The 136343-nt window shown below is 32.8% G+C and overlaps 4 protein-coding genes and 2 long non-coding RNA genes across 11 annotated transcripts; 3 read left to right on the top strand and 3 right to left on the bottom strand.

The window, feature by feature from the left end:
* Positions 1–1031: 1031 nt before the first annotated feature.
* On the bottom strand, positions 1032–38548 carry LOC129942900 (glypican-4). Of its 2 annotated transcripts, XM_056052021.1 has the most exons (9): positions 38165–38548; positions 37698–38098; positions 10189–10353; positions 7195–7429; positions 5617–5773; positions 5214–5480; positions 2754–3289; positions 2514–2686; positions 1032–2453 (listed from the first exon to the last, which is right to left on the bottom strand). In XM_056052021.1, exons 2-9 carry the CDS (start codon positions 38002–38004, stop codon positions 2017–2019), a joined length of 2277 nt encoding a protein of 758 aa, XP_055907996.1. In that variant the 5' UTR covers positions 38005–38098; positions 38165–38548; the 3' UTR covers positions 1032–2016. The 2 variants fall into 2 exon arrangements, with proteins under 2 accessions (XP_055907996.1, XP_055907997.1); XM_056052022.1 differs by having other exon boundaries at positions 1032–2450; positions 37698–38548.
* A 1760-nt stretch (positions 38549–40308) lies between these two features.
* On the top strand, positions 40309–44125 carry LOC129942898 (ATP-dependent DNA helicase Q5). Its single transcript, XM_056052020.1, has 5 exons — positions 40309–40500; positions 40558–41841; positions 41906–42348; positions 42501–43773; positions 43846–44125. The coding sequence occupies exons 1-5, from the start codon at positions 40392–40394 to the stop codon at positions 43938–43940; spliced, it is 3204 nt and encodes a 1067-aa protein (XP_055907995.1). The 5' UTR covers positions 40309–40391; the 3' UTR covers positions 43941–44125.
* A 9148-nt stretch (positions 44126–53273) lies between these two features.
* On the top strand, positions 53274–54339 carry LOC129942890 (40S ribosomal protein S3a). The gene is made up of 2 exons (XM_056052013.1): positions 53274–53660; positions 53828–54339. The coding sequence occupies exons 1-2, from the start codon at positions 53320–53322 to the stop codon at positions 54288–54290; spliced, it is 804 nt and encodes a 267-aa protein (XP_055907988.1). The 5' UTR covers positions 53274–53319; the 3' UTR covers positions 54291–54339.
* Positions 54340–63368: 9029 nt separating this feature from the next.
* Positions 63369–66681, top strand: LOC129942891 (uncharacterized). Its single transcript, XR_008781120.1, has 4 exons — positions 63369–63903; positions 65738–65794; positions 66291–66348; positions 66529–66681. It is a non-coding gene; the product is annotated as an uncharacterized LOC129942891 (long non-coding RNA).
* Positions 64964–66095, bottom strand: LOC129942892 (uncharacterized). The gene is made up of 2 exons (XR_008781121.1): positions 65506–66095; positions 64964–65300 (listed from the first exon to the last, which is right to left on the bottom strand). It is a non-coding gene; the product is annotated as an uncharacterized LOC129942892 (long non-coding RNA).
* A 2986-nt stretch (positions 66682–69667) lies between the features above and the next one.
* LOC129942888 (protein TANC2) lies at positions 69668–130716 on the bottom strand. 5 transcript variants are annotated; one of them, XM_056052007.1, is made up of 7 exons: positions 130473–130716; positions 122208–123067; positions 88562–88744; positions 85910–86052; positions 77418–77742; positions 70484–73710; positions 69668–70424 (listed from the first exon to the last, which is right to left on the bottom strand). In XM_056052007.1, the coding sequence occupies exons 2-7, from the start codon at positions 123034–123036 to the stop codon at positions 70125–70127; spliced, it is 5007 nt and encodes a 1668-aa protein (XP_055907982.1). In that variant the 5' UTR covers positions 123037–123067; positions 130473–130716; the 3' UTR covers positions 69668–70124. The 5 variants fall into 5 exon arrangements, with proteins under 5 accessions (XP_055907982.1, XP_055907983.1, XP_055907984.1 ...); XM_056052008.1 differs by lacking the exons at positions 122208–123067; positions 130473–130716 and adding an exon at positions 113034–114467 and having other exon boundaries at positions 69673–70424; XM_056052009.1 differs by lacking the exons at positions 122208–123067; positions 130473–130716 and adding an exon at positions 113058–114467 and having other exon boundaries at positions 69673–70424.
* Between the last annotated feature and the right edge of the window lie 5627 nt (positions 130717–136343).

Here is a 136343-nt window from a genome sequence, read left to right as displayed (position 1 = left end):
ATTATAATTTAAGAAATACCTATATTAATTACTATATAAACAAAATTTACTAAAGTAATGATATATGTTTAACTTTTTATCTTATTGCTGTTAATGTTATTCTTACACATTCATTGTTAATTTTAATTCTTATGTAATAATAATCAAACTAGTTTGGTTAATGTTTTTTTTTTTTTAGGGGACAAATTAAATTATGTAGTTATATTTAATTTTTTAAACATAATGATTGATTGTTTAAGTAGTTGTAGGCAGTGCGTGGTAAAGAATTGCTTTTGAAAATAAAATAAAATAAATACACTTTTAAAGTGCTTTCGTTTTGTATTAAGCATTGAACCTAACAATATTTACGTACTTAGATAAATTTTAAGTAAAAATAAATTAGGTGGCGCAACAGTCCATAGATAACCAGGGCTTAGTGACTTACAAATCTCAACCATTCCTGTGTGCGAGTAATTGTAGGGATGGAGGGGGACCAACAGTTTATATGCCGAATCCGAACGGCTACTTTGAGAAAGCACTTTTTCATGACAAGAATTACTCTTGGAGAATTTGTCAATTCCTTGCAAGAGGCAGTACCCGTGAATAAAACTTTTGGTGGCACAGGCAGAGATCGAACCCAAGACCTCTCGCATGACAGTCCAACGCACTAACCATCAAGCCCGGGTACTACCGATAAATTGTATGTATTTCACATAAATACGACAACAAACCAAAAGACATTTAAAAGAAATTGTCACTCTATTTTGATAGGGAAACTGAGAATTTATTTGTTGTCTTTTAAGTAGGGTTGTATGGAAGGTCTATAATAGTCCTACATCAATAAGGGAATTTTCAATATGATCTAACTGATAAAACGGCCATATACCTACATATAATGAAAATCAAACATTTCTACACACTCTTTTTCTGTTGTGGAAGCTTTCTTTTTTTTTTTATTGTAGATGAACATTCTATTTTAATTATTATTTTTTTATTAAATATGTTTCTATTTGTTAGTACCTGTGTAAGTTTATATTTTTTTCTGATAAAACTTCTTTGTTTGCATGATCGTTGAGAAAACAGAAAATTTGTGCTGCAATTTTGTTACTTGAAACCTGACAACCACTTTTATTTTGTATCTATCTCTGGTAAATATATCCAAAAAATACTATTTTATTTCATATTCTAAACAAAATTATAAAAAACATGCATTCACACAACAATATGTATTATTTAGTTCATTCTCACATTCGCACACACATATCATACACACTTTTATTATGGTTAAATTTTATTACTCCTTGAATTACGTATATCTGTAGTTTTCATTTGTTTTTATCATAAATGCACTCTGAATCTTTTTAATTAAGTTTTACAAATACTTTTCTCTTTTTTTAAGTTTTAAGAGTCGCAGAATCGAAACTGTAAAATAATAATTATTGCTTTCAACACTCTTTTAATCGTAATATTAACTTTTAAAGGGATTAATTTATATTTGAAACTGAAAAAAGGACTTTGTTGATATATTTGCTTTTAATTTTAATCGAGATCTGAAGTGTCGCATATGATTTAGGCAAGGAGGCCAGTGCAACAAAACCATACAATATTGGTTACGACTGGGTCGTTATGGCTGACGTTACCTAGGGACTAGAATAGTATTGAAAAATCATATGGACATCTATGTGCAAACATTAAAAAAAAAGTTGAAGTCTTTTAAAAGATAAAAATAAAATGTATGGATAGGAAAAAGCGAAAGTTATCACTATTTCAGGACGAGTTTTTTTTTGGTACAGATACAACTCACTTCTTTTTTTCTTTTGATTAAAAATCAGGCTCTGTCTGCTCAAAATAGAAAAATTAAAAAAATAATCCTACGATACATCGATTAAAAAGAAGTTTAAAATAAAAGCAAGGATTATATAAATATTCTTAATACAGTTTCGATTCAACACACAAACCCTTTTGCAAAAATCAATCTTAATTTTAAGTTAAAAAATAAAATAATATAAAACACAAGACCTTCTGAAGATTTCAGAATCACAGAAAATCCAAATTGTGAAGGTTTCCACTAAATCGAATCACAGCAAAGAACGGGATTAGTAAGTACATAAGCACAGACCACCGTAAGTTTTTCAGTTTTGTTGCACTGCTGAATTTTGGTTCATTATTAAGATGATTATCACCCACTTCATCCTCTTCTTCATGCGAATTTCTATGGGTACCACCATTGTCGGATGTACCATCGTTTCGACCAGGACCTGAGGTGTGTTCGACAACACCACCAACGTCGTCTTCGTCATCGCTGTTATCAATTTTATTGACTCGTACTGAAGGATGTTCAGTATTGCCACTGGCGACAGTTGGTTTATGGAAGGTGGGATATGAGCCAGGGCCAAGGCCTGAACCCTCATCATCGTCGTCTTCGTCATCGATTCCTCCTCCAGATCCAGACCCACTGCCAAAGTAGGGTTCTTCTGAAAAGAAATGTACATTTTGTTAAAAAAAAAAACAATTATTTAAATTCTCAGCTTTACCTTGATCGGACCATTCAACATCTTGGCCATTATAGGCATTTCTCAAATGACTAATGGCAGTCTTTAGATAAAATAGTTGAGAAGTAACAGAACTCTGTTGTTTAGTGGATGTTGGATTACCAGGGAACTCCGGATTAGAAGATCCATGTTCTGTGGTGACAGAGTGCATATATCTGTAAATAAAAGAAAATCTTGTTTTAAAATTGTACTAAGCTTCTTTTTCGTTTCAAGCATACAAACCTATCTACTGTATGACCATTCCAACAATTATTGTCTTCGTCTGATAAAGCAGCTATGTCTTCGTTGTTGCATATCTGATATGGTAAATTTGACCAGAATTTTTTCGATTGCTTAACCGTCTGTCTGATCTCTTTTATAAGTTTATCTAGCACTGGTTCGCGGGTAACATAGTCACTGTCGTCATTTTTGCGGTTTCCTTGCTTCTTTTTGTTTTTCCTTCCTCCACCTCCACCTCCATTGCCTCCACCACCACCTTTTTTAGGTGGGTTATTTTGCTCTTGATCAGAAACAGCAACATCTTCCGAATCAGATTCAGATTCAATGGTGCGTTTTACACGTTGCTGAGCACTTTCTTTAAGAATAATTTCATTATCGAGCGTCGCATCGATATCCATGGTATCGGCCTCCATGTTATCACTCATAGTCGTTTTACTATTTGGTTCTACAAACTTTGGACTTATTGTACGTTTTTTTCGACCCAATGAAGGGCGACCACAGCCTTGGAAAACCTGATTTGATATGTCTTGCCCTGCTTCCTGTAAATCAAACGCGATACGATAAGATAAATATAAATCAATTCAATTTTTAAATCATCAATCTGCTCTTATTTGTGTCACGTCACAAAAATGATGAAATGATAAGGAAAACAAATGCAATAGATTTGTGAGTGACTTTTTAGTCGACAACAACAACGTTCAAAGAATATATTATGTTTATGTTCATAAAAGGATAAGTTGACGTGACAAACAATAACCACTTCAGAACTACAATCTTTACTTTCTTTCGAAGCGGATGTATATCGTATACACAAGATTGATGGAAGATTGTATATGACAGTTGATCTTTCAAAATCCACTAAAGCTACAGTGAATGCATTTTAAAGATATGAAATCATATTGATAATAGATATTGATATTTAATTTTTTTGGAAGTTACTGTTGGTATTCAACGCTTAAAGCTGATTAAAAGGTTAGGTTTTGAAATTGTTAAAAACTATACAAATTACGTCTCACAAACCAATTTGAATGTACAGGTATTTATTGTAAATAAGATCATCTACATTGAGCAAATTTCCTTACTAAACGAGTTTCACTAAGCCTAACAAATAATAATAAGTTTATGGAACTTAAAGAAGGTGGACATTATCATATGATAACAAAATATCGTAGGTGATATTCTGGGACTTAATTTAAAAAAAATATTATAAATTTAAGGAATATTTTAAAATGTAATAATGTTATTAAAAAGGGTTTATTGGTATAAAATGTTACATTTATTACACTTTATGAAGATGAAATGTCTGCAACCTGAACACACCCTTTTATCTTTTTATCATGTTATGGATTAGTTCTATTTATCTTCGCCAATTGGTAAGGTCTGGGTGAAATAATATTTCTTTTTGTTAGTACCTACGTAAACGTCCACTGCGTGAGGTGATAACAAGACCAGAATTTGAAACTTACATTTGACCTACATGAATCGAATGCTTGACGATGCCCATTTCCAAGTCTAATATTGCATTTTATCCTTCACAATCTGAATCATCAAGATTAACCGCAAACTGAGATTTTTGAAAATGTTCTAACCGTCAAAAAATTGCATGTCTCGAAATTAATTAAAAAATAAATAAATAAATTGGGTGGCGCGACAGTCCATTGAGAACCAAGGCCTAGTGACTTACAACTCTCAACCATTCCTGTGTGCGAGTAATGTTGTCAGGAATGGAGGGGACCTACAGTTTATATGCCGACTCCGAACGGCTAATTTTGAGAAAGCACTTTTTCATGACAATAGTTACTCTTGGAGAAGTTGTCAATTCCTCGCAAGAGGCAGTACCCGTGAAAAGATTTTAGATGGCATAGGCAGGGATCGAACCCAAGACCTCTAGCATGACAGTCCAACGCACTAACCATCATGCCACGGGTACCACCTCGAAATTAATTATTGATTCAAATTGTTGAATACTTTTGTTTGTAGAATAAACGATTAATCTCTTATTTATTTAAATTAAATGAAAAACTAAAAAACAAAATAAAAACAAATATTTCCGTTTCTTGTGGGCCGACATGCCTTCTTTTAAACGAAGTAATCTTACAATTGAACAAGAGTTACAACTTGTAGGCACAAAACAGTAAATAACGCAGAACAAAATCATTGAAATTAGGATCACAGATGATTCCCGAGATCGCAAAAGGTTATGAAATTTTAACAACTAAACTTTTTTTTTATTTAAAAAGCCTTGTACATATTGCATAACGAAATTCAAAATGATCAATTTAAAAAAATATAACAGAAGTTCTAAACTAATTGGAAACTTAATATGAAAACTAAACAGACGTGGGCGACGTTTTTAATCTTAAATGCATTGCAAAAAAAAAAATAGAAAACCGCACATCCGAGTATCCAGATATTTTTCTTTAGATTTTTTTTTTTTAATTGATAAAAGTATTAATGCCTTACCTGGAAATTCATTATGGCCTCAGAGATTTTTATGTTGATTGGCTCCACAACCATTACAATATTAAATGAGCCTAACAAACGTTCAGCGACTTTTTCCATCGAAGACACAAAGTTATCCCACTCCATATCCAGTTCGTGGAAATAGTGCAAGCAACCTTTCATCACATTTACACAGTAGTTCGTACAAGGTTTCTCTACGTAGCCCTTGCAAGCTCCACAATGTTGCATCTTTGTCAGCGCAGCCGTGCAGTCAGCATTCAGACGGATCTATTTATAATGGATATGATGTTAGTATATATTTATATTTATTTATTTTGTTGTCATAATATTTTTTATATTTTTTTATTTTGTTAAAGCTGCGCGAAATTGGATTTTATTTTTATCAAAGAGTTTTTAAACTTACATTCATCATTTTCTTCGTAACATCAGAGGCTGTCATCAGTGCTTGGGCATATGTTCGTGTCGCAACAAACGATCTCTTTATTTGGAGGGATAGTTTATCGGGCACATCACCGAATGGCTTCAGTTCTTTCATATGTTCGCTGACGCAGCCTAAATATCTGAAAGAAAAACATGATTTATTAAATAGGTTGGTTTTATGTTTTTTACAAATATCGACTATTTTGAAACGGCGTTAATTTAGGCAGGGTAAAGAGTTTTTAAAAATGATATTAAAATAATACCAAGTTCAGGGCCAATAAGTTATCTTAAATGTTATGTTCTTTTTAACGTTGATTACTACCGTTTAACTGTAGCAATTGTTGAAATCATATAACAAATTAAATTCATTGTGAAAAAATCTGATCTTTAGCATGATCAAATTTAAATTAATTAAATTATTTTAGTGAAACATTCGGTTTCTTTTGAAGCCACAAACTATTGGAAGATAATATTAAACTTTTCATGGAAGGCTTATCTGGAAAGATCTCCGACCTATAAACAAACACATTATGTACATAACTTTTCTAGTTCTAAGTGGAACCTTTACTATCATGTGAAATTATTTTCATCAAATGATATAACAATTAAACTGAAAAAGATAAATTTTCTTATGTTTGTTTTAAGCAACCCCAATTGACTTTGTGTTGCAAATGCAAATAAACCAGTAATCATATAGTTCAAACACTGCCTGCATAATATCTCAAATAGAGGATAGACATACGATAGAGTGCCACAGTCACACAGACCAAGACCATGCAGGTAGGTGTTGCATGAATGAATTGAAGTGCACTTATAAGTCTGCGGTACGATCGAGGTTTCAGCTTTCGCTGAGTTGTATTTATTTGGCAACAAAATCAACACACTCTGCTTAGCAATAAGCAATAGACTACGCTTAGAGTTCTTTTATTATCCCTAAGTGGTTAGCTGGTTATATGGTTAACTGCTAACAGCAGCAAATTGACAGAAGCTATAGTAGATCATACAAAATTAACTGGTTACTTCACACCTAAATCCAATATTGTACCACGGAAGACGTGCGTTGATTGGTGGTTTTTATAGCTCCATCATCAGCTATGTCTTTTATTTTGGTTTGCGACCGCATGTAGTAAGAACTATCTATTTTCTGCCTGCAGACTGCAGAAATTCAATCTTGGCGGGGTCTATTTTCTTGATGTGTGGCGATACTCTACATTTATCATTGGGTGTTTCCTATCTCAAAAACAAAAAAAGAATTATAATGAAATAAAGGAAAAACAAAGAGCAGCAAGCTGTTGGATGGATGTAACAGGTTCGCCGACTTGTAATGATATACCTTATACTACTCTAAGTAGATTACGGATGTTGTTCTTTGTTCTATTTTACGAGTATGATTAAGACACTTTGATGTTTTCCGCAGAAGCGGCCAAAGCAACAAAGATAAATCCTTTTTTGTGGTTTGAGATCCACAAAAGGTGCATACAGGTTTTCAAAAAAAAAAAAAAACTACAAACTAATAAAGAAATAAATGAAACTCATATCGTATGAATCTTTGTCAACTTACTTATCATCAAAGGCAAATTGTGCGTTCAAAACTGTAAACATCTTTTGATAAAGTGTGTTAAAAAATGAATCCATTGCTTCGCCAAGATCCACCTTTCCACGGGAGTAATACTTTTCCAGCTCCGTAAATAAGTCGGAAAATACGTAGGCGTTTTGTTCGTATATTACACCGTATGTCCTCTTAAACATTGAATGGAATTCTTTTTTGGATTCTGCGAGGAGTTGATTGAACACATCTGGAAAAATATAGTTTTTGTTAGTATTAATTTATTAGTAGAATGGAAATGTTTGCAAATAAAAATCTTTATAATAAACACATTTCTTAATGAGAAAATTAATTTAAAACATTGAAACTACGTAGCATGTATGTTTTATACCACAGAAAAAATACAAATCTGTGGTGGTGCTTTTCTATCTATGATAATTTAAATAATGTACTTTACAAGTCTTGAAGTTGACTGGAAGCCAGTTCTTAATATATTAACCTGTACCAAGAATTCTCTTAGGTTTTTTCATTATGCGTTCGATTCTTTATAATATTATTGGTTTCCTTCTACTTTTCAAAAAAATGTGAAATGAGTTCGGAGAAGATTTAAAAATAAAATTTGGTCAACTAAGTAACTTTTATTCCATTGAAATGTTTCTTGCTGTAAATGGAGTTCATGAAATGGCTAAGATTTGAATGTCCTGGATTTCCTACTTGATTTTATTTCAATTATTTAAATGGAGCTGTTGCGCCACCCCATTTGAAATGGAGCGTTGAAACAGTGGGACTTGTAATTAAATGGTTCAGAAAAATATTTGTATTTAATTCAAACAACTAAAAATCTGTTCAGAAGTTCTAACAAGAAAATATTGAAAATGATATGAAATGGAAAATAGGTATGATTTCTTAATTTAAAGTAATCATCTTCTTGTTGAGTGTATTTAATAATGCACTTTGAGTTGAATATGTGTTCGTTAATTAATAACTAGGTAAGTAATAAAATAAATAATTTAAATGAAATATTTACTTAAATATCGGGTGTTTTTTTAAGAGAAATATTGCTTATTGACAGAGATGAGTTTCAATAAAATATGCCGAAAATGGACGAACTTCGCGAAGAAATTTACGCAATTTGGGATTAATTGATTTAAGCTGAATTGCCATACCTTGTGACTACGTAATACAAATTTAAGTATAGTGCCTCTCGCTTAAGTGCTTTACCATAATAAGTAACTTCTATTTTTGACAACTAATATTTATTGGATTCGGCATTTCATTTTGTATAGATGATTAAAATTAAAATTTCTTAAAAGTATAAATTAAAAATCACCGGAAAAAAAATAAAAACAAATTTTTTTTCCTTAGAGTTTTCCTGTGTGTTAAGCGCCAAAATTCAAATATAATAATCTGTACATACTGTAATGGTGAAGACCTTTTTTTAGTTATCATTATACAAATACATATAAATAAAAACATAGATTTGTTTTTTTGTGCACTTAAGCGGGTTTCTTATAACTGCATAGCCACGTAAATACCCATCAAACGGGGCATTAAAGGTGTGGATCATATCCGGTTCTACTGTTGCTTATTGAATGCAAAATTCAACTACAAAGCCATTCAATCCCAAACACACCTAAATGTTTGTATTTTGAAACTTTTTTTCCATATTTTCATATTCCAGCATTTTTGAAATATCTTCTATCGTTTTTCACTGGTTGTGAAATGTCAAAATCAATATCCACTAACTTTAAAGCCGACATTTTTGCAATACGTGGTTGGAGACAAAATTTAATTTTGAAATGACTTATTGACTCCGTTCAATCTCAGACAGATAGGGTATCCGGATACCTTTTTGTTAGTATTTTACGCCTAAAATAACAGCTGATCAAAAACAGCTGAGATGTCAAAAAAGGAATCCACAAGTATCCAAGAATTTCAAACCAACTGGTTCAACACACACATATTAGAATTTCAAGAAACTTGAAAACTGATTTCAGCCTTTTGTATTTGTTGGTAAAGAAAAAGATACAAAATGTTAGTTGAAGATGTATTCGAGGATGTTCTGTACATAATAGGCAATTAGTTAATTGCCTCCGAATTTAAGAAGGTGATTAGGATCTATTTTGGCTTTGAACAGCTGAAAGCTGTTTTTATTTTTGATAGCTTTCTCAAAACAGCTATTCAACTCGTTTAGCCATTAGTCATTCTCAATTGTCAAACCATAGATAACAACAACATCGAAACTTCTTATGTGGCTTTCAAAAATCAGCCTACATTTTTTTTTGAATAGTTAAGCAGACGGTTTTGTATGTAAATGTCGTTGTTATGGTGATATACATAATTCAGTCCCATTTTGACAAATAATCATATAAACACATGTTTGCTTCAAGTTTTATTTAATCCTTTAAGATCAACTACATACATATGTCTGCCAAATTCCATTTAATTAAATTCAATGCGACAATTATCTGTCAAGGTCGCAAGTGATGTGTGATATCTAGATACTCAAATCTCAACAAGCCTATAAGCCGATTACAAAATTAAATGTGGGTATTACCAAAGCACTGTTCAACTTGACAAGCATTAAATTCTTACTTATAAAAAGTCTGCGGGTAAAAATTAAGTAGATTCATTTAGTAAACCAACAACAAATTACTGACCAATGTAATACTGTGCCAAACAATGAATGTGCCACCATTTACGTATGCACTTCGATAAATTACACTCCTAAAGTGTTGAAGAGAAAAATAATCATTTCCTCTCTAGAAGACATTTGTCTTAATAATCTTGAAAAGACGGAAAAGCTACGAGTATGTGCAGTCTTTCTACTATAAAACCATAGAACCAGAGGCATCGGTAGTAGCAGCACACATTTAATTTAGTATTGAAGAGTAGGCGTCTACTCGTACATATATAGGTACAGCGTAAAATTGAAACAATTACTGAAGGATAAATTATGATCAAGCATTGAAACTTATTTAGGTACAAATAGGTTAATGATTCACTTACCATTGAGTTTATGTGCCTTTGCACCAAGCACCGATGATAGTCTGTTTATTTCTTCTTTGGAATTTTTCTCGAGATGAAGTCTGGAAGACATGGCCATCTTTGTTTCCATATTATAAGTACAACATGTTCCAACTGAGGGTGATTCACAGTACCTCAAAACCATTTCTGTAAATAAAACAAATACAAATTACAAACTTTAATCTCTTATGGCTTATAATGGGAAAAGAAAAGAAGGCAGGAAATAATTAATGTTGTAAAAGGAACAGAAGAAATATTGGTAAGCCCCAGCACCCCGATCGACACCCAACTGATTGGGTGTTGTGTTTATGTGTTAAATTGAACGTACACATTAAATTATTTAAACATGTAATTTTGAAAATTATTTCCAAAAATAAATTGGCATATAAGTTTGAACTTTTCGAATTGGAAATGTTCGTCTTCTATCAGAGCTACCTATGTACCTATATAAGCTTTTAAATATAGCATTATCTGAATCATCTCTAATATTTCATTTCTATACAATTATTTTCTAAAATGAATTATAAATATTCATAGGATTTTTATGTCATGCGATGGGAATAAGTAAAGTGTAAAGACTTCGCATAGATATTGAGTTAAAATATTGGACAAGGGCATTGATTTAAGTAGTGGATTTTAAAAGACAAACTGTGCATGTGCATACGTTTAAATTACACATTTATTTACAATAAGCTATAAATATAACATGGGACATAAAAACCCAGTCTTATGGAATCATCACATACACAATCTCACCACGTAAAAATGTAATTCTTTTTTTCAAGTTGTAGAAAAGAACAATTCAACACATTTTTCAATTAAATTCAAGATCGACAATATTTTTTCTTTATGCGAAAGTAAATATCAGAGTTTTAAGGAAATTTTTTGACTTCTATTTGTTAAATCTGCAAACTCTTACTAACAATTCAAAGTGAATCTAGGTGACATCCTTTTTAAGACATTGATTCTGGGGAGGCTTTGGAGAAATCAAGAAATGCCCATTTGTCAACTTTTGTTTGTAAGCCATTAGAAACTGAATTGATGATACAAATAAATTTCAAAGGATAGCTTTGACATTGTTCACGTTTCCAATCTTTGAAGATGGAAAAAATCCTAGTTTTGGTATAACTATCTTTATGCAACCTACTATTTAGTTTTGTTTCTAGGGTTTTTTGGATACTCGGATACTCACTCTTAAAGTGATCTACTGTTTGATTATGGTTTGCTTTTAAAGAGCTTATTAAGACCGATTGTTAACCTAAGTCCAGGACAAAAATTGATGATTAAAGACAACATAATAACAAATCACATTCTAGAATCTAGAGCCTTTCGAAAATACTTTGTCATGTCATTTCAGATGTACCTTCTATCGTCTATTTGCGCTAGGAGCACAATTAAATATATTTCAAGGTTTATGTAGCTTCATTTGGTTTAGTAAAGGGTTTAAAAGCTAAACTTCAGGAAAACAAAACATTCATTTTAATATTTAAGAATCTATCAAAAATAGGACTATTTTTTCAAAGTCCTATTATGTTGGTAACACCAAAACTTATTTCTTTAGGTATCGATTTTATTTTCCTCCCCCTGATGTTCAACAGAAGAAAACTAATTTCACCTTACCGAAGTAAGTTGGTTAGGTTAAACGCACATAAATGACATAGACGAAACATCCCCCGATTAAAGTTTCATTTCGTGAAGAAACGAAAATCTTCAACCCTTGCATGAAGTGGATGGATTACAAAAAGAGTATTTTTAAAAACAAAATCACGAGAGCATATCGCATAGATTTGCTCTTAAAGATGTGTTACTTTACCGTTTTCAATAAAAAAACTGGATGTCATAGCAGACGAATGTTAGAGCAAAGGAATTAATTTCCCGTCTATACATTTCTTCAGAAAGCTTAAAAACCGAGACTTGTTTCCTTAAACCCTTAACCTATGCCTTTGCAATAACAGTTTCCTGAACTTTTGCTTAGGTCATCAAAAAATATTTAAATCTTGTTTTCAATGCTCAATTTTATTTATGTAGATCTCAATTCGTAAATAAATTTAAAAAAAAAACATACTTTTAAATGCTTGGGATTTTTAAAAACTAAGTCAAGGTTTAAATTAGAAACTTAAGACAAACAGTTTATTTTGTGTAATAATTTACTCAAATACCCGTGGCGTAATGGTTAGTGCGTAAGACTGTCATGCCAGAAGTCTTGGGCGCAACTCCTTTCTCAAATTAACCGTGAATTCAAAAACAATTTTCAATAATTTTATATAGAGTTGTTGTCCAATCTTGCCGTCTAAACCATTAACTATTTGTCATAATTTACCTGTAAATTGTAAAGTCATTCATATTAATTCACAGATGAATTATACATTCATCTCAATTCTACCATATCTGTTGGTTAATTTGAATAAAGATCTTTACACAAAGGGTTAAAGCTTTTCGATTCCCATATAGTCCATTTTTCACACCGGACAATGGTCCTTCGAGCCGGATTTACCATGTTGGGATAGATTAAATATAAAGCAGTCGGGTCAACGTTGCTTTTTTTGAAGGGTTTGATCAATGCCAGATCCAAAATATATTATTTTTAGACTTAAATATTCATATTTTGATAAACAAATCATTATTTAGTAAATTGAAACTATTGTCATTGTTTTAAGGAAGAGTGATAGTTGAATGTATAAAAAACACATTTCATGTTTTAAGGACTGGGGACCGGAATAATGAAAAATTATGTATGTAGGTATCTTCCTATACTAACTACTCGTACATGCTGAAATCGGTATTTTAATGAATAACTAAAATTAACGTTAGAATATTTTCGAAGCCAAAGAATTTACCTCTTGGGTATAATACAAAATTGCGGTACCCTTTTTTAAACTTTTCAATCAAAATCTCCAGCTTGATATTTTCCACGGATCCAAAACATGGGCTATAGTATCTTTGCACACCACAAGCATTAAGAATAGTGTAGGTAATGTATATTTCCACATAAGTACGGACAAAAAAAAATCGGTATAAATTTACTGTGTTATACGTAAAATGAAAATGTGGTTTCTACCAAAATTTTATTGATTTTCATATCCACACTATACGAAATGAATTGAATAAACCCCACCTAAAAGCATTAGCTTTTCCTTAAAAGAAAACTACCCTCGCATAAAAACACATTTCGCACCATCACGATATTGTATCAACCTAGACTATAAGCTATTCCCAAAACCTTGAACGAACAACTCCAATTCAAAAGGGATAGAAATATTATAAGGGAAGGTTTTACTCGTAACTTTGGCTTGCTATAGAAATAGAATACAGGATATTGAAGTCGCGTATGCTTGATTTAATTCCCAAAAAAGGTGTAACATTTTTGTCGTCCAGTTCCAGTATAAACTTGCTCTTTCAATTCAATTACAAGTGTCTGACGTTAAATGCTACGTCGTTGTTTGACAGATGTTGAGAAAAAGAAAATCCATTTACATTTACGCCAAATGATTTAGCGAAGAGGAAACAAATAACATTTTTTAGCGAGTATAATAATTTTGCATCCTGCACCACATGAAGTGGGGTTGAAGAACGGAAATTATATTTCAAAAACTCTAAATACAACTTCATGCGTCCAATTGTGTGTAGACAAACTAAAAGCATAAATATACGAGCAAAAACTAAAATAAAAAGCAAGACTCAAGTTTTAAAATAGGCACACAAAAAGTAAGTGAATTCTTAATGCACTCGCGAACGCACCGAATATGCATTCACAGCAATCACGGGCACAACACAAGAGCTCATAGCACAAGAGCAAAGGCATGCAATTCTTTTTCTTGGAGTGTACTTATTGAGTTATACATTGTTTCACATTTTGCTTCTCATATTCTTGTACCAAAGACCGGAGACCGGAGACTGGAACTGGAAACCGGAGCCAACAATGAATGTGCACCATTTTAAAGGTATAAAGACTTTAATGTTTGTACAAACTTATTTTAATGTACATAAGTTTTCGAGGTACTTGTGTGTTTTGTGTGTCATGTGTTGGCCGCCTTAAACAGTTTTATTCGGAGGCCCATTCTTAGGAGCAGCAGTTGTCGCCATCATCGCCATCGCCACTATAGGAGTTAATACTTTCTAAATGAATAAATATTTACCTATATTTTTTTTAATTTTCATATTTTCAGTTTCTCGTCAAAACAAAATATCACACTATACACGCATTGATTAGTGGCGATGGAACATAAATTGTCAAGCACCTAACACTCCTAACAGAAACTACATCCATTCATTTACTATAAACAAAGGCCCCATCATAAAAGACTTTGTAAAGTGTTCCCGACCCTGGGAAACTTGAATGAAACGTACGATACGATACGAGTACAGTGTACAACGTTCAGTACAGTACATCGCAATCGCAGTGAAGAAGGAAAATGTTTGCGTTTTAAGTTTGAGTTTGCCCTTTTCTCCAGCAAGCGCAGCATGTTCGCCTTCGGGATGTGGCGCATTTTTATGATTTTTTCCTGCTTTGGGTCTCTCTCCTAAAACAGAGGCAAAGGCGATTGTTTGCATTCATTAACCCCCGACCAGGCGACGACGACGACATCGAGAGTGTGCGTTTGCAGAGCGAGCTCAAGGAGCTACAGCTACAGGAGATTTCTGTTTGTTAGACTCCGAAGAACTACAGCATGCGGTGTACGCTATCACTTCTTTTTTTTTCTTCTTAATTACGTAAAATGTATAAGTACAAATTTCTCTTGAGGTACACTCTGGCATTTCTTAATCTAAACATTGTGAGGCTATGCACAGCATCCGTCTAGAAAAACTTTTCATATAAACATTCAGTTTAATGAACCAGTTTGAGATTACTGGAAATTTCTCATTCCAAACATTAGAACTACAATTTTCCTGTAGGTACCTTATTAAAAAAACAAAAATAAAAGTTATATTTGGATGTGATGTTTACATTTTAATTTATGAACTCTGCAAAACACACCCAACTCCAATGCCTTAAATGAAGCTTATTTTACAGTTTTAATTGATGGAGCCATTACTTTTAACAGTACATTATTTATCGTCCTCCACTGGAGCTGGAGCTGAAGAAAATTTATGTTTTGTTTTGTTTTATTTAATTTTACTTGTTTTGAGGCAGAAAAAGGAAGGTGTGGAGAAAACACACTTGTTTCAACACTGATGTTATGTTGTTGGTGTTTATACGAGTACCTATATGTATGTCGATTAAAAAGTACTCGAACAGTGTATGTAGATATTCTGCCAACTTCATCACTTTTCATTCTTTGGCTATTCATACCCATCAAATTAATAACGAGACTGCAATTCCAAATAATTTAATATTTTCTTCTTTTAAAGGGCCCATTAAACAGCTTAGAAGTAGTCATTTGCTAAATGTCTATTTTATAACACATATCTCCATCTCTATAAGTCTTTTCTCATTTATTGCTCAGCTGATTTGTGATGTCACAATTGACAAATAGCCAAGTCGTCCTTTAAATGTTTATAATGGGCAGATTCACACGACAGTGAAAAAAAGTAGTATCTGATTGGCCAGCTACCAAATAATTATCTTCCAATTAAGGCAACTTTAATAGAAAGTTGACTGGAAAGTTAGTTAAGAAATGTCTCCCTAACTATCAATTTAAGTCTACTTCTGTCAAAATGACAGTTGATAATGTTTTTTTCATTCAACAGAAAGCTGAACTTTATTACTCTATGATTTATTTATTTTCTGAATTACTCGTACTTAATATGAAGTGTCAAAAAATCCTTTAACACAGAACTTTAAATACAAATAACAAAACATAAGTTCATTAAAGAACAATGAAGTTCAGTTTTAAGCTGATATTTGGGTAAAAAAAACTTAACTTGGCTTTATTGTAGGACTTATTGCTTTGTTCATGTTCGTAGAGAACCAGAAGAAAGTAGAATAGATCAGTATGTTCAGAACTTCAAAAGTTTCCTGTTATTTGCTCAGAGCTCAAACAAAAAGCTGGGAAAAAATTACCGAACGTTCTGAGCAAAAAAATGTAAGCCACAGACAACTCCCAATTATATGATTCTTCTTGAAACCGGACTGCCACTCTTTATCTCTTTACTGTAAGAATGCACTTCGAGTATGTTATGAAAGTTCTTTTATATAATGACAACCGTCTACCAAAGAATCTTGGAAAACACAGCATACAAAAAATATCAGCTGGTTAAAAAATGGAAGGGATATTTCTGGAATCTTTAGATATTTTTAATGGATATCTTAAGGCAAAATTAAAAAAACATTCTAAAATTAATAAATGCTCCAATACGATCAGATCTAATAGAGGAAGCCAAGGGGTCATAGCGTCGATCTTTATACCCAAAACTTGAGTATAATTTGAACGAATTTAAGTATTTTACCGATGATTTGAACTTGTTTGAAATTTCAAATATTTTCCGTGTTAGAGGAGAGCTACTCAATTTGAATTATAGACCTTACTTTAGCGACCAAAGAACATTTTGCTGCTTGTGTAAAATGCAAGCCCAAGAGCAAGGAACGTCCTATCACTTTTTATCTGTGTGTCCCAATTTAAAAGAATTGATATTTGTATACTTTCAAAAAACAATATTAAATGAAGCAGAGTCGATATGTGTCCTAAATGGAGAAAACTGGAAAATCCTCGCCCAATATTGCATTGAAACCATTAAGTATAGAAAAAAAAATGTTAAAAATAAGTGTGCATCTGGCAGACGGTTTGAACCAAGGCCAAATTCTGTTTATTATGTTTATAAACATTAATTATTAACTTTATATTTGAACAGAAACAAATTATTCTATTCTATTGTAAGCGTGTAAGAGAGAAAAAATCAATCAAATTGTGGACAAAGCAAGTTGCTTTGGCAAAGAATGTACATTTTTTGTATAAATAGATAGTTAAATATTTTACTAATAAGTAATAAATGTAAATTTTTGAACTTTAAATGCTCAAATGCTTTTTAAAACGAAATTTGAGTGTTAAGAAAACTTTCAGAGCCGACTTTGATCTGATCTTGTTCATATTTATTATGCTCCGAATACTAAGAGATCTTTTATCTTTCCAATGGAACAGAATATAAAACCTCATATATGAACACAATTGAAATGTCAAATTCCAATATTTGCTAAAGGATTTGTATTTTTTCTACCAGATCTCAAACAAAAATGTCACTACTTTCTTCAAAAAACTTTGTATACATTTTCAAAAAAACACGTTAGCAAGTTTTCCCAATAGTAGGTCCGTTCGCGTACCTTCCTCAAACAGTCTTATTTTACGAAAAATTACGAAATTTAACTAAATCCTGTTTGCGTATTCAAAAATGTCGTAGTTTTTCGTAAATTGCACCTACGATTTTTTTTGCAAGAAATTTCTTTGGGCTGATTTGTGAAAAGTGTCAAATTTGATAGAACTACAAATAAATTAAATAAATTGCTCGCTTTTGCTGTCACTTATAAAATAAAAAATTCTTCACCCAAAGAACAACAACAAGATTGCAATATTCAAGTTTTATTTTAATCAAGTTTTTTTTTCATAAAAAAAGAAATGGACCAGCATGATGTTGCTTGAAGTTCATGTTGCCTTAATCTAAACACGAAATGAAACGACGATATTTTAAAATTTATATTTTTTGACAGTAAAATTGTGCAAAAAATTTGTTGTTTTCCCGTTCGCTTACTTTTTTTGTAGTTTTTTTCTTTTTGCGATAGAATTTCACCCACGCAGAAAGAAAGCGAACGGACCTAGTACCTCATATTTTTTCGAATAAAGAAATTTGCAAATTAGAATGTTTCTACTGCTGTTCAAAAAGTATAGAAAAGGCAAACTTTTGGAAACAATATTATATTTGGCCACAATGAAACCAAAATACTGTTTAAATTTGTATTTAAACAAATGTAACTTTTTACAATTGCTAATATAATTTTGAATTTAAAAATGTTGTTTTATTTAGGTTATTGTAATACCACTGTCAAATTATATGTAAGATCATCAATTTACAATTTGGGTTTGAGAAAGACCACAAGAATTGAGCTTCAGCGGAATTTCTTATGAAATTTGTCTGCGTGCTTTTTTAATGTCTTCTAACCACATCTGGGTAATATGCATTCAAAAAATCGCATCTTTCTTATAGCCTTGTTATAAAATTCTATTAATTTTGTTTAAGGTTTAGAACCATTTTTTGTGTACCCACCTGAGACTGGCGGCGCGGCGGTGGCGCAGCGTATGTGGACATTCATTTATATGCCTACCCATACCTGAGACTGAGACATATTCCAAGAAGTTTTGTGTATTAATATCCATTGTATCATCTGATTAAAGTTACTTCGTGATTTTATTTATTTATGTTTTCATTCTCAAGTAGCTGCGAAGTAAACTAATGCACTCTCATGACCAACACGAAATGAATAAAGTGGATGCTAAGTGGGAAATTCGAAAACTGGTCTTATACCTATTGCTCGTAGTTACTTTTAGGTTGTACGTAATACACTCATCCCAGGCAAGGCAGAGAAAAAAGTTTTTGATTTAAATTTATTTCAACTTTAGATTAATATCTTTATAAAGGATGTTTATTTATCGTTTCAAGAAAACAACATTTGACGAATATTTTACAATTTATGGAGACGAACTCTTCTCATAACTTAATAACTCTGGCTTGTAAGACAAGATTGGGAAAATGGAATTTTTTCTTTCATGAACTTTATGATTCCTTGGAAAAAAAATCCTAAATGAAGAAAACGTTTACACATGGTTTTTCTATTTTAGAAAAATGTTTGTTTCAACAAAATCTGTACTGCTCAAAACTCGCAATAGAATTAAGTGTTTTAAACATTTGTTTAAAAATTATACTCTGTCCGAAATGTATCCTTTTCTCTCAACTATGTTAATTAATCTTTAAAAATAGCTTAACTTTACTTTTTACTTAGTTAGCTACCATTGGTTTTTATTATTAAAATCAATCATCGGAATTTTTTGAGAGGTCGCTTAAAGCGATCATAAAAATGTCTGTCATTGAAAAATACTTCTTTATTAAAATATACTTCAACATTTTTATTCGACAGAAATCTTTTAAATGAGTTGTTTTAAATTAAAACACAAACCAGTGGAACGATTTTTTCATTTTTTTTATATATGTACCTAATCCCATAAATAGCGAAAATTAATAACTTGTAACTAAATTTTTCTAATCGATCAATACAGAAGTTACATTTGTAATCAAAAGGAAACGCGGTCCAATAGCTAAAATTGGCCATTTAAGATTAAAAGTTAAAAATCACTTTCTGAAAAACTATGAAAGGATACAATACCTTTTGGGTTTTGAGTACAGAAGTAGTAATTTTCTTGTCTCAAAAAACGCAAATTTCAATACCACACTTCATAAAGACAAATAAGTGCAGGTTTCGTTAACATTTATCTAATCGAATTTTTTGGTATACTTACTTCAAACCTAGCGAAAAAATTGAAATATATAACAAATTTTGAATTGATGATCATGATAATCTTGTGCTGTGAATTTAAGATAATATAAATTTCTATTTGCATGATACACCGCCCAAGATGTTATGCAAATTTAATTCCTCTTCATGGAGTCAAACTGGACATAATCGTTTTCTAAAAGAACCTTAATGACATCCGACAATCAATTAAGGTGTCAAAAAAACAAAACAACCTGTCACATTCGAATTCTTTTTTCAAACAAAATCATTCTTCGCTATTAAATTTAACTCACAGCATGAAGCGCAGCATAAATAGTAACAGCAGTGGCAGCAAGAGGGCCCCTTCCTTAACCAATGTATTAGGCAGGCATTCCTCTTGAAAACACCCATCGTCGAAACACACTCTCGAAATACGAGTGAAAAAAAAGAACAATATAAAAGAGATTAACTACATTTTATTAAATAATGATGGAGGAAAGGGAAATATTTGAGGTTCAGATGCTTGAAAATCATAGACCTTTGGAGAAACAAATTCCGTTCAGGGGTGAGTTTGAATATAAAAAAAGAAAAAATTAAATATAAGGTCCGGCCAATCGAGCATAAGTTTTCTCAGGTGAGTAAACAACACACATTCCATTTTCGATTAAAAGGAGAGGTACGAGGAAGACGAAAATGTATACATTTATTTTTTCACCCGCATCGAGCGACGACGACAACAACGAAGACCGACCGACCTACAGTATACTACGGAAACGAACAATGCCACAAGGTAAACATTTGTACACGATGGTCTGGGTCTGGTACCGTGTCCAAAATATTGAAATAGACCTGGACAAACAAGTAAAAAATGTGTGTTTCAATTTAAGAGAGCACACGTGGGTAAGGAAATATGAAATAAAAACACTTTGATATAAAATGTACATTATACACAAGTTCAAGTTTTTGAAAAGAAAATTCTTAACGCATCCAAAAAACACGTTCAACAAAAATTATACAATTTAAGATTAAGATGCTTTTCCCTCAGTCTCAATAAAATTATGAAACGCACTAATTTTTACATCACATGATCTTGGATTTTGTACAAGTACATGTATAGTACCTACATACTTCATGTTTGATATTCCGAATTTACGTTCCAAGATTATATCTTAATTCTCTTGTTACTCATTCAAAAATAAATAAAAAGTTCATACATTTGGCTCAGCAATTAATTAAGAATCCATTTGTAAAGTTTATGTGTATGGCCCACGCTGTGTCGTCGCGTCCGTAGGTCGTCGCGTTGTCGTCGTCTTTGCTTTTGTCCAATAAAATAAAATAAAATCATTTCATTAATTTCATTAAGATTGAAAACAAGATGTCATTTTCACTAACCGTCTCCGAAGCAAAGGCATGATGATACTTTCGTATAATATACGAATATATACCTACATTCAATGCAGCCATAAATGGATACGACCAAGAGATGAATTTAAAGTCCACTCTCCACTCCGACTTCACGGTCTTCACATTATCTGGTATTATTTCTCTCTCATTTTTGTTTTTACCCACAAAGACGCTATTCGTAAAACTAAACTAAATTAACGTAAACGAATTATTTTGATTTCTAGTGAGACTAACTTCAATTTTGTCTTGGGTTAATAAATTTAGATTTGGCCTGCAACACTTAAGAAAAGTTCATCATCAAACAAATTTTGAGTCGCAAACGTTCCTGAAATACAAATTATCAGTTAAAATCTCAAGTCGTTAATAAATTATCCAATCTCTTTCTCGATTTAAATACAAAAATTATAACTACCTGTATGGTATCCATAGCACACAAAATTAAGTTACCTCGATCGAATTCAAATTATTATTCAAATCTATCATCGAATTAATTTCGTTTTGCTTGCAGAGTTAAGAGAAAGAGGTAGACAACGAAAGCTGGACTGAGACTGAAATTACCTTCTGGTCAGGTGATTGGAACTGGAATGCTAAGTGTTACTCATCACTGCAGCTAATAGACGTTAATTAATTCATTAGGGATTCTTTGATGTTTTTTTTCTTCATTTTACAATTATAATGTTAACATGAAAAAGGTATGTAATGTATGCTTAATTTACAATTTGTTTACATGGTGGATTAGTTTATTCAAATGTAAATGTTTGATTCGCTTATTAATGACAATTCAATTAGTTTAAATAATTAGTTTAAAGAAGCGTCTTTATCAATGTTTTTATGTTCGCTTAGTTCGATCTCTATATCTTTTTTCAGATAAGCTCATGATAATTTTTTGATATCTACATATTTATGTGCTTTTTATATAAATCTATAGAACCACAATTTGTAAACAACAATTAAATGACCACGAGACGTTCATTCGAAAAAAGCGAAGTCAGAAATACAAAAATAAAACATGTGTCTATTTCTTTTGTGTATGCAGATACATATTTTAATTCATGAGACGAGCGTTCGTCGCTAGAATAAATCCAATCAAATGGAAGAATTGAATAAATTTAGATATCCTCCAGGTGATTCCTTTCATAAGACAAATTATGGGAAAATAAAATAAACGTACGAACTATTTTGCATTCATTATGACCCTCTGTTTGTGCCACACAGTGCAGCAAGATGCGACTTAAGATTTTTAAAATAAAAGAATCAAATTATGAAGTGCTTTAGTTTTCGAGGCAGAATATATGTATTTTACTTTTTATTACAAAATCATTTATTGTATTTTGCAAGTTACAAATTTTGTCTCAATGGTTTTCAGATTCAATGACTACCTACATTATACACGATTTCCACAGACTTAAGTTAAATGGCGCTTAACAAATACAATCATTTAATAAGCTACTATAGGTATACAATATTTATAAATAACTAAGAACTTAAATGTATGGATTTTGTATAGTTTTAAGGATCACTGTGAAGAAACACAAAAAGAACGTATGTCTCTGCCTAGATCAATCCTTTTCATCACAAACAATTACTCTGTTTTATGAACATAGCTTCAAGAAAGGCCTTAAACACGTACAATGAAACTTAATTACGCCGAATTAAAATAGAATTATTCAATGAAGAGTGGCAAAGCACTAAACAAAAAAAAACTCCAAATCAAAACAGACAAATAAATAAAGCGGAGTAAAAAAAATGCTCAACATTCCTTTGATGCGAGTCATCTCTGCATGCACAGTATTTTTTTGTTTTGTTTGTTGCTAAATCCGTTTGCTTGGCGATGCCGTTTCCCATGCATGCCACTGCCACCACAGCAAAACGTGTTCCTTAACTAGTTGTGTTATCGTCTTTATCTTCATGGTGCCCACAGTTCAGATGATGATGATCATCATCATCATCATCGCCTCATACCCTCCTACTGCCTTGGTTTGGATTCGTTGTCGTGGTGATGTTCATTTCTGTGGTGCGGAGCGCCCCAAATTGAACACTACACACTGGCAAGGCAGCTCGCAACTGGCCTGGCATACACTATTATAAATTTTGGGTTAGGTGGACTGGCACTGGACTGGTATAGAGATTGAATTCTTCGTGGGTACACAACAGTAGGTATACTGTGTGGTGTGGTGCGTGTGTTTTGAGTTTTGAGAGCCTCAACCCAACCAAGATGATGAGCTGAGCACATGTATATACGAATAGCGAGCGCCCTGTTAGTCAGGTTAGTTAGTCAGGTTTTCACACACTCGCTAGCTAGAGGCTACTCGGCGGCCATTCGCGCCGCCGTGGGAAAGGAGACGGGTAAATTATTTGATTAAATATTTTCGATGAAACGAGTCGATTCATGAATTTCGATGGTGGTTATCGCTTGGGCTGCGACCGGGCCAAGCCGGTAAGTTGGTACATTGAATTCAACTTTTGTATTCGAATCACCTGTGGCCCCATTATGCAACCGGCCGGCGGTGCGTGCAGTGCGAGTGGGCAAAATATTTTCTTCTTCTTTGCTTTTCGCAATCTAAAGAATGTTTAATTTTCCTTTGACGCGTAAACTATTTCGCACATTAAGTTAACTTTGCTCTTTCTCAACATAATTTTAAATTTGCCCCTTTATGATCTGAAAAATGTTGGTCTTTTTTTTTTAATAGCCTCTCCTCAATCAATTTTTGTATTGGAAAACAAATTTAAAAAGTGACTCTGATAGTAGAAGGTACCTAGTATCGAAAGCGAATTCCTGACACATAATAGACTGTAGTAATTCTTCAAGTAGAGGCATCAATCAATTAAAATCTTCTCAAGTGTTACTTAACACTACTTAAAGTCCACTTGGCACAGCATAGAACACACACAATTTGAACGTGTGGCGATATCTTTCGTCGTATGGTATAGTAGGCTCGATTATATAGAAAATGGAGACAAATATTAACATTTCTCTAACTTTTATGTACATATGTATAATTTATATATTGAATTTACCCTTAAACATCCTTATCGTGGACAACTAAATGATATGGTAACTTTCATTCAGTTCCTCCGCCGCAGGGCAGGCCCGATCAGTTTTAAAATGGCCTTCTTGGGAAGGGACTATCAAAATCTTAATGACCTTTCCGAAATGAAATTCAAAGACCTGGTTTCCTTTATGAAGGCCACGAAATGGCTCCAGCCATTGCTTGCTGAGATGTCGTTATAACATACCATCTCTCATCCACCGATCAATCGAGTTCATGGTGTCAAAAAAATGGTGTATTGCAGTGCTAATTAAGCTTCGGATCAAGACCCGGTTGTAACTGCTATCCTACCTAACAACATATTTACCCTTTTACTTAATATTTTCATCGCACTTTAAGCCATTCAGCGCTAAAAACCTTATTCAACGTGAAAAAGGAAGCTATTTAACCAGATCCTATATTTTCTTTCAGGGAAGTTCAATACTTCAGGGTATCACAATAAATCTACCTTGATCTAAGTGTGGTGATACCGTCATCAATCATCAGCCCAGCAACATAACCTAACCTAACCAAATAAAATTATTTTATTTGAAAAACTTAAAAGACACTTGAACTTCTTGAATGATATTTTTAGAGTTTGTTCCAACTTTTCTGCAAAAGTTATCACACTGTAGCAGTTTTGATGTATGTAGAAACAAAATGCATTCGCCGCGAACAAAAATAATAACACAGTAGCGATTGAATTGATTGGGAGCATCATTATTTAATTTTTCTACTACACACAATGCCTTGATAGCAAAACGGGCTGGCAGCAGATATCATCTGTCAGTGTGGTATTGATATTGATGATGATTCAAAAAGAAAAAATATCGGAAAACACTTCAACATAATCAATTTTCATAACGAAACTGTATCAGACTTATGGAGTAGACATGTGAAATGTATGTGGTTTGATTGGATGTTGACCCTTTCATCAGCGAAGTAAAACAAGAATTAATGCCACTTAAAAGTATTTTCATTTTAGTGCTATTTTTAAGGAGAACAAAAAAGCATACATCATCAACTTGAACGTATTCAAATGTACACAACACATTCCTGTTAAAAAAAAGAACATTATTTGGACTCCCACGTCAGAAAAATAAAAGCCAAATTGCGCAAATTGAAAAAGGTATTAACTATGTACTCGTATATTGTAATGCTCTTCTAGCACATCATGGTAAAATATACACCGAAAAGCAATACCAAATTAAAATAATGTTCAAGTTATGACTAATTTTTTGAATGGATAGACTTAAAATAAAAATAATAATAAAATAGTTACAGACAACTTCATATTGACTTGAGTGTACTTACGAGTATATCATAAAATCAAAAATTATCATGTGGGTTTTCAAGAGGTTTAAGTTTGCATAGATGTATACCTTGGCTTTAAAAATCATCATCAGAAAACGAAATGTGACTATCCTCCCAATGCCTTAAAAAATTAAAGATGAATAGTTCATTTTCAACTTTAAGAGACGAGGTTTTCATTTATTCTTAAACCTTTATAAAGTTTATTTTAAACAAAATTTAAACTTCAATTTTAATTTTTACAATTTTTGATCCAAAGGAGGAAAAAGTCCATTTTCAATTTAAAATGTTTGAGTTCGAAAACATTATTGTTCTACATACCCTGAGCGGTGTGAAACATTTCTTGATTAATTGCAATTTATCATTGTAACTGAATGTGAATTCTTCTTTTAACCTCTTAGAAAATGAGAAATAAGTTCTGATGTAGCTAAGTTGGCCCTATTACTTGAAATGATAATACTAGATACAAAATATTCAACTGACTCAAGCACGGGGTGATGTAAAATCAATAAGGGAAACTCTTAAACAAGGTGAATTGAAATTTGCCTTTGTGGCATTTGATGCATTTAAAATGTTTTCAAAACCGTTAAATACTATTGGTTTAAAAAAGTTATAAATGCTCTTGAACACTAATTTTATTATATGAGTCAACTTTTTATTCACATAGAACGACAAATACATAGACTCGGAAAGGGTTTATTCATTAAAATTTCGCAAGGGGACCGGACGTTGGAATCAATTGATCAAATGATTAAAATTTGAACTATTTTTTTCAACGTATTTTACTACAGAATTTAAAAGGAAATGAATAAAATCTCGAATCTTAAAAAAAAGATTAACATGGTTCGTATTTTAAATTCAGCGCTTAAGTTCTTACATTACAATTAATGTGTATTTGAAGCTTTAAATTCTTAATGGTTAATTATTATTAATATAATTTGTTTGTAAAAGGAAAAGAATGCCTAATAAGCATGCTTTAAAATTAAAAGGATATTGTTAACGATTATCGTAATTTATTGCACGGCCCTATATTCCGTTGGTTATAATGAAATATTATAAGCTTTAAATTCTTGTTAACACGTAAGTTTGCAATGTTTTTAATATTATTTTTAGTAACGAAACGAGACATTTTTAACAAAAATTGTAGTTCGCGATCATCAAATACTTTAAATATATATGTTCTAATAATTTTATTACTGTTATGCGCATTATAAATCTGTTTAAAATTTACTTTCAGGAAAAAAAAAATACATCGAGAAAGGAAACGGTCACGGATGTAAACGGTGATTTTTTAAGAGCTTGAGAATTAAAAAAAAAAAAAACGCATAAAATTTGCAAAATCTCATCGATTCTTTATTTGAAACGTTAGATTGGTCCATGACATTTACTTTTTGAAGATAATTTCATTTAAATGTTGACCGCGGCTGCGTCTTAGGTGGTCTATTCGGAAAGTCCAATTTTGGGTAACTTTTTCGAGCATTTCGGCCGGAATAGCCCGAATTTCTTCGGAAATGTTGTCTTTCAAAGCTGGAATAGTTGCTGGCTTATTTGTGTAGACTTTAGACTTGACGTAGCCCCACAAAAAATAGTCTAAAGGCGTCAAATCGCATGATCTTGGTGGCCAACTTACCGGTCCATTCCTTGAGATGAATTGTTCTCCGAAGTTTTCCCTCAAAATGGCCATAGAATCGCGAACTGTGTGGCATGTAGCGCCATCTTGTTGAAACCACATGTCAACCAAGTTCAGTTCTTCCATTTTTGGCAACAAAAAGTTTGTTAGCATTGAACGATAGCGATCGCCATTCACCGTAACGTTGCGTCCAACAGCATCTTTGAAAAAATACGGTCCAATGATTCCACCAGCGTACAAACCACACCAAACAGTGCATTTTTCGGGATGCATGGGCAGTTCTTGAACGGCTTCTGGTTGCTCTTCACTCCAAATGCGGCAATTTTGCTTATTTACCTAGCCATTCAACCAGAAATGAGCCTCATCGCTGAACAAAATTTGTCGATAAAAAAGAGGATTTTCTCCCAACTTTTCTAGGGCCCATTCACTGAAAATTCGACATTGTGGCAGATCGTTCGGCTTCAGTTCTTGCACGAGCTGTATTTTATACGGTTTTACACCAAGATCTTTGCGTAAAATCTTCCATGTGGTCGAATAACACAAACCCAATTGCTGCGAACGGCGACGAATCGACATTTCACGGTCTTCAGCAACACTCTCAGAAACAGACGCAATATTCTCTTCTGTACGCACTGTACGCATTCGTGTGGTTGGTTTAATGTCCAATAAAGTAAACTTAGTGCGAAACTTGGTCACAATCGCATTAATTGTTTGCTCACTTGGTCGATTATGTAGACCATAAATCGGACGTAAAGCGCGAAACACATTTCGAACCGAACACTGATTTTGGTAATAAAATTCAATGATTTGCAAGCGTTGCTCGTTAGTAAGTCTATTTATGATGAAATGTCAAAGCATACTGAGCATCTTTCTCTTTGACACCATGTCTGAAATCCCGCGTGATCTGTCAAATACTAATGCATGAAAATCCTAACCTCAAAAAAATCACCCTTAGTTTGTCTTTAGATTAATTAAACTTGCCTAGTGTCAATTCTTTAGACTCCTTACAATTCCAAATCCAATTTTTTTCCAGGATTGGTAGTACTTCGATTGCCTTATTAACATTTATGAAAGAGACCTTAAGCCCACTATGTACACCAATTTTTGGGAAGTTTGCTTTTTAAAAACAAAATGTTCAGTAAGTTGATGGTCAATAGTTTAAAAAAACCAACTTAAGTTTTCTTCAACAATCCAACAATTATATCTAAATATGCAAATGAAAAACCTCTATTTTTATTATTTGTCGGACTTCAATACCAACTTTTTTTTTTTAAACATTCAAACCACATGCAAACGCGGAACTTGTCTTTCTTGTATTTAAAAGAAAAATAAGGTAAACAGAATTTTTGATGAATGGACAGTTGCATAGCTTTCATGACCTGCTCTGTGAAAAAAAAACATATCTCTTTAACCTTCGGCAAACTCCACAACGTCAGAAGATAAAATTGTTCACACAAATGTACAAAAATGCATAACTATTTACCTACTTCAGTGGAAAAGGAACAAGAAAAAAAAAGAAATAAAAATGAAGACGAAATACTTGATATGAGTAAGTATGTACCTATTCGTTTCCTCTAATCTTACAAAGAAAAAAAGTATAAAGAAGCACTCTTGTTTTTTACCTTTTCCACATGTTTGGGCAAAAGGTGTGTGTGCCCTACAGCATTAAATGTAAAGGACATAAAATACAACATGCTTCATATAATGTATATTATTTTTTGACGATGAAAAAGAACCTCAAGTAGCTGCTGCTTCTCTTCTTCTGCTGTTCCCTTCTGCACAGAATCTGGATCTGGATGCAGAAGGAAATATGTGCCGGGAATAGAAGACATACAGTCGTGTGCATTTTTATTTGACACATTCTTTGGCTCAAACCCCATCTAAGCCCTTTGAACTCTAAGCATACAAGTGAAAAATGTTTAGATGTGATTTCCTTCATTCAAAACTCTCGATTCGATTCAGTCGTTTCTTTGCGATTATTTTTGACAAATTTTCTGTAAAATTTTGAAATAATATTATTACTTCAGATGTGGACTACCAAGCAACGGCAGCATATGATAAGCTTATTAAATTCTGATCTTCACAGCGATGTCCCATAGGTGTAGATTTTAATGCTTCGAAAACTCAATGCTGTCTACTGTCTCAAAAGCGTTACCCTCCCCCAATGCCACTATACATGGGTGTGACTTGCATCGTGGAGACTAAACATCTTTCAATTCTAGGCATGTGCTTCACAAACCACTTGTTGTGGAGTGATCACATATACGACATTATTATTTAAACTGCTGCCAAGTGTTAAGGTTCTTTCAGACTTCTGATCTGTCTATAATTGACAAAGCCTTTATTCGTCCAAAACTCGAGTATAATCTTCATATTTCGGGTGGTGCCCAAATAACGTACTTAAGTCTTCTAGATAGAATTGAAAAAAGAGCTCGAAAAATGAGAGGAGATCGTTCTCTTATCGAGTAATGTGCTTATTTTGAACATCGCCGCAAGGTTTCATGCCTATCATTGTATTTTTATAAACAATGCTCTAGTTGCATTCCTCCTCCTCTGCTAGAAATGCCCATAAGTTTACCATTGAGCGCAATTTTGGACGTATCTTTAAGTACAGGGATTATTTCTTCTGCAGCACTACACGAATGTGGAATGCTTTACCAGGCTCAATATTTCCCACTCATTACAATGTGCAGACATTCGAAACTAATGTGCGTCGGCATCTCATTTTTAATGCTGTCTCCCTTCCTAATGTTCACACATTCATTATAAGGGTATTCATAACCCCTTTAGTGTGTTTGATTGTTATTTCAAATTGGTGAAGCGTAAAGCTTTAAAAAATTATTAAATGAGGTTTTGACTTTTTGTTTTTTTTTTTCATAAACATTTGTTACTCGTAAAGTTAGTTTTGGCAAACCCCCTTATATTAGATAAATTGTTTTTTTTTGCACGGTTCTGTTTATAGGAAAGGCGACATAAATTGAACTTGCACCTACACCCGTATTATTAATGCAATGCCACTGAGAAAGAAGAGCAAAGATGTGACAACATGTTTGCTTTGTTCGCAGCGCCAACCATCAACGATGCGATGATGACTAAGGAGTAGGTACAAGTATATCAGCTTAGCTCGGCTTACAGCAGGCAACATAATATCGGAGACATTTTTACAAAGATAAAAGAATGAAATGATAATTACGAGAATGGTTATGCAGGTAGGTATAACGAATAACGAATAACGACGCACAAGGATGCTTTTCAAAGCGATTCGACATCCTTCTTAATCCAACATTTATATCTACGCATATCACATATGTCGTATAGGTATGCATATTGTATATTAATGCTTTTGCAAAAAAAACGAAAACAAAAAATAAAAGAGGAAAATATTCTATCTTCATATGAATATACCTATGAACCTTCTCTAGTACGTACTTGATGGCAATGGTATGCAATGCGATAAGAGACTGAATAAATACAAATACGCAGCAACACAATTTTTGTTGATACAAATAATTGCAAATGCACGGCATGTTAACAATCGACTATGTGAGGTATGCAAGCTCAGAGGAGCTTATTTAATGTAGCAATTTGTTGAACAATAACTTTTACTCGTATGTCTTAAAATGTACGCCTTCTCTCAAGGCTTTAAAAACTGACAAGTATAGTACACGCAAGTATACACCCAGACTTTCAGGTAAAAATTAAGTGTACATAAATATTTTAAATGGATGTTTGTGTTTTTAAAACTAGGAATTCAAGATATGTAGGTAATACATTCTGAAAACTTATCGCAGGCGATACTCGTGTATCATGACTCTTATAAGAAAGAACAGCTGATGTCAGAAACAATTTTCAAGATGTCCTAAAATTGGTACCATATGTGTTTTGTTAAACGATTAAAAAATTTAACAAAACAATTTAAACCAATTTAACCCCATTGCGTGATGGTTATTTCGTCGGACTATCATGCAAGAGGTCTTGGTTTCAAACCCTGCCTGTACCATCTAATGGTTTTTTTCAAGGATACTGCCTCTTGCTAGGAATTGAAAAAATCCTCCAATTCTTGTCAAAAAGTGCTTTCTCAAATTTTCCGTTCGGATTTATACTGTAGGTCCCCCCCATTCCTGACACCATTACAAGCACACAGGAATTGTTAAGAGTTATAAGTCACTAGGCCCTAGATCTCAAAGGACTCTTGCACCACCTTATTTATTATATTTTTATCCAAACGAACGAAAAATTAACATATCGTTTTGGAGGAAGCAAGATGAAAGCACTTGATACTTCAAAAATATTTGATAGATTTTGGCACCAAATGGATGAATCTCTTCTGCGTTGGATAACGAACTACTTTACTAACCTTTCAATACAAGTTTAATTAATTCTAAAATTAATGCTGGCGTTCCTCAGAACTCCGTTTCGTCTACAATTTTTGTAAAAATTAAAGATCTCTTGTCTGCAACTTCTAACTCTTTAAATTGTTTCACTGATTACAGTTTTTCATACTCGTTTCTATATTCACACCCTTGTCCTATGCTCCAGATGTGAAACTTCAATGGCTGCGTAAAAAAACTCATTAAATTCATATCTCGTCAGCATTGTCCAATGGGGAATTGCAAACCTTGTTGAAATTAATGCTCCAAAAATAATGTCTCACTCTCATGTCGTTAAATCGACACTGTGTTTAATTTTTAAACATTTTAAAGACAGTAAAAACCCCTTTAACGTACCCTTTCGAATGTTGTGCAATCCAAAATGTGTTTGTATTAAATATTTTGTTAGGATAGAAGCGAAAAAGTTGACACTTCACTTTTTTTGTCTTCCTTTTCAACAGTTTTAGACTCTAACATGAAGTTTTGACCTTCCAAAATGTTTCTAAACTACCAAAATCAGTTGTGCTAATTCTCAAAAATGAGCTTTTTTTTAAGAAAATTTTAAGTACTGCTCACGATTCAGTCGTAAGCTGCACACGTATACAAAAATTAGTTGTTTTTTAAACATGTTTCGAAAATTTAATTTTCAAAAACCTCCCAAAAGTACAATCAGTTTTTATTTGTCTACGCTGGAGGTAAAATCCTTTACATGCAAGTTTGTGCAAAAGTAAAAAACTTTGTGGATGTCAATTTATATATTTCGCTACTCCAGCTCTTATGATTTAAAACACAAATGTTCAAACAGTTATTGTTATTTTTCTTTTCAAGTTTCTATTAAATAGTTGTGTATATAAATTTTAGTCCTCATAAGAACTAGAACTACCCATAGTCATACACTTCATTTGTGTATATCTTTCATGACAGTGTCGGAAACCCTTCATGTTGAAGTGATGTGGAGGTATGAATTTGTACTCGAGGATGTCACCATTTGAACATCATCACCTGGCGAATGGATGAATGGATACCTTCAACAAGAACGCTCTAAAGTCCTTACATGTAGAATTGTGGATAGGTGGATCGTAACTTTATAAATGTTTACCGAGATGGATGTGTGTACTTGAAACAGTTTTAGTTTTTCTGTTATTTATATATTTTTTCCATTTCACAAAGGATTAAATACAGAGAAACTACAAACTGAAGAAGAAAATTTCCGGTTATAATTAATTCCATGTTGGATATGTCAATCTCAGATAATTTTGTCATAAAAAAGGATTTTAAGTTTTTGAAATGTTTTCCTTTTTCTATTTCCTGTTTATATAAAGGCATCCAGCACTTAACGAGTCGCTTTGATGCAGCTCGTTTTTTAGTTATCAGTATCACCCATTTAACTGTACGTTTATCGTCTACCTCCTACGTTTTTTAAATTTAAATTCACAAAGCGAAACAGTATGGGTAAGTGTCTGTGTCAATGAGACTCAGAGCTGTTTTGTGTTGAGGTGCAACTCATTTATGTGATTATGTAAATTTATTTTATAATTTAATTATTTAGTTCGTAATCATATAAATATATATAGACAAAAAAAAACTAAGCGTAAAACGTAATTCTCCGATTGAAAGACAATTACTATGAGACATCTTTTTATAAATTCAAATTTTCTTATTATTATCATTCCCAATTTCGTGCACGAAAAAACATGAATATTAATTTTACATGAAGTGAACTTCTGCTTCAACGTACCTAGGACCTTGGAGGCCATTTGTTGTTATCTTGGGATATTATTGATATTCGTATGCATCTAACGTGGTGTATCTTGTCTAACAGAAGTTAACGAAGACGTTATGGTTTCAGTTGCGACAAACGTTAAGCTATCACTCGACCACTCGTCTATCAAACAGTGCTGGGAATTGAAATCCACTTAATAACCTCCCTTGAATGTTATCTCTTTTCTTTTCTCTTCTTTTGTGTTCCATTGGACCACTTAAACCTGTGTGGTCTTAAATGGAAACTGCTGCAGTTAACAATCGTACATTATTTTCTTCTTCAGGAGAGGTTATGTCAAACAAGTGTGTCGTTTGGAAACAGCTTATTATTTCCTAAGCGCACTCATTTACCTAAAGGGTCTTCTAAATTGGTGCACACAACTCCGAACCCAGGTACATTTTTGCTCACTTCAATATATTTTTGCTCTCATTTGAAGAAATTAGGGACATTCTTATTAATATTTAAATAAAAGAAATAAATTGAATGAGAGATAAAGAGGAGAGTTAGTGGACAGTTGGAAAAATCCCTTCGTACATATTATTATTCAACACTTAACTAATCAAGTGGAAATTCTTTTGTGTTGCAAATTCCTAAGTACCAAGTAGGCTGCCGTTCATATCATTTATGTGGGCTATTATTACATGTTAATACCGCCTACAGAAATACAAATCCTGTACGAGATCCTACTTTTCCAGTTCACCAGCCCGGGTACATTTTGCTTTTCTTCATTCATTGCTATCTTTTTATTTTCATCCTACACTTCTCTATTTCGGTGCATTTCCGGCTGTCATGCTGCTGCGTCCTGCTATACCGATACCGATCCTGAACCAAAGAACACACAACAATACAAAATAAAATATAACAAACAATAGAACTCCGAACAACAAAGAAACGAAAATAGGAAAATCAGAAAAAGCAACAAATACAATGCGAATAATAACAATATAATAATATTGAGGGATCTCTCAATCACTGGTGGTAATGGTAACACAAAACCAGCATTTGGATGCAGCAGGAATTAGCTAACTTTGTTTCATATTATGTGTATTATGTTTATTGAGCTGTGGAATGTTTAATCCTTTAAATGATTTCTCACAGAGAATGCATTTGCCACTTAAGTGAACGTTGAGTTGAGACGCATTCGATACACTTGTATCAATACCTGTTTGTTTTTTTTTTTTCTTTTTCTTCTTTTGTTCAACCTCCAGAGAGAATGGAACCTCTTTAGAAGAAATTAAGAAATTTCTCGCTGGTGTGGTATTTATCGAAGTTCATTCAGGAAATCCCACACTCGAAGATCAAGTCGAATGCCCAAATATGACCTGGGATTGTTTTTTTTTTTGTTTTGTCTGCATCGAAGAAAGAAAATGGAGAACCATCCACAAAATTACTATCAAAAAAATCAAGCACACACATGAAGGTGGCAGAAGAAGATGAACATGAAGATGATGAAAAAGAAGAAGAAGAGAAAGAATCCAGGTAAAAGATACGCATCTCATCAATAGTATGCGCGCAATTTACCAAATCAAGACTGAGCAAGATTTTCGTGTGATCCTAACGACTCTACTGTGCCGCAACGATACGGCTAAGGCTATGGCGGCGGCTTCCTTTTTAGATTTCTTTATCGCCACTTTTTACTTGATTTTGATTTCACTTGTTTTCTTTTTTGTTGGTTATCCTCTTATGTCCCGTACCAAAAAAAAATGAAGAAAAAAAAACATTCCAAATACCTGAGGAAAAATAATTTTACCTTACCTTTTTCTCACCTCTCTTCTCTTGCCACATGAAACTGGTCATCTGACGAGAACGACTCTTATTCCGAATATTGCAGTTTTCAGAAGAAATTGGGAACAAAATCAGTTCACATAATAACAGGACATAACAGTTCGGCCAAGATGAAAGTTTAATAAACGAAATTTTATTCCGCATGTGCGGTTCCTGAGTAGCCCCTTCAACGCTCTCAAATAATTAAATTTCCTCAAATAGGCATTCAAAAAACACCAACACTTTTAAATCGTCTTTCTTTAAAATGTTTCTTTTTGTTTGTCTAAGGTCAGTCACTCCTCAAACCCAGCATTAGCCAAAGTGGCGCTTATTCATAGAGCATTCATTATCAATCCGCAGACTGTGCAGTTCATATTTATGTATGTCAGTTAATTCGTTAAGTCAGAGTTTTGAAAAAGGTAACTCCGTATTGGGTATGCAAAGTGAGCATATTCAAAATAGCCCACACACTTATCAATAATTCAAACATATTCAAATTTGAATTTATGAAGCTTCGTGACATTATAGATAAATAGATGAGCATTTTTGATTAACCGACAAGATAAAATCAAAAATGGAATTTTGGTTTGAAAAGAATGTTTCGAAAGACTGTTTTTTTTCAATAAGCACACACAGAAGGAAATAGGCAGTTATTAAAAACAGATGTCAAGTGGGTGTTAAGATATTTTGTGTTGTATTTAGGATTAACAGAAGCAAGGTAATTGGGTTATATTCATAGATTTGGGATCGATAAATAAGTTACAAAAGCAAAACATAAAACAATCTCAATACTTAACTTTATTTTCTTTGTCTGTTTTTGTGTTTGTTTGTTCGATTCTTGATACCTGAAGCAAACGTGTTCGAAAATGAACGCCATTCAGACACCCACATCGATTACAACTTGTGTAATGTATTTTGTATTGTTATTTGGAATTGATCCTAACAATACATTTCATAAAAAGGTATAATTAGATTGCAACTTCGTTAAAATCATTTTAAAGGTGAAGAAAAACTTCAAAGCTAAATAAACGATTTTCTTTGACTAAAACAATTACTAACTTAACTAAAATAATAAATAGTTTTCGTATAAAAGTGCTTTGTCTATTAAAGAGTTGCCCATAAAAGCAGTTAAAGTGAGGGATCAAAATGATTATAATTATAGCTTACGCAAAATGGCGTGAGAGCGACCATTTCTGCAAGTGCCAACATTCTAACATTCTTTCCAATTCCACCTTAACTTGGTCCTATATCATGGTTTTGTTATTTTTCTTTCGATTGTTCGTTTATTGTATCTTGTATAAAAATTCACACATGGAAGAAAAATGCAACGATAAAGCAATCGATTCTGATCAACACAGAGCAGAGCAGCAGTTCCCTATCTTGGCTTCGTCTTCATTCATCAGTAGAACAGGTAGATAAGTTTAGCTGTGAACTGAACTGAACTAAGCTGAGCTGGGCAGTCCACTTGGTCGTTATTGTCGATGGTGGTTTTGTCTTGGTCTTGGCCGCCTATCCGTATCCACCAAGCAGCACCAACACAATTAAATTGTCCACGCAACGTAGTTCACCGATGCAGCACATTATATATCATTACATTCCTATCGTATAACGTATAAGGATGCCTGTACACTATCCTCGGTTTTGGTTCTCCTCGAGCGAGCGTGGCCGTCACCATCGCCATCGCCATCACCGTCATAGCCATCGCCATCGTCGTCGTTGTTGTCGTGGTATGAATTGGGATAGGATAGGATGTGTGGGCAATCCGACCTGCAGACAGGTAGAAGAAGTACCAAGAGACAGTGCAGCAAAAAACCAAGATCTCCCCCTTAACACTTCATACTTCATGCCCACTGTCCACTATGCATGCACGTTCATGGCTTGCAGTGTTGTAGAAGAGGTGCAAGAATGCCGCGGGGTAAGCGCGGACCAAAACTACGTAACTACTTAGTAAAAGTTTACATTGCATTGGCTGCTAAAAAAATCAAAGCCAATGCTTCATATTTTAGTGAAACTGTGAAAGGTAGGCGCAATTTTAAAAGTGGATGAGTTTAGTTTAGTTGAGTTAAGAGTTAAGAGTTAACGACGACGACGATGATGATGATGATGATGACGACGACTACGACGAGGTGTTTACCCTTCTTGCTCCATATCATTCTTTCTCGCTTCTACATCCTTTAACTTTTAAAATGGAGAGAGGCAAGGCACAAAGAAGTCGAATCGGAGCAAGAGACATCACGCAAGGTAAAATGAAATCAAAGAAGCAAGAGGAATTTTTTTCTTTTGGTTCATTTCAGTTGGTTTCGTTTCAAATGGAACCGTCTGGCTCTTTGGCAAGAGGAAAGAGGCAAGTGATGGTGGTAGTGGTGGCGGATGAGGGGCACATTTAGAGTGGAAGTACGGCATTTTTATGAAAATTCTTTTCGTCTTGCTAGTCCTTTTTTACTTACTTTGTTTCTTCGGTGGTGGCAAATTTATGGGATGGGAATTGGGATTGGGTTTGGGAATGCAGCATGTGCTTAAGGGGTCACAAGAGAAGGGGCAGCGAGGGGATGAAGGTTGTTTGTGTTGGTTTAAGTTCGTTCTTTTTTTTAAATACAAAAGGGAAGATTCACTATCTTTTATCTGAACTTTTTTTTAAACCTACATTCTACCTTCCTGCAGACAGTTTTTGCACTCATATTTTATCATCATCGTTTTTGAATATCGGAAGTAATAAAGCAAAACAGACTGGTTGCTGGTTATGAGAAACTTATGGTAATACGATACGACACCTTGTCATTTTTTAAGAGCAATAATTCTAACTTACCATTGCTTGGTTTTTGTGGTATTTCCGCCAAAAGTATCCCACGACCTTCAAATATGTGAGTTACGGCTGAACAGTTGGGGCTAAAGTCCAGAATAGAGCCGACAAGAGGTTTAGCAGACGGCACTGCCGCTAAAGCCATCACACTGCTTTGCTGTAGACTTGGAACCGCTGTCGCAGCAGATGAATCATCTCCACCCACCAGTGCCGACAGGCAGAGTAGAAATACAACTTGCAGAATTCTATTCATTACCGATCGTAGCCGGTGATGGGTTTTGTCAGTGGACAAAGTTCTTGAAACTATGGCCATTTTTTCGTTTAACTTTTGTTTGTATACTGTATAACTTATAATTAACTATTTCGCCAGGGTTGGAAGGTAGGTATAATGCTTTTTTATTTTAATACTGCAGAAGTGTAGATACGTCGTATAACAAGTAATTTTTCAACTATTTTATTTTGTATTTTTCTACCTGTATTTCAACACCGGGTAAGTTGAGGTTTTATTTTTATTTTATTGATTTATTGTAGCGCAATGCTTATTTTTCTTATCTCTCGAAGAATTTATTGACTTTTTATTCCAAGGCACAGCTTAAACAAATAAATTGAAACCCCCATTTAGAATTATTAAAAACGAATTCGAGTTGATGAACTTTAGTGCGTTCATGTTGGCGATTTTGTATTTTGAATCTTTTATTTGTATGCCCAAAAAGCAAAGTAAATAATTATTGGAGGTGTAAAACAAAAGATAAATTTATTGTAAACAATATAAAGGAGGCGACAAGCACACCCGATAGACGTCCCGGCGCACGTCTCAAGAATTTTCAACTAAAAATTAAAAATTGCCTGCCTGCCCGATTGCCGTCAGTCTCGTCGGACTTGTTCGATTTGATTTGTTGGAAAAAGTATCGAGTTGAAAAAAAAAATTAGACAGATTATTTTGACGTTTGGAACAAAACGGGATGGAATCTGCTGTTGAAGTTGATTCGGTGTGACCACACCTCTTGTTTGTTACCTTTTACACGAGAAAAGTAGATGACTACCTTTTTATTGCAAGTCTTGATGAAAACAAAGAAGTGACGAGAAATTTGTTTTAACTACAAATTGAAAAGTTGTGTATAGTTGCAATTTTAAAAGATTCTAAACTAAACATAATTTTTTGTTAAAAACTATAACTTTGCATGTTTCTTGTTAGAAGCATTTTCATACCTTCTTGTTTTTTTATATTATTTTGGAGGACAAATACCTGTTTGCATGGACATTTTAATTTGTGAGTATAAATTGGAAATCACTGAAAGAATTTTATTTTGAGGACAAAAACCTTGAATGCAAAGTTTATTTTTGCTAAAACGTATTTTTTCATTTCTGTTATTAGGCTTGGCGCGCACATGCAACTTTTTCGATCGTTAGTTGCCCAAACATCGCGCACATAAGCAACTCCGAAAGTAATTAACGAAATAAACCAATATTCAATAAACATAAACTAAATTTTTCTCTCTCTTGCACTTACAGAAAATGATTCAACGATTTAGTTGAATGTCTGCGCAGTTACCTATGATTCCTTGTGACACAAACTAATGAATTAATTTGAGGTGATCTTCTAGTTTGTGTCAAAAGTTGCTCGGATCTGCGACAGAATGATGTCTGCATGTGCGCGGACTCTCGCATAAGTCTATAGTGCTCAGTTTAGAAACCAAACAGTTTCAAAACTAAAAGTTGCATGTGCGCGCCGAGCCTAAGAGTTACCGCAATTTTGCTTTTCAATTTAATGCAATTCCGATAATTTCTTTCAGAAAAAACAGGGACATTTTTTCAATTATGAAAAGGATAATTAAACGAACTGTCAAAATAATTGGTTTCAGTTATGAAAATTAAACCTTAAATATAAAATTTGAAATTTTAATAATTGGCTTTGCTGTCTTAAGCTCAAAAAAGTGAGTGAGTAAAAAAATCAAAAAGTATGAATGGTTCTAGCCCGGGAAAAACACATATTGACGTTGAAGCCACTGTTAACTCTTAAAAGAATTGAAACAGCAACGGCGGTGGCCATTGTTTAAGAGCGTATTTCAACCACTTAGCACTCGAACAGCAACGTCAACAGCGTCGTTGGACGTAAGTCCGGAGTTTGCTGTTGCATTTATAGGGGGCTATGAATATAATTGTATTTTTTTGACAGGTTGTTTGAAACTAAATTTCCTGATTTGAATCCATTATGAATTTAAAATTTGAAATTAAAACTGATGAGGTAGGGAATCAGCTGTTCATTGCAAACGATCTTATAACTGAAAATCTTATAAAAGAAAATTTCCACAACTCATAGGCTTCGTTTTGACTCTGAAAATAGCAAACTTAATTATCTAATCTCTTAATTTCTCCTAATTGTTTTAATATCTCGAAGCAAAATATTTAATGATGAAAACTAATAATACCTTTAACTAACCCCTTATAAATAAAAGACAATTGTGAATGAACCTTTCAACCTATATTGCACTTCCTAATCCATCCATGTGCTATGTCAATATTGCAAAATTGTGATTTCATCACACCGCCAAAAACAACAATAAAAAAGCAAAACAAATGCCGACAAAAAAATTGGCAGCACTGCACCTAAACCTATTATTTAAATGTCAAAAATTAAAAGTGTTGTTAAAAATTCTTTGCTTACTTAAATTTGATATTCTTCCTCTTTTTTTTGGAAAAATGTCTGATTTAACCGATGAAGAAATATATGCAGGCCTGCAAAAATATTTCGGATATACAAAATTCAAAAATGAGCTCCAAGAAAAAGCTGTCAAATGCGCAATTAACAGTAATTGAAGAGATATTTCCATAGTGTTTTTGTTGAATAATAATTTCTACTCTACAGCGAATCGCGATATTTACGTCTCTATGCCGACGGGGTCTGGCAAATCTCTGTGCTTTCAACTGCCAGGCCTTTTGGCTAAGAAGATTACACTGGTTTTCTCTCCCCTGCTTGCTCTCATCAAGGATCAAATCGATCATCTAGGAAAACTCAAAATCTCAGCCGAATCGATTAATTCAAAAATGTCCACAAAAGACCGTGATCGTGTTATAAACGATTTGAAAAGTATCAACCCCGCCACACGATTTTTGTACATAACTCCCGAACAAGCTGCCACGGAATCCTTCCAATCGCTTCTCAGTCACTTAATCAAGTATGACAAACTAGCGTTTGTAGCCGTTGACGAGGCCCATTGCGTTAGCCAGTGGGGCCATGACTTCCGCCCTGACTACCTCAAGCTGGGTTTCTTGCGGCAGAAGTACTTGCACATCCCCTGGATCGCTCTGACGGCAACTGCTTCCAAACATGTGGTCAATGACATCCTCACCCAGTTGAAATTAAAGTGTCCTGTGACGACGTTTAAAACACCGTGCTTCAGAGTCAATTTATTCTACGACATAGTTTTCAAGAACTCCATCGAAGATGACTTTGCCCATTTGGCCAAATTTGCTCTGCATTGTCTGAGCGATGAGGACAAGAGTTTGCCAGCCTCGAAACGAGGTTGTGGTATCGTCTACTGCAGAACACGTGAGGCAGCCGAACGGGTGGCTCATGGGATATCTAAACAAAAAGTAAAGGCCATAGCGTACCATGCCGGACTTAAAAGTTCCGAACGCTCCCAAACACAAGAAGATTGGATGTCTGGCAAATACACTGTCATTTGCGCCACTAACAGTTTTGGAATGGGAGTCGACAAGTCGACAGTCCGATTCGTCATTCATTGGGATATCCCGCAGAACGTGGCGGCCTACTACCAGGAATCCGGTAGGGCTGGTCGAGATGGAAAACAGTCATATTGTCGGTTGTACTATGGTAAAGACGATGTTAAGTCTATAACGTTCCTTCTGCAGAATGATGTGAATCGAAGCAAGAACGCCGAGAACGCGAATGCACTTCGAGCTGTGAAAAACTTCGACGAAATGGTCAAATACTGCGAATCTATTCGATGCAGACATAAACTCTTCTCCGACTACTTCGGAGATCCTCCTCCAAAATGCACCAATCAATGTGACGTCTGCAAAAATCCGAAAAACATCGAAAAGGCTTTAGACACTTTCCATAGACTCTCCATGAACTCGGCATTTAAATCAGACATAAGTTTGCGGGACACTACAGATCTCTATGAAGGTATCTAAGAAAAAAACAGTTAAGTTTTAAATTAATTGATTACATACATATCGTTTTGAAATAGGTGGTCGTTCAGGTTTCAATGGAGCAGGGGGTAGAAGCTTTGCGGAGGGCCACGATAGTGATGAGGGTGAAAGTAGAGAGGCCCTGAACAAAAAAGCCAAGAAGGATGCGGAAGACTTCATAAGAAAACAATTTGAAATCCGCAAAGCAATCACCGCCGCCACATTGTTGGAAAATGAACCCGATGCACAGATGTCCCGAGTGAAGCAAGCGCAAGCTACGGAGACCAAAGTAGCTGGATTGAAAAATAGCTTGCGTGAGAACTACCTAACTACGTTGATAGATGTTCTAAAGGCTAATGTTGAAAAGTGTGCCATCGCTGATGAACGACCCACGCATGACCTGAAGTACAGGGATTTCGAGGAAATTGCAAAAGAAATCGAGTATCAGTGCTTCACTACCAACAAGGTTGTCAATATCTATCGACACAGCGTGGCTAAAGAGGTGAGATTCCTATCCAATAAATTTATTCTCAAAGAACCGAACAAATGAATGTTAGTTGTTAGTTGTTCATAGTTTGAATTTTAAAGAAATTTCCAATTTTTGAATTCCAAGTTCTTTTTCCAAAAGTGTTTTGTTTAATATTTATGTTTTAGATGTCTGCGATTCGAAAATGCACTTTGGAACTCCGAATTTTCCCTCCTATGAAGGATTACGTCCCAAAGAAAATCAACAAACACGGCGGCTCCGTTGAGTATTATGAGCAAAAATTGAAAGACTTACAAGACTCAGCGTCTGATGAAGTTAAAAGAACAATTGCTGCTTCTAAGTCGAAATTGAATAAGAAATCCAGTTACAAAAAGGATCCACACAAACAAACCGAAATCAGTTCATTTTTCGAAGACAAATCAAAGAAATCTCCAAGGGATCAGGGTTCACATCATATCAAAGAAATAAAAGAAGAACAAGAAACTGATGATGAGGACGAAGACTTTAAAGAGGAGCTCAATGCTACTTCTAGTTTTGTAAAAGCATCAGCTCTTGTTAAAAAAGAGCTTGAGCATTCAGAAGAAGAAGAGATCGATAAAACCACACAGCCAGCCTTTGTCAAGGCGTCAGTTCTGTTTAAGGCTCAGAAGAGAATTTCGCATAGCAAAAGCAAACACAATGAAAACACTCTCAAAGACGATTATGTGAAACCTGAAAAGAATGCATTCAAGCCAAAGTTTTCAGAGTTCATAACTATTGAAAGTTCTCCAGAGCATGAGAACAATGTACATGAACCTAAAACTTTGACTTCAAAAGCTAGCTCTTCAATGGAAAAAGAACCACCATCCACAAAACGCTTTCTATCACCTAACGTGAACACTGATGACGTTGATGACGACGTCAAAATTAAAAGACCAAAAGTAGAACACAGATTAAGCTTGAGTGAAGAACTTACAAAAATGTGCAAGGACAGCTCTTCCTTGAAAACAGAAAGACCTAGTACCAGCGGACGAGTTGAAAGTAAGGCGCCATATTCTGATTATTCAAAAAGTAACACCGAGATGCAAACGAAAAATGATAGGAACGGTACACTTAAAAAGGATTCATCCACAACTCACAGAGAAAGGAAAGAAAGGGGTAACACTAGGGGACTAGTTGAAAAAAAGGTGCCACATTCTGAAAATGCGAAAAGTACCTCTGAGGTACCAACGAGAAATGATAAGAACGACACAAACAAGAGAGATTCAACCGCGACTAATAAAGAAAGAAAAATCAGCCAGCAAAAGCAAGATTTCGAAACAATGAAAAAATTCAAAGCAACCGTTGGTGATCACGTTGTCAAGTGCTTAAATCCCTACTATAAGATTAACATTGCAAATAAGGAGGTATTCAAAGCAGTTGCTAAGAAAATATCTCATTTGGTTTATTCTAAACAATTAGGTAAGTTAACTTAAGAAGAGTTTAATCTTTTTCAAAAGTTCCCTTTAAAAAAATCCTCTTTTATTTTTTCAGACAAAGATAAATGTAAAGACTTTGTGAGTGACATATTCAAGAAAACCAAAATGATTTCGAACGATGCTGATATTGAAAAATATGTTGGTTGTTAAATATTTAAGTTAATATTGTGTAGTGTGTGTATAATTGACTATTATTTTTATTTTGTATATTCTTTGAATATAAACTTCGATTGAATTTTTCAATATATATATTTTGGTAACATTGGAAAAAGAAAACTGTTAGAAAACAGACAAACTATAATATTAAAAAATACATTATTATACCTATGAATAAAGCGATATCAATTTCAATTAACATAAAAACGGTTGGTAAACATTAACTTCGGCTGGGAGTCTTATGATGACATGCTGTTTTATGAGAAGCGAATAAAGCTTCTTCAAGAACTTCCTAACGCCACAACTACGGATTATAAGAATTTCAATTTGTTATGAATGTTTCGATCTTATAACTACGATCACATATTAACTGGTCTGACGCATGAATATTTATATAGCCTAGTTAAGGATGTTCTACGAGAGAAGCTGGTAGAACTTACTTAATAAAATTAACTCTAAGAATTTAGTATTATGAATCTTCAAAGTTCCAGAGCATTTACCTTTATGCACCGATAAATGATATTGAGCGACCGTGGGAATGGATAGAAAATTCAAGCGTGATTTGTCAGGCCACCAGATATTTATTTATTTGTTTAATCTACGAGCTACAGGCTCAACAGATGCAAAAAAAAGAATAAATACATAGGTATATACAAAAAATAAATAATTTACAATTTATGATTAAATTCTTAAAAATAGATAATACAAATCAATTTTGAATTTATTTCTAGGCCATGCTTTGTCAATATGACTAATTACTTCGTTGAACTCCCTAATTGACCTTGAAACTGGTTCGTTTGTTCTAAAATTTGTCCTATGCTTAGGTTGAAAAAGAAGGTATCTTTCTCTTAATGGTCTAATCGGGGCATAAATACAAATTAACGATAGAAGGTTAGGACAATTTATATGGTAACATAAAATATCTCGCACAAACATTATATCATGAATAGTTCTTCGAGATTTGAGAGATTTCAGATCCAGAAGATTACGTCCGAGCTTAAGAATTTGGACAAAAATTCCAGAGCATTTTACAAAACACATTTTGTGAAACGATTCAGATTTTTCCCAATTATATCCGAAAATGTTTGTTGGAAAGGATTCCATATGACATCAGCAAACTCAAGTAATGATCTAATCATCTAATAGCATCCATGTGAGACACTCAAGTCCTTTACTGTAGCAGTTCTCTGAAGAGGGATACAATCAAGAGAATATGCAAACTCAGGTAAACAAACACCAGTTTGATAAATGATCAAGGTCTATTTGGAGATTAAAGCAATCATAAATGGAATTCACTTTTAAAAATTATTTAAGATCATCAGCATATACGTATAAGACATTGGCTAAATTTTATGTTTTTACAAATATCATCGATAAAGATTATAAATAAAAGTGGGCCAAGATGACTGCCCTGGGGAACTCCTGAGGTACATTTAATAGATCTCGAGGTGTGATTGTCAAGTTTTACTTTTTGTACCCTATCAGTTAAAAAAGATGAAATCCATTGAAGGAGATTAGAGTGAATCCTAAAGTTATGAAGCTTACGAAGCAGTATGTTGTGACATACAGAATCAAATGCCTTACTTAAATCCGTGTAGATAGCGTCCACTTAATTTTGACCTACTATACAATTAATAACGAAAGAGGAAAAACATGCAAGATTAGTGACAGTTGATCTACCCGATATAAACCCATGCTGGGCATCACTTACATGTTCTTTTACGAAAAAATCCAGTTTGGTATTTACTAAACTTTCGAACAACTTAGGAATTGTGGCATAGAGGATAATATATTTCCTCTATGAATTGTGGACAGCTTACAAATGCCTCTGTAATTTCCAACATTATTTTTCGAACCAGACTTATAAATTGGGATCAGAAAAGAAGATTTCCATTCGTCCAAAAATATTCCGGACGATAAAGATAAGTTGAATACAATTTGCAATGGAAAGCATACAGAACTAGAGCAGAAATGCCATCGACACCAGGAATGTAATTGGGTTTACGACCATTTAATACTTCAGATAATTCTGAGGGTATTGAGCCAATATCTACTTTAGGGATATTATATGAAAGAAAATCCAAGTTTCCTTGTGAAGTTGAGTAAACTGATTCAAAAGATTGAGCAAAAAGATCAAGTTTTATTAATGTCAGTAGAATTATTCCCTCTAAAATTCATCGTAGTTGGAATGCCAATTGATTTCCTTTTAGAATTAATTAAACTCCAGAATCGTTTCGGATCACTTTTCAAATTAAGCTCCATATTCGAAATATAATTCCTGTGCAAGTATTTTCTGAGAACCATGAATTTTTTTACAAAGTTTACAAAATTAATGTTTGTCATCCAACGGCGTTTGACATTTTATATTTCGCAAATGATTTGTTTTTAAATTATTTTAAATGAGCGAGCCTTTTGTTACACCACGGAGGTTTTGAGATGTTTTATAAAAAAAGGAGACTATTCATAAAAAATACTAAGAGGATTGGCGACAATAACAGAGCCCTCGGGCTTACCAGCAATTATCTTGTCTGACTTAAATCCGTCCAAACAAATTTAAGGGGTCCATAGACACCACACTTGTGTTCACACTTGTGTCGGTGTGCGGAAATGTGTGCTGTGTGTGGGCTTGTGTCGACACCGATTTTCGGTGTGAGACACGGAGCGAGTAAAATCAAAAGATTTTGATTTTTTTGTGTCGGTGTCTCAATCGGTGTGATGTGTATGGGGATGCGCGCTCACATTTGCTATTCAGTTGCATGTGAATCGTTGTTGAGTGTGGTGCGTCGCATGTTGTTCAAATGACAATTCAGGATTGTGAATTCTGGCGATCTTTTATAGATTTGTACAGAAACCTTCCAGAATCTTGCAAATAAAATTTAGCGAATATTAAAATCGCGATAAAAAAAGAAGCTTGGAAAATTTTTGTAAAAAAATATAAAGACTTTGAAAGCCAGGCAACAATAAATGTGATAAAAAGAAAAATAATGTCGTTGCGTTCATCCTACCGTCTACCTACTGACTCTCTACATATACCAACATTGTAGTATTTTAATGAATTGGAGTTTCTTAAGGATCAGGAAACCCAAATCGAAGGAACATTGATTAACGCGGAAGCTTCAACGTCAGTCATTCTGATCTTTCCTCTTTGAAATCTCTTTCACAAATCACAACTAACGTGTGTATGATTTGGTGTGTAGTCTGAATTTGTATGGTAACATACTATAAAAAAGTTACAAAATCAGAAAAAATTCTCAAATGCATTGAACGCTCCCAAAAAAAAAGTGAAAAGTCAAAGAATGAAATGGGTTTCCCCATCTGTCATCTCAAATGTAGCTTGTAGCGTCGCCAAAAGTTAAAGTTGAGTCAACTTGCGCTGCAGCTACTGCTACAGCTACAGCTTCTCATTGTGTCGATGTATACTATTTTCGTATCTTTTAACTTTGACAGTGCTACAGGCAACAGCTACAGCTACACCATTCTGTTCAAGAAGTTATATTAAACAGTTTGACAGAAAATTTCTAATCCAACGAAGAATGGATTCGTCAATGGACAGGTTCAGACAACATAAGAGGCTTCATTTGCAGTCAACTGCCTTTTTTGAACGTAAACTAAAACCAAGGCAATTTAAGTGTCATAAACTTCGAACTCAGAACTATACTTCACTACCTTATACCTTTAGTTGATCATACAAAAACTACCAAAAAAATAATTGGCTACAAAATACCCCTCAGGCAAGTACGATTTGCATTTTGTATTGTAAAGAAATATTTCTTATTTATTTTCCAATTTAATAAGAAACCTTTTTCCAAAACGATTAAATAAAATTGTGCAGAAAATAAATAAATCATAGAGTAATAAAGGTCAGCTTTCAGTTGAATGAAAAAACATGAGCAGTTTTCATGTGACATAAGTTGACTTGACTTGAGTTAGGGAGATTTTTGTTGACTAACTTTCCAGTTGCCTTAATCGGAATACAATTTTTTGGCAGCTGGCCCATAATATACTAGAAACTTGCATTACTTTCAAGTGCTTTGTGTCGGCTGAACCTGCCCAATATCTAAAGTACGCAATTTCCATAAGAGAGCCTTTCAATTGTCAAGTGCAATAATCTTACTTTGATTTGTTCCACCGTTTTATGAGATTACTAGTAAGTCATTGGTTATTACCACAATATTGGAAGTGTAGCAAAAGTATTACACTTCGTTTCAGTTCTAGTCTTGTTGCTGTTTTACTTTTAATTACGATTTGTTACTATCTTTTGATATATTTGTATTAAAGGTATCGGTCCTAACTCGGGCGCCATTTATTGAGTTGAGTTTACCTAGACTTAAAAAAAGGAGTTGTCAATGGTTGTCGCTATGAAACTTTATGTTTTTTTCCTCTTCTAATAAAACAATAATTGATCCAGTGTCTGTATATATTTTTGCTTTATTAACAAATAATGTTTTTGGTTTCCATGGGTTTGGATGGGCCAGAAAGTGCAAGGTAATAATAAGGGGTCGTGTTAACTTGTATCTTAATTTTATCAATAAAATCACACTGTATAAAGAGAGAAGATCAAATATGCCAACGTCTTCAAAACTTCAGATTATAGGAAATCAGATGAAGACGAACTTTAACATCGTTATGATAGCATCTTTTTCTGCATAATGGTTGCCACAATTTTCCAAAATTCAATGCTTTTTTACATTATAAAGATTTCAAAGTACGTTTTAACTCTTATTTTAAGACTATGAAAAAACACTGTGTACCTAATTTTAGACACTTTCCTTTCTTTTAAAACAATGATTGTTGTTTTTTTTATTTTTTTCGTTACATTTTTTTAAATTTATTTCATTAAACTTTCGTTAAAGCTTGTGGGAACACCGTACTGTCAAAAAGTTATAGTATTTTATAGGAAGTAAAAAGAGTTACCACTGGTGTATTCTCTCCCACTTTCAGCTTTTGACGTATGTATATCTGTCTCATACTACTTTTTGCATTATGGAGATAGAGATACATGCATGTAAATCCACTTTTGAAGACAGAATTCACATTTGTGCTAAAGATGTGAAAGATCCAAATGACCAAAATATTCACGAATTTTGGTTTTGTTGGTTGTTTTTCATTATAATATATATATATTATAATATTTAAATGCTTTTTTTTAATCCAGAATTATAAGAATTATATATTTAAGGACTACACAGGAAAACTGTTTTCTATACATAATTAATCTTATTCCGACTATGAATTTTAGGCAAGAATAATAAGAATTTAACAATAAATCCACCCGTTGTGTTTAGCAAAAACATATAATTTTTGATTTATTGATTTGCTGTACTGTGGTTCACAAAATATTGTTCAACCAATTAAAGCTATATAGAAATTGTGTCAATAAGAAGGTAATAATATTATATTTAGCCATCATAAGATGTGTATCATGCCATTTGTAATATGTCACATTCTTGTTGTGTGGCTAAAAAAGAATCTCTGCACTTCACAGAATTTGGGTTTAAGGGTAAACTTTTAAATGGTTATGTATGTATCCAGGTGCTTTTTAAGTTCCTTTTTCTATTTGCATAGTTTGCATAAAAAACTAGTAACTTTCAGGTACAAGGTGATTCCGAGCAACTTAACGGAACTGATTTTGAGTTTCTTAAGTTACATTCTTGCACACTAAGAGCTTTTTTTGGTATTCCCTATATAGTACAGTGAGAAATTGCCAACAAAACGATCCGATGTAGCCAGATTTTTGTGTTTAAAAATTGGAACAACTGAAAGAAGATCTGTAAGAATAATAATAAACAAACACACAAATAGAAGAAAAACATAGAGATTCTATAAAAAAGCGAGCTTGAAGCTCGCATCGATTCTTTATATACCTGAACCCAGTTGAAATGAGCTTGCAAAGAAAAACCTGTGTGGAGGAGTTCGTTTTACAGAAAATATGTTATGGTATGTTTATTTGCATGTTTGTGTACAAAAATATAGTTTTGGTTTAATCAAATTTAAAAAAAAGCACATGTAGTAGGTAGCATATTCTTATATGGTGCTGAACTATTCAATTGTTTAAAGCTAGGCGCGCACATGAAACTTTTAGTTTCGAAACTGTTTGGTTCCTAAACTGAGCACTATAGACTTATATGAGAGTCCGCGCACATGCAGAAACCATTCTGTCGCCTATTCTAGGAAATTTTTAGTTTGTGTTTTGACACAAACTAGACGATCACCTCGAACGAATTCCTTAGTTTGTGTCACAAGGAATTATAGATAACTGCGCGAACATTTAACTAAATCGTTGAATAATTTTCTGTAAGTGCAAGATAGTCATAAGGTGAATAAATGTTTCCTGTGTATTGGTTTATTTCGTTTATTACTTTCCGAGTTACTTATAAACGCGATGTTTGAGCAACTAACGATCGAACTATTTGGTTTCGAAAAAGTTGCATGTGCGCGCCTAGCCTAACACGAATCAAACTATCTCACTTGCACTTTATAAGAAATAATAGATTGATATGTTGTTGTATGTGTTTGACCAATTCTTTTTTAATACTTATTTATTGTGTTTTATTAGGCTCTTTTGGTCTTTTTGTTTTTTTGGAATGCGAATAAATAAATTAAAAACTATTCCATTCTTTTACCCAACGTTTCGTAAGAATTCCTTACTTCTTCAGGGGATTTTTTTGTTCTTTATTCAATCTGTTACAAATATACATATAAATACAATTAATACATTTTAAATTTAAAAATATTTAATACTAAAATTTTTTAAATTATTTTAAATACATAATTTTGTTACATAAATAAATCATTTTACTTTCTTACACTTGTATTCAATCACATTATAATTGTTAAAACTCCATATTGCATCCTCCCGACAGCACTGACACAAATTTAAAATAAATAACAATTACAATATAAAATAAAAACAAGCAAAAAAATAAATTATTAAACTATACGATAAAGACATTTATATCACAGCTTAATTTTAAGGTACTTGATGTTAAAGTGCTACAGCATAGCTTTGTTTGATGTTATCGGTGTCTTCTTTTGTGTTCATAGTTCTCTTTATTTTTTGTTGAATACGTAAACTCTCTAGTGTTAGTCTAGTATTAAGTTTTTTCTCTTTATCCAATATTTTTACTCCCTCGAAGTTCACCGAGTGTCCAGTTTCTGTTATATGCTGTGCAAGCCCTGTAGTCTCTTTGTTTTTCCTTATATCTGCTTCGTGTTCAGTTAATCTAATACCCAAATTTCTCTTTGTTTGACCTATGTATACTAGATCACATTGTTCATTCTCTTTTCCATTGCATTCAATTTCATAAACCACGTTGTGTTGTTGTTGTTTTTGTATTTTAGATTTTGTGTTCGTGAAAATGGATTTAAGTGTTAAGTTTGATTTATGGGAGAATGATATATTCTCTTTATTTATTATTTTATGTAAATTTCTATTATTAGTTAGGTTTGGAACATATGGTATTGAGAAGAACTTTTTTTCTTCTTTATTATGTTTGTTTTTATTAGTTTGTGTTTTTAATTTTTCTGTTCTTTTTTTTTTAAACAAGTTGTTTATTACGTAGAATGGGTAGTTGTTGTTTTTTAATATTGTTTTTATTTTTCTCATATTTTCTGTTTCATATTTTTTGTCGCTAAGATCTAAAACTTTGTTTATGAAATTAAATGCTGTGTTAATTTTTTTTTTTTTTTTTTTTTTTTTTTTGTTTTATTGGTTGGGTTGAATTAAAATTGATCATACGTCCAGATGTAGTTGGTTTTGCATACCAATTGTATAAAATTTTGTTGTTTTCTCTGTGTAGTATTAAATCTAGATATGGGAGACTATTGTTGTGTTCGTTTTCAATTGTAAACTGGATTTTGTTGTGATATAAATTGAGTTTATTAAGGATTATGTCTTTTTCTTTGACTTTAATGATAGCAAAGATATCATCCACATATTTTGCTATAAATTTAATGTTTATACCGATGCTGTTCAGTTGTTCTATAGTATCGTCTAAAAGATTATCCAAAATAACGTCTGCAATTGTTGGGGAAAGGGGGTTTCCCATAGGCATACCGAATGTTTGTGAATAAAATTTTTCGCCAAATTGGAAATAATTATTGTCTCTTAGACAAAAGTCCAAAAGCTTTAGAAACTTTGGTTTAGGTATTTTTGTGTGATTTTTTATTACATCCCATTGTTTCATGATGTTTTTAATGGCTAAATAAGTGGGTATGTTGGTAAACAACGAAACTACATCCCCAATGGAAAACACAACCAATGGAAATGCACAACTACTCAACAAACACAGCTATCGCGATACAAATGCAATAACAATCATACCAAAATTTGAGAACGATATCACATAAGATCCATTCGAGACTCGTATAAATATCAAAAACCCATCCGTAGTAAGATTTTACTTTAACTTTTATCTGCGAATATTGCTTTTGTTATTTGTGTAAAAGCTATACTACGAATAGATTTTCCAACAAAACACGGTTAATATCTTTTTTCTTTAGCTTTTAAAATTAATCTTTAACCGATTAAGTAATTTTTCTTTATAATTTGCAGACAAAACTTGACGTGAATAAACAAAACATTAAATAAAAGACATTACATTGGAACACTGGAATTCCCGAAGCACAACGAAAAAGTTGCGAATGTGCAACACAAAGCAATTTAAAATTACAGATGTCAGCTACAAAGTTCTACCAACAGCTCTCAGAAAATAAAAGTTTTCTGCAATTTAATTCCCTTTTTTGGTCCTATAAAGTTAAACAATCTAGATCCGGTGAACAACTTAAAGTTGCTGTGGTTGATTTCTGTTATTTATATTTTCAGCAGCTTAAACATTCTTTAAAATGATGCACAAAGTTGTGACGCGCCAAAACACCAACAAATATTAAAAATGTTGTGCAACATTGATTAAAGTCATTTTAAGGTATACGCGTTCAGAGTTTTTAAATGTGACTATTTGTTGTTCTCCTCACTGAACAACTTTTTCTGCAAGTAACTTAATTTTTTTTTAAATAAACCTTCTAAAGTGTATAATTATGAAACAATGATGTCATAAAATAAATAAAATGTATCTTTTCCACTAAAGACTCAAAAAGTACAAAATTATAATTCAGGGAAGTTGGTGATACAGTTGACCAGAGGAAACCAGGAAAAACTTTAAACAAAAATACAAATAGTTTCCCCGTGTAACAGCGACTGTCTAAACGCTTGCATTCAGTGATATTAAAAATTTGCTCAGTTTCTTAATTTTTCTATTTTTTCCAAACACTTCCCAAAATGTGCTCAATAATCCGTTCAGTGGGCTCTTTTCCCAATTTCCGCCTATCTGACAGCGGCAACGTGTTTCGCTCTTTTTCCTTGTGAACTGTTAAGATGGCGGTCGGTAAAAATAAGGGTCTGTCCAAAGGAGGCAAGAAAGGTGGTAAAAAGAAGGTGATTGATCCTTTTTCAAGAAAAGATTGGTACGATGTGAAAGCCCCAAATATGTTCACAACCCGTCAAATCGGTAAAACTTTGGTAAACCGTACCCAAGGAACGAAAATCGCTTCCGAAGGTTTGAAGGGTCGCGTGTTCGAGGTCTCCCTGGCCGATTTGCAAAAGGATGGTGATGCTGAGCGTTCTTTCCGCAAATTCAGGTTGATCGCTGAGGATGTCCAAGAACGTAACGTTCTTACCAACTTCCATGGTATGGATTTGACCACAGACAAATTCAGGTAAGTGATATCCTAAGTGAAAAATCGTGTGTGAATCTTAAAAATGTGGAATGAGTGATTAGTAGAATGAAAACAAAATGGAAGCTGTATGCACATGTTGTGCTCCATGCTTCTGGAACTGATATAATAGGTTGCATCTTCATAACACTTGATTCTTCCTCGTCTAGGTCAATGGTCAAGAAATGGCAAACCCTCATCGAAGCCAATGTTGATGTGAAGACAACCGATGGTTACTTGCTTCGCGTCTTCTGCATTGGATTCACTGCCAAGGATCAATTGTCCCAGCGCAAGACTTGCTACGCTCAGCAATCTCAAGTCAGGAAGATCCGCAACAAGATGGTGGAGATCATCCAACGTGATGTCGGAGGTTCGGACTTGAAGGGCGTCGTTAGCAAACTCACCCCCGATTCCATTGCCAAGGACATTGAGAAGTTGTGCCAGGTGATTTATCCTCTGCACGACGTCTACATTCGCAAAGTCAAGGTATTGAAGAAGCCCCGTTTCGATTTGTCGCGACTCTTGGAGTTGCACGGAGACGGTGGTGGCAAGGGCACCGAAGGTGTTGTGTCTGAAGGCGCTGTTGTCGAGAGGCCCGAAGGCTACGAGCCACCAGTACAACAGTCGGTTTAATTTTATTGAAAAATTATTTTTACAAAAATAAATGATGCGAAACATGAAACATCTGTTGTTTTCGGTCAAGACAAAAAGATCATTACCCTAGGTTTTCATTTCAAAATCAAAGATTGACGATTTTAGGCGGGCAAAGGTTTTTTCGTGTTTGGTTTCTTTTTGTTTCCCTCCTTTTAGGTTCTAGGTTCAAGAAATGGACAGTAATCATTGAGACTGGGTACCTGCCAGGATTCGGACTAGAAATTATTTTTTCTAAAGGTAAGATGAATCAATATTTGCAATGCAGTTGTATTTTTCTAATTTCAAATGATGTTTATCTTATTTTTCGTCGCTGAGTTTTTTGATGTAAAATTAATGTCTGATAAAAGTTACACCTAAAAGTTCTCAGTTTTGTATAAAATTTTCAGTTTGATAACCAATTTTTTTTCATTTTTTTCCAGAGAACGGTATCTCGGTGGTGTACCAGTTTGGCGAAATGATCTTTATTGAAAGCGGTTTATTAGGTAAGTTAAATTTTGTACTTCTCTAACACTTAATTAAGTTTAGGGAGTATTCATTCGGCGATATAGAAACCTTGAAACTTTTAAACGCATGGCACATGGTTGAAGTTCAAGGATTTATGTTGTTGCATGAATATTCCGTATATTGAAACATTCGGCTCTGGAAGGATATTATGTAAAGAATTATGCTGTGGATGGATTTGGAGTGCTTTTTCTCATTTTCACTTCGATAGAATTATCTTTACCGACACATTGTTCCCTTCGCAACATAAATATTCAACACATTATGTAATGGGTAAAAATATTTGAAAATCATTTTTTAACGAAACAACTCTCAAATATTTTTGAGGACTTATTTTAGATCAAATTGTTTTGTTGGACTTAAGTTTGCTTCAAGCATCCAACCCAAATTGTCCTTAGTTTAACATGGAAAATGTGTACACGTTAAAGAATGTCAAAACAAGTTTGATACAAAAAATGGTTTAGGGTGGATTCTATTCTGTTCATTTGAACGAAAAAAAAAACAAGGGTATTGAGACAAATTTAAAACGAGTTCAGTTGAAACTAGATTTAAGAAAAGAATTGCTTTTGCGTTATAAAAAATACACATTTACGCTTCCAAAATTGGGCCATATATTTCGATTCTTTATTAGTTTTCTTGTACCTACGGGAGAATTCACTTCGTCGAATTGGCCCAAGAATCGTTCGTTCGTTGTCACAAACGGGATCCAATCCGGACTTGTTCAACATGCTTCTTCACCGTTCGGATTGTTGGCCAACGACATCCAGTGTGGCACCCCAGGACTCTAGACATCCTCGTCTACGTCATACTTTCAGTGAAAACATTTTCTTCCTGTTGTCGTCTCCCATAAATTGTACCGCAAATGACTTTCGGGACGGTACATTTTCGCTTACGTGCTTATCCTGTCGGCGTCTACCAAGCTTAATCTTTATATTAGCTTCGTGGTTTATTTTATATAGCCAACATTGTTATAACTCCTTTGGAATTGTTCTTTCCACAAATGGGCAATCTAATGAGGTGTCTTCCTTTGAGCAGCCAAATTTCGGATCCATAAGTGAGTGCTGCTAGGGCCATAATGTTCTGCATCAGCAGTTTGGACATTATTGTTAGACACCAGCGTATTTCTTTTTCAATATTTTTACGGAAGAATTTATATAATATTTACATTGAGTTATCCTTCTGCAGCCATAGTTGTTAACTTCAATGATGTTTCGTATTATTTGCTACTCTGAGCGAGATTGATGTTAAATTTACATTTCTGAGATAACTTGTTCTTTTTTTTATTCAATTACATTTGAATTTAGTACTTTGTTTTTAATGTGGACCCCTTTTTTATGTTTCAGAATTATCAATGGTGAAATAAATGACATCTTACATCGATCAAGGTAAGCATCTTTAGTTTTGTGTTATTTAAATTTGTTGAATTGGAAGTAAATAAAACAAAAACAACATAAATTCAAGCACTGATAGTTGTATTTATAAACTACACTAATTGTAGTGTTTTGAGACAGCGATCTTGAAGGTCCCCATAATTTAAATTAATACATAGTGTCAAGATTTATATATTCACCATAACCAGTTTTTGCTTCCAGCGATAATCGTTTCTTTAAACTGTTTTTACTGTCATTTAAAGTTTACTTAGAATATTTCAAAAGAGTTCTTGTTTTCAAGTTTGTTCGATAAAAATATTCTGTGGGAAATTGAATCCACAAGAGCTCCCTTTAAAAGCTTAATAAACCTTACATTGCTTTTAAAAGAATTAATTTTAAAAAATTAGGAAACATTCTCTTTCGCTTTTCGTTGTCTCCAAGAGCTGTATGCTTTGTTTTTATTGAATCGATTGATTCGCCATATTTTGTTAAATTGTATGTTATTCTACTATTCACGTGAATCGGATATTCGATTCACCCGTTCGATTCCCTTTCACACTGCCTTTGCATTCTGTAATTTGTGTAATTTTTGGAAATGGGCAGTATTGGACTATTTATTCCAATTGTAAGCAGAGGAATAAGAGAATCCTCACACAGAGAGCTTCGGATTAATGTTAAAAAGTGTCTTCCTTCCCCTAAAAATGTTAATATTCTTTTATTTATAAAACTAATATTCTAAATTTAGCAATAAATTAGTTTTCACTTACATTTTGCTTACAAAAATTAACAAACCAGGCATCAAATGAAAAATCAGTAAATAGAAAAATACCGCGCAGTATTACCGACGTTACCGACATACACAGATTCACTTCGAATGAATATCAGAATAGTCACGCTTATTTTGAGATTCGTTTTCGACCGAAAGTTATTCGACTTCGACAAAATTTTATTTTGAGATTCGAAAGTTTGCTGATATAATCGAAAGTTTATTTAAAAAAAAAAAATTAAGTAAACTTTGATTTCGAATGATTCGAATCAAATGTTATTTTTGTGTCGTTCAGATATTATATTACTGTTAATCTTTGACAAACTCTGAATTAGAGATAAGATTATTCGAAAAATAGAAATTTAGTGCGGTCACATATATCGGATCAAAATTTCAAATCATTTAGAACAGCTGATCTCGAAAATAAGGTCCATTTCGGTTCATTTTTTGCAATGAATATTTTTCATTCGAATCTCAAAATAAGCATGAGTGATAAGTGAAATTTAAGCAAAATACTCTACGATGAATAGCAGAATAGGCCTGATTATTTGCCATATCTGATAGAAAATTGGTTATTATTAAAATATTGACTTTCATTTTAAAATTAATGTTTTTTTTCTTATTTTTCAGTGGCACCACTAAAATAACATGCCTTGGCCCTAACTGCTTTGGAAATGGAAATACAAAATTTTGTCAAAGGTTCGTACTGAAATTACTTATGCAATATTTCATTTTAAGTGGGCTCTAGAAGGATATTATGCAATTAAAGAATTTGACAAATGCGCTACACATAGGTATATTTGGAGTGTTATTTTGACATTTTTAATATGGTAGAAATATCTTAATCGACATTTGAATACTCATGGGATTATAAGATAATAAGTGTTAATATTTCTCAAAAACTTGTGTTGGTATTCTTTGAACAAAAGTTAACAAATTTATTTTCAAATATTAAAAGATTTGCTCTATTACAGCGAAGATTAAAAAGCTGAAATTAAAGTTACTTTTAAAGCAATCGTATGCTTCCTTGAGCAACATGTAGTTTTTTTCACATTAAAGATGCAAAAATGTTTGATACAATAAATGCTTAGGAGTGACTCAAGTCTGTTCATAAGCATATTAATTTTGATCCTATAAAGTCCGTGGAAAATAGAGCACAACAGCACCATTGACAAATAAAAGCAATTTCAGTTGCTAGGAACTTTAGAAGGGCAATGTTTGCAGTACTAAATAGACATACATATACATTTTCAGTGGCAAAAACTGGAGCTATGCATTTCGATTATACAAGTTTTCTTTTGCTGATTCTTTATAAATAATTATATCCTTCTCCAGTCCTAAGTTTTACTTCCATGATGTTTCGAATTATTTGCTACTCTGAGCGAGATTGATGTTAAATTTACATTTCTGAGATACCTTACTATATTTTTAAATAACATTTAAATGAATTGCCAGATTTTTAATATGTATAATTTTTTTTTATTGTTTCAGGAATCTCGAAATTCAATGGAAAAATAAAATAAAACATATATTAAGGTAAGCATACTAAGTTTTGTAGTTTTTCAAAGAATGCATTATTTAAAGTCTGTTTAAATTTATGAAATTTGTTGAATTGAAATTAAGGAAAACAACACCAACCCAAATTTAAACACTTTTTAATTTATCATATTGATTTCCTATTCCCAACATGTTGTTTTGTTGATTTGTTTGTTTTATGCAAATAAATCTCATGTTTTGTTGAGTTTCTCATCATCTTCGGGTGAGTTTTTGTATTTATATTTATTGCATTTTAAAAATTGCATCATCGCAACATTCAACGCTTTAAAGGATAATTATATCTACAAATGTACATACTTATGTGCTTTTAAGTAGAACCACATTCGGTTCACACACTTATTTCATTGGATCACACTAATCTAAACTTATTCTTTAGTTTTGTATATACATAAGTAATAAGTTTAAAGGTTCTATAAGAAAAAATTTAACAAATTAAAAAATAGTTATTTGGTAGTTAGGGCTCTAATAACCAAGACCAAGACCCGACTTGAAACCATAACCAGCTGTTTTCACAAGCTGTTCTCAATCCTTTAAACTAGTAATAGTATGTCTCATACTGATCTTTCATTGAGGCTTGTTCATTTTGAGTTTATTATAAAAATATTGAGACTAAGTGTGTTAAAAGTATTGTAAGCTTACACAAAACTTGATTTATTTTAATGAAATTAAAATTAAAACATGATTTCCTGATAATATTTTTGGATGTTTGTTTTATATCGTCTTTTTATTGATTACCGAACAGACTTTAAATAATTAAATTTTAAGATAAAACATTTTGTTAAATGATGTTCTTGTTATTATTTGCTACTTCTGAGAGTTTTGATGATTAATAATATCTGATGGAAAATTGTTTATTACTAAACTCTATTTTTCGTTGGCTTTCATTTTAAAATTAATACCTTTTTTCTTCTTATATTTTAGATTTAGAACAAGAATAACATTTACCGGCTTTTAATGCTTTGAAGAAGAAGATAATGATACAAAACTGTTATTAACTTGGGAATGTTATAGCTCATCAATAGAGGTAATTTATATTTATTTTTTTAAATGTTGATATGTGGCTAAAACTCATTTGCAATTATATTTTTACATCTTGCTATGCCGAAGTGTGTTCATATATTTTCAGTATAATAATTAATGAAAGAACTATAAAAAAAGAAATAATTCAAATTCAAATTTGATTTTGTTAGTATTTGATGAGTTTTGGTCAAACATACATAAATGTACATACGAAAATATTTAAGTGATGAAAATTTTGTAAACAGAACCAAAAGATGTTGCAATTTATAATTTAGATAGTAGAACTGATATACATATAGAATTATTTATTAATTCCAAGCAATTCCTTGTGATATTTACTAACTGAATTGAATTTTTATTTTCAGCTATGTGATTATTTCTGCATTCTTATAACACCATAATATTAAAAGGTGAGTTCCCTTTTATTAAAACAAAAAAACTATGTCATAATTTTAATTTATCGAAGTTATGTAACTCAAGTTTGAATTTAAATGAGAGTAAACGGATTTAAAAAAATGCTGTTGATAGAAAGAGTTGAAATTTATTTAAATTGAGTCAAGTTATAAATTGATTTTTAATGTTTTGGTCAAGATAAACGTTTTTGAGTTAATTTTTGTATTAAACTATGACTTTGTTTTTCTTTTTTCACCTTCGATTTTATTGTGATGATATTTTATTCGGATTCCCCATCATTTGATCGATAAATGACACAAAATCCATTCTGAAATCTCATGAAAATAAAATACATTTTGATGATCAATTACCAAAAAACTAAATCGTTTTCGTTGTTTTTTTTTCAGCTTCCTTCAACGATTTGAATTTGTAATTATGATTTTTACAAATGAAAAAAAGGTAAGAGTTTGTTAAATTGTTTTACTTTTAATTTCATTGTGATGATATTATTTTCGGATTCCCCATCATTTGATCGATAAATGACACAAAATCCATTCTGATAATATTTCTTAAAAAAATGTTTTTGAAATTTCGATTGGCAAAAATTAACTTTTTTTTTTTGTTTTCAGCTTAGACGCTCGAAATTGATACCACCAAGTAAGGGAACCATATCAAGGAGTACAATTTGTTTCGATGTAAGTAAATCCTTTGTTTCACTATTATTTTCTAACATCAAAACCCCGTTAAAAGAAATTTTAAGACAAGCAGTCCAAACGAACCACTGGGTTCACAATCAAAGATAATATCTCTTCAATTAAGCACTTGACGAAATATCGTTGTAAACCCAGTGAGAAAATGCTTTATAATTTCGTGTTTTTTTTCTTCTTAAATATAAAATGATGACACAATTTACCCAGCTCGCTTTGAAAAGCCATGAAGAGAATTTGTTCTAAACCAACGCTAAATAAACTGCTGATAAAAATAAAATAAATTAATTTGCTTAACATATTAAATTTAATAAAGATCAATAAAATAAAAGCTTTTTTGTCTGTTACAGAAGGCTGCTGGCTAAATCAAGTACTAGAAGATGTTTGATGTTGGAAAGTGCAATGTGATTATTTCAATTGATGTGAGTATATTTTTCCTTTTGTATTATTATTTTTAAATTAGTTTGTGTCTCTGGGAATGTATTGTTTTAATTCGGCACAACTCAGAAATATAAACTTATCAAGTAAGGACTGTTTCTTAAGCCTTATTGTGATTTTTGATTCTAATGATGACACACTTACCCAGCTCGCTTTGACAAGCCATGAAGAGAACTTGTTCTATATCCAACGCAAAATTAACTGCTGATAGAAAAATATAACCCATAGTTTAAGATTGTTTCTATTTGTTAATACTTTAATCTAAAATTCAGTTATTCTTTGTTTTACAGATCTGATGCTGATGGCCGTACTACTAGAAAAAGGTTCGACTTATTAAACAAGAAGAAAAAAGTAAGCATAGTTTTTCGTATACATAATTTCTTTTACAATATCGTGGTTTCTTGAGTACTATAAAATTAAGTTACCTAAGGCAAGATAAATTTAGCTAACCACACTTGACATTATTGTTTAAGTGTCTGCCAATTTAATTAATTTTATAGTATGACAGAAAACAAACTCGATTCTCTTTATATCTAAATGTTTCTTAAATGATGACACACTTACCCAGCTCGCTTTGACAAGCCATGAAGAAAACTTGTTCTATATCCAACGCAAAATTAACTGCTGATAGAAATAATAAATACTTTTAAATTAATTACTTAAAACCTAAATTTGTATCTAATAGTGAATTTTTTGTTTTTATTGCAGAATTCAAAACCATTCAGTTTCAAAGATGTTTGAAGTTAAGGTAAGTTATTTTTAATGCTTTTACTAAGTACATATAAATAAGGTTGTTTTTCTGAGAAATTATCACAATAGTCGAGGTAACAAATCGGGATAACGGTTTTTTTTTTCCTTTTTTGCTAACTCATAAAATATCCATACGTTACCTTCGCCTGAAATTGTGTGCCTCATTGCCCCTAGTTGCTTTCGAAGGCATGAATCTAGTTTGACACTTTTAACGTAAATCATAATCGGACCTATTAGGAGTTCCATCGTAATCGGAAACTGAGAATTCCGAAAAAACGTATCACCAAATACGATCGTAAGCGAAAAATGTATACAATTTTGCATTACGATTAGATTAAGTGCTAGTTTTTTCGGAATTCGTAAAAGTTTCGGATTACGACAAAACTCCTGATAGGGCTTAATTCGTTTCGGAAATTTCTCCAATATGTGTATCCGAACGGTTACGATGGTACAAAATTCATATAATCCGGACACATGCATTTCTTACGTACATACATATATATTCCCGTTTTTTTCCGACAGCAAAGTATTGTGGAAATATTTATTATCTGACTTGGTTCGCAGGAACACAAAAATATGAAGCTCGGAACTTTTTTCCATTCGGAAATGTTTCCGAATCGTAGCTTTTTGCGGTCACTTGCCTCGATGGGCAGTGTGTGTTAATTTAAAAAGAATCTCTAGAACTCAGAAATATAACCTTACCAAATTCAAGAATCAATTGAATATATTTTTAATGATGACACACTTACCCAGCTCGCTTTGACAAGCCATGAAGAGAATTTGTTCTAAACCAACGCTAAATAAACTACTGATTAAATTTGATTGATATTTTTTTTTTTAAATTACATATTAAATTGTATAAAATATCAATAAAATAAAAGTTTTTTTTTGTTTGTTACAGAAAATTGGCTTAATGAAACTTTAGATGATGTTGGAAGGCGTTTGATTCAATTTGATGTAAGTATATTTTTCTGCAGTTTTGTTATTATGTATGTATTCACCCTTGTTACGGTTCTCAATTTATCAAAACCACTGAAAAACAACTAGGCTCTGTAGGCGATCGTTCAGTTTTCAGTAAAACGATTCTCAATATGTAAAAGATTGTGGAAAGCGATGAAAACGCCGTAGGTTCTCCTTCATTTCAAACCCAACTTTTTTCTATAGACCTGTGTCGTTTCGCAGTCGTTTTAATTCAACGACAATCGTAATAAGGGTGATTAGCTACTTTGAATTAGTTTTTGTCTCTGAGAACGAAATGATAAAATTAGTAACACTTCAGAAATACAAACTAATCGAAGTAAGGACTTTTTATAAAGCCTAAATCTGGTTTCTAATGATGACACATTTTACCCAGCTCGCTTTGATAAGCCATGAAGAGAATTTGTTCTAAACCAACGCTAAATAAACTGCTGATAGAAACAAAACAAAATATTATTGTTTCTTTTTGTTCTCTAAAATTTAATTCTAATTGAAAATTCTCTTTTGTTTTACAGAAGGTGGATGCAGATGACGCCAATATGGGAAACTTTTTCTTTAAGGAGATTAAAGTAAGTTTTTGTACTTTTTCTCTTATTTAAAAAAATCCTAAAGTTAGTAAACACAGTACCTGACCAATTGACAAATTTAAATTCTTTTTTGATCGATTTTATTTTAAAATACTGTGAGATTAAAAAATAAGACGTAGACTTTCGCTATGTTATACGAATCAGTTAAACCACGTTCGATGTAACACGCAGTCACGCCACATTTTTATAAATTTTAATAGAACAAGATCCTTAAAAATAATAATCTTTGAAATTTCCGGAAAAAATTGCATTAAAAATACTTTTGTTCACTCGGAATTTAAAAAGCTGTAAGGAGTTAGATTTTTATGATGAAAAATCAGTCACCTTCCGTTCGAAATTCACAGTAGGGAAAGAGTGAAATGAAATGATTCCGGATGGAATATTTATCGGGCGAAACTATTAGAAATTTAATTTTTAAGTTAATAGGTAACCTAAAGACCTTTAATTAATCGTTTTTCTTCTTTTTTCAGTTTAAAAATTTAAAATGAGCGGAGGGAACAAATCAAGGGATGACTTTTGCTTCAAGTAAGTTAATATTGTTTTTATATAATTTTATAGATTTAATAGAACTACATTGCCAAAGACATGCAATATGCATATATGTATGTACTAAAATGTCTTATTTTATACACTGTCGCTCATCTAAATAGGTTCACGGATATTTTCACCACACTGTTGGCCTCCTTTATATGTATTGCAATGACACATCTTTTTTATATATGTAATGAAAGAGCATCATTATGTACTAGTTTTGGGAGAAATAAATTTGTCTTAAATCTTACCGTTATTCTCCCACGGTAGCTAGACTAAATGTAATCATAAAAACAAGCATTTTTTTGGCTCATCTGAATAGGTTCAACGGATGAAATGGAATAAAACACAAATTATTTGAACTCCATGAATTATTTTACCCTTTTGTGTTGTATGATTATTTAACAATAGTTAATAATGAGTGTTGCCACCTTTTGTTAATATAAATTCTCGTAAATTCGATTCGGAATGGAACAACACAATTTTTCCAGGTATTGAAGCGAAATTTCTGACTTATGCTTTACCTAAGAGAAGTGCCCACACATTTTCTATTATGTTAAGGTCAGGGGAGTATGGGGGCCACACCAGCATCTCCACATTTTGGCTCTATATTCACTGCCTTGCTATCCTCGCTGTATGGGTAGGGGCATTATCATGTTGGAATGTCCGCGATATCGGTCCAAAGAGATAAGAAATCTGTGGGAAGGCCTTTTCTAACACACCCTTATAAGAATTTGCATTCATTCTTGATGTAACAAATTGGAGCTTTAAGGCTCCGTAGAAGAAAATAGCTCCCCACATCCTAACACTGTTTTCACAGCTATGCAGCCGACTTAAATAATGCTCTCCTTTTTAAAGGTCATAAAAGTAATAATTATAGCCGTCAAGGCCCTCTAAATTAAACTTTTTCTCATCTGAAAAAAATCACTTTCCACTCTGACTTGGCTAGGTTTTTTCTGATTTTTTTCTTTTAAATGAGAAGCACTTTTACGCGTTTTACCGTAGCTAAAGTGCAATTGAAACCGGTTTTTATTTTTATTTTTGACGCGGAATCATAAGAATTAGAAGCTGTTCTGATGATAGCACGTCTATCAGCCATTGATAAGGCCGTATAAGTTCCTCCTTTCATTTTTTTTGTCCATAATTTTGGATATATCGCAAGTAACTGCCTACCAAATTTTGACCTCTTTTGAATTTCTTCGCTTTAAGTCGTTGGCTTAGGCCTGATTCCCGAAATGTCGTTATTTTGCGTTTTTCTTCCTCGCTTAAAGATTTTCCGCGACCCTTTTTTTTACAGTTAATAGGAAAAACACACTAACTTTATTGACAGATAAAATTTCGATTACAATTAACACGCAACTCAACATAAACTGCAATTTTTGCTATTGAACCTATTCAGATGAGCCAAAAAAAAGCTTGTTTTTATCAATACATTTAGTGTAACTACCGTGGGAGATTAACGGTAAGCTTTAAGACACATTTTTTCCCAAAACAAGCACATAATGAAGCTCTTTCATTACATATGTATATCAAAAAGATGTGTCATTGCAATACATATGAAGAGAGGCCAACAGTGAGGTGAAAATATTTGCGAACCTATTGAGATGAGCGGCAGTGTATGTGCATACATTTATCTTTGTGTTTTATATTTAATTTTACAATGATGACACAACTTACCCAGCTCGCTTTGAAAAGCCATGAAGAGAATTTGTTCTATAACCAACGCTAAAATAAACTGCTGATAGAATTATATTTAAATTCTAATATTTATACAATTTGATTCAATTTTATCACTTAAATCTAAATTTAATTTTTGTTTTACTTCCAGATTACGATAGAGCTTAGTGAGAAGATATTGCTTGAAAGGGTGGTGAATTTAGTTGAGGTAAGTTGAATTCTTTTTTTTAAGTGAACTCAATTGAGCAGTTTATATTTCCAAGTGTTCTGAGAAATTTCCCAATCAGGTTGATAGAGTAGGAGAATGTTATATAATAAAAGTTCACTTTTTATTCTGACCTTGAAATAAAATTAGCTTTGAACTTATTTTCTTCCTTTTTGACTTGTGCGATGCAGAATTCTTAAGAAATCGAATCATACAAATTCTATTTTTAAATTTCTGGCAGCAAAAGTGAAAAAAATGTTGTTCATTTTGTTGAAAGCAAAGTAAACTCTCAGATCTTAGAAACATAAACTGGCCAAATTATAAAATATATGAATGTTTAAATGATGACACACTTACCCAGCTCGCTTTGATAAGCCATGAAGAGAACTTGTTCTTTATCCAACGCAAATTAAATTACTGATCGAATTAGTTTCTAACTATCTTTTTAACTTGTACAAAACACACGTTTTAAATTCATTTTTTTTACATTAATTTCCAGGTGAACGAATCTTGAATTAATCCCAGTTGGCAGCAACGACAAGAGCTTATGGAAAAAGGTAATTATAAGTTCGTTATTTAAATTCATTAAACAATTCTTTTGTGATGATATTATTTCGGATTCCCCAACATTTCTTTTATAAATGACACAAATCCATTCTGATTGTCAATTCAAATTATGAACAAGAATACCTGCGATTGCAAAAATTAATGTTTATATCTGTATTTTTTCCTTACAGCTCTTGTCAAAGAAGATCTCAAAATAATTAAATTCAGGAAGGATGTGATTTTTGCTGATGAATTTAAATAGAGTTCTAAGTTTCTGTTATTTAATTTTTATACTGTGCAAGTTTTAAATAAAAAATGTTTTAAATGTGCTTTTATGCATATAAAAAAAATATGTGTTTATTTTGTCTTGATAATTTGAGATCCAATGCTTTTCTGCAGGTTTTGCAGGATTACACATTTTTATATAATAAATTCTTTAACGAACTATAATTCCATACAAGCGAGTCATGCGAAGAACCAGGATATCTAGCATCAATAAATCTTATAACGCCATTATTGTCACAAGCCTTAAAAAGAAAAGGTTTAACCTAAGCATCAAGACTCAATTTTGAAGTACTTTACCACATCACACTTAAGCCGTAAAAACCTTTTCTATTTGAACTTTGGTGTTGTAACTGAGCAGGAGCTATGATACCAATGTGAGTTCCGTCTACACATCCAATTATCCCTGGTAAGCCTGCTCTTTGAAAATAGTTTCTCGCTTCTTGCTTTTCATTAGTGGGAATATCAGCATTGATCCAAACTGGGCAGATTCTTGCTTCAAGCAAATAAAGAACTTCGCTTAAAACTACTGAAACTGTAGGTTACTAGAAACCTACTCAGTCATTTCCTACACTTTTTTGATAACTTCCACATCAGAACTTTGAGTCGTTTGAAATCCTGAACTTATCTGACTTAAAACATATTTAAATGCGTGTTTGCTAAGCCGAAAGTATAACACAATTCTATGAAAAAAAATCTAGCTAAATTTTATCAAAGTTATTCTTCATTATATTACAAATTATCTGGTACTTCCAGTGGGTTGGAAGCATCTCTTATAAACTCCTCAATCTGCAGATCATGATTTTTTCTTCTTTATTTGTTACTTCTTCATTTTCATCCTCGAAAAACAATTCAACGCTGCAATAACCTTCAATCTGACTATAAATATTTATGACAATGAATGACATTTCACTTTCAGTTTTTAATGTTTTCAGTTTTGTTTTCAAAGACTAACTACGGAGTTCGCCATTGGTAATACCACCAAACTGTTGATTCGCCAAAACATTGGACTTTAGTCGAATTTCGACTACGCCCCTTAAATTAAAAAAATGTTTTTTCAAAAATCTCAAAAAATTCAAAACCCATGAGCGGGCCAAAGATATAATTTATTTTTAGTTTTTTTTAGCAATTGTTGTTTGTTTACTATACTATACAAATAATATTACTATTACAATATGATCAAATAGATTTTATTTTGTCCCATGCAAAATCAGCCCGCCTTATTATCCACTCACATTTTAAGAAGGAAAACCTAATTCTAGCATCGAAATAAAACTTTCAAGTACAAAAATAGGTTTATATAATTAAAGAATAATATAACAAATGCATTTAAAATGAGTGTTTTTAATTATTCCATGTGGTATACTGTTCTAGTAATCCTGCAAATGTTCTAGTAGTAATGAAAATTCCAATTGTTCCCGCACATATTAACCAGCTCCTGCCACAATACTACTCTACTTGTAAAATATCTATGTCTTCTCTATCTTCAAGGTAATCCCGGTAAAGTCTGGACGTGGTGTTTATTGTCCTGTTGAAATACAAATCCTTGGTCAATCTATCCAGAGATCACAGCGATTATCTCCAATATTTTCTTGTTCGCCTCCTCGCACATTTTTCTTTTAACGTGAGTCAAATTTACCATTCCACATAAACGGAAACATGTGCACGCCCAGCCCAACAAAGAACCACCTCCATGCTTCACAGTATCAACTTTTTTTAAGTCAATCGAAAAACCCTTCGTTTTGAGCGTTTTTTATGATGGTAGAACTGTTTTCAATCGAGGTTTCCTCGACTTTTAAACATTTGAACTAGTTATTCACTCAACAGATGAAGAATCTAAGCTAAATGCTTTTCAAATTGTGAGTTTTATATAAAATATTTACAATATTTACTAACAATCTACAATTCTTCGATTTTGAAAATATTTTTATATACGGAGTCATACAAATATTCTGAATCAACAACCTACAATAATAAAAATTAATTATTATGAAAAGTCCAATTACATCTCAATATTCCATAAAATAGGTATTTTCACGTCTACAAACAAAATGCCCTTTTTTCAATATGGACCAAAAATCAAACTTTTAATATCTGAGCTCTAGTAAAAATCTCGAATGTTTAATTCACCGAATCAAACCCTAGGCATGATAAAGTCAGTTGACTACGTTGGACTCAAACTTTTTGACTGAAGATATCAATGACAAGTTAAAACCAACAAAAAGACCAATTATTAAGTTGAAGATTGGTGGTAATATGAAACTATAAAACTTTTACTAAGATTTAGTTTGATCTTTTGAGTTTAAGACGGTTGATATTGTTGTTTTCTTTAAACATATTTATACCAGTGTAATCTCCAGCACCTTGTAAATATTTCGATCGAAACAGACACCCCGGCGAAGTCTGGGCCACCTTTTATCAGCTCACTAGTCCTTTAAGCCCTTCTGCATTTTCTGTAAGAACCGTTTTTAGCATAAATGGATAACTTATGTACATTGGTTATGTAAAGGCTAACAAATAATGAGGACTTTTTGAAAAGTTGAAGTACTGAATATATTTAAACTGAATAGGTATAGAATTGAAAAACCTTCGATTATTTTATGAAAAAAATTTTGTCATGAATTTAAATAGCTTCAATAAATTTTGATTTTGAATCCAAATTCGAACTAAGGCCAAAAAAAAAACATTTCGGAAAAGTATACATAGATTGATTGCAAGTTACAAGACCTTGTCGACGAGTGCAACCAGAGCAAGTTAAATTATTTTAACGTTTCACTCAAGATCTATGAAAATTACATAGTTTTTCACGTGAAGGTTAATCAATTGTACGTTAAGGCAGCAATATGAAATAACCAACTAGGAATTGTGTATTCGCATTCTTCTAATTATTCAGTTCCTCACCCTTTGAATTGCTTTTAAAAATAACTATAGGTTTTGGAGCCATAATATAGAATATATTTTTTCAAATTACAATACAAAAAATAAAACAATATTCTTCATTTGCATTTACAAATATGTGTAAAATATTTTTATTGTATTTTTCTTTTTCTTTTATAATTCAAAATTGGTTTTCGAATGCTGGTTGTGATAATTTTACTTTACAAAAATACATAAGCATATAAATAAAAATATTAATTTGTTTTTATCTTATTACATAATAAAACAACACGTAAAATAATGATATACAATTACAAATTAAAAGTTGAATGAAAGGCGAATTAATATAACTTGTTAAATATGTACAAGGTGTGTATCGAGTGACGTATATAAATATAAAATAATAGAATTTTTTGAACTAAATCACTAAACAAATCAAGATAGGTTGTATTATATTTATAAATAATAATAATTGAAAAATATATCATAGTTTATGAATAATAATATTATTTTGTTCTATCAATAAAATGTTAAAAAAAGAACTTCACCCGGAAGATGTGCTTTAAATTTTGTATTTCTTTAAAAAATTATAGAAAGTCCAACAAAATATATAAAATTGGTATTATAACTATAAGTCGGTCATTTCGTTTTGAGACTCCGTCTCATTGCATCCGTTTACAACAACAGTGCCATGGGTTGCTTCGTTGATCCTTACAAGAAGTTCATTTTGAATTCGTCTCAAAACCTCAACAACCTCTGGCAAGACACCGCTCTGAGCGGCTTTCTGCATGGCTTCATTGGCGTCAACCAAAGCATCATTTAGTTCACCTTGTTCCATTTTAGCTTTTGCTCTGGCATAGTAACCTTCGTAACTCGTGGGTTTCTGGTCAATAGCTTGTGTGGCTAATTCAGTAGATTCGTCAAGTTCCTATTTTAAGAAATAAACTCGTTAAATTATTTAAAAACAAAATTTTAAAATTAACTTACATTTAATTTTCTCTTGCACCGTGATAGATTTAGCAACAAATTTGCCCGAAGCTGTGTAAAGACAGAGTTTTTGTCCAGCAGAGTTTCAATGTTGGCAATTTTCTTCAGCGCATATTGGTATCTATGAGCAGCTTCCTGGAACCGGTTTTTTCTGTACAACACATTGCCATCTTCTAGCAGCTTATTTAATAGGACAACTAGTATTTCTGGTTTTCCCATGGCCATGCTCCAGGTCGTGGGCCCTAGTTTAGCTCCTCGCTTTAGAAAGACCTGAACTACTTGAATGTTTCGACAGGCTATAGCCCTATCCAGTGGACGCATACCATTCACATCTATGTGTTCAATTTTGGCTCCTTGGTCAAGAAGGTACTGCACCAGACTTGCGGAGCCTTGGTAGGCGGCAAGGTCAAGTGGCGTTCGTCCATTGTTATCGGCGTGCTCCTTGTCGCAACCCTTTTCAATAAGACATTTCGCGGCCGTATGTCTCCCCCGCAAACAAGCCCAAGAAAGAGCTGTAAAACCCTCAGAATCTTCCGAGTCTATTGAAGCACCTCTGTCTATTAGCAGTTCTAGTATTCCTATAAGCCCCTCTTCCGCTGCAATCATTAAAGGTGTTTTCTTGCTTGGTATAACAGCTTCGTCAATTTGAGCTCCGTTCTGAAGCAGCTTTTCCGCAACAGCCCAGTGACCTTCCTTCACAGTAAGCCATAGTGGTGTGGCACCGAATTTATTTCTTCCATCAACCTTGGCTCCCCGGGATAGTAAGACCGCCACAGTATCGACGCATCCATTCCTTGCAGCCGCTGTAAGGGCTGTTTCCCCACTTAGCGGCTCAATGTCGTTAATATAGACATTCTCCATCTCCAATAAGTCCTCAACAATCGTTGTGTGATCCTGTGAGGCAGCGCCTATCAAAGCCTGCTGCATAGCCTTCTCGAGGGTTATATCATTTGAGTTTTGTCTTGGGGTCCAGTCGCTGGCCAGTAAATACTTAACAACGTTCAGTCTTCCAGTCCTAGCTGCATGAACCAGCGCACATCTTTGTGTAGTGTCTGTTTGTCCCAGGCTGCTGCCGGCAGCAACCAACAGACGCAAAACATCACAATGCCCTTTCATGGCAGCCAAAATTAGAGGTGTACACCCTTGACTATTCGTTCTCTCCACATCAGCTCCGAACTCGAGCAGCAAACTTACCATTGGCACTATTCCCTCATGGGCGGCTATGCAGAGTATAGTGGCATCACCCATGAACTCGGTTTGGTAATGAGGAGAAGCACCAGCTAGAAGAAGAAGCCGTGAAACCTTCATATTCGGATTGTAGACGTTCCTTAAAGAACCTAAGGCTGCTGAAATTGAGTCGGTCACGCTGGCAATCCAAAATGACTGCATATCACGCGGCGAAGGTGGTCCCTTAGAATTTCGGTAAATGTGCGCTTTCAAAATGTGGTGGCCTAGTTCTAGAGTCTGCTCTGGATCGAGAGGAGGCTGAAGTCTTGACAAGCGAAAAGCTATGGCAGCGTGTCCAAGCCTGAAATCGCATAGAAACTTCAAAGACTCTCCATCATCCCTACGGATAAGCCACTCTCTAAAAGAAGGATGGAAGAACATATAAGTGTTGTCGATGCGTTTCACCAGGAATCCATCGAGAAGTTTAAAACGTTGCAGGAACTCGTCCCAACTCATGATCTCATCGGTCTTGAGGGCACATATCGTATAGTAAATGGCATTAAGTGTTAGTGGATAGAGGGCAGCAAGACACACATTGAGAATCGGGGAGGCTTTTTCGAAACTCGAGCCGGTCGGAAATCTCAGATTAAAATGCAGTAAAAAGATCTGTGCCAAGGAGACTGGCAACACTTTGTAACTTGTCGATTTGATCACCAACTGTCCTCGCTCGATGAGATCTAAAATAAGCTTTGCATACAAAAACGAACCTTTGGTTAGAGCCTGCAGGTGGCCAATGAATTTCAACTGTCCCGAATTGTGTTCCTTTATAGTTCCGGCAATATTGTTCTGGATTTCTGCGCTATGGTTTACTCGGAATGTGACATAGTCGAGCATGTCTTTCTGTAGGAGATCATTTGAAGCCCAGCTATCTAAAGTCATCTTGGTAAAAGAGAGGCCCTTTACGAGCTCCAGCATTTGTGTTCGCACTGTGGCAACTACCTTCAGCCATGAAGGAAAGTATTGTGTCATCTTGGCAAGAAAAGTTCCAATGGTGTGGCCATGATCGGGTCGATGGTATTCAGCTTCGCATAATGCATCGATCAAAATCACACACGTTTTTGAAGCAATTTTTCCTGAGCGCTTCAACATAGTCAACGGCTCCAGGATCGCCATACGCATAACTCTTTCCGCGTCAGCAATACACTCCTTCACGCAAAGTATATTCTGAAGATGTGGCTCATTTATCAGGTACTGCCGGTATGCAACCAGTTGCGGGGCCTGACACAGCTGGGCAGCAAGAGAATGCACAAAGTCTGGCACCAAGCAGGTTAGGTTCGTGTCGGCTTGGCAGAAATGATAGCCAACAATATGGGAGGCCAATGCCTTCAGCCTATCATGGCCGATATTGATCTGACAGTAGATCCCATCAGTCTCAGTGTAAGGAACATCCTTGCGTCGACCAAAGCACGAATACTCAACAAGTTGTAATACTAAGGCGGTTTTTCCTGTTCCAGGATTTCCGTTGATCAGTACTCCTGGTGTTTCTGTGGTTGTCAGAATGTTAGATAGTTCACGCAGTAGCCACTGCCGTCCAATAAAAGGTGGATCAGGTTCCTGAAGGGGAACTTCGAAAAATAGAGGTTTAAGAGCGAGTTGAACAGCTTGAACCGGGCTAGACTTATAGATTCCTCCAGTATTTCGTAGTTGCGACCGAGCCGATCGTCTGACCATTGTTTTCCGCAGTTTCGGACAGTCGAATGCATCAGTTCGTTCGTTGATGGAAAATGCTTTGAACTTCCCAGCAATACTTCCAACTTCATCTTTTGCTGCCACCGAAAATTGACTACCAAATGTCTTATTGTAGTCTTTGGATTTAAAACGTCCATTGATGGCTTCGGTGTACTCGGATGACTCGGTAAGGGTTTGCGAGTCAGGGCTGATATTTGTCGAGCTGCTAGATTTACCAGCATCCAGGAGGAGACCCAGCCTTGTTCGAAGCTCTTCTTCATTCTGCTTTTCGTTCGAAACAGATGGTAAATTGATACCGTCTCCAACGCCACCTACATGAAACAAAACAAAATAAATTAGGATTGTCTTGAAGGAAACTAAACTTTTACAACACTCCTCAAAAATCATGCATCAAATAATGAATAGCGATAGAAATTTGTGATACTAATAAAAATAATAAAATGTATGTAAATCCAAGCCCACAACAAGCTTAAGAATTATGTATAGTTAAATTTTTCATGCTAGGAATTAAAGCAACAAACAAAAAAACACTCGAGGTTATGAAAATATGAATAAGTTTCCTGCCTGCTAACTGATTTAGACCCGAACTTGTGGTCGACGAATTCACATTCCACAGAGATTTGATCTTCCCAAAGACCAACGACGATAGATGCCCAGCATAGATTGATGTTCCGGCCAAACTTAATCGATTCAAACGATTTTCACTACTTCCACCGTTGAGGTTACTGTTGTTCAATGCCTTCCGGCGGCGGCGAGTAACAACGGAATCGGAGCACGTTGATGTTTCCAATGGATTATTATTGTTACCTTAATGTGATGATATAATAACATGGATAAAAGAAGAAGTCTTAGACTAAGCGATAGTTCACATTTACCATATTAATGTTAAAATATTTTATGAATCATGTAGAAAGATGCATGCATGTTTATATTATGTACATAAATAACTTTAACTATAAAAGATACATTTATTTTAAAAAATATTGTGTTCACTTTAGCCAAAAGAACAAAACACAGTTTTTGATACGCAGGAAAGATTTGAAATTATTAGAATTTTTTTCGGGGATTCAAAGTCTTCCAACTTCAAACAGCAAATAACTTAAAAAACGAGATCATTAGTCGGAAAACCTTAGTTGGGCACAAATTTTTGGGACACAAAAGTTTTAAAATTTGTAGATCTATAGCTGTGACCAAACTAATAGAAACATTTCATTACAGCTTTTTTACTTAACTAAATCTAACACGTCATGAAGAAGCTATGTTCTATAAACGTTTTATACGTTGTTAAACTATTCAATTAAGAATTTTATGAGTTGAGTACACAAAGGATATGTGCCATAGATTGCACTAAGTTTATAGAGATTAACAAAATAATAGAAACACTTACAGAAAAATGTCAAATTTTTGGTTGGGCATTCAACATTATGTCTTAATTCTGCAAAAATTTTACTTAATGTCATAGATGATGAAGATGTTAATTGAAAATAACTTTTGGATACCACTTATCACTTTGATTCGAGATTCAAAAGTGATTAAGAAAGATAACTTTGTTATGTTTGGTTTTAAAATGATGCTAATGAGCTGTAGAATTTTTGTACTAAAAGAACACTTAATTTAAGCCAGTACTTTTCTCTTAATTATTTTTAATTTTTCATCCATAAATTCGTTTTCAGTTGAGCTTTGGAACAAAGTCTTTCCACTGAAGTGACGAAAACACAAACCCTTTCTAATACATTTAAAAAACAATTTTGCTTTCAACTATTCACAAATCATTTTAATCTTTAAAAATATTTCTATTTTTTGACGTAACCGTATATTGAAAATAGAATTTATTAAATCAATGAACTGTTTTATTAACTTTTAAATCAAGTGTTTAAGAATAAAATGGAGTTTTGTTGGCATTTTGCAGTAATTTGTTCAGTAAAAATTTAATTTTATCATTAAAATTTTTAAAATATTAATAAGGTTAATTTAGCTTATGTGTTGTTTTTTTTTTTTAATAAGCGGACACTCAAGGGGATATTACTACTCTTATTATGCAGAGGCATAGTCTGAGCACTAGGAAGAGGAGAGAGGGTTTGAAAGAAGATGTCGGTGCACATTGGTTTTGAATTCCTGAGTGTGTGGTAAAGCATTCCACATTCGCGTAGTACGGCTAAAGAACGAATCCCTGTACTTGACAGTACGACCGAAGTTAAGCTCGAGTATACTGATGATGATGAGCATTCCTAGAAGGGCGAGCATAACGGTTGAACTGTTTAAGGGTAGGAATGCAGCTGGCTATTTCTCTAGAGGATAAACCATTAAAATAACGATACAAAAGGGCTAGACAAGAAACCTTTCGTTGATGTTCAAGCAAAGTAAAGGTACTTATGATGATGATATTATCACCAATAAATTTAAATACACCGATGTTGTTTCTTTGTGAAAAAAATTATTGCCATTAGAATTCATTATATTACATTCATTATTCATGAAATTAAAGCTCTTACATGTTCGAAAATGTAAAACGAAAATTTACTGAAGGATTTTACCGATAGCTATAAACGGCGCCTTAAGCTTAGACTTTTATGAAGCTACAGCAAATGGATTTCATATCTTAGCTGACAATATTAGTTTTTAAGAAACATTTATAAAATGGACAGATTTAGACAACATAAAGGGACTTTATTTGCAGTCAACTGCAGTTTTTGAATGCAAAAGACCAAGGCAGCTAGTTAATTTTTCAGATGACATTAGGCAGGTTCAGGCAACATAAGGGACCTCATTCGCAGTCAACTTCATTCTTTGACCGTACATTTTGACTAAGGCAACTAGTTAGTTTTTCAAGTGTCATAAACTTCAAACTCGGAACTTTACTGCACTAACCCCTAACTTCAGTTAATAGCACAAAAACTATACCAAACACATAATTTTCTACAAAAAAAAACTCCTCAGCAAGCTACAGGTCCATCACGATTTGTATATTGTATTCTAAATATTCGAAATATTATTTATTTCTTTTCCAAATTGACAAGGAACAGAAAGCAACAAATGAAGAATTGCAAAAAATAAATAAATCATAGAGCAATAAAGATCAGCTTTCTGTTGAATAAAAAAAAACATGATCTACTAAAAATTTAAACTTGATAGTAAGGGAGATTTTTCTTCACTAACTTTCCAGTCAACTTTCCATTAAAGTCACATACTAGAAACTTTAAAGTCCCTTATGTTGTCGGAACCTGCCTATTATTTTCAAACTTGGAACTTTGCTACCTTTTGTCTATCTTTTACCTGCCAAAGTACAATCATCATTTTCATCTACAAAAAAGTCCTTGCACAGGTTACAATTGTGTTCTGTGTTGCAAAGAGAAAGACGTTCTTTTAAAAATGTGACTAAGAAACCTTTTACACAAAACATTAAGAAAATTGTGCACTCAGAGTCAAATTACGGAGTTATAAAGTGAAGCTTTCAGTTGAATAAAAATCTATCAGCTGACATTTTGACATAAGCACAGAAGTTGATGGTAAATGGTATCATTTTATGCCACTGCTCGATTTTTGTTTTTAACCTGCATAGATTTAATCATGTCTCGTTTTAGGCTCGTCAACTTATAAGCTGTTAACTGAAAGCTTTCTTCAAGTACCGGTGTTATATTTTATTTTTCAATTTGATTGTTAAAAAAATCCAAGTTGTCTATCTAATAGACCTAATCATTGTTTCTCAAGTCAACTTAAGCCCGTCTACACATACGTGTTTGACAAAGGTCAGTTTGTTGTTCATGCTGTCAGGCTAAGGGAAGGTTTCCCTAATGTGCTAATATCAAGAAATACAAATTAAGTTTTGTTCCCATTCTTTTGGCTTAAGCTTTATTTATCTAACGTTTTTATATAGAAACGAAGCAGTAAACCCAATTTTTCAAAATCTTTTTGAATTTTGAAAAATTTTGAATTTTGTTCTTAAGTCTTTCGTGAACGTATCAATCTATCCCCCTAAACCCAACTTTAATATTTAATTAAACCATTTTTTTTTACTTACCAGATAAAATTGATGACGAATCAATTGGACAACCATTAGATGCCGTTCTCCGGTGACCACCGGTCAGTGCACTTCTTAAATTTTTATGATTGAAAAATCTTCTTCTAGTTGGCGGTGGTGTAGCAAATGCGGCTGCTGCAGCATTAGCGATTTCTCCAAAGCTATTATTGTTGTCATTGCCCGAAGATGATGTCGTGGTCGCTGGTGTTGATGTTGATGTTGTGGTTGGTAGTGTTGAAGCTGTCCCATTCGGAGATCCTAATGATTTGGGTAATTTGCCAACGCTAGCATATCGAAAATCTGGTGATATCGACTCCTGGCGATTCTGTGTGAAAGTCATTCATTATTCACGAAAAAATCAATATATGGGAAGTTTTAATGATAATTTATGATCAATTTTGTATACATTATTTTGATATAAAAATAAAAGATAATGAAAGACGGAAAAAATTATAATTCTGCAACACGATGCTCATTATGAGAGACCCACACAAAATTCCCTTTGATTTAAAAAAAAGAAGAACTGACCAGTTTCAGGAAAAGAAATCACGAAAACCATACACCGCACTGCATCCGTCTGACCTGTCCATGTCCGTACACAAGGAAACAGAACTCTAGTCAAGTTGCTTTGGATCTTCATCTTGGAGATTTTCATCTCAAGTTCATTCTTTGCCAACTTCTATCTATGTACCGGGTGCTTTTTTAAGAGCTTGATGACTTTAAGCAATAATATAAGATAGAAATATTTATCAATAATGATTTTCGGTTGATTTTCTTATACAACGTTGCAGAGAGACGTAAAGTAGCAAAAACGAGGAACCAGCTTAACAGGACTTCTTCCAGAAATAATGTTGCCACCAAATTGATGGTTAAACGTGATGTGCGACAAGTTGCACCTTATGTAGGACAAAATGTCGTCGATGTTTAGCTGATTAATTTTTTGAAACAAAAAATCAGTCCCCATTTATCGTAACGGTAATTTTCGAAAGAAATAAGGACCAATGATGCCACCAGATGGTAGACTGCAACCAAACAGTCGATATCAAGGCATGTTATTGTGATTTTTTAGTGACTTGTGGATTGTCTTCGCTTCATGTACTATAATTTCGCTTAAAAAAAAAGAAATAAGCTTCATAATTAAACATTGTAAAATGGCGAAAGTCTCTATGACCTTCTCGAGAAAATGTCTTTTTTTTTTAAACAAAATTTTCGTAAATTGGAAGCGTTGTTTTGCGTTAAAAAATGTATGATAAATTTCCAAACCTTACGAAACAGAAGTGTCAACACAGCTTAACCGTCCCAACTGTCAATTCGTTTAAACATCTCCTGCACCCAAAAAAAAAAACACCCTGTTCTTAAAATTATAATACATACAACATACTCGTATATTGAATGAGTCACCTCCGATCGGACCAAAGTTAGTATCATCGGAGAACGAATGTAGGATGTGGATATGTGCACGAGTGGAGAAGAATATGTGCAGACATCGTATACCAGTTTTATGTTGATGTACATGGTGGATGCATTTTCTTGTTTGAATGCAATCATAATTAAAAACGCATAAGATATAAATACATCTTCGCGAATATATACGGCTATAGCTTCAAGCCCCGGATTGAACCTCGTCTCGAAGTAGGATACTGTGATACAGGCAAAGGTATACCTTCTACCTACCTACCTACATTATGTATGAATGGATGCAGAGAACATCAAGTATATAAGTTATTAAGTGAGGTTAATGGCTGAAGACTATACAAAACCGTTCTTTCCCACAGGCACTTCTCGATACCTGTTTTCAGTTCCTCTGAATTGACCCTTTAATGCGAAGACTTGGTTATTCTGCGCCCAAGATTTTATGTTTAAATGTAAGTGAATGGCTCATATGCGCATTAAGATATTATGCAATGCATCGAACTGATTTTATTCACGCTATAGGAGTTTCGAACAAAGATTAATGTTGGTAAGTGTGAAGCGATGACTTTGGTTTTGAACATAAATGCAGTTTTATGAATTTTTTAGCTAAACTTTCCAATCCAATAAAAGAGAAAGAAACAAAATTAAATAATAGGTTATTGAAGGAGCTTTACTCACTGATTCACTTTACTGATTGTTCTCATAATACTTTACTTTCAACCTAAATCGTCGATCATCTGCATAAAGTCGTAACTTTCAGCAAACGACGCGATGTGCGAACGTGCCTCAATTTGAATAAAAACCGTGAACAGGCGAATATAACAAATCAATGTTTACCCTATATATCGCGAGGTAGTCTTCTTTATATAAATTTGATTGTTGTCTTGGTTAAGCCCAATAATTAACCGGAAAAGTCATTCCTTTGACAAAAAAAGTTCTATTTTGTATTTCATGGTTGTTGCTAAAAAAATAGTAGGAATTTGTAAGAATCTACTGCCTAAGACTATTAGGCTTTTTTATCTCGGAAAAGGTTTCCGAACAGAGTCGAACATTCTTTGACAATCTTTTATCAAGAATTATTTTTGCAATGGTTGCGTTCAGTCTTAGACAGATAGGGTATTCTGATACCTTTTTGTTAGTGTTTTACGAGTAAAATAACAGCTGATCAAAAACAGCAAGGAATCCAAAGGTATCCAAGAACGTATGTAGGGTATGTAGGTATCTGAAGGAATGAATTTCAAAAAATTTGAAAATTGACTTCAGCTTTGTTGTTGTATTTGAGGATTTTCTGTGCATAATAGGCGATTAAGAAGCTTTTTGTCTCCGAATTTTAGAAGATATTTATGATCTGATTTTTTAAACTTCAAAATTCACTTATTTTGTTCTCGTTTTGTAGGTGACCAATTTGCTGGGTCTTACCTCCAGTCTAGTGTGCAGCATTCTAAAGTTGAAGAACCTCATCATTTATTTAATTGTTAAGCACCTATAAATTCATCATCGTCCGACGAATCAGTTGAAGTATGCATTAAATGTTTTATCTTACAACAATTTTGACTTCAAAGCTTAAATGTTTCTCTGCTTTTTGTGAACAGCTGAAAGTTGTTTTTTGTTTTTTTACAGCTATCTCAATACAGAATTCCAACTCGTTCAACAAGGTATCTAAAAATTCACCTATCCAAGATAAACTATCCAAAGGACTTAAAATTTAGCTATCACTATTTGACATTTGTCAATTTACTTGTTATTTTATTCTAAAGAAACGAAAAATAAGATTCAAAACTTAAATTAAAATGGAAAAACTAATTACATATAATCAAATGAGAGAACAAATTATTTTTTTCTGCTACACAGCGTGCCCTAAAAAATGCCCAGAAAACGTTTAAAACAAAAACGAAACACAATTCTGGAGCTCTAAACGTTTTACGTTTGACAGTTCAGGCTCTGCTCTTACCTAAAAAAGAAAAAACTTTTACTGTTAGAAATCTGTCAAACGACCACTATCAATTTTTCTTTTCTTTCACTTATAAAATAAATTGGGTGGCAAAACAGACCGTTGAAAAATAGGGCCTAGTTACTTACAATTTCCAACCATTCCTGTGTGCGAGTCAGGGATGGAGGGGACCTACATTTTTAACCCGAATCCCAACGGCTAGTTTGAGAAATCACTTTTCATGACAAGAATTACTCTTGGAGAAATTATCTACGCACGATGCAGTACCCGTAAAAAAACTTCAAACCTCTGGTAGACAGTCCCACGCATGCCACGGGTACTAATTTCCTTTCATTTACATTGTGTAAATATTCCAACTTTCAACTTATCTCCTAGAGCTGAATAACGGATTGTTACAAATCGCAGTTATTTGAAACTTAAAAAATATGTTATGAAACGATGTTATGTGTTCATATTGTTACGAATCGTAATTGTCTTGAAATTTAGTATCAAAAATGTTTGAAAAAGAACGCACCTCAGAGCCTACGTTCTGTGACTTTCGCATCGCAGCTATCTGTCAGAAATGTTTAAAGTTCAAAAAATTGTATCCACTTCTTAAACAATTCTGACCATTCGACCTTTAACAAAATGTGAGAGAAGTGTTATTTTGATTTCAAGCTTCAAAAACGATTTCAAATTTAATAAAGTTTTTTCTTAGTTATCGTTAAAATTCTTTTGGTTCAGAATTTGAATAAAGTCTATGTTGCACACCTTGAAGAAGAGGGGCATTCCATAGAATACCACACTTAATCTAAAAAGTGATTAAAGGTAAAGCTCCGTGTGGAGTCGCTTACGAGAAATTACGACGCACATAAATTGAATTGAATAGTCCCCCAGCTTACCTTCTTATGTGTAAGCCAAGTATACATACGAGTACTATAGACAGATTCGTTATTTTTATGCATTGCATCATTTTAGTTAACTTATTTGAATCGATTGAAAAAAGTGTGTCTTGAAATCGTTTTACGGCTTCGCAGACGAAAAGGTTGATTTCAACGCCCAATTAATATTTAGTTGCGCCTCCTTCATAAAAAGCATGAATTCGATCTATAAAATTCGCTCTGGTTTCTTCAGAGTTCGTTTGAACCTGCGATGGTTGCATGGGAAAGGCGCAATTACACCTTCAACTTTCGCGCTCTCAAGAGTTTTTTTTTGGCTTTTATACTTTCCCCCTTCGTCTCCCGATTAAGATATTAATTCATGATGCAATAGAAACTGATTAAGATAAACGAAATATAGAAACCTGTGTTGGCTATAAACTTTGATTATTTGGATTTGCATTTTGAAAATGAACACAATTTTTCAATATTTTTCGCTGTACAAGAGCTTGCATATAGATTTATGCTTTATGCCCATTTGACTTGTTCGAGTTGTTGTCGCGGCCTCATCCAAGCCCCAGCTCAGCCTAGCTATAAGCTAAGCCAACCCAAGCCATGCCAAACCGGCATTGCATTGCAGGTCAACTTTAAAGTGTAGCCAACTTTTTGAGCTGAGTTATGAGGTTACATTTAGCGTGAATAGGTGTTACGAAATAAAAAAACTGTGTTGTTGGCTTGCTTTTTAAAACTGGCACAACATCGGAGAACGACGACGACGAGTCTATGATGTAGTTTGCAGCTTGTGATACATAGTTTGGCCAGCAACAAGAATTAATTGCATTATAAAAGAGTGAACGGACTTCTGGAATATGCCAGTTAAAATAAAAAGCAACCCAAATCAACATACTCACATCAGCATTGTGAGTCTTTTTAATTTATTGCTATAAATTCACAGAAACCTCAGCATATTCAAGCAATAATCCCGCCATCAAAGATTCCTCGACAACAAAACCTTAGAAGATTTTTATAGAAAAAAGAAGACAATAAACACAATGCCAGCGGTAGAAAAATCTTTTCTTTATTTTGGTTGGGAAATAAAATGATTTAATTGTCGTACGATAATTGGCAGATATACATGATTTAAGATTTAGTATTTTAGAATGCAATTTTTTTTAAAGCCTTCAATAGTTGTTTTAAATTGGACGAGGGGATGAAGAGGCTAAAAACTGAACTGACAGTTTGAGCCTTTAATCACACCAATTACAAAATCTGTTGAATGAGCTGCGAAGGTATTCAACTGTCAGTTTTGACATTTCTACCAGAACAGCTGATTAATCATGTGATTGAATTTCCAAATTTATTTATTTAGGTAATATTAAAAAAGAATAGAAATTATAGTTTAAGGAGTTTCGTATAAAGAATTTGTTTGCAACCGAAATTTGTACCTACATATGTATTTTTTTTGTCAGTTCTTTCAGGTATCGAAAAATCTCCCTATGCATCAGGATAGCCTAACCAACATGGGATTAAACGAAGCATTTCAGTTTGCAGATCAAAAGCGCAACGTTTGCATTCGAATGCAAATTTATTTGTTGGTATTAGGACAATTATTAAAGAACAATCTACAAGTTCAATGTTTGAACTTTTTCAATTTGTTTTTGAAAATTTAAATTTACATAATTTTTCAAATTTAAAATTGACAATACTTTTGCCTAATGACCGCTAAGAGACCCCTTTGACAGTTATAGCTATGTGTACTCATCGTTAACTACAATTTAAAAAAGCAAATCACTTCATACCGTTTAACAAATCACTCAACTTCAGAACCATTTAATTTAAAAAAAGTTTTCCCTCTACGAAAAACTTTAAGTTTACTGTCCACTTTTATCGATAAGTATACGACACGAGTTCTCCATCGAAATTCTTTTTATTTTATTAAGTATTAAGTTATCAAATTCCGACAACTTACGGGCATTTCTCATAAAGCAACTAAATAAACACCGTTAATTTATGCATAACAATATCACTTATCGTTTTATTTGCGTAGGCAGTGAGAACCGGAAGGAAGATGTTCTTAATTCAAATAAAAAACCTACGCATTTCATGCGTTCGATATTAATTTATCACATCCAATTTTTAAGTCTTAAAGATCCAACGGATATCTGTTCTGCTGCGTCCATCCAGCAAGTTTGCGTTTAACAAATAAACCTTTAGAACACAAGTTTCTAAGAACCTGTTTACACCGATTGACCAAAGAACATTGATAGATCTGACGCGACGGAGACGATCAAATTTTGAGAAGCTATATACGGGCTCATAAAATAAAAGCACGATATTTGCCGGAATTTATTTATGAAGTAGTTTTCTTCCATAACTTTATGTGACGTTTAAGTTATCTCAAATGAAGATAGAAAAATACAGCACCAGTATAAATATATCGAGTACAGGCAGGGCCGTAAACATTTAAGAACAAATATAGACATCTTTCTTTGATAAAACTACAAATTTAAATTATAATTAATTTTCATTTCAATGTTATCTTAAAACAGTTTATTGAGTACTTTTCAAACTATTAGATGCACTTTTTAAACCAATTCATGATCGTAAGAAAACGAAAAGTTATTGGTAGAAATAGATATTTAAAAGTCAGGTTATTTTATTATTTTTATCTTTGATTCTCGGAATCATTTTCTGACAGTTTCACACAAAACTGCACACATTTCATCCTGAAGAGCCAATCATTTAAGTCGGTCACATACGTAGTAACCATTTTGACCGTCAATAAATTCCAAACGCATCTGTCAAAATGGCTCGGTAGTGTATGGCCACTTTTAGACATTCCCACTGCAGTTTTTCCCATGACATCTAAACGGTATATGTATCTTTCGCGCTCGCTGCACCCCAACCAAACCTTTCTTTCCACGTGCTTTTGTGACTCCGATTGTGTATAGTGATAGGCGTGTTATCTGACATTCAATATCTCATCTGATGTCTAAATAGATTTATATAGAAGTGCCGATAAGGGCGAGAACACACTAGCTTAAGAGCTTATGACCTCATTAGGTTAATATTCATTGAACATGATCATCAGAGATGGTGCGGCTTTGAGCACACTTAACTGTCGTCTCGTCTGCTTCGAACATTTAAACTTTCAGATCAAAAACAAACACACGAGTACATCAGTGAAGAAGGTGACACTTGACAGACAACAACAAATCTGTTCATCCTTAAGCCATAATAATTTACGAATGAATATAATTTTCTAATAGACTTTTACAATCTTTGACTGACCCAATTTTGAATTGTTTAAATGTCAGTCAAACGTATGCCTTAAATAAAGCCAAGACACAACAAGATTTCGTGTACATTCACTATATAGCAAGTAGGTAAGCTATGGAGCAGAGCTACAGCTACAGCCAGTCTCAGCGTGCACTGTGGACCTAACGACGACGATTTATAAACGTGGATAGCGTAGAGTGCAGAGTAGGACAACACGATTGGGAATATTAGATACATGGTGACCATCTGTGTTTCAATAAAAGAAAGTTTATTTTTCGATTATGATCTTCAACTACGAAACACACACTTTGTAGATAATCTCTCAAAGACTCAAATAGATTTTGACGACCGTTATTATTTTTAAAACACAGTGTGAGTGTTGAATGGGAAGGAATTCAAAAGGAAATAAAGTTTTTGAATATCAAAAAGGGAAGAAAAACAGAATGTGGCAAATCATTTCACATTCTTGATGTGCGGCTAAAAAAGACTCTATACTTGATAGTAGGTCCAAAATTGAGCTCAAGGGTTAACTTACTAGCATTTCTGGTTGTGCGAGCAATGCAATTATGACAGAACTTAACTGAAATCATCCAAAGGAAAGTCCCAACCAAGATTGGCCTTGGGTTGAAAAAACTGGCTTTAATTTAGCTGATTCGCTAGTTGATAAGTAATTACCTAAATTTAAACATAAATCCGAGGAATAGACCTATTATAATTTCAAATGTTTGAACTTCAATGTCACATGAACTTAACAAATTATTTAAAATCAAAGAAGCCATTTTGTGATTTTGTCATTTATAAACCGTTGAGAGATAGTGAAGCGTATTAAATCGTTTAATGTTTTCTCCCAATTTAAAATTTTACGTATGAAATGATAAACAAAAATGAGGGAATAAAAGACTTGAGTTTAAAAAAATGACTTGGTTTTGGAATATGTAATAGAAATATATATGGTCACCTTAAAATATTTACAAAAACACCTTGGCACTTACCTGCATATATTTTGACAAAGCAGCGGCATTTGTGCGCAATTGTGATCTTAGCTGTGGCTGTGGAGACCCCAGAGGACTAACAATTGTTGATGTCGATCCGCCAATGCCCGTATCATAGCCTTGGGTATTACTACAGTCCACATCTGTAATGTTAAACAAAACAAACAAAACACATTAATAAGTTTTCCTACCAAAAAAATAAACGTAAATCAACCAAACGATCATTTATTTCTATGTAATTATGGTATGTTTACAGTTTTTTATTTTTAACTTAACTTTGTTATTGGTATAAAAAACAAAATTTAATATAAAATTAGTGTAATGTTCAGCAATATTTTGTAACGAATGATATGAGTGCGAATTTAATAACTAGCGTCCTCGCTCGTATATGAGTACAGCATTTGTGGAGGCAATTAAAATGGAAAAAGTTGTGAAAGTTTGCTTATAGGCTGTTGTGATTAATAGTCTTCGATCCAAAGAAACTTGGGATATAATATAATAACATATCATCTGACATCTCATTATTCTTTTTTGAATGAAAAAAATCTAAAACTTTTACCCTCACTTTTATAAATAGTAATCATCATTTTAATAACATACTAGTAGGTGATGTTGATGTTTGTTTTTTTTTTTTAAAAGTAAAGTGCACATGTTGTGTTTTTAAGTATCTCAATGTTTAAGAATGAACTCAAAAATGTTGTTAATTTGACATCAAAGTATTTCTAGTAAAGAATAGGTATTTCTTTTTAAAACGAAATTATCATCGATGACAAGTTGCTGAATTGTATAAGGTTTGCAAACATTTCTAAAAGCCTATAACTTCTTTTTGGTATTTTATTTGTGTACTTTCCGGAATTTGTAATAAGTTTTGAGATGACTAATGAGTCTTTTTCTTTTTACTCTTAAAGGAAGTTTTGAGAAACCTAGAATCTTATACTTTCATGGTTTTTAAAAATACCTTTGAGAGTTTTGGTTCTGTTTATTATAAATCCGAACTTCGGTTTAAGATCTCTGCCCAAATTTAAAGGATATACGTTCTCAATGTAACTTTATATCTTTTTTAAATATGTTTAAAAATCTCTTAAAAATAGGTGAACAAAAAGTGACATATAAAAGGTGCGTTCGGGTACTGCACTAAAATTCGTAAAAAGAAATATTTTAAAGAGTGGGGGAAAAATTCTCTCACAAAAAGACAAAACTACAACAAAGTTAGCGAGCGGGAAAACAACAAATTTTTCCCCCAATTTAACTATAAAAAAATATAAATTTTGAAACATCATCTTTTCATTTCGTGTTTAGAATTTATTTATTTTTTGTAAATAGATAAATTAAGACAATATGAAATTCAAGCAACATCATGATGGTCCATTGTTTATTTATTTATTTATGAAAAAACTTGCTTAAATTGAAAGTTGAAAACCGCAATCTTGTTGCTGTTTTTTGGAAAAGAATTTTTAATTTTCATAAAATTAGACTGTTTTATTAAGGTACGCAAAAAAGTATTGCCTTTTTCAGCTGAAAAAACGTTTTTGATGAATACTTTAAAATTTATGCCGGACGGCTAAAGAATACAGCTAATTAAATTTTTAGGAAGGAACGCAAACGGACCTAAAGTCTTGCCTTTTCTGCTGAAAAAAAAAACGTTTTTTTATGAATACTTTAACAAAAAATGCTTATTCAATAAACAGCTTCAAAAAGTTTTTAACAACTTTTTTTTTGGCGAGTTAAAAATATGATATCTAGAAAATGGTGCGTGATAGAGTAATTCTAAAGTCGAAGTCGAGCTGAGACTCTTCAAAAAAGTGCATGAATCGATTATAGAAAAGTAGGCCTTAGGTCTTAAGGTGTTAAATCACAAGATCTCAATAGCCAATTGTAATCGCCTTTTTCCAGAAATAAGATGGTCAGGACATTTTTCTTTGCAAAATTGCGTGTGCTTTTTTCCTTGTGGAGCATGCAGCACGTCTTGTGGTAAATTTAAATAATTGCAAAGAGTTATTGAATGTTGTACCACATTTAGTAGTTTCGTAGTTTTAACTTGCCAAATGTCGAAAGATGACAGAACTGACATCCGCTGAATAGCCGGCTACTTAAAATAAGCAACGTATAACATTAAGATCAAGTTTAATTTAAATGCTGTTTATAACTTATTTTTTGACGTTAGATCTATTGCGGTTTATATAATAATTCACTTTGAAGTATAAACTACCTTAAAGCAGTTTTTTTTTTAAATATAAACGGTAAAAAATAGATACCTGATGATTAATTTGTATTGTTATCATACGACTTAAACGTCATTTTGCATTAAGTATCCACCATTTGAAAATAGTGACAGTTGTTTTGTAAATATGGTTATTACTGTGTCAGGATCTTCGAAAAGTTGAACACATTTTAACAAAATCATAACACAAATCATTCTTAAACATTACTTCAGATAACTATGCACTGTCCTTTTAATACACATTCAGTAATCAAACTCGTTAATAACGCATTCAAATTTACGCCAATTTAAATAATATTAAAATGCATGATGGAATAATTTGACTTTGTGTCACTAATAAATCAATTGCGAATTCCATCCACTTCTTCTCTTCAGATGATATGAAAACTTGCGCTCGTTACACATAAAATAAATTAATTTGATATACGAACCTTTCAAAGAGCTATTCATACACATTGGACACTGATCGTTGCGAAACATGCAGGAATAGCATCTCTCATGGCCACAGGTGTCAATCAATTTCCGTCGCTTTCCTTTGTCAAATGAAATTCGACAACTTGGACAGACTGCGCCACTTGTTTCATGTTCTAATAAACGTCGTATTGATTGTAGGTCTGAAATACAAAAAACAAGAAAAATCGTCAAGTATGCAGTTTCTTTCATACAAAAAGAAATAAATTTAAAATAAATACGAGTAAATAAAAATGCATAACTCAAACTAAGCATATATATAAAATTACAAGAAGAAATAAAAAAGACCAATTTACATACAATTTCTATAATATGATATCAATACACATTACAAGGCTACAGCTAATCAAAATACAATAAGTTTTCATTTGCTGTTTATTAATTCAAAAACGTGATTGTATAATTAAGCAAACAATTGCAATTTTCAATTTAGCATGCATACCACCAGACAACAGACGCTTTCCGCACGAAGCGATACAATTTTAATTTCGACAACTGAACTGAGCTGGGACTGTTTGTTTTACACTGTTTTTAACTTTGTCGAGGGATTTTAAGAGAGAGAAAAAAAAACATTAAAGTGGGATTTCAAAATGTCAAATTGTTTCACGATTTAGACCTTCACTTGGGATGTGAAAACTGAAAACAAAAATGAAAAAAAAAATATGTATTGAAAAAGGCCTTTCTTTGTTAAACCAACAACACTAACTATTGAATTGATTTTCTTCTCAAGCTGCACGATCAGTTTTAATGGTAGCACCGCGCGTCGCACTTTAACCGAATCTATACAACATCCGCACCGAGACCGAACAGAAGCAGATCCAAGTGACAAGGAGCTAACGTGATGTTAATAATTAAAAATCACATCTTCCCGACAACGAGACAAGATACTGCAGCTAGTTGAGTTGCTAGTAGTTTCGCAGCAAAAATTAAAGCAAAGCTTGCTGACGCTATTCGGCATCCTAGTGAGGCGTCGCATCGTCGTGCCTCGAAGCCGCAAAAACCGTGTGGTGTTGAAGCTGAAGCCGAAACCACCACATGCATTGCAAATTGCAATCGCAACTACATTATAGCAAAAGCAACACATACGATCAAGCTGGGGATTTGAGTTTGAGGGCAGTTTTGTTTATTTGCTTGACTTATTCCCCGATGCGATGGCGATGGAGCTATATAGGACTGCATCAACATCAATACTCTTAACGGCGTTCAGCTCCAGCACTAGCGTCAAGTCGTAGTCGACTTCGTCTTCGCGTCGTTGTCGTCTTCGGTTGTAAAGGCAACACCATGTTATAATGATTTACGTGGGCTTGTCGTTTCCTATGCATACCCAGCCACTGCGTTGTTGCTAGACTTTCTGCCGTTTTAACCTGACACAAGACTGAATAAAAAGATTGTCCGTCTACCACACCGCAGCAAAGGCACAGCTACAGCACCGGTCATCCCACACATGTCAGACTTTTTGCAAAAAGATGAAATAACTCCTAAGCCTAGAGTAGAATAAATATCTACGAACGTACGTACGAGTAGATACATAATGTAATATGTTTTAATGAAAGGGTGGTGTGAAGGTAGACTTGTATCTTAAGTATACAAATGTATTTAATATACCTTACCTACCTATCTACATACGTATGTATGCATTCATAAATGTTGTAGGTACATTTACAAGTCACGCATTGGCGGGCTATATAGCACTCTGTGGCCTACGTAAAAATGTCGTATTTGTCGAATTTTATGTGTCGGCTTTTTCGATTTTTTCTTAATTTATGAATCGGATTTTTGTGAATGAATTTGATCAATGAAAATATACTTTTGTTAATAGTTGAACCAAAAATTTAAATTGAGTTAAATATATGTAACTCCATGTGGATGTAGGTGCAACTTTGAAGCACAAGCACGCCGCGTTAGTCGTTTGAGTAGACCTAGACAATCTGGCGCAAGTCTTTGGAGTCAACTGATGGAGAGTGGAGACTTAATATAAGCTGGTTTAAATATGTATATCAGTTTGACATTTATCTTAGAATGATAACAGCTGTCTGGACAAGATACCTGTCACATATAATTCTACTTCAAAATACGAGCTGATGATCTCACCTCGAAAGTGTCAAGTGATTTTCTGCGTATCAAAAAATGTTGCTAAGAACAACTTGTGGATATAAATTTTATAAAATTATAAAATGACAATCACGAGTCTCTTTGCGTTTTAAGCCTAGTACGTACTTCCTCGTGAAGTGAACGTTCGCCAGTGGAGAAAGTGAACTTTTGACATTGCTCACTGGTACACACTTGTAAGTACACGTTGTAAACATTTGACTTCAGCTTCACCAACAGTTCCCGTACATTTTGCACGTGAATTGCCCGTGAACGAAAACTCTCCACTTTGTTCTCCACTCAGCTTCACGAGCAAGTTCACGGGTGAACCAAAAACTGAAATTTGTATGGGTTCACGAGATGGTTCACAAGTATGTACTAGGCTTTACAATATCAATACCCTAGTATATAAAATAATAAATAAATATTTTTTTAGGAGTTATGTTTTTTTTCTAAAAGAGCTTGAGAACTTTGATTGATAATAAAATTTGTCAAATTAAATTTTAATTATTATTATCTGGTACATCATTTCATTATATTTTTTTCTTAAATATTATCTCGGTATAAGTGAACTCGCGGTAACGAGTTAATGTCTAATTATAGCTATCATTGAACTAAATCCAGAAAAAAGTTGTTGGATCTTTTACCGCGTTTTCATTTCATTAAACACAAACTACTTTCAATCGACTCCAAATTACATAAAAGTTTTTTTTTCTCGAGAAAACGAAAATTTTGATGGCATAGTTATTTTTTACTAAACATGAATTTGACTGATTTCCTGACGAAAAATCATTTTCCTAAACAGCTGATTTTTGGACAATTAAGAGTCAGTCCATTGATTTGTGTTTCTATTTTATACAATTCCAATGACAGATTTCTGTCAGAAAAAACTTACCGGTGGATTTTAATCGGTATCAGGATATATTAAGCCAACCCTACTGAGGAAAAGCGGAATAAGTTCAAACAAGCTAGAAAGAATTGTAACGGACATATTCGACACAATAAATTTCTGCATGACCAGAAATTAAGGCAAAAAATACTACAAAGTATCAAAGGTAGTACAAATTTCTGGTCATTTGTAAAAAACGTGCGCAACACTAAGTCATCCTCAGTTCCTACGCTCGTGTCCAATGACACTCCTTTTGTAAGCTCGATTGATAAAGCCAATTTGCTTGCAGCACAGTTTGCTGTTATTTCGATACTGTCAATGAGTGACATGACTCCTCCTTACCTGAAAGCGTAAACTATTTCATGGGACGAATCTTCTTTCGCACTCCTACAGTAGCTAGAGTACTAAAAGATCTTGACATTCACAAACTCACTGGCCCGGATAGTATCCCCAACCCCGCTATTGTTCTGAAGAGGTGTTCTTCAACGCTGGCAAAATCACTGCGTAAGATTTTCCATCTGTCCTATTCTACTGGTCTTTTTCCGAATCCGAATCTACTTACGTCCCTTCTTTCCAAGGTCATGGAAACGGTGATCAATTTTCAGCTTAAGAAATTTCTTGAAGAACGGAAGCTTCTTAATGACCGGTAGTATGGCTTTCGTTGCAATAGGTTCACTGGTGATCTCATGGTTTATCTCACCGAACAGTGGAACGAATCTTTACATCATTTTCGAGAAATTAAGCTTATTGCACTTGATATTTCAAAGGCATTTGATAGAGTTTGGCATGAAGCTCCTATGATAAGCTCATTAAATTCTGATCTGGACAGCATTGTTCAATGGGGATTAAGAAACCGTGTAGAATTTAATGCTTCAAAACTCAATGCTGTCTACTGTCACGAAAGCGTGACCCTCCCCAATGCCACAATCCATGGGTTGGATTAAACAACTAACAGTCCTAGGTATGTGCATAACAAACCACTTGTTGTGAAGTGATCACATATTTGACATCGCCAAAAATGCTTCTAAATGTTTAGGTATTCTCCGACGTTGCAAGAAATTTTGTATCCCTTCTGATCTGGCTATAATTTACAAAGCTTTTATTCGTCCAACCTTGAGTATAACTCTCATATTTGGGCTGGTGCTCTAATAACGTAATTCAGTCTTTTGGATAGAATTGAAAAAAAGAGCTCTAAAAATAATTGGAGATCGTTCTCTAACTGAGAGATTTGCTTCTCTTGAACACCGCCGCAAGGTCTCATGCCTGTCATTGTATTATCGTTACTTTTATAAACAATGCTCTATTGAAATAGTCAGTTGCATTCCTCCCAATTGCGGACGTAATGTTAAGTACAAAAATTCTTTCCTTAGCCGCACTACACAAATGTGGAATGCTTTACAGGCTCAATATTTCCCACTCATTACGATGTGCCAAAATTCAAAACCAATGTGCATCGGATTCTGCTTTCTAATCCTATCCTCCTTTCCTAACTGCTCGCACTGTGTTTAATAATTATAAGGGTATTTATAACCCCTTTAGTGCGCGCATTATATAAAAGAAAAAAATCTGGCCGTTTAGCGTTAATATGGCTTTTGAATATTGGCTTTTAATGGCAAACCCAAATTGATAGTTAAGCGCAATATATGACAAGTTGTGCCGTCTTGTTGGAGACAAATTTAATTGATAGTTAAGTGCAATATATGACAAGTTGTGCCGTCTTGTTGGACACAAATTTAATCGATGTTTAGCTGAAAAATTTTCGGAAACAAAAATCAATCTGCATTGGCCCAATAGCGCTAGACACTTTCCCCTTAATTTGCGACTTTTATGATGAATCTTCAAACTTTATTGGACGAAAATGGTAATGTCAAAACAGTTTGACACTTTCAACCGTCAAAATATAGACAAAAACCATCGACATTTCTCATGCAGCTTTATAAACACCCTTTGTATGCAAAAATATGAATTCTCCTAAACTAATTTAACAATGATACGAATACAAATATTTATTGCGAAAACAATTTAAAAAAAAAAAAAAACAAAAATACAACGAACAACCGGATACCGATACCGGAATTCTCGGAACCAATTCTAAATGCGCAAACTGTGGTGCTTCTCCAAAAAATTAAAATTTCCACAATCCGTGAAAACATATCAAACAAAAGGTTCGAATGATGTTTTAAGTTTGAAAGTTATTTTATTCATATTTGTGTACCTAACACACAAATGTTTGTTTTTGTAATCATAACCAAGGTCCATTAAATTTTTACTTCCATTGAGGCTGGCTGAATGAGTAAGTTTCGCTAATCCTCTTATTGTTGCGAGTCTTATACAAAATCTCTTTTATTAAGTTCAATGCCATGAAATTACCGTATAGAAATTATTGCCACATATTTTTATTCACTTTTTGGCCAACTCATTTTGACTGACTGAGCAAAAATTTACATATGTACGTACACAACAATACTTATGCCTTACAAATAAAATAAGCCATTGGTTTATATGGAAACGTCAACAAGTGCGTGGACTTAATGGTGAGTGGGTCCGAACGGATAGTGGGATTAAAGTCTGTCATACACCAGAACCACATGATTTGAAAGCCATTCGAAGACAACGCATAGAGGTCAACTGATTGCGCAAGTTTCAATTTGTTAATTAAAAAGCAACATTTATTAAAATAAAACAAACCGATTAGATTCATAATGATTTCATTAAAGACTCGTGTTATCTCCAAAATTAGTATTTCAAGTTCACTTTTCTGGCTCTGGAAAATTATACGATGCGACATTATACCTCGCCTAGATTAAATCTCATCGTGTCCCGCCCACATCAAATTTTCAGATTCTATTAACCATGTGCATTTTAATCTTTTTAGATCAATGACCCACAGTTTAATAAACAAAAAGAATGACAAATAAAACAAATAACTATCTAACTCTGGAATCTGGTCATTAAATTCAATCTAAAGCTTAACAAGCCATCATGGAGCCTGAGTTTAGTTGAGCAATTTCACTAACCTACTATACTGCGAAAAACTGTGCGACACTTGTTTCAACAATATAAAGATTACCCCGCCCCGCTCCGCACCGTTGCCCCGTTGTAACTCCGGTGTTGCCCCGACGATTTTCTAAAGCAAATAAACATGAATAGAATGTAACTACGAGTATAAACCTAACTAACGACCAGTCTATAGACGCGCATAAAACTAGATCTACATTTTAGTTAATGCCATTACTGCGGATGCTGGTGTAAACTTAATCTACCCGCGTATTTTAACAGCCGGCGGTGAACGTACATTGGGACATATTACATCCAAAACAGAACAAAAACCAACGTCAAAAAAGTGCGTTTTAACGAAATTCTAAAATCTTTCAGCTGCAAAATTATCATTCGAAATTTAATTTTCATAAAACCATTGTTTGTCATTAAGGGTGTTAGTTCTAGTGTTTAAATTTGTTAAGTTTGTCGGTAAGGTAGTGAGTTTGTCTTTGAAGTTTGACTTCTGGTAGTCCACTGTGCCTCGACACAAAAGTAATCTAAACAAATCTTCACAATATGAATGAAAAAGTGCGCGCGTACGCCCAATAGATTTATCCATTCTTGGCTGCGGATGCTGTGTGCGAAATGCATTTGAATTCAATTGCTGCAATCCAGATTGTAGATGCAAGAGCGTGTGGGCAAAATTCGAGGGGTTTTATTTTATTTTATTTTATTTTATACGACCGATCAACCCAACAAAAACGGACAGGTATCCTTTTTTGTAGCCTGAATTGATTTCTTTTTTACATTTCGCCAACGCAAACTGCTGATGACGGAGGCAGCAGTGATGGCGGCGGCGGCGGCGGTGTGAGGCGGCAAGGGTAACACAGCGTACCGTTTGTACCCTTCTATTTTATTGCATCGGATGTAGGTATGTAGTCTACTGAGGTCTGCTGTTTCTTTATCGAGTGCTAAACGGAAGGAAGTTCAAAGTTGTAGGTTGTATAGTACCTTTCCTTCACAGCTTGTATTTAGTTAGCAGTACACAAATAAATATAGGTTTTTCGTGAAACAAATAATTCAAGTTCAACTGTTTACAACGGTGGAGCGCGGCGGAAGCGCGCAGCTGATGGCGGCGTGGTTTTAAAATGCAACAAAAGAGTTATTTTTGAAAGGTGAGAAAAGCTGAAAAAGAAACAATTAGCTAAAAAAAACGGTTTTTTGGTATAAGCATATGGATTCCTATTCGCTAAATCCGTGTTATAACCGACAATCCATCTATACCTAAAGTCGGAATTGGAAATAATAATCAGAAACTCTTACGAATCCTGAACCAGGTGGTTCTAATCCGTTTTATTTTAAATTTGTATCAGATTTTCAGACGTATTTGTGACGTGGTAGCGCTGATTAATAACAGGACATTTTAGCTAAACAAAAATATGTCAATAGTTTATTTTCGATTAAAATGAAATGTAATTGTTCTGAATTAGGAAAGTGAATGAAAATTGTACATAAGCTGTAATCCACGGTTTAGCCTTAAATTTTATGTATCTATTGGTCTGCCTGGACATTATCAGACATTCCGATGTCATTGTTGTAATAAAAATGTGGTGAAGGTGAAAAATAAAGAAGAAATGAAAGCGTTCAACTAATTTATTGCGTTTTTTTTTATGGAAAAATATAAAATTGTGTTGAAAATACATTTCAGCTTTTTGGATTTTTTACTTCAGCCACCTACCTTGTAAATAAATAATAATTGTTTATTAATCATAAATTTTCCGTTAGGACTTCAAAAAAGCTGTTTTCAAAGAATATGAACATAAAAGACCTTTATGAATTGGTTTTCGAATTAGAGTATGTATTAAAGGTGAAAAATTACTCATGATTTTCTACAACTCCAAACATCAAACTTTAAATCTTATTATTGCATTTTTAAAGTTAGACAGATTCATAACTCAGACATTGTTCAACCGATTATTTTGAAATTAAACTTATCTTTCGGAAGTGTCATTATGATTAAAAAAATTACCGAAATCGTTTGATCGGTCGTAGATCCTTTATTAAAAAAATCTTTAAAAACGAAATTATTGTATGCATTCAATGATATGCTAAACTAAATTTTGATTTCCTTTGTAGTAGTAGCCTCAAAGCCCTTATTTGTCCGCTTCTAGGCCACCCTATCTTTATCCTTCAAAGTTAATTACAGAACGAATACTATGGTATGTGTTTGCTTTGCTATTAAGCGAAGTTTACGATGAATTTTAATTTTCGAAATTAAAGGTATGGTATGAAAATGGTATCCATTCGAAAGATAATTAAGCGATTCTTAAACAAAAGCCTTTGTTATAGTCGCATATAAAATACGCGTATTGCTATTGAAAATGCCCAAATAGGTTATCCTAACGTGTATTGGATGCGTTTTTAACATCTAATACAACCAACATTTGGAATCCTGCTTTTTATCTGGGTTAATTTAAGTTAATTCAAAAACTAATTTTCTTATCTGGAAGTACAAATGGTAATGTAGTGCAAATTGTGGTTAAATGAAAAGAAACAGAACATTTTTGAAAGGTAAAAAACAAGAAAAAAAGAGATATCAATTAAAATGGTCCAACTTCCTTTAACGTTTTTAAGGCTATAATGCCATTTCGAAAAATGTGTTCACAATCATACAAAATTAAGACAGCACATGTCTAAATGAAGTTTGTAATTATTTTTCAAAAGTAGTTATTCCCAGTCTCCCGAAAATAATAAAATATTACCCGAAGGGGCGGTAGCGTTTTTAAATATGATTCAGGAATAGAATTTTCTAAAACACATTTACCCACTCTATACATCGTATTCTTCTGTTAAACAATTCTATTCTTCTGTTATTCATTATATTAACATTTTAAATTGGAGGAAGCATTACCACACAACAGGAGCTTCTCATATTCTTCGATCTTAAGTGTGTATCTTTCTTCTTTTTTTCCATATTTCTGAAAAGCTAATTAATCGACAATCTTTCTTTTTATATAAGAAACACAATACAAATTATAATCGAAATGAAGCGAGACTTAAATCTTATCTATTTTCATAAATAACGCATACATGGACAGGTAAAAATTTATAATTCTTTTTTGATCAATTGTTAAAAAATAAATTATTTTCATATCGGTCTTAAAAATTTTGATAAATTGGAAACAAAAAACTCGTTCGTTTAACTTTCTCTGGTGTATCTTCACAATGTTATAATTTTTGGTAAAAGAAGCTGAAAGATTTAGAGGGATGTGTTTATGACAAAGAATATACAAATGTACGGTAGTCTTTTAGATACAATAAATGTCATTTTATTATCACAGTTTTTGGAAATACAAGTAAAAGCTAGAAGGGGTACTACCGGAAATTATGAATATTAAAACTTCGCCCTAATTTTTATCATTTTGTTAAAATTAAGATCCTATAATATTTATAGACTGTCCGAACAAAAATGTTTTTAAACAGTTTTGACAGAAAAGGTTTATTTACAGTTTTTCCTGTCTAGTTAAAATTTTGTTTCTTTTGTTCACTTTACTTTTGTAATACTTTTTTTTATTGATTTAGATAATTTTAGTTAAAAAGGTCTAAAGCTTTTTGATTCTCGCTAAAATAGTGAAAACATAAAGATGAGTTTATTTCTTGGTATTTTCGAAGAATTAAGCAGTATCACAGATGACTCCTAAAATCATAAACCACCTCATAATATGCCTCTATCTTTTTGAACATGTCTATATCTTTACTAGTTATACATTAAATTATTTATGAAAAAAAAGATTTACTCATAAAAAGTTACTTTAAATTTGTTTCAAATGCGCAATGTTAACCTCTTAGTATTTAATAGCTTTTTAAATTGAAAGGCGTCATAGAGGCACCAAGTTAAAGCATTGTTTCTAAATGACGTAGTCCCTCGCTCGCTTACAAGTCTTGCGAAAACTACAATATAATTTAAATGATTTAAGCGATATGTACAATACATAAAATGTAGAGAAAAAAAAGCTAGTTAATGAATGATAATTGCGGTCGTGAGATACTCGTACCAACTTCTAAATAGTCTGCTACTCTATCTAACAACTAGTTAAGTGGCAACCAACCAGTTCTAATTATGTTTGTGATTATACAATACCCCATATTTCGATCAGAGCACTTAATATATTTTTTCTACATTTTATTTTTGCTTTCAGAATAACAAATTGTTGTTTAAGAAAAATGTGTACCAATGCTGTCAGCGAATTGATTGTGAGTCAAACAAGACACGACAATCATGAGGGGCTTGAAGTCAACCTTTAAAACCCTCGCTGCTGCTCAAAAACTGATGTAATAAATCCTTGGGCTTGGGTTGGTCATTAATACATTATATTGTTATTGTAATAAGAAAATTATCAAAACACACTAGATTTGTTTTGTTGTGGTTGTTTTCGTTCAGCTGATGATGGCAATTAAGTTACAAATGGAAACAAAACAATAGAATTTTAATATGGAAATTGGAAATCTACACTTTAAGAAATTGAAGATTGAGAATATTTTTTTTTAAATGCTGTTAATCATGCTTTTGGCTATCGCACTGAAGAAAAATCTACATGTACTTTAAAACAATCTTTCAATTTATTTCTGTACGTATTGACTTAATATTCAAATTTCAAAGTCTGACAATTTACTCCTAAGCACACATGAGACATGACTTCTTTTACGATATGTAACAATATTCAAAGAATGCTTGATTAGTTTTTAATGGAATGAGACACCCTAGATGCCGAAAAATAGATTTGAAACAATTATTCTTATTTTAAAACTATGATAAACTCTTTGTAATTAAAGTGTTTATAATGTTAAAAAACTTGTTATTAAACCAATAGCCCAAAAAGTTATTAATCGAAATAAAACCAGGAAATCACTAAAAGTTTGAAAGAAACGAAACGTCGGAAAAAAAGGAAATAGTTTTATTTTTTTTTGCATTCGGAAATTAAATCTCTAATACAAATGTTTGAAGATTTCTGATTTATAACTACAAGACACCCCTCAAACTTCAGTTGTGTATTTACTGATATTCTAATTAAAATGTTCTTAAAGGGTTAAGATCACCCTAAAATGAGCTGTTTTCAGAAATACAACAAAATAAATCGAGTCTTTGTTTGCAATAATTGTTTTGAGTGATTTATTTCAAAGTAGAAGCAGTGTAGTATTTTTGCTATGACGTGACATCTCCTTTTTTACGATACATACGCCCAGAACAACAAATCCTGCACTGCTTTAGATATAATGATCCAAAGATGTCGATAACAAAATTCTAAGATTTTTACTTCCGGTGCTCCAACGTGATTTACTGACCTTTCGCATTCGTTGTAAAACTTAATTTTGAAATTCACTAGATGAACTACATTGTCGATTCCTAAGATCATTGGCGAACTTGTCTATCGACTTTCTCAGTTTCTGACATGCTTAAAGCATCTATCACATCTAAGATGTTGGATAAGTTCGTTTATGTAAAAATTCAGCAGTAATGCCAGATTTGCGTTCATAAATGAAAATACACTGCATTAATGCAGTCGGTAATTCTGTTCAAAAAAACAGTCTGAAAGCTGAAATGCGATGAAACCTGCGGTCATTTTACTTCTGTTGTAGCTCTGCAGAAAAATGTCAGAACAAGATGAATATGTAGTTAAAATAATTGAAAAAATAATTATTAAATTGTTGGCAACAAATATAATGATTTGTTATTAACAAGTTGAAATATAATATTTATACTTCATAAAAATAAATGAATTAATGAAATTGTTACACTCAAAGGATTTAAAATAATTGTTAATAAAACATTTTTATTGGACATTTTGAAAGAATTTCGTTAAGACACTTTAAACCAAAGCCCGCGTAACTCTAAGAAAAAACTTTTACAGACTTTTTTTTATAGGCGCCTACTTTGATGACATTTATGAACTGGTTTTTGATATTGTATATCTGCCAAATTCTTGCAGTGCAACTGGTTGCATTTTTGAACTCATCCGTTCTTTAAGAACATCTTTCTGTGTTCTGTTGTTTTCTAGGGACTATGTCTTTGCTTCTATTGTGATGATTAAGATTCATTCGGAATCGAAAGTAGAGAAATTGTTTAAATTTTCTTGACGTTTGAATTGAGACTTTTATATGTTATTTTTAATATTATATACCTTTGGAAAATCAATTAATGAGTGTCAAATTTTGAATCACTGATACAAAAATAAACTGTTTGAATTCACATATTGGAACTTGTATACCTATGTATTTTTAGACTGATTGGTTACATTTCTACTTTCGAGTAAAAAAATTAAATTTTAACTTTTTATAGCGATACTTTGGTCGCTCGAAAGAAGGCTATGCTACTCAATTGCTTTTTAAGCCCAAAAAAACAGCGGTTAGCAAGAGTAATTATTCGTTTTATCTCAGATCTGGTGTTGTTTTTATAGCGGAGCGTAGGTAGACGGAGTCCTTAACTACCTCAGAGTTACGTCTGTCCATAGTGAAGTTTTGACCGAGACGTCGGTGTTGTAGGACTTTCTTGATGACAGCATGTACTTTGTTTTGCCCTCATTAACCGTTAAACTCATTTTTGCCTTCTCTGCCTCAATACTCACAAAAGCCCCATGGACATCACGCTGAGTTCTTCCGATTATGTCAATGTCATTAGCATATGCTAGTAATTGGACAGACTTTCGAAAAATAGTTTCTCGGGTTTTAACCTGGGACCTCTGTACTGTACTTTCAAGGACGGTGTTAAAGGTCGAAAGGTTCTGTTAAGTTATGTCCAATCTTAATGGAGCAGCGCGAAGTCTACAGGGTCACCTTGCACGAAACTCAACATAAGTTGAACAACATTTTGGACATTTCTTAAACTTTCTTTTGTCAGATTGCTTTTTGGTTTTTGGAAAATAATTGAAACTGTCACCTCAGCTCATTCGCCGAATAGGAGTGATTGATTTTTGGCACACTTCTAAAGTGAAAAATTTTCTTGTAAAACGTTCCAAGAGAATGCATTTTTAAAGAAATGTAGTACATATATTTAGAATTTTAAGTCAATAGGTTGTCTGACTTAAGAGCCTGGCCAACTTAAAAACATGAATTGAAAAACGAAGTACTTAAAGGATTTTGGTACAGTAATTTTTCCAAAACTCTAGGAAATAAAATACAAAATGATTTTTTTTGAGTGTAGGCATATAAAAATAAAAAACATAGATCAATACCAATTAAAAAAAAAATCCCAACAGGTAATTCGATCATCTCTGCCTTAAAAAAATAAACTGGTTCCGAAATTTAAATGCAAATATTAATATGGTTGATGAGGAATTAGTTTGACATTCGAAACATGGAGAAAAACAAAAGCTGTTGAAAAATTCTACAAGAGTCAAAAGCCACCAAGTAACCGTAGACCTTTTGACTACCTATATACGAGTAGGTATAGAAATACCGCGTAAAAGCCGCAGTGTCACCATAAATCTCGTTTAATACTTTATTTAGGTGTGTTTCGATTAAAATCGCGACTGAGGGCATAAACATAAACGTACGGCCATTTGTTTTTTGTTTTGCTTTCTACAACTTGAATTGCGCCTTCTTAAATTTCAGATTAATAGTTTTATTTTGTTGTTGTCATCACAAATCTTTAAGTATATCACAATCAAAAAGAGATAACCATTTTCATTTCATTTCAATTTGGTTTATTATTTTTTATTTTTTTTTTTTTCAAATCATGATTTAAACTTTAAACGTGTAGGCCACACACTTCGTGGTCGTAGTTGTATATCCGTATTTGAAATTGAACGGAACTGAATGTTACAAAACTCAATAAAGTATCTATGAGATACATTTTGCTAAAATTGTAACGTTCCATGCTTAAAGTGTCAATCTATGTCACACATCACACCTACCTCAATTTCAGTCGAGTATATTTTTGTTTGATATTGGGTCAGTTGGGCGAGTAAAAGAGCACACCAAATATGGCAGAAAAGAGACTGATAGAATTGTTGACGAAGTGTTATCTCTAATTTAATGTTTAATTTAAACCTAAAATCGTGGCCTTTGAATAACTGAAAAAGAGTGAGGGTTTCAGATTATTTATTTAATTGAAGCTATTTTACGCACGAAGCCCTGTAAGGTCGTTTTTTTGTTTAACATTTATGGCAAATATATAAATTAAATAAGATTTATTAACAAGACCGGAAACATCTGAGCTGTTTTTTTTGTGAATTAATGTTGATGATATCTTGTTTGATAATTGATACCCAGTCTTTTTGGGCGATTTTCCAGTTGTAATGTTCAATTTATTTTTACAGATCTTATATCTTAAAAGGTTCTTAATTGATAGCCTTGCCTTTCAAATGTACTTTAACGTACACATACATATATGAAGAGGTTTTTAGCTTGCATGTAGCCCGTAGCTTATTGAAAGAGTGAGGGGAATTCAAATACGGTATAGATTCTTAACTTCTCTAGAAACCTAGCATTTGCAAATATCTATGCCGAAAAACATCTAAATTTGGTTGCAATTTCTAAATAAAGTGAGTGGCATGCGATTCACACTGGATTACTTAACATTGAAGCCCTTCAAAAGTTTGAAAAATATATTTTGTGAAAGTCAATATCAGCCTTTTTTCTAAAGATATTTGCGACAAAATCATTTTTTACCAATTATTTACTTAATTTTTGCAGATTTTTATTTTTGTTTAAAGCTGTCAATTGGATTTTTTCAAATACTGCACCAAATGCTAAAAACGATATATTGTATAAGTTTTAAGAACTTTGAAGCCAATATATGTTTTCAATGTATTTGTGGAAAAATTTAATTTTTAGTACTTTAGTTTAAGTTTTTATTAAAAAAAATTGTCAATTGTATTTTTGTAAAACTTTCACCAAGTGTTTAAAATTTTTTGCTTGTTCTTAAAATATTTGAGTCAAAAGTCAATTTTTAAGAATTGTTAGTTATTTTTTGAAGGGTTTTATATTTTTAAAAGAACTGAATTTTTTAAAACCTATTTCCAGACATCAAAAACGATGTTCTTCAACGTATGCAATTATTTTTAAGATAATACCATTTCTTGTTCGTAGAATATGCTAGGTAATTAATATATTTTTAAGTTATTTTGATATATAAGGAAACTATTAGTTGAATTTTTAACTTCCCATAGGAAGTTATAGTAATGGGTCCGATTTGTCAAATTGAATATGTTGACATTTCTCGACGTTTTAAAGTCCCTAGAGTCGAAATAAAGGATTTTTAGAAAGATGTCTGTGCGTGCTTGTGTACGTACGTTTGCGAAGTTTTTTTCGTCGTCCATAGCTTAAGAACCAGTAGAGATATCGACTTCAAATACATTTTGTTAAACAGATAATAAGGCAGAAAGTACAGAAAGGGCTCTAAATTGCGTCGGTGTTTTTTTGCCATGCCAGTTTAAAAAAAGGTGAACATTTAGTTAACCCTAAATATCTCACGAACCAAAAACGCTTCGTACTTAAATTAAATTTTATGTAATATATTGTAACGTGATACAAAAAAAGTATATTTTTTGAAAAAAAAAATCCAATTAACGGTGCTTTTTATAAATAAAAAAAAACTTAAAAAAGTTTATGAATACAAAATAATTTTATCTCCAAAACAATTTGGAGATAAAATGAAAAACAATGTTTTTAACATCTGGTAAAATTTAAAAAAAAAATGAATTGGCTGTTTTTTTTTATAAAAAATAAAAACATTACTCAAAGTTGGTAAAAATTTAATTTCGACTCAAATATCTTTCAAAAACTTGAGATTATTATGGCTTCCAACTTATTTAATCTTATAAAAAATATTGTTGTCAAAAGGCAGTCCAATTTTGAAAAAATCGATTTGCCAGTTTTCTTACAAAAAATAAAAACCTAAACTTTGGGACATTAGCTTTTAAACTAATTTTTTTTAATATTGTTGTCAATATTCAGTAAAATTTAAAAAAAAATCTAATTGATAGTTTTTTACAAAAAATAAAAACTTTAAAAATAAAAACAATACTAAAACTTGGTAAACATTTACTTTCGACTCAAATAGCTATTCAAAAATTAAAAATATTGTCTTCAAACTTTGTCAATTTCACAGAAAATATTGTTTTTGATATTCAATAGTTTTTTTTTTAAATAAAAATCCAACAGTCCGTTTTTTTCATAAAAATAGAAAATCTACAAAAATATTTACGCAAATTCGGTAAAAATTGATATCTCTCAAATTAATTTCATTCATCCAATTTGTAAAAATGTAAGAAATGCTATTAAAATTGGTAAAAATTTGGTTTCGACTAAAAATCTATTTAACAAAACTAGATTTTCGAACTAAACTATTTCTTTATATGAAAAATATTGTTCGTTATTTTAAAATTTGTAAGAATTATTTAACTGACAACTTTTTTAACCCAGTGTGGCTTCTCTTTTTTTCAAGTTAATAGCAATTCTGAATAAAATAAAATTTAACTGGAGTCGATATTCAGAATCATTTTTTACATTTTTTTTTTAAATTACTACTAAGTTTTGCATATTTTGATGTTATGGTCTGCAAATCAAAAATTATTTCAAATCAATATCTCTGCTGGTTCTTGAGATATAGCCGAAGAAAAAAGGTATCTCGTATGATATAGACTTACGCACCCAAGAGCACTCAGACGTCTTTCTAAAAACCATAGAATTAGGGACATTAAAACGTTTGTCTCAAAATGTCATTTCAGTTTCGCAAAATTTGATCGATTACAATGACTTTAGACATTAAGTTAATAAATTTGTATAGAAATGTAAAATAAAACATTCCACATACGCCATAGTGGACCGATTAAATTTTATATGAAAAATAATATTCAAGTGCAATATTCAATATTTTAAGTGATTGCTGTTACAATAGAACCTACAAAGTTCGTATGATAATACTACTTTGGTTTAAAATAAAGTCATTTAAATTTAGAACTTTAGACATTTATCTTAACGTAAGGATTTAATTAATATTGTTTACGCATTTTTTTACTTGATTACTAATTATTTGTTCCGAAGTCTATCCATAATTTTTGTTTACTTTCACTATTGAATAAATAAACATAATGTGTAGGTTTTAACAGTCATAGTTTATGTAGGAATGTACATTTGTACACATATAAATCTTTGCAATTTTATAGAAGTGTGACATTCCATAAAATTAAATCATTTCTAAAACCTACAATTTGTCATGGAATTTTAGCAATTAATAAAAAATAAATTCTAGTGTCTCAATTTATTGGAATGTCATAACAACAATCAACCCCTTTTATGAAGAATCACGATCAAAAATTATTCAATACTCCAAGTATGTCACACTATACTCTCGTAGCAATAACAATTAATTGTTATGTTTTTATGTACATAAACTGATGTTTATAGATACGACGAGAACGATTAGATTGCCTTATTTTGATGAGTTCACCAACCTATTTGATACGGGGAATTAGCAACAAGTTTACTGAAAATGTTAAGCTTCTGTTTACCACCTACAAAAAATAAACATCTCAATGGACGGATCTAGATTTCTGGCGCCATTAATAAAAAAAAAAAAAACAATTGACAAGTTAGGGAGCTAGTGGTAGGTTAGATTTGAGATATCTAGATAAGTGTTTTATTCAATCAGAAAATGACGAAAAGTGAGACAAACATTAATTTAAAGAACGATGTCAATAAAATACTTAGCTTCTTTCATCATCTTTTTATGATTTTTGTTATCTTCTCTCAACTTTAAGAAAATTATACAAATTTGGTACTGCCACAAGCTCCAACCCGACAATCTTCGAAAGATATTCAATTGGCAATAGTAAAGTAATTAAAATGCCTATTTCATAAAAAAAGTAAATTAAAAGCTCCCCGATGACGCAAGGCACATAGAAATTAATGTTGAACACAACATTTTACCTGTTGGATCAAAAAACAAGTGTTATCTTATCGCAAAAGATTGAACCAAAAAATAAAAACAAATAGAAAATATAAACACACAACCCACCTTTAAGCTTCGTGCACCACATATAAATTCAAACTAGGTAAGGTATATACTCTTTTTCGTCATCTGATGGCTCTTAGGTCGTCTAAAAAATTTCAGTTAGAACGCCAAGTCGTGCAGTCCATATTAACGAGGCAGGAAGTGATATCACCCAAGCACTCATGAATCATATGGGCGATATTGTAGAAGTAAGTAGAAGTACCTCTCACTTGCTATGACATACATCTGTTTATTCAATAAAAACACTCATATCCATGTTGACAGAGATTTTTATTTATTTTTTGATTCGGTTTTTTGGTAGCCAACTGTTTTTCCAGACAGGTATATAGAGGATGTGAGTCTAAGGTGGGAAGAAGGCTATTGCAGGTACAACTTCTACTACTGGTGTTTCGTATAGGTTGTTAAAACGATATGTGACTTTAATGAACACCATTTTTAGCCTAAATACTCACACCGGCTTTAATTTATGTAGTCGTAGGCATATGAGGTAATGGTGATGATTAATTATCAGATTTTCAATTTCAATTTTCAAGGAGCGCCTACACACTTTACACTTCGGATCAATTGATTATGAGAAAAGTGTTTAGTCGAGCATAACCATAACCAAATAATGCAAACAAATAGAGACTTCAGGAAAGTGAACCAATCTTCCATTTTTAGCTGTCGAATTAACTGTCACTGTTAAATGCATTTTTTTGAAGCTGGATTAACCGTTTCAGAAATAAAATAAAGGTACAATTTTTTCTTTCACCTACTTTAAATGCACTATTTTTGTCTGTCTTTAAAACACTTCTTTTTAAAGGATTTCAATACTCCGAATTTAAATCTGATCTTATAATTTCTTCAGTAGCTCAGTTGTTTAAAATGTACTTCTTTAAAAATGTACACAAAGTCCCATAATATGGTTTTTTGAGGCTAAGTTAATTTTTTAAACTACAAATCTTCTAGATACAATTTAAATCATTTTATTATCTCAATAAGTTTTTGGAAATTCTCACTAGAAATGAGATATTTCATATTTTGCAAAAACACATTTAAAAGTTTATTTTTTGGTGCTGATTCCGAATACGGACTTCAATTGTAGGTACATTTTTAAAACACTTTTTTTTCAATAATGTGTTTAAGCATAGAGGTATGTATATTTTTATATCAGGAAAGGTGAAAACTAATAACTTATCAGGGTTTTTTGAAAAAAGAACAAAAGATGTTGAAATTAACCGTTATCTATACTACAGAAAATGGATTTAAAAAATCATCACAAATTAAATAATCCGGATTCCAACTTAGGCCATCAAAAACCTTAGAAAAAGATATATAGACCCAGGGGCCAGTTAAGGCTATCATTGGCTTTAATCATTGTATTTTAGATTACAAAAAATTACTAAGGCCGAAAATTCACGACACAAAATAAAATAGTTGTGTTGTGAATGGGGTTATTTGAGCGGTTTGTGCAGTTAACTGTGTAAAAATTAAAACAATTTTGATATTTTTGCTCAAGTCTTCAATTTGTGCAGTTATTTGTGTCGTGAATGTCAAAAACTGTGCAACCGCTCAGAATACAAATTTTGTTTACGCCACTATACATTGTTTTTTTTTTATAATGGCTGATGAACAAAAGTTCTGGAGCGAGTTCCTCGACCTTTATAAAGAACATCCGGCTCTATGGAAAATAAAAAGCCCGGAATATAGCAACAGGATAATGAAAAGTAAAGCCTATGAGCTTTTTTTGCACTAAATTTTCAACGAACGAAAACTTTTTTAAACTGAGAACTGTGCAGTTCACTTGTATCGTGTTTTGCACAAACCGACTTGAGTAAAATTTCAGTTTGCGCAGTTATTTTGTATCGTGAATTGGGGGCCTAAGCAACTTACTTAATGTTTGCATTCAAAATGAAACTAATGAACTGCAAAGTTCTCTTTCCAAAGAAATATTTTTTGAACTCAAATGATGAAAACTTTTTCAGGGAAAAGCTAGGTTGGAATCGGCTAAGGTGATAATTGACTATCATATTTTTGATAATCAAATTTGACTATCATTTTTATTCCGTCTGTGTAAGATGATTCAACTCAATTCAATTCGATTGAACAATTTCACATTAGAATTGTCAAAATTCATTGTTGCTAATGTGAAATTTTAAATTGTTTCCTATAAAATATCTTAATAAAAGTATAAAATTGGCTGTTTTGAATAACATTCTCACTTTTCTTGTTTTTTTTCGAATGTCATAAGTTTTGTCGATCACAAGAATTTGTTTTTTAACGAAAAAAGCTTACTTAGGAAATGTCCCAGTGACTTTTGTAAGCGTCTGGTAGCTCTATTCGGAATAAATATATTTGTTTGAAAATGACAATCACATTTTTGTTGCGATAGCTTTGTAGGTATCAATGTGAATATCACTTTACGTAGATAAAATTCGATCATTTTTATTGTTTTTTATCAACCATATCCTAAGCCGATCTGCAACGTTGAACATTTTATTTTTACTATTTTCTAAAGAGTTTTTTAGCAAGTTTTTTAACCGAAAATTTTTATTTTTCAATGACAAAAACATTTTCAAAAACAGTAGATTTTAATTTTATACGTGGATACAAAGTCTCACTGAAATCGTTCCATTTGCTTTGTATTCTTTTTTTGTCAGTTCTGCTTTCAATGATTAACTTAAGTGGCCAGTTATAGCTATCATTGGTTTTCATAATTGAAACCCGTCATTGGAATTCTTTGAAAGGAGTTTATATCGATCATTGAAAATGTGTGCCTTTGTCAGGGATCTGTCTTTGGAAATGTATAAATTTGAAACTCAAATCAATGAACAAAATAGACTCAGCTGTTCAGGCAAATTAATTTTCTTCAGAAAAATAAACTTTTATGGTCTCAACCAATAAAAGTTTTAACTTTTTTATGAGTTTTACAAACAAAAAAAGTGAAAACTTTCCTGTAAAGTTTGTAAGTTGGTTTAACCAAGTGAAACAGAGTGTTTCGATTTTATTGAAGCGTTTTTACGCTCAGATGGATAAGTTATCTCATCCTGGTGGACCATTCAAAGTGCATTAAAATGTTAGCAAAATAAAGCAACAAATTAAAGAAAAAAAAAGTCGAACACTGTTTCCCATAACTACGATATCCTATCCTTCTCATTCACTCAGTCGGCCGGGACAGCGGTACGCGGTACCGTCTCTTTTTGCCGCCTGGTTAATGAGTTGTAAATTTCACAAGAGACAAGTTTTTTCATTACATTTTAATTGACTGAAGTCGAAGTCTTAAAAGGCAAATGCTGATGCTGCTGCTAGCTACCGTCGTCGTCGTCGTCGGCCAATTTCAGACGTAGCCGTAACTACTAGTAAGAATAAAGATATAATAAAGTATCTAATGGGTTGTATTTTATACGCGCAGCACTTAACTTTGCACCAGGTTTAAGATGACGATGATGATGATGATGGCAATGTTTAGCGGAAGGAAGGGGGACCAACAATTAAAAGCTCGCCAATATAGCCAGCAGAATTATTATTATTACAAACTTTACATATATGTTTGTATACATATACTATGTATGTTATATGAACGTATTGCGCTATCAATAACTTGGAAGATATTTTTAAATAAATCTCAGAAAAAGGGGTTATGGACCTGTGCCTCGGTTTACGAATCTTGAATTTTACTTTTTATTACAACTTAGGTAGAGCTGTAGGTATACTCAAAAGTATATAAGGTACTAAAACTCTCAGTATTGGACTTCCGTATCTCCTCGATGCTTTCACCCGTTTTAATGAGTCTCTGAAGTAGTTGATGATTGTTGTTATTTTTTGTCTTATTTTCCGTTTTCAATTAAGAGCCTCGTATTATACGGGTCTTTAGTTATTTTTTTGTGTTTTTATTTTTTATTTTTAGAGCTAGAGATTGTCTTAGGTAATATTTTAAGGTAAGAGTTTAAGAAAAAAAAAAGAGTTAAGAAAAAGGAGAGAGTTTTAGACTATACGGCTACATACGTTTGCTGCAGTGTCTTGAGTCATTTTTTACTATGTGGTCGAGGTTGTTCACTATCAAAAAAGAAAAATGGGTCAATTAGTGAGAGATAGTGAAATAAGTTTCAAGATTTCGTGCTCACTTCTTTAGGCATTCACACATTTACCCTCTTTAAAAGTACCTACGTTACAAACAAAAACAAAATCAGAGGCTTAATGAGTGTTGAATGCTATGACGATGTATGATTTATTTTTTATGTTTTTGAAGGAGGTTTATTTCATAAAATGTTAAGCCTAAACATTATATTATAATTATTATTTTTTTTTAAACAGGCAACGCAGTATCTGAATTGGATTAACTTTGACCCCAAAATTAATCGTTGACGCTATACGAAAGGCGGTGACATAACACGTTAAACTTTTAATTTATGCTCAATTTTAAGGTTTTGACATTTCCCATTAAACGTAAAATGGCAAAAGATATAAATAGATATTTTTAAAGGGTTATTGTTTTGCATTGTGTCGGTATATGGTATTTTTAGTCACACAAAATTTGAGAACTACCTCCACAAAATAAAAAGAAATGTATTCGGTCACATCGAAGATTCAATTCGGCTGGAAGTAGCTTTCATCGCAAGAAATTTTAGATGTACATAAATGTTAGGTAGTGATGTGCAAATTAACCAATTTTCGAGTACATTTTAATAATTAACAAAATAGTGGTTTAATAAAATGAAATAAGATGCACTGATTTTGAAATCAAAACTTTCAAAAAAGTCCCTCCTTCATTTCCAAACATATGTTTTTATTTGAAGTGTCAAGAAAAAATAACTTTTGACACATAATATTTAACATATGTATGTATGTATTTATTTCACATAAAATAAGTTCGTTTCGGAAGCTGCATATAACGAGCTTATTGCTGGAATATTGCGAAACAGAAGCAATATACTGGAAGTATCTATTCAAATTCAGATTTCCGTTTCTTCAACTTGAACTTCTTAGATCGTATTCATCTTGGAAAAAATGATGTTTTCGACAGTTTTATTTGTAATAAAAATGACGTGTATTTTCGGAAACAAGAATTTTGAAAAACTTGGAAGAAATCTAAAAAGTTAATAATTCCTCTTTCGAATAAAACACAGGTACAGAGGAAGCCGCATGAGTTGACGATATTTTTTATTTTCCATGCCTAAGTTTTGATTTTGTCATTTCCGTTTCTTCAACTTGAACTTCTAAGATCGTATTCATCTTGGAAGAAATGATGTTTTCGACAGTTTTATTTTAACAAAATGACGTGTATTTTCGAAAACAAGAATTTTGAAAAACTTGGAAGAAATCTAAAAAGTTAATAATTTCTCTTTCGAATAAAACACAGGTACAGAGGAAGCCGCATGAGTTGACGATATTTTTTATTTTCCATGCCTAAGTTTTGATTTTGTCATTTCCGTTTCTTCAACTTGAACTTCTTAGATCGTATTCATCTTGGAAGAAATGATGTTTTCGACAGTTTTATTTGTAATAAAAATGACGTGTATTTTCGGAAACAAGAATTTTGAAAAACTTGGAAGAAATCTAAAAAGTTAATAATTCCTCTTTCGAATAAAACACAGGTACAGAGGAAGCCGCATGAGTTGACGATATTTTTTATTTTCCATGCCTAAGTTTTGATTTTGTCATACATAAGTAGGCAATTAGAAATTTCGACAAATCCAAAATTGGGATCAAAACGAACTCCAAGCTAAATGTAAAAGTACCAGCTATAGTACTTCTAGACTGTAGATCCGGCTTTTGATTTCTAGACTGTAGATCCGGCTTTTGATTTCCAATCTTAAAAACTTAAAGAAACACGTCTTATCTTTTGTTTAAGGAACTTGTAATATAATTTGCCTTTCTTCTATTCTTTGTCCTTGAGCTCTCTTTTTGTTTGTTTATTATTGTCAAATGTATAACTGATATAAATAAAAAACAATATGTATGTATATATACGTATTTTAAACAATTAAAAACTTATTTAAACTGGGCGCTTAAGCGAATAAATAATAAACATATTAAACGTTGAAGAATTTCAAAACTATCTCTTGGAATTTGTTCATATCAAGATTCAGTTTCTGCGAGACCTGAACTCTTATTTCAATGTGTTAGATTTGAGCTTACAACAAAAAGTAAAAAACTAACATCTTCAAATTTTGCTGATGAGAAAAATTCCGAGGACATTATAGTTACAATACCACCCAAAATGTATAGCATAATGATTTAGCAGGTGAAACAACTAAAAAAACAAAAGTGAGATTCCAATTCTAGCTTATAACGATACCAATGGAATCAAGTAAAAGACATCACATTTTGTATAACATTAAATAAAAATAACTATAAACTAAAATTAAATGTGGCGAACCCCAGCTGATGGCATACCACATTCTTTTGTCCATGACCAATTTTATATAGAAATACATGAAACAAACAATAACCAAAGCTCCCACGGTAATGAGTGATGAGTTACCTAAAAAACTGCAGCTATACCCACTTCCAGACCGGCGACCAGTCGTCTTATTGCTGCCCCAAGTATTTTGAAATAGTTTATCCTTCAAAGACATCTTCGATCCGCCAACAGTTTGGTCTGCCTCCGACGTGATGGTAATGGTCGTTAGGATGTACCTTCACCGCCACTACCGATACTAAAGGACCCAAACTTTAAGATGATTGTCACTTAAAATATAGTTGGAGTTCACATTGGAGTATCTTGGTATTTTTGTTTTTCTTAAATGTTATTTCTGGTTTCTAAATTTAGATAGCCGGTTCTTCAGACTTTAGACTTTGACCACGAAAAATAACATTAAATTGCAAAAATCAGATACAAATCTCTGACCGTTGCCGTTGAAAAGAAAACGTTCAAACACTTGCCGCTGTCGTTTCACTGTTTGGCCCGACGATTTCGATTCTGACTCACGGTTTTTGTTCTTCGCTTGTTTAGTGCAAATTTCTTTTCTGTTTTTTTCAGTTGTTAATATTTTTAGGAAGGAACGTCTTCATTTTGCGATAAAAAAGGAATAAAAAGAAACTTCTTCTTTTAACGTATTCTCGTTATAAAAGAATTCAAAAAGAAGAACTCAAGCGGACACGGGATGGAGGGTCACACCGGGGCCGAAGTTGTATGCTCTCATTCTTTTTCACACAAACACTTTTTTAAGTCTTGGCTGCGTTGTCTTCCAAGAAGCCGCTTTTGCCAAGTCCATAAAACGATGGCAACACAAAATCAGACAAAAAAAATCACAGACAGTAAATTTACAATATTGCAATAAAGCTCACTCTAGTCAAGAACTGTCTTATCGACTCGAAGACCAATAAATTCAATTCAATTCTATTCGGTTCTGGTGCCATTCGTCGATTCTAGTTTATGCCAATATTGATCAAGATTACTTTTTTATTTATTTAATTTGATTGCACCTTCGTTTGATTGTTGGAAATAGGTAAACCCCTTACACCAGATACACGACACGAGGAGCCGTTTCGATAGAACCTATGACAAAAATTCCTTAGGTAGGTAGATAGGTATACGAGTCGAGTAGGAATATCCGAAAACCAAAACCAAACAAAATATAAAAAGTATCGATTGCGATAAGGGAAAGATATAATGTAGTCAGGTACGATTTATATTTATATAAAAATGTCGATCGGATCACATATAAGTGCACATCATCGCATGTAACATCAAATTTCGATTTCAATTTCGACCCTTAAAAAATTCCAACTATTCATTCAAATATTTTTTCGTTTTTTTTTTCAAGTTGTTGTTGTTGGTTGGGCTTCGGTTTGTTTGACGGTTGCGCAAAGAAAAACGCACACAAAACGGTCGACGGACGACGTACGGAGGAGAATGTGTCAGCAGCTAAGCGGTAGCCGTTGTTTAACCTCAAACTGACAAACTGAAACTGAATTGAAATCGTGTTTCGTGTACCTTTCCAATAAAAAGCCAGACTCTGGCTCTGACTCTTCTGGCTCTATACGACTATACGGCTATACGCCATACAAAATACAAGTTGTACATATCAGCTAAGGGCAACAACAACTATGCAGCGGCAGTGGCGGCGGCGAATCGAACGAATAATCTCATCGTTCGTCGTCGTACGTCGTCGTAGTGGTCGTAGTCGATATCGCCTTCGTCGTCGTCGACTATGCGACGTTTGGTTATGATGAGGTACGTACGAGGTACGACTTTACGAAGAACTTCTCGATACTTATTATAGTACCCCTATACTCCATTCATGCAGTCTAATAAAATGTGGCTCCTCGCGGTTTCAAACTTCCTTATCACTTTTTTAAAACGTTCACGGTAAAATGTGCTTAAGTGCTTTGTGATAGTGAATAAATTGTTAAATGTTTATTTTTATTTTAAATGTTATAATATAGCCGCAGTTTATTGAATTTTCAATAACTATTTTGTATTGATTAGAAACGAGATAGAAAAGTTTATTCTTATATTTTATGACAATTTTCTTAGAACCTTAGAAAATTACATGTCATTCTTTGAAGCCAGGGTTAAATGGGTAATTCGTAATTATTTTATATTTTATGTTGACAAAAAATAATAGGTGTCAATAATTTACTTGGACTTGCTAGGATAAGAAAAACTGGGGCACTGCTATCAGAAGCTTTTTCTATATTGGGGTCTCTTGTCTATAATTCAAAAGATATACTCCCTTCACAGAAACTACTAATTGTTAAGGGTTTAACAATTTACTAGTTACCAATTAGCTAAGAGAGTCCAAAATGTTAAACCTTTCTTTTTGTTTTGCTAACTAGTAAATTCCTAATTGCATATTATTAAAAATCGAGCATATAAACTTTTTAAAAAGTGACAGTTGGTGCAAATAAAAAAAGCAAATACCCTTAAGCACTATTCACATGAGCACGACCAACTAATGAACGAATATTCGTCGATTTTGACATTTATTTCACATGAGAGTTTTTAATTCATCGCGAATGAAGTTGGATTTTGACAATTGATTTTTGTTTGTTTCTCATTATTTATTTTTTGTTTGAAAACAAACGATTGAGAAAATGCGGTCGAAGCTATATTTGTTTAAAAAAAAATGATTGGTGTCCTTATTAATAAACAAAACAAGAAAAAGATTTCATGTGCATCCATTTAATGCAAATAATTTTATTATCAATTAAATTTTCTTTACCTTTCTATCCATATTTTTTCAAGGAGCCACAGCCGAACACCATTTACCACCGAAATCAAACCAAAAATGATTTTTTTAGGTTAAGTATACGCGATTATTTTATTCGTTGGGAGTGTGAATAATGTGGAACGCGAATAAAGTTTGTCAATTCGTATCAATACAATTTTTTCACGACGAATTAATTTGTTGTCTTAAATTTATTAATGTATGATATTGAAAAGTAAAAGTATGCATCATAAATCAAATAGAAACTATATTGCTATTGTTTTGTTAAGAATGTGTGTGGAAATATGTCTTCAAAAGTACATAAACTCACATTTTGTAATTCATTCGTCATTCGTTGGTCGCGCTCATGTGAACACTGCTTTAAAAAGACCTATTAATTTGTATTATTAACCGTTGACTGTACCATTCCATCCACTGCTCTTATAAGATTAATTGTACATAGTCATACATCTTTAGAAAATTGCTAAGAGTTAAAGTAGCAATTTCGTGGTTTTAACTTTAGGAAAATGTTAAGACATAGTATTTTTTTAAAATCTTTCAAAATTAGGTAAATCATCTTTTAAGCTTAGTAAATTGTTGAAAATTTATTTAACATTCTATGGAATCGTTTAAAATTCTACGGCCATATTTGTTTGTACGCTTAAAATGAAGATTTATAAAGATACGGTGATTGCGTTTGCCTCTATTAAGTATTACAGGTTAAAAAAGGCAATATATCCTCCCACTTTGGTGAGAAATTTTTGAGTAGCTTCTTGAGTTCTCAAATACCTAATACTAAATCCTTAAACAAATATTTTAATAAAAACTATTTAAAACAATGATATGAATTTTTAAAATGTTCATTTAGTAAAATTATTAGAAAATTCTTTAAATATTTCAATTAATTGATTGAGAATTCTATGAACACCATTTAGACAAAGGACAAGTATTTAATAAATTTTCAAGTTCATCAAGGGATATCCAAAGTTTAGCAACTAAAATGTGATCAACATCAGCTTAAAAGTTACCAACTACTTATTGAAAATTATTTAAATGTGATGAAGTGGTACTCCTAACAATAACTTTAATAATTTTTCCCACTTTAAAAGTGATATTTACCTCCATTGCTTTGAGTTATCGTTCTTCTCCCTGCTTCTTCATCTTTCAGCTCGCGCGCGCACTTTGTTCTCACATTTTATCTAGACTGGAGCTTGGGCAAACTCGTGCTTACACGAATATAACAACAAATAAAAACAAAACAACAAATAAAATAAAAAGAACGGCAAAAACTACTACCATATGTACGAAAGCATACATCGACATACACTTGCTCACCATGGTTACCATGTCTTGAACTAGTAAAAGGCCTATCTGGGAAAGTAGCTCAAAGTAGCCCAATATCAATTAAAAAAATCGTTCAATACTAGATTTGGGTTATTTCATGGCGCAGATATGATTGGGTTGTCATCATACCGAAATTTTTATCAGTAATTTTATAAAAAGATAGTCCAATATCCGATAAACAGCCCAATCTGGCAAGCCTGTTGCTCACTATAATATTATTGTGTCCCCACATAAACGTGTTGTTTTATCGGAGGTATGTTTTTTCCTATAAGAAAAAAAAAACACTTGGCTTTGGCTTATTCACAGACTTCAGATTCAGACAAAACAAGAAGATACCTCTCCATCTCCATTTCCATCATCAGGTATTTGTGTATACAAACATAAAAATATAAATATAAGTATCTATGAACAACCGGCCTCAATCTACCTGTAGCACTCCTAGAGGACCTGCATTGAAGAAGCATTCATATAGGTAGACTCATAGATACATAGATACTTTGCGCAGTTTAAACAAGAGAAGAAGCATTGGAACGTCAGTTAGGATTGGACAAGAACTGGCAACTGAGTATAAAGAAGAAAAACCTATAAGATATAAAATATCACAATTGCGTTCACCTTTCAAACGGCAGCTAGCAGCTAGATTAGGACAGACAATGCAATACAATAAAAGAGAGTGTGAGAACCTTTTCAAAATGCTAAATGTTATTATTTTTTGCGCGCAACTACTAGAAAAACACGCAGTTCCGATTCGAAGATCAGAAAATACATTTTTTTTAGCGAGATTGTTGTCTTTGAAAGCAAGGAGCCGAGGATCACTAATTAAATTTCTTGAAAGTTCAAATACTTATTTAACAAATGCTCAAGAATAGTGGAGATATAGGTACATACAATTCTTGCAGATATTTTACAATATGATTTTGGATGATAGCTACTTATATTCAAAAAATTAAAAGGCACGGTAACGTGCAGCCAAGTTCAGGCAGTATTTCATTTTTACAGAAAAAAACTTATCCGTTTCTCAACCCACCTAACTTCAAGTGACACTCCAAGTTTGTAACACTTACTAAGATAGTCGATGGTATGAACTTGCTTAAATTTTAGCTTCATGGCCAAAGTAAATTCTAAGTTAGAACACTTAAAAAATCACAGAAACAATAACTGACTGAATGATTTTTTGACTCACCGGTCATTCAAAATTAACCTTCTTTTATAAGATATGATTCTAGGTGTTTAAGAATAATTATATTTTTGAAAACAAAAAAAGGAAATATGAGGCTATAAACTACGTAAGTTGTTGTAGTATTCGCCTTCATTTTCATGTATTTGGTATACTTTACACAATTTGAGATTAACCCGCAGGGGGCGTGGTATCTGCCCACTTCAACAACATAATTGTTACTGAGTAAAAGTTAAAATCTTTCCTTGACAGTCAAACTAAATCTCAAAAGCCTAAGCAATCTATAATTAAGTTCTTAAAATTCTACTAGTTAGCAATTTTAAATTTAAATCCTTTTGATATCGAATAATGTATACATTTGCATAAAGTGTCCATTTTTGTTAAGCCTGTTCATTTAAACACATCGAGGTATTGACATTTCATTTGAACCAAACTACTTCCGGAAAACGGAATTTAAAATGTCAGAAACTCATATTACTTAAAGTAAAAGTGATTTTGTGATTTTAAATTTAGTAAAACGTTAACAGACATCAAAATGCTATAATGGTGTCCAAATTTCAGAATCACCTTTTTAGCTTAAAAACTTCCTATTTTAGTAAATCGTTTTTAATCTTGCTTTTTAAACAATGATAATTTAAAACTATTAAATTGCAATTTAACTACAAAAATTGAAAAAAAAACTTGAGAATCATGTTTGAAATAAGTTGATAACTAATAATATACCTAAGCGTTTTTCTTTTGAGCTCTGATCAAAATGTGTTTAGGGTGATTCTGTTCATTATTGTTCAACTTGCTGGAAAATCCACATTTGAACAACTCCGAAGTTAGTTAAATTAAATCTTAATTTTATCGGAAAGTTAAAAATTTTTGCTTGCCTATTTCAGCTCTTAATTTAGAAGTTTAAAATTAGAAGTAGGCCAGCTATCAGTTTAAAAAATTTCTTTGAGATTTTTGAAAAGATGTCACATAAATGTCAGTCTCAACTTTCAATTACAATTTTGATATGTAAAGGGTACGAAAATAATTGGATTCATTTAAGTCGTAATTAAGTGTGCAGTACTATCGTCTGTAAAGAGATGACTGCGCTTGCTCTTTAAACTCCATTCTCAGTTTTTCATCCAGTCTCCTTATGAAAACAAACAAATTCTCTCTCCAAGCATCCATATTAACAAACGTTTCATTTAGATCTAGGTTGTATCTTCTTGCCAAAAGTTGTCACTTTTTCTAAAACAAAGATTTGGAAGAGGTAGCATGCGCCTAGTCAGACGGTTAGATGGCAGCGGCACTGCTTTCGTTATATAATCAAAGTGTAGCTTCAAGGTTGCAGTAAATAATGGCAACAATCCCGATTCTAATAAAAGTATGTAGTTTTGAAATTTCGAAGGGAGTTTGAAAAAACTCTTGAGAAAAAATCTAAGCAATTTTTCAACTCCTTCACTTTGTTCGTAATTCCAAACCGGAGCAGCGTAAAACATGACAGATTTCCATGTAAGTGTTCAGTGCTATTTAAGGTAGCTGAAGCTTGTTGGAAAGATGACTTTTCAGAGATAAATATGATGATATTTTCATGCCAAGATATTCGTACTGACGATTTCAATACCTTCACCAGCAAATTTCCACTTTTCATTTTGGGCATACCGTCCACCGGCCTTTCGAATTATCATTGTTTTGGACTTACTCCAACTCACTGTGAGATTCCATTTTGCGCAGTATTCTTCAAGGTCCAAAATCATGCGACTTAGTCAATACCATCAGCATACATGAGCACTTTAATTCTCCTTCCAGCCCTCAAAATTCCACCGCAAAGCACATCATTCAGGTCGTAAAAAAATAGAATGAACAAAAGAATACTTAGAACACCCCTGTTTTACTCCCATGTTTGTTGGAAACCATTCCAAAAGTATCTTTCCATTCCAAATTGCTGATTGTGTATCAGCGTTCAAGAGTTTTAGAATATTTAGCATCTTTGTGGACATTTTCATCAATGACAATTTGTAAAATAGTGACCTTCTATAGATAGAATCAAAAGCCGCTTTAAAATTGACGTAAAACGCATACAGTTTCTTATGTTGGTCCTGGAACGATTGCGCAATATTCATTAGAGTGAAAATCTAGTCGATTGTTAAATGATTTTGCCTAAATCCAGCCTGAAAATCACTAAGCAGGTTCTCCTTTTCAGCCTATGTTATAAGTCTTGTGAAAAAAAAAAACAGATGAAAAAATCTTTAAAGAACAGTTCAGGAAGGAAATTCCTCCATAATTCTCGGCTAAATTTATGTCACCATTTTTATGTAATGGAAACAAGATCGCCTTTCGGAAGCCTAAATTAAATTATTGAAGTGAGATATGGGATTAAAAGAGTAAGTCAGTAAAGCCTCTTTTGTAATACTCTTGTAGAACTCAAAAATGTATTCTGATTTCTCCTGGGGCATTGTTTAACTTTGTTTTTGCGATATCCTCTTTGACTTCCTCCAAACTTATGCATCTATGTATCTAGGTAGTCATTTTCTACTAGAGGGCTGGCATATTGTACTATTGGGCCGTTGTTTTGTTTTCACAGCCGATGTCAAGAGCAAATAGGTAACAACTTGATTGAATTGACAAAAGTCAAACAAAATCCTAAGTTTAAACTATTAACTTCTACTATTTATGGCAGTTAAGAAAATCTAGCTTTTGTTACCTCTAGAGTTTAAAAACGAAAGCTGAAAGCGGAAAATGGGTAAGTAAAAACAAATTCACAAGTTGAAGGTAAACATCCTCTAGTTAAATTCAACTTTTAAGTGAACGAAATTGCCCTTAGTGCGTATTTGACGTGTTCAGGCTCTGCTCGGTGTCAACTGTCAATCCCCTGCTCCGTTCTTTAAAAGAAATACGCCTTACAGATCACAAAATCAGATCAAGCCTTGCTGTATTTAACAGATTTCCTTGTTTTGGTTTCTTAAATTTCATAAAAGAAAATATTTTACGATTATAGCCAATTCTGTTCAAAATTTTTCAAATTTTGTTTGGGCAAAACCTCTTTTTCTAAATCTTCAGCGATTTCAGAGACTAAAAAAGTTGTTCCACGTTGTAAACGTAGTTAAAGGTTTGTTAAAATAAGAAAATCGATTTGCTTTTATAATGATTTATTTCGACAAAAAAACAAATATTGCCCATGACTAAAATTGGGCTTTTAATAACCCAATACTATGAGATTTCAGTAGGTAAATTAGAAATTAAGGTAACTAAGCCATTAGCAATAAACAGTATATTACCTTTCGGTGAAAACATGTACAATTTTGTAGGACATTTTAATTAAACGTTTGCATTAATTAAATGCTGATGAAGTTAAATGGCTTAAAAAACTTTTTTATGTCAATAATTTCGATTTTGCTTGCCTTCTGCATACAAAATATTCAACGTTTTTGATAAATTTCACACTTTTACAGGTTGCTAAATAAGCATTTAATATTGGGCACGTACTGCAGTTTGCAGTTAACATGATGCTACCATACGCGTCTAAGACGAGGAGCTACTTTTATAGATTGTCAAGTCATGCACCTACAACATACAATTACTATAGAATATCTTGCTTTATGTAGATTTAACAGCAATTACTCTTAATCTTAAATCATAATAAGTTAGCACGTAGGAACCAAATATAAACAGAACTTCTAAATTTTGAAAACTGAAATCTTCGTGCACATTAAATCGACGTTTTAAAGCATTTTTCCAAAAGATCAAATTTAATGAAATTGTAAAAGATGTCAAAATACAAAACTTTTAAAAGATATACATATATCAAGGTCTTGATTTTTCTGAAAAATTAGTCATCATATTTCAATTAAATTTTTCTTGTGAAATTGTACGGTCATACCAAAAACAGTGTGAGCTAATCAATTAATATAAATCTTTCGATCCTCCGCAAAATCGCTGCTTGCATTTTAAATAAAATAACATACATATATTTTTTTATATTACAATTACAATATCTATGACTTACCTGCTTGAGCGGAACTAATGCATTTGGCAGCTGTTGCCTCCGAAACATCATCATCGCACCAACCGACTTTTGTTGGTTCGTCGAGCGAAAACACAGACAACTCCATTGTGGAATTACCTTTGAAACTGGTCAGATCAATGGAGGACGTCAGCGAGAGATTGGCCTGCTCGCCGTAGATGGAAATGGAACTCGATTGAGACTGGCTCATGGTGGCATAGTGATCTTTGCGTTTCTCCGGAGTAGCATACAACGGCTCTTGGCCGATTTTAATTTGACTTTTAACTGGACTGGCATCACTTCCAAATGAACTGTTAAGAGCACCATAGCAGGAAGTGGTCATAATAGCAGGTAATCCATTTTTGTCTTTGAAGTGTGTTCTGTGTAGTGGCTCTGATACAGTTGATTGCCAGTACTCCTCGTTCTCATCCTCTTCGGTCTTGCTGAGTTGCAGTTCTTCGAACGAGTCGATGTTATAGAGTCGGGATTCGTCTAGGGTTGTTATATCGTCTGCATCCCAGGAATCAGATTTTTGCTCAACGATCTTTCTAAAGCTTTCGTCGGCGTCTTTGATGACATCGTACGGCGCGGAGTGGTGGGAATCGGAATCGTTTTCCTCAATGCATGATAGATGTCTCGTGCGAAAGCCATAATAATGGGCGTGAACTTGCTGTGCTGGTTGTTGCGGTTGTTGTTGTTGTTGTTGCTGGTGGTGGTCAAATTGCGGTTCTTCGCCAGCAAATCCCAATGCAGAGAAATTCAAATCGGAGTCATACGAATAATCAGTCCGATCGGATGTGAATGAAGCGTTCAAATCGTTGTTCTGGAACATTATTATCAATCGCGGCTGTCAGTCAGGCAGCCTGTGTAAATGAAACATGAACAAAAATCAATCTAATTGAGTCTAAGAAGAAAGAAAAGATCAATAAAAATAGACTTAAAAACATTCTTCAACCATAAATAAACGACAACGGACGGACGCGGACGTATTGAATTCCGATTTCATTACGAATGCGCGTACATATAGCGCGTATAAACGAAAACGAGCGTGTCTTATGCGTCTCTGACCTAGACCATCACTTGGCGGCAATAGCGCGCCACCGCTCACTGCCACCGTCTGCATCAGCAATGTCGCATTCGCATTCGCGTGTGTATTATGTCTTATGTCTTATGCTGTTGCTGTTTGGTTTTTGTGCAATGTAAGTCCGCGCCGAGCCGCGCGCGCCAGTAAGGAATTCAATTATTTATTTTTAGTCACTGGTGCGCATTTTATTGAAAACATATACAGCAAGTATAGCAGAAAATATGTGTGGCCAATAATTTTGTACTTCTTTTTGTAATCATTTCGAAGTATTGACAAGTGCTCAGCTTGTTTTTAATTAAAGTCTATAATACCAAATCAGTAATGTACTGATTCATAAGGAATGGTCATTAATTCATTATCATTTTATCACATATCACATTTTATATTATACTCGTATATAAAAATCCCGAAGATACGAATTGCTTACTTGAACGTGCTTATATACTAATCGAGAGTGGTTAAGGTAACATTTTAAAATAATTTTTTTATTAATTTTCTACCTATAGATATAATTTAGGTGTTTAATGCTTTAAGTTTAGTTCTGTACAAAAGGACACAAGTTAATGATGAGAATGGCGCCCAACGTGGGAATATGTTAATGAGAGAATGTAATTCTATGTTTATTAAATTATGTTTTAAGTTTCTCAACGACCAGTAGAGATATCGCCTTAAAATAATTTTGTTATACAGATAATAACACAAAATATGCAGAATACACTTCAATTAAATTATAGGTGTATTCATAAACGTCAGCCTAACTAAGAACTGCGTTATCTGCATTCATAAAGTCAGATTTTCAATCGAACTGCAGTACCTACCGTTCATAAACATCAGACTGTAGTCAGCGTCGGGCAGATTGTGCAGCTGAATTTGTTTGGCTGTAGAAAGAGCGGGAATTATTAAAATAATGTTTACAACAACAAGAAGGACGAACCACATTAAACTTTTAATTACAAAGCGAATAAGCATGGAAATGGAATTCAATGCTGGAAAGAAGAAACAAATTATATTCTTGCAGCCATTTTTCTCTGACGTTTATGAACTCTGTTTAACCACAAATCGGACTAAGTCAGACATTTTTGTTTACTGCAGACATTCTGCATTGGGAGTGGGTTCATAAATGCATAATTTGACGTGATACCAAACTTGTATAGTTTTGAAAAAAAAATCAATTATCGGTTTTTTATAAATCAATAAAACAAAAAACAAATAGTTGTCACCTCGAATATTTAATAAAAAGGTATACATAAATTTTCACAAATTAAAGATTTTGTTTACAAAATAATTTTATCTTATACAAAATGTTGTTTTCAATATTCAGTAAAATGTGTATAATTTAAAATTCAAATTTTCATAAAAAGTAGAATCTAAAAAAAATACTACACATATTTTGGTGAAAATTGATGTTTGATTCTCGATATCAAGTCAATAAATGAAGGAATACAAAACGAAAATCTAAAAAAAAAAACAACAAAAACCTGATAAGAAATAGTTTTCGACTCAAATATGAGGAGAACAAAGTAAGATATTGGACAGGTTCATCCAACATAAGGGACTTCATTTGCAGTCAACTTCATTCTTTGAACGTAAATTTTGACCGAGGCAACTAGATAGTTTTTCAAGGGTCATGAATTTCAAATTCAGAACTTTTCTTCTCAAATCTCTACTTTAAGTTTATTGTACAGAAAGTACGAACAAAATTGCTTTCTTGAAAACACTCCTCAGACAAGCTACAAGTCTACCACGATTTGTATTTTGTATTGTAAGGAAATATTAGTTATTTATAAGTTATTGTAAAGAAATATTAGTTATTTATAAGTTATTGTAAAGAAATATTAGTTATTTCTTCACAATATCCCTTTACATAAAGCATTAAATAAAATTGTGCCGTAAATATGTAAATAAATTATAGAAAAATAAAGTTCAGCTTCAGTTGAATGAAAAAAACATTACCAACTGTCATTTTGATTGAAGTAGACTTGACTTGACTTGGCCTTAATTGGAAATTAATTTTTTGGCAGCTGGCCAATCAGATACTAGAAACTTGCCTAACTTTCAAGTTCCTTATGTCTTCTGAACCTGCCCATTGACTTCAAATTGTGTATCTCAAACAAAACATTGTTATTAATATTTTGTTAATGTTTTAGACAAATCGACAAACTACGAATGGGAAGTTATCAGAGTGGATCGTATACCAACCTATTTTTTTATAAATTTAAAAGACTTAAGAAAACCATTTATTGCTTAACTTATTTGAATTTTCTTATTAATTCGCTTTGTAATAAGAAGCTGGATGCTAATAGCGGAATAGAGATTATTACAAGCATTTCTGAAAAGATAGAATTTTATGAATGACGCAATGTTTCTGTACATTGTGAACTAAATGTGTAATATTTAAACGAATGAATAAACCAAAGTTATAAAAATCCTGGGTCATACTATTCTTGAGCTTTGCAAAGTAAATAGAAATAATGCTTTTCAATTCTTAACACGGTGCCGTAAAATAAAGTCCAATACAATACGATTTTGCATTTTTCTACTTTCGAATGAAACCTCCTTAAGTGGAGAGTTGACTGAGAAGGTTTAAACTACGAATAATGGAGTTTAAGCCCTAAGAACATGCAAATGGGGCCTGGAAAAGATTCTTTTATCAAAAAATGGAGTTTCATTTCAACAGAAAACTATCGCACCAGACTGCATTAATTTGTATTGAAAATGGAAATAGTTTGTAAGTGTAGAGGTTTTTTATTTTAGCAATAAATCAAGCTCCCCAGTTTGGTGGAGGTAAAGGAATGTAGTCAAGACTTTTCTAAGACTTATGAATAATTTCTTTTTAAAAAACAACACACACTTGTAGCACTTAAATTCTGTTTCGATTCTTTAGGCATACAATTTAACATTGCATAAATGTATTGGAAAGAATTAGTGATTGATTGAAAATTTAAATAAGAACATTAATTTTAACAATCATAACACCAATCTTATCAATATTAACCCGTCACAACAGATCTAACTTTGAAGAACGTTCACAATTTATCAAAAATTTAAATTGCAAACAACGATAATGCCAATTTATCAATTTCATTTAAAAATGTCAATAAACGTGTTAATATTTATTTGTAAGTTTAGGGCTTTATTACAGTGAAATAAATCAAGTCGCCTTTTGGACTTCTTTACATTTATTTGGTGCATGATTACGAAATAGCAGGAGATAGGTCTTCAGGCAAACCTTTGTTTCTCATTTATTCAAATGAAATAACAACAAATGCGTTACAAAAAATTGAATTCCATTTTCGACGTTTATGTGTATTTTTTCGAGTAATAGAATTAGAATTTTCTGAAAATTTTCCTAGCTGTTGATTAAAATGATTTTCCTTAACATGCATCTCCAAGATAAATATATCCTGTCTGGGAACACATTCTATTAGAACATTTACTAGCCGCGTCAATTAGATGCTGGCTGATGTACATAATGTACACAAGACCATCTAAGTTGAGGAAGTCTCTATGGATGGTTGTTGGTGTTGCGTTCATCGTCGTTGTCGACGTCGTCGTAAGACCCCCAACACTTTTCGAAAACCCCAATTACTTCATTCTTCACGAATGTGTTATATTTTATTTTAAGGAATACAAATACATATTTCCATGTCCAGTTCTGTTTCTCATCTTTTTCTCAATCTCAAATCTAAGCAGGCAGCAACAGGAGCAGCGCAACAGCATCAGCCAACAACTGCACTATTCAGCTGGGGTTCTTTTCTTGGCGGCTGATGTGTGATGGTTGATGGTAATGCACGCGTTCCTTACACACATTAGAATCTGGAGGGATTCCATTATCCCCCAAGTCATTGTAATGCCATAAAACAACAACAAAAACAAAAACAACGCAATCAGTTCAGTTGGAAAATAATATTTCATCAAAGTGAACATTTTATTCTATTTTTAATTGTGACTGGATGGCGGGAATAATTGAAAAAGAAAGGAACAAAATCATATACCTTAAGAATCCAGGAGGAGTTTTCATTTCATCCCGTGCTGATGATGATGCTGAGGGCAAAGAGAACTAAAGGCATGGAGAACAGACATAGCACAAAAGCAAGAGTCCTCTATTTAGACAAATGCCGGTATCAAAATAGATATCACACGGGGACGGGAATCGGGACACACGAACACTGGATCTGGATTCTGGATCCCCAGCAAACTGAACTAGTTTTTTGTTTATTTGGTGATCTTATCGTGGAGCAACTATTTTGAAGATAGATCGGCTTCAGTGAACGCAAGAGCGAGAGCGCGTGCCTTATGCATCGTCGTCGTCTATATCGCTCGCAGTCTGATTTTGATGAACGGATGCATCCTCAGACAGTAGAACTATTTTTAGACAAATACTTCTCGTTCTCTAAGACGAGTACAAAAAGAACACATAGAAAATAATGGTTTATGTAATGACTTGGTGCAAAGAGAATGAGGGGCCTTTATCTAAGCGCAACTTATAACGAGAAGGGATGGACCTTATTGTGATGTTCCCAAAACAAAAACGAAGGTAAGAAATATCTCAAAACTTTAGTACGTTGATTGGTTTTGGTCCAATGACCCCCTGTTTCCCATCATAATCGAGACGAAAGTTGAGGGGCACAATGCACATTAGGAGTATATGAACAAAATGCGCTAAATGCAACATTCTCCCGATATTGATTGCTGATGACAGACATTCGGGATGCTGCGCGACACATAAAATTTTATCACCTTTAAATGGATGTTTGGTGACAGTTCTGGCAGCCACGATCGTATTATCGATAGCATAGGGGACAGCTGTCTAACCCCCCGTTCAAAAAAGTAAAATGCACAAAGAGTCTTTTAATAATCTTACCTAAAAGTTTATGTTTTTTAAATTGTTCCTTGGCGTCTTGTCGCGTCAAAAAAAAAACTCACAAGGTGAACGTTCCGAAAAGAGTGACTTACATTCGAATAGAGGTTAATTTTGTTATAAATGTTTTAGGTTCAATTTTATGTGTTATTGCTTTTCGATTTTCAATAAAATAGGTATAAAAAAGCTTTATGGTAAAATTTTCTTTGAATATCAAATGGAATTTAGGGTTTCATATAATTCCGATAGCTTATACCAACCTACACCATATGAAGTGATAGAAAACTAAACACATCATCATATCGACGAAAGAATACAATTTTAAGACATAAACGTACATAATGTTGTGGGTATTTGGAAGTTTACTTCCGAATTCATAAGCTTGAAGCCTCAAGTTGCTTTCAATAACGCCACAGTTGTAACTTTTTAAATGCTTATTTATAGCTAATTATACGAGCATTTGGATGTTGCTTTTAAGGTTTGGTTGCATTAATAAGATATTTTACTTAAGATTTTCAATTAGTTGATTTAATTTAATTCAAAAACCTCAGTGTTTAACTTTGTTTTTGGAAAATGGTTTTAAGATCTTCAATTGAGCTGTTTTGTATTTTTTTACTAAGCAAAAAAATTAACCAATATTTCTACAACATCGTCTAGTTTATTATGTGGCCTTGAAAAAAAGTTAAAAAGTTTATTGACGAAAATTTTCATCGCTGACTAAAGACTGAAATTTGAAACAATTTTGTTTGTAACATTCTACTAGGACTTTTCTTAATGGTTTAGGAATTTTCAAGTGCACAAATGCGACTACGTTTGAGGACTCAAAAAGCCCAGAGTTATATATTATTTACTAAAGCGCTTACTGAAATTGTCGTCAAATATTTTGAAAAATCATAATGATATACTTAATTGATTAAGTAGTACCCGTGGCATGATGGTTAGTGCGTTGGACTGTCATGCAAGGGGTCTTGGGTTCAATCCCTGCCTGTGCCACCTTAATTACAAAAAAAAATAATTTCGCGGGTACTGCCTCTTGCGAGGAATTTACAAATCCTCCAAGAGTAATTCTTGTCATGAAAAAGTGCTTTCTCAAATTAGCCGTTCGTATTCGGCCTAAAATTGTAGGTCCCTTTCATTCCTGACAACTGTACTCGCACACAGAAATGGTTGAGAGTTGTAAGTCACTAGGCCCTGGTTCACAACGGACTGTTGCGCCACCCCATTTGATTTGGAATTGATTAAGCTACTTTAGATGTTGAAAAAATAATTTTTTTGGGATTGTTTTGCAAGAAATTCTACAAAATAAACCTAGATTACAGAACTGTGATTTTACATACAATATGCTAGGTTCAAAAGAACATTTTCACAGACAAAATTCAAAATTTCAACTTAAAATTGTCGTATTCAGATAAACGCGTTAACAGTTTTGAGTATTTGAAAATCAGGAAAATACTTGCAATAATAATTAAATTTAAAAACTCAATACTGCAATGTTTTTCTTGGCAATGATATTTTGGGTCAATATTTTTGAGGTCCATGCAACCAGATCAAATAACAAAACCATTTTTCGCGAAAATCCTGGGTTTTGAAATTCTTTGTTATCAATTTAGTTTGTACCAAAGAAATTCTAATTTTAGACACTTTTCTTAACAAAATCCCATTTTTGAGATTCCTGTTTTTTGTTAAAAATTCAAAGTATTGATGCATATATTTGATCTCATTTAATGATAAATAGCTTTTTTTAAATAAACTAAGTTCTTTAAGCAACCATCACTCAAAAAATCAATTGTAATTATTTAAGTATAATATACAATTATTCACTGAAACTTCAATATTAAAAAAATGCCACTTGGATCTTCTCTGTTATAAAGGTTGCTACGAAAATCCTATTTGGTTCTTTAGATATTGTATATTTGACAAGAGGAATCAATTCTTTTGTTGATGGCAGAAACATTTGTAAACTCTCTACACAAGAAATAACGCACAAATTCGGTTGACGATGATAATTTTAGATTTTAATTATTTAACTTAACCTTTCCTAATTTATCAACACTCGGAACATGAACATGTAAACTTGAAAACAAAATAATTAAAATAAAACTTAGTTTCGTTCTGCATTTTACTTTCACTCGAAATGAAATCGAAATTAAAAAATTCTCGATGTTATTACTTTCGACGAATTTTGGTCGTTTAAGACTGATAAAAGGTCTTATTGACTTGAATAGAAATGTGGAACACTGCAAACAAAGTTACTAGTTTTCAAATTCGATTTCGGTGGATTTTTAGAATCTTCATAGCTGTAAAGTCTATTTTCTTTTCTTACCTTCAGCAAAAAGCAATTCACTTCGTTTATCATTAATTATTCACTAAAATCTTAATTTGTTAATATATGTTCTTTTGTTGTTGGCACATTCAATTAAGTTAAGAATTTGAAATGTTTTTTTCCGCCAAATATTTATATCTCATGCGGTTATATTTGTATTTACACAAAATTAAAAATCACGAACGCACCTTAAACGTCACAGTCACAAATCACAACCTACATCGGTGTACTACGAAATTGCACTAAGTTCAGACGCAGACCAAAATCGGCGCGGCAACTGCGCACAGAGTGAAGGTATCCAAAGAACTGCGTTGAATCTGATGCATCATCTTCATCTCATCATCCCCTAAATGTTGGGGATGCCGCCTTCCTTCCTTAGTTCCATATAACAGAGAACAAGTCTCAAAGTGAATTCCTTCTGCCACACGCTCGAAACGACTCGACTTCTGCTCGGTATGTTGTGTTGATGCTGTTGCTGATGGGCTGATGTTGGGAAGAAAGAAAGTGTCAAATTCTAAAAATAATTTTCAATCGAAAGACTCACTCTCACAAACCGACTCTCGTGCCCTGTCCCGGGTGCAATGCCACTCTGCCTCAGCCTAGTCTGATGATGGGTGCAAGTCTTTCTGGATAGGTGCTGCGCTGGGTGTACGTTACCTCCTATGCATCTATCAGAGACAAATGCATTGTGATATCTTGGCTGTCATTAGGAAGTCCTATTTGAAAATCTCGTTACATTTTCAAGCTGACGATGACGATAGGATATTGGGGTGACATTAAAAAGATAACACCACATGTTGGTTTTAAGGTACACGAAATATACAAACGTTACTCGGTACATTGACCTTTCTCCTAGGTTGTTGTACCCTGATAATGTTTTCAAATATCAGATTTATAATTTTTAACAAAAATTATTAACTATCTATGTACCTACCTTCCTATGTAAATATTAAAAGAAAATACAAATAAAATCTATTGAAATTTTCGAACACATTTAATTTTGGAATATTGGAATCCTTATTGGGAATTAGCATCTTTGCGTCTTTGTTGTCGTTGTCTGATCACCGATGCTGTGAATGCACGGGGACAGTTCATTGACTGAAAAACGGAACTTATTAATCTTCTTTAAATGAATTCCGTGTGGTATGTAGGTGAAGTATTTTTATAATATGGGGTTTTCCTTTCTTCACATTTGAAACTATTTTGGGATACGATATTTTGTGATATTTGATTTTCAAAAGTGGGTGATTTTTGTTTCTAGCAAAAACGTTGTATGTGTTATTTAAATAAAGTAAACTGATAATGAAATCGATTTTGAAGATTTCTGATTCATAACTGCCAAACAGACCCCAAATTAAGGTGTGGATTGACTCATATCGATAGCAGAGTTTGATTGTTTAGAGATCGTTTTAAAGTATTTTTTAATAATCTAAATCAAATTAAAGCTGCCTTGAATGAAAGATTGTGTTTCTTTTGTTCTTTAAAATATAACAATCGCAAAAAGGTTGACAGTTCAAATAAAGGATATCAAGCTTTTTTAAAACTCCCTCTCCCTAAAATATGAAAGCAATGCTGTTATAATTTGTTATGTCTTTTTCAAAGTTTATAGTCCTTTAATTTTTGTAATCTTAAAGCAGTTTCAGCTATAATGTAAACAAGCGTTAGCCGCATGAGGTGTAACATAACATAGGGGTTTTTTAAATTCGAACAAAATATGAACAAATTAGTATTGAATGGGGGTTTATGTCCCCCCAGGAAGCAGCAATTAACTTAGAAATGTTAACTGCCATACAAAATCAAAGATTGGAGTCATACATTTTGTAAAACAATTTTTTCTTAAGCCAGAAACTCATTCTTGAGTGATCTCTTTCTAAGAGTTGCTTTTGTCCATAGTTTTGTAAAAATAAAATAATCTTTAAATTCCGAATGAAAAATCAAAGACAGTAATGCCTTTTTTGTACACTTTTTTTGTCAAATTTGTGCACTATTTTTTGTTTCCTTTAGTTAATTTTCTAGTTTTTGAGAGAATTGAACCTTGTTTAAAATCCGGGAGATTTATTTATTTACTCTTGCCGCATGAACGCAACAAAGCCAACATTTTATTCAGCTGTGAGCAGAGTTGTAAAAGAATGTAATTTAATACAATTACAGTACATCTCTTATTGATTTCATTCCATTGGAGATTGGGACTTAAGCTTTGCATCACCAATCATTTGATCATACAAAAAATGGCATTAATTTTTCCCACAATCATTAGAGATTGCATACCTTTTTTTAATTTGTCTTTGCTTTTAGTCTTGGAATTCAATTACAGTCTTTACATTCTTTAGAAGCCTTTGCATTCTTTTGCAGTCTTGCAAAGTTTACATGCACTTAATGCAAAAGGGTACATAAAATCACATTTCATTGCAATCAATTGATTAAACTCAAATAATGGTTACATTCATTGCTGGCACCCTTTTCTTTGTTAAATTGATTAATTCATCATAAAGATCTTTTCACTTACTTCACGAGTGTAAAGCAAAATTGTGAGTAGTATAATTTTTTCAAACCTATTTTTTCTGAATTGAATACTTAATTCTCTTATATTGATTGGTATAATATTTGTATGTTTCTTAACTTAAACAAAAATGTATGTAAACCCATTTCATTGAAATAACAAGAATATGTTGTGACAGATTTGATTTAACAAAAAACTTCCTAAAAGAAGCTTAAAGTTTATTCGGTTTTCATCAAATCAAAAAGTCAATGTGATTATGACCTTTAGTAAATTACTGAAAGAATATATTTCTATATAGAACAAACATCTTGAATATAGAATGTAATTTAAGAATAACTGGATTCATTCTGGCATTTTGTCAATTCATAAAGAAAGTCGGTGGGGATTCTAAATAATACCATGTTTTTCAAAGGGGTTGAATAATCGAACTTAGATTGTATTTTTAAATTATTTGGAGACTTTTTAAATCTGTTTACTGTTGTTCAGTCTTTAATAACAATTCCTTGAATAATTTAATAACTAGGAACTAAGTTGTACAGAAATTATATCGGCGTAAAAATCATTTCCGTCTAAATATAGTTCTGGTCGAGATGGAACTCCACCCGCGGTACTTAGATATTGTTAATTAATTTGCACTTCTTTCCAAATAAATAAATCAATAAATCTCTCCGATGATTTGATTGGGAGACTTGGTTCCTATTTATAAGTCAGGTTCGAAAAATGATGATGGGAATAATAGGGATATTTGTAAACTTTCTGCAATTTCCAAATTGTTTGAAAGCATGGACAAGATCGATTTTCTTACAGCTATAAATATTTATCAGAATTACATAAGGTTTGTCTCAGGTCGATCTGCTGTTATGGAATCGAATGAAACAATAATTTTAAGCTAACGCAGTTTATGCAGATTCCAGCAAAGCTTTTGACTCTGTTTTGATTTCCATTTTAAAATTCTTTCTTGGATAACTTTATATCTATCTGAAAGGATACTGCAAGTTAAAATACCACACATTTTGAGACGAAATGTTCAAAGTATACTAAATGGTTACAAATAAATAAAATTAACACCTAGTTATAACGAATAATAAATGAACAAAATATAACATGACTTAAAATTCAGATATTGTTTAGTTCAAACTGTTTAATAAATAAAATAATTCCTTGGTTATTCACGACAGCTATTGGATTGGGCCATTACTGATGATTCAGTCTTCAAGATCGTATCTATTTCTGTTCTAACTCCACGGATGTAGAAAACACTTTTATTTGAATATCAAACTGTCGTTTCCATATTTTACCAATTACCAATTGCAGCTTCCTGTTACAAAGTTCAAACATAGTTTTATGAGCAGCTGCTAGATGTATGCTCCTTAGAATATGCAATGATCTTTAACGAACGAACATACTGAAAAATGGTTCATGTCTAGGTTGCCATAATATCATATTCAAATTATTGTTATAATTTAGGTGGCATTTTCAATTTTGTATTTTTCTTATGCACATGAGCACGACCAACGACCTTTGTACATGAAAACCTTTGTCTTTGTATATGAAATATAAAAACAGTACCAACAATCTTTTTATATAAAACCATGTTTTTCATAAACAATCCTACCATACAGAATACCCAAAAGGCCAATATCCTTTATATTTCACCTACATTTCATCTTTACATAGAAAAATATTGTTGAGCTTAAAATGTAATAAACCAAAACAAACCAAAATAAATTTGAGTATATTGGTTTATTTCTCGTTAATCATTTGCTTCATTTCATATTTATTCTTATAAGCAATAGAATTTTCCCTATTCACTCCAACTCTTGTAAAAATCCAACCGCTTTTCCCTATTTTTCTCTGTTTCGAATTATCATATTCGTAAGTCTCCCGTCTGCAAATAAATTTCTCCACAAGAACTTCCACAAAAAATGTGCAGATGTCACCCTATTCGACAACCACCTTGAGAGTACTATAGTTTTCATACACAAAGTAACGACCAACGAATGAACGAATATTCGTCGATTTTGACATTTCTTTCACATGAGAGTTTTTAATTCGTTGCGAATAATGTTTGACCGAAACCAAAACAAAAATGATTTTTTTAGTTTAAGTACGCGCGATTATTTTATCCGTTGGGAGTGTGGATAATGTGGAACGAGAATAAAGTATTCTTAAATTTATTAATATATGATATTGAAAAGTAAAAGTATCCATCATAAATCAAATAGAAACTATATTGCTATCGTTTTGTTAAGAATTTGTGTGGAAATATGTCATCAGACGTATATAAACTCACATTTTGTAAGTCATTCGTCGTCGTTTGTTGGTCGCCCTCATATGAATGCTGCTTAATGAGTCCTCCGTTACTTTTTACATCAAGTTTTTGTAAGGGATCCTTCATCAACCATAATATTTGAGTTTTATGTTCTTGGGTTTTTTTAAATTCTAAACCCAAAGTTCTGCTTTTCCTAGCTCTATGGAGCTTGATGGAGAGACCTCCCATAGTACTGAAGCTACATGCAATCTTTTTGCCAAGTTTTTTTTCAATCGAATTATAATATAGATATTATATCTAATAGTGAAAACCTGTATAATGATATTAGTTCTCAAGTTGATTTTAATGTGTTTTCTCTATCTGATCAAGAGGTATTTGAAGGCTTAGTTTCTCTTGATGTTAATATAAAAGCTGGAGTAGATTTGATTCCTCCTCTTTTGATATCGGCATGTGCTTATTTTTAATAAATCGCTCCATTCTGGGGTTTTTCTAGAAGAGTGGAAAATATCATCCATCAGCCCTATTTATAAAAGTGGTCTCCAGCACTTAATTACTCGTAAGAACTATAGACCAGTCTCAAAACTTTCAGCGATTCCAAAACTTTTTGAAAAGTTGGTGTTCAATAGACTTAGTTTCACGGTGAAAGACATAATATCTTCGAGACAGCATGGATTTTGTAGTGGTCGCTCCACTACTACGAATTTGTGTCTGTTTACAACTTTTTGTTTATCTGCTTTGGAAAAAAGAATGCAGGTAGATGTTTTGTACACGGATTTTGTGAAAGCGTTCGATAGTGTCCATCATATCCTTCTATTAAGAAAGTTGGAGAGGATGGGATTCAGATTCGGTTTTCTTAAATGGTTAGAATCTTATTTGTCAAATCGAAAACAGAGTGTTAAAATCGAAGGCAATCAATCCTTTTTTATTGAAGTCTTATCAGGACTGCCTCAGGGAAGTCATTTGGGACCCCTCCTTTTCAATCTTTTCGTCAATGACATTCCGAACTGTCTGCAATTCTCTAATTGTTTGATGTTCGCAGATGACTTAAAACTATATTGCCAAATTTCTTCAGTTGAAAACTGTGTTAACTTTCAAAAAG

The sequence above is a fragment of the Eupeodes corollae genome, chromosome 1 (assembly GCF_945859685.1).
Source record: "Eupeodes corollae chromosome 1, idEupCoro1.1, whole genome shotgun sequence".
In the NCBI taxonomy this organism is placed as follows: Eukaryota; Metazoa; Arthropoda; class Insecta; order Diptera; family Syrphidae; genus Eupeodes; species Eupeodes corollae.
This window is presented reverse-complemented; position numbering and strand designations above follow the sequence as displayed.

Bases quoted from the DNA above. Each gene is read 5' to 3' on its own strand.
- LOC129942890 (XM_056052013.1), top strand. From the start codon at position 53,320: ATGGCGGTCGGTAAAAATAAGGGTCTGTCCAAAGGAGGCAAGAAAGGT. The intron at 53,661-53,827 runs GTAAGTGATATC...TTCCTCGTCTAG, and splicing joins TTGACCACAGACAAATTCAG to GTCAATGGTCAAGAAATGGC.
- LOC129942898 (XM_056052020.1), top strand. From the start codon at position 40,392: ATGTCTGATTTAACCGATGAAGAAATATATGCAGGCCTGCAAAAATAT. The intron at 40,501-40,557 runs GTAATTGAAGAG...TCTACTCTACAG, and splicing joins TGTCAAATGCGCAATTAACA to CGAATCGCGATATTTACGTC. The intron at 42,349-42,500 runs GTGAGATTCCTA...TTTATGTTTTAG, and splicing joins GACACAGCGTGGCTAAAGAG to ATGTCTGCGATTCGAAAATG.
- LOC129942888 (XM_056052007.1), bottom strand. From the start codon at position 123,036: ATGTTCCAGAACAACGATTTGAACGCTTCATTCACATCCGATCGGACT. The intron at 77,743-85,909 runs GTAAGTGCCAAG...ACTTTCACACAG, and splicing joins CTTTGTCAAAATATATGCAG to AATCGCCAGGAGTCGATATC. The intron at 73,711-77,417 runs GTAAGTAAAAAA...TGTTTCATGTAG, and splicing joins TTCGTCATCAATTTTATCTG to GTGGCGTTGGAGACGGTATC.
- LOC129942900 (XM_056052021.1), bottom strand. From the start codon at position 38,004: ATGGCCATAGTTTCAAGAACTTTGTCCACTGACAAAACCCATCACCGG. The intron at 3,290-5,213 runs GTAAGGCATTAA...TTTGATTTACAG, and splicing joins AGGCCATAATGAATTTCCAG to GAAGCAGGGCAAGACATATC. The intron at 2,687-2,753 runs GTTTGTATGCTT...TTTTATTTACAG, and splicing joins AATGGTCATACAGTAGATAG to ATATATGCACTCTGTCACCA.